Genomic DNA, 108,877 nt, shown 5'->3' with positions numbered 1-108,877 from the left:
TATTATTTAGCTAAGGTTACAGTGGGGAGGTTAGTCTTCTGGTAACGGTGAGAGACTGACTCCCTACTCACATCTGTATTGCAGCATGCCTTGCCAGATGGCAGTAGGTACCATTTTTATGATGGTCTTTGGTATGACTCAATCGCAAGTAGAACTCACAATCTCCCAGTCAAGAGGTAGACACGCTAACTATGAGGCCTTTTCGCGGTCATGAAAACCTAAACGGGTTGAAAAACATCACCTGGTCTTTTTTCAGTCATCAGCTGTTTTAGTTTCAGTGATCTGGTGCCCACTGAATCCACACATTCCTGTTCTTTGCTGAAAAGAGTGGAACCCAGTGTGGTCTTCTGCTGTTGTAGCTCCTCCACTTATAGTTTCAGTGCTTTGTGTGTTTTGAGATGCTTTTCTGCTCACCACAGATGTAAAGCATGGTTGTTTGAGTTACTATAGTCTTCCTGTCATTCACTGGGTGGTTTTTTTTTTCCATGTATGTAAACTCCAGAGACATTCATCAGATCAGCCATTTATGAAATACTCAAACCAGCATTTCTGGTACCAATAACCATGCCACTGTCAAAGTCACTGAGATCACATTCCTCCCTATTCTGATGTTTGATGTGAACATTAACTGAAGCTCTTGACCTGTATCTGCATGATTTTATGCGTTGTACTTCTACCACGATTGACTGATTTAGATAAATGCATGAATAAGCAGGTATACAGGTGTTCCTACTGTAATAAGACGTATGTCATAATGTTTAGTGTGCTGTGAAAATAGCATTTGCACCACTATTGTTCACTAGTTTATCAGCTTACCTGAGAATGGATTCTACCTAGTGGTACCTGACTACAAGTTAGCTTTGGTTTCTAGGAAGTTATCAGCTCTCAAGACAGCCATCATGTTGTCTGTGAAGGTTCTCAGTCATCCAGGTCATAGTAAAACGTAGGTGCTAAAGAAGGCAACTGGACTTGCTTGAAATTCTTAAAGGCGTTTCACCTCTCATCCGAAAGGTTTCGTCAGTTCTGTCTGACTAGTGGGGAGTTCCAGGTATTTATCCTCTAGTGGACCAAAAGCAACCCGAAGGAGAGTTGTTGAGGTCACATGGGTCATTGACCCTCTCAGGTGGTGTTTACATTAGACCGTATCCGTATCATTTTCGTTGCGGATGCACTGTCCGTGCACATTAAAACGCCGGAAAACGACTCCACAGGCGGAACAGTTTGAATCCGCCAGGGCCCATGTATTCAACCAAGTACGTATCTGTTCCGGTGCTGTGTAAACATTGAGGAACGAGGATACGCAGTGCTGAGCTCTAGCTGACGTCGTCATTGGACAACGTCACTGTGACAGCCACCTTCCTGATTCGCTGGCGTTGGTCATGCCACGTTGGTCATGTGAATGAGCAATACAGGAAGTGTGTTGAGGAAGTCATTAAGTGAATGAGCAATACAGGAAGTGTGTTGGTTACCGTAGCACTAAATAGTCTTGTTGTAATCGCAAAAAACGGCCGTTCTGCGAGGTGAAGAGTGTACCGAACACTGTTAGATCCTTCTAGCATAAACATGAAGGCCATACACGGTGTAAAAAAGGTGTCATTGTAGTACCAGTACCGCCGATAACAGACTGGCATACTTCATTTTTTACAACGACATCCTTCCACTTGCAAGTGGTGAGTGACTTGCACATGCCCGATATGCACTGGGATCATGTGACGTGCCATCTAATTAGTCATGTGATTAGCGTATCCGTGTATTGGTGTTGCTGTGTGCACGGGGAACGGTTTTGTTGCGGGCACAGAAATTTTGTGTGTGTACGCGAATCGTTTCAGGCTACATTTACATTAGACCGTATCTGTCTCGTTTTCTTCGCGGATGCACTGTCCGTTTACATTAAACCGCCTGGAAACGCCGGGAAACGGGAATCCGCCAGCGTCCACGTGTTCAATCCAGATCGTGTCAGCTCCGGTGCTGTGTAAACATTCAGAATACGCGGATACGCTGTGCTGAGCTCTAGCTGGCGTCTCATTGGACAACGTCACTGTGACATCCACCTTCCTGATTCGCTGGCGTTGGTCATGTGACGCGACTGCTGAAAAACGGCGCGGACTTCCGCCTTGTATCACCTTTCATTAAAGAGTATAAAAGTATGAAAATACTGCAAATACTGATGCAAATACTGCCCATTGTGTAGTTATGATTGTCTTTAGGCTTGCCATCCTTCCACTTGCAAGTGGTAAGTGATGTGCGCTGGGATCACACACACAGCGGCTCAGTCCCGAAAACACTGCTAGTGTGCTTCACTCGCGCGCTCTGTGAGCTGCGCAGGGCCGGAGTGCGCACCCTCCAGAGGGCACTCGCTGTTCAGGGCGGAGTGATTTGGAGCGCAGGATGCCTGCGGAGCCGAGCGTATCCGTGTATTGGTATTGTTGTGTGCACGCAAATCGTGTATTGGTGTTGCTGTGTGCACACTAATCGTTTTAAAAACGTTAATCTGATGATCCGCTGATACGGTCTAATGTAAACATGGGCTTAAAAACGTTAATCTGATGATCCGCTGATTCGAAATAATGTAAACAGGGCCTCAGTCATCCTGTAGGTGTTAGGGTCACTGGAGGCTGGGTGTGAATGGTGTTAGCAGCATAGAGGGTCGTTAGGGTGATCTGTGGGTCGTTGGCTCTCTCTACCATCATGTGAGTCATTGAAGTCAGCCGAGTCTTGGTGTGGATGTGTATTCAGTTTTCTGGAAAGTGTGCCAAGGACTGCATTGTAGGTGGCTGATAAGTGGTGTCTCAGACCAACTCCTCTGTTCAGTGATGGTCGTTCCAGGTTGACGAAGATGGCTTCTTTTACTCCTCTTTCAAACCACCGGTTTTCTCTGGCTAAAATGCGTACACTGCAGTCCTGAAACGAGTGTCCTTTGTTATTGAGATGAATATCATGTTATGTTAGCAATGAGACAATTGCAATGGATTGGTGTCCCATTCAGTATGTATTCTTGGATTTCAGTCACGTGACTTTTCTTAGCGATTTCACTTCCAGTAAAACAGCTGGTGGTCTAGCAAACCAAAATGGCTGCCATAGTGCAAACAACTAGCAATAACTTATCAGAGTATGCTCGTTATCTAGAAGCCACTGCTCGCTTTAGATCTATTCAGAAGATTGCTATGTGCAATGGAATCGACTCCTACAGTCTGGGAAAGAAGGATCTGTCATACGATCTCAAAAACTACCCTTCAGTCGAGTTCCTGGACATCTCAAACTATCTGGTGTTGCAGACATCCTTCTACACCGCAAAACAGATGAAAGCGTGGAAGAGTATGGAGGCTTACAACTTTTTGTATGTGGCTGGGTAAAGGACCTCAGTATCAAGTTACTGCCGAATGAATCCTGTATTGTTTTTGCCCATGTAACTATGCTTTTTTAAGCTTTTCGTTCACGTCTTTACAACAAAGCACTGCAAGTTGAAGTGTAAACAAACAACAGTTCACTTGATTCTCACTTGTGTTGGCTCTTATCTCTCAGGTAAATAATTCACAAAGATCATCAGAAACCCCTTTAAAGACCTGGATCTTAGTTAAACAAGACGGAGAAATGATCACGGCTCATTGTAACTGTATGGCTGGGTAAGAATTTTGTCATGACCTTCATGCATATGGACTTTGTGAGGAGTAAACAAAGAAACAGCTGGGGACTTTAGCACTTCGTGACTAAAAAAAGTACCGTAAAATAAAGACACATAGCAAGAAAAGTACTTGGAAAACACTAAGGACATAGCTGAGAGGGATATACAAACCTTTCACCAAGTGATCACTGCAAACTCGAGCGTGCTTCAACTCGGCTCCCTTCGATTTCAGTGAGAGGCTCAAAAACCACCTTTCTTGACGTCTTTTTGTGAAATCCTGTGTTTGTTCAGCCTTTTTTATTAGTTCACAGGGATCCCTGAAGAAATTTTATCAGTTTCATGATTTGATCAATTCAAACAACCTAAAACAACGCAAGCATAAGGCATTATGCGCGCAATGCACCTTCTCCATACAAACACTTTGTCAACTGAGCTTTGGTAAACCACCAGCTAAAGTTTTGAATAACTAATGAGGCGGATGTGACGTCACGTGAAACCCAGCAATTCCTGCCTCATGCCTGATGTTCCTGAGAAAGAGTCTCGATGCACGGTAATCCTGACCAGGGTGTAGGGGTAATGAAAAAAGCAAGCAATTCACTGAAATCTGGAGATATGTTGATGTATGTTATGTGAAATGGGTTTGGGGGAATAAATTTAAACTGATGGCTTTTAATTTCAACATCGATTGATATGTTGGAGAATCCTCACAATGGGAGAGCATACATTAACACGAACACTGAAAGTGGCTTAAAAACTGACGTAGTAAATCTCGATAGTCACATTTACATGAAATATTAATGGTAGCCTACTCCCGACTGAGGGGCTTCTCAAAAGAATTTAACTACATAAAAGTGCTGTGGAATAAAGAATTCAACTATACAACATACCTTCCATCTATTTCTCTTTCCCTCTTCTTATTGAAGATCTCAAAAATTGTATCATTTGGTGACTTGCTGAGATAAACAGCTTGCACATTCTAAATCATCCAATTTAAGCACGACAAACTGCAGTGCTGTTGAAGTGACTCACAGCAGTCGTCTTTTTGAATAATGATAAGTGTACATGTTTTTAAATTACATTGTATCTGGAAAAATGTGAGCTTTCGCAAGTCAAATTTGCTTGTACCCAGGATCTCAATCAAATTAAGGAAACTGAGGTTCTCTAACTATAATACTCATTTGATTTTCTTTTAAGATATCTATCTATCTATCTATCTATCTATCTATCTATCTATCTATCTATCTATCTATCTATCTATCTGAGTCAGTGGCATTCTGTTGGTTTTATCTCTGCTTCAGCTCATCACCCCCATCTCAGTGTATGACTACATGATCACCTGATGGTGTGAAACTCATCTCATTCATTCATCTCATTATCTCTAGCCGCTTTATCCTGTTCTACAGGGTCACAGGCAAGCTGGAGCCCATCCCAGCTAACTACGGGCGAAAGGCGGGGTACACCCTGGACAAGTCGCCAGGTCATCACAGGGCTGGTGTGAAACTTGGATGACAAATTCATAATTACATCATTTTTATATTCACATTTAAATATTTGCACAGTGAATTGTGGATGACTGGCTACACTAAAATGCCTTGTGTGTGTGTGCATGGTGTCTTGTGAAGGACTGACATCCCATCCAAGATGTTTTCCCACCTCGAGCATGCACAATGTTCCCAGGATAGGATCCAGGACCAGGACAAAGCGGTTACTGAAGAGGAATGAACGAATATTTCAAAATGACACTTAGCTCAGCCAAGCCACAATTGGCTATGGAGTCTGGGTGGGAGGAATGACCTTACTCTCTCTCTCCCCCCATCAATCACAGCAACACAAGCCAATTGTGAGTGTCTGTGTGCACATGTATGCAGAAGAGGGCAGATAGAACGTTCCTCCAAGTATGTATGCAGGATGTAGTGTAGTGGGTCTACACTACATCCTGCAACACCTTGACACTGCAGGGACGTACGCCAGGATCCTGTTCGTGGACTTCAGTTCAGCATTCAACACCATTGTTCCAGACATCCTCCACACCAAGCTCACCCAGCTCACTGTGCCCTCCTCCACCTGTCAGTGGATTACAAACTTCCTGACTGACAGGAAGCAGCAGGTGAGGATGGGGAGCATCATATCCAGCACTCGGACTATCAGCACTGGCGCCCCCCAAGGGTGTGTGCTCTCCCCACTGCTCTTCTCCCTTTATACCAATGACTGCACCTCAAGAGACCCGTCTGTTAAACTCCTGAAATTTGCGGACGATACAACGGTCATCGGCCTCATCCGAGATGGTGACGAGTCTGCATACAGGCGGGAGGTTGAACGGCTAGTCTGTTGGTGTGGTCAGAACAATCTGGAGCTGAACACGCTCAAAACTGTGGAGATGACAGTGGACTTTAGGAGGAGCCCCCCCCCCCACTCTGCTGCCCATCACTATCACCAACAACACTGTGACTGCTGTTGAAAGCTTCAGGTTTCTGGGTTCCACAATCTCTCAGGACTTGAAGTGGGAGACCAACACAGTCACTATCATCAAAAAGGCTCAGTAGAGGTTGTACTTTCTGCGCCAGCTCAGGAAGCTCAACCTGCCTAAGGAGCTGCTGACACAATTCTACTCTGCCATCATTCAGTCTGTTCTTTGCTCTTCCATCACTGTTTGGTTTGGATCGGTCACCAAACAGGAGAAGAACAGACTGCAATGGACAATAAGGTCTGCAGAGAAAGTTATTGGTGTCAACCTGCCCTCTATCCAAGACCTATACTGTCCAGAGTCAGGAAATGGGCAGGTAACATCTCTGCGGACCCATCACACCCTGGTCACAAACTGTTTAATCTTCTCCCCTCGGGGAGGCGATATAGATCACTGTATGCAAAAACAACCAGACACAAGAATAGTTTCTTCCCTCAGAGTGTCTCTGTGATGAACAGCTAAACTCCAGATTCATCATCATCATCATTATCTCTAGCCGCTTTATCCTTCTACAGGGTCGCAGGCAAGCTGGAGCCTATCCCAGCTGACTATGGGCGAAAGGCGGGGTACACCCTGGACAAGTCGCCAGGTCATCACAGGGCTGACACATAGACACAGACAACCATTCACACTCACATTCACACCTACGGTCAATTTTAGAGTCACCAGTTAACCTAACCTGCATGTCTTTGGACTGTGGGGGAAACCGGAGCACCCGGAGGAAACCCACGCGGACACGGGGAGAACATGCAAACTCCACACAGAAAGGCCCTCGCCGGCCCCGGGGCTCGAACCCAGGACCTTCTTGCTGTGAGGCGACAGCGCTAACCACTACACCACCGTGCCGCCCACTCCAGATTCATATATCAGTAATATCACTTGTAAAATATCTGCACACTCATACCGTCATTCTGTGCACACTGTATACTTTATATTTATTTATCTATTTCATACTTGACTTACCTGGATTAGTTTGCATTATGCACCTATTTTGTTGTTTGTTTGTTTATACGCTTTTTATCTGTTTTTGTATTATGAGAGCTAAGTGAAACCGGAGTCACATTCCTCGTGTGTGTCCACATACCTGGCAATAAAAGTGTTTCTGATTCTGCTTTCTGATGTTACACTGCCCTGTGACTCAGCATAAGCAACAGTTCAAAAAGATGCATATGGATGGCTTCATGTGACTTAGAAGATGCATGTGTTACTTGTGAGCATGTGAGCCTTCACCTTCCACAGTTGTTAGCTGTCCTATTATATACTGTCTTATTATATTACTAGCAGGTTACCCGGTGTTGCCCGGGTTTTGCAAAATTCTGGGTTGTCCCCAGACTTCCATGTCAAATTTGGTAAAGATCCGTCGAGAAATGGTGATGTTAACCCAAGACAAACAAAAATCCAAACATCCACCACCCAGGGATCCACCGGAGACCCCCTGGGGCCCAAATATGGAATTTCTGAGTTCTGCCAAATTATGTCTATCTCCTGTACCTACATGTCAAGTTTAGTGAAGATCTGTTGAGAGTTTGTGTTGATAAATGTAACGTGAAAGGCATTGAGGGAGGGGGTGGGTGGATGTTGTGTCCCCCAGGGATCTCCCTGGGGCCTGTACATGAATTTTGTTTATATCTGCAAAATTCCGGGTCATCCCTGGACCTACTTGCTAAATTTGGTGAAAATCCATAGAGAAATGGTGACGTTAGCTCAAGACAAACAAACAAGCTTTGCCACTTATTATATAGATGACCAAACTGGGTTTTAAATTTAGATGTCTAACTCTGAATGTATAATTATAAACCATTTGCTGTAGTGACTTAAAAGGCACTGATTAGTGATAACCACCGTACACCTTACCTGAAATTAGTATAATTCCTTGTGAAAAAATACTTGTCAAAAACCCAAGTGAGCATTTGATGGATTTATGTCCATTTAGGGTGTAGAAACTGTTATTTCACACAGTACTGAGTCAAACTGCCATGGAGGACAGCAAGGAAGGGGGCAAAAAGAGACAAGCTACCTGAGACACTGACTATTTATACTGGGAAAGGTTTATCCCAGACCCAAGAATCATGACCATGATCACAATCCTTTCTGAGATTAATTAATTATTTTCTGTACTGCTTGTCCATTGCGGGTGGCGGGTGAGCTGGAGCCAATCCCAGCTTGACATCAAGTGAGATGCAGGGTACACCCTGGACAGGTCTCCAGTCTATCATGAGTCTAACACAGACAATCAGACAACCATTCTCACCCACATTCACACCTATGGGCAATTTAGAATAGCCAGTTAACCTAATCCGCATGTCTTTGGACTATGGGAGGAAACCAGAGCACCCGGAGGAAACCCATGCAGGCACAAGGAGAACATGCAACCTGTACACATAAAGGCCCTAGAAAGTCAACTGCCAGGAATCGAGAACCTGCTCACTGTGAGACAGCAGTACTGTTCCTGAACTGTTCCTGAATTTGTAAGGAAAAAGGGGTGCCTTTGGTCAGCTTGATACAGCATGGGGAAGAGAAGTGGGAAACAGCATGGCATAACATATGAGAAAAGATGTAGAAAAGCCTTATTCTGTCATTAATAATACCATGATTAGCAATTAGTGATATTATTCAGTTTAAAATTTTAATATACACCATGCGGTATGGGGCGGCACGGTGGTGTAGTGGTTAGCGCTGTCGCCTCACAGCAAGAAGGTCCTGGGTTCGAACCCTGGGTCCGGCGAGGGCCTTTCTGTGCGGAGTTTGCATGTTCTCCCCGTGTCCGCGTGGGTTTCCTCCGGGTGCTCCGGTTTCCCCCACAGTCCAAAGACATGCAGGTTAGGTTAACTGGTGACTCTAAATTGACCGTAGGTGTGAATGTGAGTGTGAATGGTTGTCTGTGTCTATGTGTCAGCCCTGTGATGACCTGGCGACTTGTCCAGGGTGTACCCCGCCTTTCGCCCGTAGTCAGCTGGGATAGGCTCCAGCTTGCCTGCGACCCTGTAGAAGGATAAAGCGGCTAGAGATAATGAGATGAGATGAGACCATGCGGTATGCATATGGAGGGAGTAGAGACAGGGGTGGATCCAGGAAAATGGGAAGGGGGGAGGCTTCAAACCAGTAAGGCCAGGGGCCATCAGAGGCCCCCAGAAGCTCTGCAGTTTTTAAATGCCCGGAGATACATTTTGGGCTATCAAAGACATGTTGTAAATGAAATCTCTGAAAGAAAATTACCATATCAAAAATATGTTTTAAAAGTAAAACCATTTTATTAGTCACTGAAAATGATCGTCAGAGTTGCAGGTATCATACTTGCCAACTTTTCAAAATTCTCATGGGGGAGAAAAGTGCGTGAACGACATTTTCAATTGGACGAGGGTATGATGTGCGGTTGAAACGATAAAAAAGTGGATCCCAATTAATTGCAAACCATTTGAAATTAGTGGTTTGCAATTAATTTCAGTCCAACAGGACTCGCCCAGCTTGCTTTTCACTGCATTCGTGTCCCGAGTGAAAAAACCTAAGCTAGGACCTAAATATAAATTTATACCATAAACTCTTCAGCTCAATCATCTTCCCCCAAAGATAATGATTTATTTTGTAGTGGTTAGGACTGTCGCCTCATAGCAAGAAGGTTCTGTGTTCGAGCCCAGTGGCTAACAAGGGCCTTTCTATGTGCATGTTCTCCCTGTGTCTGCGTGGGCTTCTCCCAGAGACATGCAGGTTAGGCTAATCGGTAGCTGTAAATTGACCGTAGGTGTGAATGTGAATGGTTGTCTCTGTGTCAGCCCTGCAATGACCTGGTGACTTGTCCAGGGTGTACCCCGCCTCGTGCCCATAGTCAGCTGGGATAGGCTCCAGCTCGCCTGTGACCTTGTAGAATAGGATAAGCGGCTACAGATGATGGATGGATGTTTGGATTTATTTTGTTTATTTTTGAACCTTATTAATTAAAAAACAGTAGGCATATCTTGGTATCTGCAATACAACCAAGTCACAATTCCAAGTAGCCATGTACTGAAACTTTTTTTTTGTAATCCCTTAAATCTGCACCAGAGAGAGAAAGATTGAAGGTGAGTGAGAGAGACTGAAGCTGAAGGTGAGTGAGAGAGAGAGATTGAAGCTGAAGGTGAGTGAGAGAGAGAGATTGAAGCTGATGGTGGGTGAGTGAGAGAGAGAGATTGAAGCTGATGAGTGAGAGAGAGATTGAAGCTGATGAGTGAGAGAGAGAGATTGAAGCTGAAGATGAGTGAGAGATTGAAGCTGAAGGTGAGTGAGATAGATTGAAGCTGAAGGTGAGTGAGATAGATTGAAGCTGAAGGTGAGTGAGATAGATTGAAGCTGAAGGTGAGTGAGATAGATTGAAGCTGAAGGTGAGTGAGAGAGAGAGATTGAAGCTGATGGTGAGTGAGAGAGATTGAAGCTGATGGTGAGTGAGAGAGATTGAAGCTGATGGTGAGTGAGAGAGAGAGAAGCTGATGGTGAGTGAGAGAGAGAGAAGCTGATGGTGAGTGAGAGAGAGAGAAGCTGATGGTGAGTGAGAGAGAGAGAAGCTGATGGTGAGTGAGAGAGAGAGAAGCTGATGGTGAGTGAGAGAGAGATTGAAGCTGATGGTGAGTGAGAGAGAGAGAAGCTGATGGTGAGTGAGAGAGAGAGAAGCTGATGGTGAGTGAGAGAGAGAGAAGCTGATGGTGAGTGAGAGAGAGAGAAGCTGATGGTGAGTGAGAGAGAGAGAAGCTGATGGTGAGTGAGAGAGAGATTGAAGCTGATGGTGAGAGAGAGATTGAAGCTGATGGTGAGTGAGAGAGATTGAAGCTGATGGTGAGTGAGAGAGATTGAAGCTGATGGTGAGTGAGAGAGAGATTGAAGCTGATGGTGGGTGAGAGAGATTGAGGCCAAGTTTACATTAGACCGTATCTGTCTCGTTTTCTTCGCGGATGCACTGTCCGTTTACATTAAAACGCCTGGAAACGCCGGGAAACGGGAATCCGCCAGGGTCCACGTATTCAATCCAGATCGTGTCTGGTCCGGTGCTGTGTAAACATTGAGAATACGCGGATACGCTGTGCTGAGCTCTAGCTGGCGTCGTCATTGGACAACGTCACTGTGACATCTACCTTCCTGATTCGCTGGCGTTGGTCATGTGACGCGACTGCTGAAAAACGGCGCAGACTTCCGCCTTGTATCACCTTTCATTAAAGAGTATAAAAGTATGAAAATACTGCAAATACTGATGCAAATACTACTCATTGTGTAGTTATGATTGTCTTTAGGCTTGCCATCCTTCCACTTGCAAGTGGTAAGTGACGCGCATGCCCAATATGCACTGGGATCACACACGCAGCGGCTCAGTCCCGAATCACTGCTCGTGCCCTTCACTTGCGCGCTCTGTGAGCTGCGCAGGGCCGGAGTGCGCACCCTCCAGAGGGCACTCGCTGTTCAGGGCGGAGTGATTTGGAGCGCAGGATGCCTGCGGAGCCGAGCGTATCCGTGTATTGGTATTGCTGTGTGCACGCTAATCGTGTATTGGCGTTGCTGTGTGCACGCTAATCGTTTTAAAAATGTTAATCTGATGATCCGCTGATACGGTCTAATGTAAACTCCACCTGAAGCTGATGGTGAGTGAGAGAGATTGAAGCTGATGGTGGGTGAGAGAGATTGAAGCTGATGGTGGGTGAGAGAGATATTGAAGCTGATGGTGGGTGAGAGAGATTGAAGCTGATGGTGGGTGAGAGAGATTGAAGCTGATGGTGGGTGAGAGAGATTGAAGCTGATGGTGGCTGAGAGAGATTGAAGCTGATGGTGGCTGAGAGAGATTGAAGCTGATGGTGGCTGAGAGAGATTGAAGCTGATGGTGGCTGAGAGAGATTGAAGCTGATGGTGGCTGAGAGAGATTGAAGCTGATGGTGGCTGAGAGAGATTGAAGCTGATGGTGGCTGAGAGAGATTGAAGCTGATGGTGGCTGAGAGAGATTGAAGCTGATGGTGGCTGAGAGAGATTGAAGCTGATGGTGGGTGAGTGAGAGAGAAGCTGATGGTGGGTGAGTGAGAGATTGAAGCTGAAGGAGAGTGAGAGAGAGATTGAAGCTGATGGTGGGTGAGAGAGATATTGAAGCTGATGGTGGGTGAGAGAGATTGAAGCTGATGGTGGGTGAGAGAGATTGAAGCTGATGGTGGGTGAGAGATTGAAGCTGATGGTGGGTGAGAGAGATTGAAGCTGATGGTGGGTGAGAGAGATTGAAGCTGATGGTGGGTGAGAGAGATTGAAGCTGATGGTGGGTGAGAGATTGACACTGATGGTGGGTGAGAGATTGACACTGATGGTGGGTGAGTGAGAGAGAGATTGAAGCTGAAGGAGAGTGAGAGAGAGATTGAAGCTGAAGGAGAGTGAGAGAGAGATTGAAGCTGATGGTGGGTGAGAGAGATTGAAGCTGATGGTGAGTGAGAGAGATTGAAGCTGATGGTGGGTGAGTGAGAGAGAAGCTGATGGTGGGTGAGTGAGAGAGAAGCTGATGGTGGGTGAGTGAGAGAGAAGCTGATGGTGGGTGAGAGAGATTGAAGCTGATGGTGGGTGAGAGAGATTGAAGCTGATGGTGAGTGAGAGAGATTGAAGCTGATGGTGAGTGAGAGAGATTGAAGCTGATGGTGGGTGAGAGAGATTGAAGCTGATGGTGGGTGAGAGATTTACACTGATGGTGGGTGAGTGAGAGAGAGATTGAAGCTGATGGTGGGTGAGAGATTGACACTGATGGTGGGTGAGAGATTGACACTGATGGTGGGTGAGTGAGAGAGAGATTGAAGCTGAAGGAGAGTGAGAGAGAGATTGAAGCTGAAGGAGAGTGAGAGAGAGATTGAAGCTGATGGTGGGTGAGAGAGATTGAAGCTGAAGGAGAGAGAGAGAGAGATATTGAAGCTGATGGTGGGTGTGTGAGAGAGAAGCTGATGGTGGGTGAGTGAGAGAGACTGAAGCTGAAGGTGGGTGAGTGAGAGAGACTGAAGCTGAAGGAGAGTGAGAGAGACTGAAGCTGAAGGAGAGAGAGAGATTGAAGCTGAAGGAGAGTGAGAGAGATTGAAGCTGAAGGAGAGTGAGAGAGATTGAAGCTGATGGTGGGTGTGTGAGAGACAAGCTGATGGTGGGTGAGTGAGAGAGAAGCTGATGGTGGGTGAGTGAGAGAGAGATTGAAGCTGAAGGAGAGAGAGATTGAAGCTGATGGTGGGTGAGTGAGAGATTGAAGCTGAAGGAGAGTGAGAGAGACTGAAGCTGATGGTGGGTGAGAGAGATTGAAGCTGATGGTGGGTGAGTGAGAGATTGAAGCTGAAGGAGGGTGAGAGAGAGATTGAAGCTGATGGTGGGTGAGAGAGATTGAAGCTGATGGTGGGTGAGTGAGAGAGAGATTGAAGCTGAAGGAGAGTGAGAGAGATTGAAGCTGAAGGAGAGAGAGAGATTGAAGCTGATGGTGGGTGAGAGAGATTGAAGCTGATGGTGAGAGAGAGAGATTGAAGCTAATGGTGGGTGAGTGAGAGAGAGAGATTGAAGCTGAAGGAGAGTGAGAGAGATTGAAGCTGATGGCGGGTGTGTGAGAGAGAAGCTGATGGCGGGTGTGTGAGAGAGAAGCTGATGGCGGGTGAGTGAGAGAGAAGCTGATGGCGGGTGAGTGAGAGAGAAGCTGATGGTGGGTGAGTGAGAGAGAAGCTGATGGTGGGTGAGTGAGAGAGAAGCTGATGGTGGGTGAGTGAGAGAGAAGCTGATGGTGGGTGAGTGAGAGAGAAGCTGATGGTGGGTGAGTGAGAGAGAGATTGAAGCTGAAGGAGAGAGAGAGATTGAAGCTGAAGGAGAGAGAGAGATTGAAGCTGAAGGAGAGAGAGAGAGAGAGAGAGAGAGATTGAAGCTGATGGTGGGTGAGTGAGAGATTGAAGCTGAAGGAGAGTGAGAGAGATTGAAGCTGATGGTGGGTGAGTGAGAGAGAGATTGAAGTTGATGGTGGGTGAGTGAGAGAGAAGCTGATGGTGGGTGAGTGAGAGAGAAGCTGATGGTGGGTGAGTGAGAGAGAAGCTGATGGTGGGTGAGTGAGAGAGAGATTGAAGCTGAAGGAGGGTGAGAGAGAGATTGAAGCTGATGGTGGGTGAGAGAGATTGAAGCTGATGGTGGGTGAGAGAGAGAGATTGAAGCTGATGGTGGGTGAGAGATTGAAGCTGAAGGAGAGTGAGAGAGATTGAAGCTGATGGTGGGTGAGTGAGAGAGAGATTGAAGTTGATGGTGGGTGAGTGAAAGAGAGATTGAAGCTGAAGGAGAGTGAGAGAGATTGAAGCTGAAGGAGAGTGAGAGAGATTGAAGCTGAAGGAGAGTGAGAGAGATTGAAGCTGAAGGAGAGTGAGAGAGATTGAAGCTGAAGGAGAGTGAGAGAGATTGAAGCTGAAGGAGAGTGAGAGAGATTGAAGCTGATGGTGGGTGAGTGAGAGAGAAGCTGATGGTGGGTGAGTGAGAGAGAAGCTGATGGTGGGTGAGTGAGAGAGAGATTGAAGCTGAAGGAGAGAGAGAGATTGAAGCTGAAGGAGGGTGAGAGAGAGAGAGATTGAAGCTGAAGGAGAGTGGGAGAGCGATTGAAGCTGAAGGAGGGTGAGAGAGCGATTGAAGCTGATGGTGGGTGAGTGAGAGAGAAGCTGATGGTGGGTGAGTGAGAGAGAAGCTGATGGTGGGTGAGTGAGAGAGAAGCTGATGGTGGGTGAGTGAGAGAGAGATTGAAGCTGAAGGAGAGAGAGAGATTGAAGCTGAAGGAGGGTGAGAGAGAGAGAGAGATTGAAGCTGAAGGAGAGTGGGAGAGCGATTGAAGCTGAAGGAGGGTGAGAGAGCGATTGAAGCTGATGGTGGGTGAGTGAGAGAGAAGCTGATGGTGGGTGAGTGAGAGAGAAGCTGATGGTGGGTGAGTGAGAGAGAAGCTGATGGTGGGTGAGTGAGAGAGAAGCTGATGGTGGGTGAGTGAGAGAGAAGCTGATGGTGGGTGAGTGAGAGAGAAGCTGATGGTGGGTGTGTGAGAGAGAAGCTGATGGTGGGTGAGTGAGAGAGAAGCTGATGGTGGGTGAGTGAGAGAGAGATTGAAGCTGAAGGAGAGAGAGAGATTGAAGCTGAAGGAGAGAGAGAGATTGAAGCTGAAGGAGAGAGAGAGAGAGAGAGAGAGAGAGATTGAAGCTGATGGTGGGTGAGTGAGAGATTGAAGCTGAAGGAGAGTGAGAGAGATTGAAGCTGAAGGAGAGAGAGAGAGATTGAAGCTGAAGGAGAGAGAGAGATTGAAGCTGAAGGAGAGTGAGAGAGATTGAAGCTGATGGTGGGTGAGTGAGAGAGAGATTGAAGCTGAAGGAGAGTGAGAGAGAGATTGAAGCTGAAGGAGAGTGAGAGAGAGATTGAAGCTGAAGGAGGGTGAGAGAGAGATTGAAGCTGATGGTGGGTGAGAGAGATTGAAGCTGATGGTGGGTGAGAGAGATTGAAGCTGATGGTGGGTGAGAGAGATTGAAGCTGATGGTGGGTGAGAGAGATTGAAGCTGAAGGAGAGTGGGAGAGAGATTGAAGCTGAAGGAGGGTGAGAGAGAGATTGAAGCTGATGATGGGTGAGAGATTGAAGCTGATGGTGGGTGTGTGAGAGAGAAGCTGATGGTGAGTGAGGGAGATTGAAGCTGATGGTGGGTGAGTGAGAGAGAAGCTGATGGTGGGTGAGTGAGAGAAGCTGATGGTGGGTGAGTGAGAGAGAAGCTGATGGTGGGTGAGTGAGAGAGAAGCTGATGGTGGGTGAGTGAGAGAGAGATTGAAGCTGAAGGAGAGAGAGAGATTGAAGCTGAAGGAGGGTGAGAGAGAGATTGAAGCTGATGGTGGGTGAGTGAGAGAGAGATTGAAGCTGAAGGAGAGTGGGAGAGCGATTGAAGCTGAAGGAGGGTGAGAGAGCGATTGAAGCTGATGGTGGGTGAGTGAGAGAGAAGCTGATGGTGGGTGAGTGAGAGAGAAGCTGATGGTGGGTGAGTGAGAGAGAAGCTGATGGTGGGTGAGTGAGAGAGAAGCTGATGGTGGGTGAGTGAGAGAGAGATTGAAGCTGAAGGAGAGAGAGAGATTGAAGCTGAAGGAGAGAGAGAGATTGAAGCTGATGGTGGGTGAGTGAGAGATTGAAGCTGAAGGAGAGTGAGAGAGATTGAAGCTGATGGTGGGTGAGTGAGAGAGAGATTGAAGCTGAAGGAGAGTGAGAGAGAGATTGAAGCTGAAGGAGGGTGAGAGAGAGATTGAAGCTGATGGTGGGTGAGAGAGATTGAAGCTGATGGTGGGTGAGAGAGATTGAAGCTGAAGGAGAGAGAGAGATTGAAGCTGAAGGAGGGTGAGAGAGAGATTGAAGCTGATGGTGGGTGAGTGAGAGAGAGATTGAAGCTGAAGGAGAGTGGGAGAGCGATTGAAGCTGAAGGAGGGTGAGAGAGCGATTGAAGCTGATGGTGGGTGAGTGAGAGAGAAGCTGATGGTGGGTGAGTGAGAGAGAGATTGAAGCTGAAGGAGAGAGAGAGATTGAAGCTGATGGTGGGTGAGTGAGAGATTGAAGCTGAAGGAGAGTGAGAGAGATTGAAGCTGATGGTGGGTGAGTGAGAGAGAGATTGAAGCTGAAGGAGAGTGAGAGAGAGATTGAAGCTGAAGGAGGGTGAGAGAGAGATTGAAGCTGAAGGAGGGTGAGAGAGAGATTGAAGCTGATGGTGGGTGAGAGAGATTGAAGCTGATGGTGGGTGAGAGAGATTGAAGCTGAAGGAGAGAGAGAGATTGAAGCTGAAGGAGGGTGAGAGAGAGATTGAAGCTGATGGTGGGTGAGTGAGAGAGAGATTGAAGCTGAAGGAGAGTGGGAGAGCGATTGAAGCTGAAGGAGGGTGAGAGAGCGATTGAAGCTGATGGTGGGTGAGTGAGAGAGAAGCTGATGGTGGGTGAGTGAGAGAGAAGCTGATGGTGGGTGAGTGAGAGAGAAGCTGATGGTGGGTGAGTGAGAGAGAAGCTGATGGTGGGTGTGTGAGAGAGAAGCTGATGGTGGGTGAGTGAGAGAGAGATTGAAGCTGAAGGAGAGAGAGAGAGATTGAAGCTGAAGGAGAGTGAGAGAGATTGAAGCTGATGGTGGGTGAGTGAGAGAGAGATTGAAGCTGAAGGAGAGTGAGAGAGAGATTGAAGCTGAAGGAGAGTGAGAGAGAGATTGAAGCTGAAGGAGGGTGAGAGAGAGATTGAAGCTGATGGTGGGTGAGAGAGATTGAAGCTGATGGTGGGTGAGAGAGATTGAAGCTGATGGTGGGTGAGAGAGATTGAAGCTGATGGTGGGTGAGAGAGATTGAAGCTGATGGTGGGTGAGAGAGATTGAAGCTGAAGGAGAGTGGGAGAGAGATTGAAGCTGAAGGAGGGTGAGAGAGAGATTGAAGCTGATGATGGGTGAGAGATTGAAGCTGATGGTGGGTGTGTGAGAGAGAAGCTGATGGTGAGTGAGGGAGATTGAAGCTGATGGTGGGTGAGGGAGAGAGAAGCTGATGGTGGGTGAGTGAGAGAGAAGCTGATGGTGGGTGAGTGAGAGAAGCTGATGGTGGGTGAGTGAGAGAGAAGCTGATGGTGGGTGAGTGAGAGAGAGATTGAAGCTGAAGGAGAGAGAGATTGACGCTGAAGGAGAGAGAGAGAGAGAGAGAGAGAGAGAGAGAGAGATTGAAGCTGATGGTGGGTGTGTGAGAGAGAAGCTGATGGTGGGTGAGTGAGAGAGAGATTGAAGCTGAAGGAGAGAGAGAGAGAGAGAGATTGAAGCTGATGGTGGGTGTGTGAGAGAGAAGCTGATGGTGGGTGAGTGAGAGAGACTGAAGCTGAAGGTGGGTGAGTGAGAGAGACTGAAGCTGAAGGAGAGTGAGAGAGACTGAAGCTGAAGGAGAGTGAGAGAGATTGAAGCTGAAGGAGAGTGAGAGATATTGAAGCTGAAGGAGAGTGAGAGAGATTGAAGCTGATGGTGGGTGTGTGAGAGAGAAGCTGATGGTGGGTGAGTGAGAGAGAGATTGAAGCTGAAGGAGAGAGAGAGAGATTGAAGCTGATGGTGGGTGAGTGAGAGATTGAAGCTGAAGGAGAGTGAGAGAGACTGAAGCTGATGGTGGGTGAGAGAGAGATTGAAGCTGAAGGAGGGTGAGAGAGAGATTGAAGCTGATGGTGGGTGAGAGAGATTGAAGCTGATGGTGGGTGAGAGAGATTGAAGCTGATGGTGGGTGAGTGAGAGAGAGAGATTGAAGCTGAAGGAGAGTGAGAGAGATTGAAGCTGATGGCGGGTGTGTGAGAGAGATTGAAGCTGATGGCGGGTGTGTGAGAGAGAAGCTGATGGCGGGTGTGTGAGAGAGAAGCTGATGGCGGGTGAGTGAGAGAGAAGCTGATGGCGGGTGAGTGAGAGAGAAGCTGATGGCGGGTGAGTGAGAGAGAAGCTGATGGTGGGTGAGTGAGAGAGAAGCTGATGGTGGGTGAGTGAGAGAGAAGCTGATGGTGGGTGAGTGAGAGAGAAGCTGATGGTGGGTGAGTGAGAGAGAAGCTGATGGTGGGTGAGTGAGAGAGAGATTGAAGCTGAAGGAGAGAGAGAGATTGAAGCTGAAGGAGAGAGAGAGAGATTGAAGCTGATGGTGGGTGAGTGAGAGATTGAAGCTGAAGGAGAGTGAGAGAGATTGAAGCTGATGGTGGGTGAGTGAGAGAGAGATTGAAGCTGAAGGAGGGTGAGAGAGAGATTGAAGCTGATGGTGGGTGAGAGAGAGAGATTGAAGCTGATGGTGGGTGAGAGAGAGAAGCTGATGGTGGGTGAGAGAGAGAAGCTGATGGTGGGTGAGTGAGAGAGAAGCTGATGGTGGGTGAGTGAGAGAGAAGCTGATGGTGGGTGAGTGAGAGAGAAGCTGATGGTGGGTGAGTGAGAGAGAAGCTGATGGTGGGTGAGTGAGAGAGAAGCTGATGGTGGGTGTGTGAGAGAGAAGCTGATGGTGGGTGTGTGAGAGAGAAGCTGATGGTGGGTGAGTGAGAGAGAAGCTGATGGTGGGTGAGTGAGAGAGAAGCTGATGGTGGGTGAGTGAGAGAGAAGCTGATGGTGGGTGAGTGAGAGAGAAGCTGATGGTGGGTGAGTGAGAGAGAAGCTGATGGTGGGTGAGTGAGAGAGAAGCTGATGGTGGGTGAGTGAGAGAGAAGCTGATGGTGGGTGAGTGAGAGAGAAGCTGATGGTGGGTGAGTGAGAGAGAAGCTGATGGTGGGTGAGAGAGAGATTGAAGCTGATGGTGAGTGAGAGAGAGATTGAAGCTGAAGGAGAGTGAGAGAGATTGAAGCTGAAGGAGAGTGAGAGAGATTGAAGCTGATGGTGGGTGAGTGAGAGAGAAGCTGATGGTGGGTGAGTGAGAGAGAAGCTGATGGTGGGTGAGAGAGAGATTGAAGCTGATGGTGAGTGAGAGAGAGATTGAAGCTGAAGGAGAGTGAGAGAGAGATTGAAGCTGAAGGAGAGTGAGAGAGATTGAAGCTGAAGGAGAGTGAGAGAGATTGAAGCTGAAGGAGAGAGAGAGAGATTGAAGCTGAAGGAGAGAGAGAGAGACTGAAGCTGAAGGAGAGTGAGAGAGACTGAAGCTGAAGGAGAGTGAGAGAGACTGAAGCTGAAGGAGAGTGAGAGAGACTGAAGCTGAAGGAGAGTGAGAGAGACTGAAGCTGAAGGAGAGTGAGAGAGACTGAAGCTGAAGGAGAGTGAGAGAGATTGAAGCTGATGGTGTGTGTGTGAGAGAGAAGCTGATGGTGGGTGAGTGAGACTGAAGCTGAAGGAGAGTGAGAGAGATTGAAGCTGATGGTGTGTGTGTGAGAGAGAAGCTGATGGTGGGTGAGTGAGAGAGAAGCTGATGGTGGGTGAGTGAGAGAGAAGCTGATGGTGGGTGAGTGAGAGATTGAAGCTGATGGTGAGTGAGAGAGAGATTGAAGCTGAAGGAGAGTGAGAGAGATTGAAGCTGAAGGAGAGTGAGAGAGATTGAAGCTGATGGTGGGTGAGTGAGAGAGAAGCTGATGGTGGGTGAGAGAGATTGAAGCTGATGGTGGGTGAGAGAGATTGAAGCTGATGGTGGGTGAGTGAGAGAGAGAGATTGAAGCTGAAGGAGAGTGAGAGAGATTGAAGCTGATGGCGGGTGTGTGAGAGAGATTGAAGCTGATGGCGGGTGTGTGAGAGAGAAGCTGATGGCGGGTGTGTGAGAGAGAAGCTGATGGCGGGTGAGTGAGAGAGAAGCTGATGGCGGGTGAGTGAGAGAGAAGCTGATGGCGGGTGAGTGAGAGAGAAGCTGATGGTGGGTGAGTGAGAGAGAAGCTGATGGTGGGTGAGTGAGAGAGAAGCTGATGGTGGGTGAGTGAGAGAGAAGCTGATGGTGGGTGAGTGAGAGAGAAGCTGATGGTGGGTGAGTGAGAGAGAGATTGAAGCTGAAGGAGAGAGAGAGATTGAAGCTGAAGGAGAGAGAGAGAGATTGAAGCTGATGGTGGGTGAGTGAGAGATTGAAGCTGAAGGAGAGTGAGAGAGATTGAAGCTGATGGTGGGTGAGTGAGAGAGAGATTGAAGCTGAAGGAGGGTGAGAGAGAGATTGAAGCTGATGGTGGGTGAGAGAGAGAGATTGAAGCTGATGGTGGGTGAGAGAGAGAAGCTGATGGTGGGTGAGAGAGAGAAGCTGATGGTGGGTGAGTGAGAGAGAAGCTGATGGTGGGTGAGTGAGAGAGAAGCTGATGGTGGGTGAGTGAGAGAGAAGCTGATGGTGGGTGAGTGAGAGAGAAGCTGATGGTGGGTGAGTGAGAGAGAAGCTGATGGTGGGTGTCTGAGAGAGAAGCTGATGGTGGGTGTGTGAGAGAGAAGCTGATGGTGGGTGAGTGAGAGAGAAGCTGATGGTGGGTGAGTGAGAGAGAAGCTGATGGTGGGTGAGTGAGAGAGAAGCTGATGGTGGGTGAGTGAGAGAGAAGCTGATGGTGGGTGAGTGAGAGAGAAGCTGATGGTGGGTGAGAGAGAGATTGAAGCTGATGGTGAGTGAGAGAGAGATTGAAGCTGAAGGAGAGTGAGAGAGATTGAAGCTGATGGTGGGTGAGAGAGATTGAAGCTGAAGGAGAGAGAGAGAGAGATATTGAAGCTGATGGTGGGTGTGTGAGAGAGAAGCTGATGGTGGGTGAGAGAGAGATTGAAGCTGATGGTGAGTGAGAGAGAGATTGAAGCTGAAGGAGAGTGAGAGAGATTGAAGCTGAAGGAGAGTGAGAGAGATTGAAGCTGAAGGAGAGTGAGAGAGATTGAAGCTGAAGGAGAGAGAGAGATTGAAGCTGAAGGAGAGAGAGAGAGACTGAAGCTGAAGGAGAGTGAGAGAGACTGAAGCTGAAGGAGAGTGAGAGAGACTGAAGCTGAAGGAGAGTGAGAGAGACTGAAGCTGAAGGAGAGTGAGAGAGACTGAAGCTGAAGGAGAGTGAGAGAGATTGAAGCTGATGGTGTGTGTGTGAGAGAGAAGCTGATGGTGGGTGAGTGAGAGAGAAGCTGATGGTGGGTGAGTGAGAGAGAAGCTGATGGTGGGTGAGTGAGAGAGAAGCTGATGGTGGGTGAGTGAGAGAGAAGCTGATGGTGGGTGAGTGAGAGAGAAGCTGATGGTGGGTGAGTGAGAGAGAAGCTGATGGTGGGTGAGTGAGAGAGAAGCTGATGGTGGGTGAGTGAGAGAGAAGCTGATGGTGGGTGAGTGAGAGAGAAGCTGATGGTGGGTGAGTGAGAGAGAAGCTGATGGTGGGTGAGTGAGAGAGAAGCTGATGGTGGGTGAGTGAGAGAGAAGCTGATGGTGGGTGAGTGAGAGAGAAGCTGATGGTGGGTGAGTGAGAGAGATTGAAGCTGATGGTGGGTGAGTGAGAGAGAAGCTGATGGTGAGTGAGAGAGAGATTGAAGCTGATGGTGGGTGAGTGAGAGAGAAGCTGATGGTGGGTGAGTGAGAGAGAAGCTGATGGTGGGTGAGTGAGAGAGAAGCTGATGGTGGGTGAGAGAGAGAGATTGAAGCTGAAGGAGAGTGAGAGAGATTGAAGCTGAAGGAGAGAGAGAGATTGAAGCTGAAGGAGAGTGAGAGAGATTGAAGCTGAAGGACAGAGAGAGATTGAAGCTGAAGGAGAGAGAGAGAGATTGAAGCTGAAGGAGAGAGAGAGAGAGATTGAAGCTGAAGGAGAGAGAGAGATTGAAGCTGAAGGAGAGAGAGAGAGATTGAAGCTGAAGGAGAGAGAGAGAGATTGAAGCTGAAGGAGAGAGAGAGATTGAAGCTGAAGGAGAGAGAGAGAGATTGAAGCTGAAGGAGAGAGAGAGAGATTGAAGCTGAAGGAGAGTGAGAGATTGAAGCTGAAGGAGAGTGAGAGAGATTGAAGCTGAAGGACAGAGAGAGATTGAAGCTGAAGGAGAGAGAGAGAGATTGAAGCTGAAGGAGAGAGAGAGAGATTGAAGCTGAAGGAGAGAGAGATTGAAGCTGAAGGTCAGAGACGCGTTCAGTCCAGAGGGATTCACCAACCCGCGCGCGCACACCTGCAGGCTGTGACCTCTAAACGTCACGGCCGCTCCAGAAACAGGAAATTATTATTTTAAAATATTACATTACATTTTAACATTATTTTTATTCTCGTTTTTTTCTTGCTAGTTTTATATTTCTTTGCAATAAACCTCGGTTGTTAAAAAAATATTCTAAAATAAACCCGTCCCTGCTGAGAGGAAGCGGATTCTGTTTCCGGAAGCGGCGGAATTTTCAGAGCTGGCCTTCAGTGTAGTATAGCCGGTTGCCAGATTGGGTGTATTTCCACTCTCCAGACTATTCTTTTTTTATACATTGGCGTGATAACGAACGCATCGTGGTCGAGGATAGTTTTTTAAATGCATGCTCACTTTGGGATTTTTTTAGTGAACTGGGTGGGATGTGAGCCGTTTATGGATTAGAAATTGGTAACCCAATCTGGCAACCCTGAGAAGAGCCAGCAATGTGCCTAGTGAAGTGCTGTGAATAAACACACGCGCACACTCAGTGTCTCCGGAGGGTGCAGGATATTTATCCCGGTCCTGTGACTGGCCTTTTCCTGATGAGGACGAGTTGCGGGATGGACGAGCGGTGAATATCGTCATTTCCTTACGGACTGAAGGTGAGGCCTGGATACGGATTGTTTGTGCTCTTTTTTTTTTAAATTGTATTTATTTATTTCGGACCGTTTGAAGGCAGCCTCTGACAGCGTCCCATACGGTGGCAGCCTGTGATGACGTGTCTGGTTTTATGAGTAAACCCGAGCCTCTGATGATGATGATGCGCTTTCAGGACATGTGTGATGCTCCCGCTGCATGTCGTTATGAAACAGTGTTTGATCGAAAATAATCCTGTCAAAATGTCCGAGCATCATCTCCATCTGATCAGGCCCAGCGACCTCCAGCCTGCAGCTTCCCTTCAGAGACACAGGGAGTGAACATCTGCACCAACTATTCCCCGAAACACCCGACTGGATTATAATTTTAACTATTGATCAAGATTTTGTTTGCTTGCTTGTGTGGTTTGCTTACTTGTTTTTGCTTGTGTGTGCTTGCTTGCTTGTTTGTTTGCTTGCATTTGTGCTTGCTTGCATTTGTGCTTTTGTGCTTGTTTGTGTGCTTACTTGTTTTGTTTGCTTGCTTGTTTGTGTGCTTGTGTGGTTTGCTTGTTTGTTTGTGTGTGTGCTTGTTTGCTTGCTTGTTTGTTTTTGTTTGTTTACTTTCATTTGTGCTTGTGCTTGCTTGCATTTGTGCTTACTTTTTTGTTTGCTTGCTTGTTTGTTTGTGTGCTTACTTTTTTGTTTGCTTGCTTGTGTGCTTGCTTGTGTGGTTTGCTTGTGTGTGCTTGCTTACTTGGTTTGTTTGTTTGCTTGTTTGTTTGTTTGTTTGCATTTGTGCTTTTGTGCTTGTTTGTGTGCTTACTTGTTTTGTTTGCTTGTTTGTGTGCTTGCTTGTGTGGTTTGCTTACTTGTTTTGTTTGCTTGTTTGTGTGCTTGCTTGTGTGGTTTGCTTACTTGTTTTGTTTGCTTGTTTGTGTGCTTGCTTGTGTGGTTTGCTTACTTGTTTGCTTGTGTGTGCTTGTTTGCTTGTTTTTGTTTGTTTGCTTGCATTTGTGCTTTTGTGCTTGTTTGTGTGCTTACTTTTTGTTTGCTTGCTTGTTTGTGTGCTTACTTTTTGTTTGCTTGCTTGTGTGGTTTGCTTGTTTGTTTGCTTGTGTGCTTGCTTACTTGTTTTGTTTGTTTGCTTGCTTGTGTGCTTGCTTGTTTGCTTGCATGCTTGTTTGCTTGTCTCTTTTTTTTTTTTTGCTTGCTTGCATGCATGTTTTTTGCTTGCTTGTGTTTGCTTCATTTTGTTTTTTGTTTGTTTGTCATCACTAGTTCTATAAATTACTCAAATTACCCTGGAGGACTTGCACTAAACTCTGTACACAGCTTTGTCATTTTCATCCACTTCATACTGCTCAGTAGGATTAAAGCCGTATATATGTGTGATAAGAACACACATACAGTGCTATGTGCTGCTTGTGTGTGTGTGTGTGAGAGAGAGAGGAGGGGAAAAAGTGCCAGTGTCCTAGAGGTCATGACAGTAATGCAAGATATGAGCAAAATCATATGCTTTACTACTGAGGCTTTTTTTTTTTTAAGTAGGGTTTTACCTTCATGGTATTCTGAGACCCTGAGAAATTTGTACTAGAAGAAGCAGCCTTTGTTTGTCACATGCACATTTCAAGCACAGTGAAATTCATCCTCTGCATTTAACCCATCTGAAGCAGTGAAGACACGCATGCGCGCACACACCCAGAGCAGTGGGCAGCCACACTACAGTGCTCGGGGAGCAGTCAGGGGTCCGGTACCTTGCTCAAGGGCACTTCAGCCCAAGGCTGCCCCATATTAACCTAACTGCGTGTCTTTTGAACTGTGTGGGAAACCGGAGCACCCAGAGGAAACCCATGCTGACACGGGGAGAACATGCCAACTCCACACGGAAAGGCCCTCACTGGCCGCTGGGCTTGAACCTGGACCTTCTTGCTGTGAGGCGACAGTGCTAACCACTACACCACCATGCCGCCCACGAGCGTGGTGTAAGGATTGTTTTTGAAGGACATGACAAAACACTCTCTTGTACTAGAAGGGCACACGGTAGAGTGCATACCTCTGCCAGGCCACATATTATCAACATCAAATCACTTGAACCTAGGATAAAGCTGTACACCAAATTTCATCAAAACCCATTCACTACTTTTTGGCTTGGGTTGGGAACAGACCAAAAAAAAATCCTGGATGCTCATACACATCTTGATTTGCATCAAAATCTAATCAGCTGTTCCCTGGCCCATGGCTCACTTTTCTTCAAAATTTCATCAAAATCCGTTCATTACTTTTTGAGTTATGTTGGGAACAGATAAACAAGCAAAGGTGAAAACATGACCTCCTCCAACACAGTCAGTGGAGGTAAGAATAAGTCTGATAAAGGTGTCTGCAGAATTTTGTAAATATTAACATACAGCTTTTATGATTTATCAAGCCATTTAAAAAAAAAAGTAGGTTTAGAAAATCTAAATTGTATCTTACTAAATTCCTCGTTATGAAGTAAGGCTACACAACATATTCCATATCAGCAGTTAGTGGTGCTTGAAAGTTTGTGAATCCTTTAGAATTTTCTATATTTCTGCATAAATATGACCTAAAACATCATCAGATTTTCACACAAGTCCTAAAAGTAGATAAAGAGAACCCAGTGAAACAAATGAGACAAAAATATTATACTTGGTCATTTTTTTATTGAGGAAAATGATCCAATATTACATATTTGTGAGTGACAAAAGTATGTGAACCTTTGCTTTCAGTATCTGGTGTGACCCCCTTGTGCAGCAATAACTGCAACTAAACGTTTCCGGTAACTGTTGATCAGTCCTTCACACCGGCTTGGAGGAATTTTAGCCCATTCCTCCATACAGAACAGCTTCAACTCTGGGATATTGGTGGGTTTCCTCACATGAACTGCTCGCTTCAGGTCCTTCCACAATATTTCGATTGGATTAAGGTCAGGACTTTGACTTGGCCATTCCAAAACATTAACTTTCTTCTTCTTTAACCATTCTTTGGTAGAACGACTTGTGTGCTTAGGGTCGTTGTCTTGCTGCATGACCCACCTTCTCTTGAGATTCAGTTCATGGACAGATGTCCTGACATTTTCCTTTAGAATTCGCTGGTATAATTCAGAATTCATTGTTCCATCAGTGATGGCAAGCCGTCCTGGCCCAGATGCAACAAAACGGGCCCAAACCATGATACTACCACCACCATGTTTCACAGATGGGATAAGGTTCTTGTGCTGGAAGGCAGTGTTTTCCTTTCTCCAAACATAACGCTTCTCATTTAAACCAAAAAGTTCTATTTTGGTCTTATCCATCATGGTTCACATATTTTTGCCACTCACAGATATGTAATATTGGATCATTTTCCTCAAATAAATGATCAAGTATAATATTTTTTGTCTCATTTGTTTAACTGGGTTCTCTTTATCTACTTTTAGGACTTTGTGTGAAAATCTGATGATGTTTTAGGTCATATTTATGAAGAAATATAGAAAATTCTAAAGGGTTCACAAACTTTCAAGCACCACTGTATGACAATTCTGGATTTCATAGTCACCCGCCCCCAAGACTGTTTAATATGTTTCCTGTGATCTAACAAATGTCGGTGGACACAGTTTGGTCAAAAATAATCAAGTCTTAACCATCGCATGGTGTGCTCACAATTGTAATATATATCAAATCACATCATGCAGCTCTTGCCAACTTGTGCATGTTGCTTGCTAGACAATTGACGTACAATGTTTGTCATGTCACTTGGTCTTGTGTTTTTCAGCCAGCTGACTTTAAACTTCTCTTTTCTCTCAGTCACTGCTGCAAAGGGCCATACTGCTGACTGCAGCACTTTTTACCTTCTTTCTTGCTCAAAGTTGCCCTTTTCTCCTTTTCTGTGACTTGTGACCTGAGCGATATCACATTTTAAAGATGCAGCATTATTGCTATTCCAACTGCAAATATGACCCCCCCCCCCCAACCCGCACGCGCATACGGGTGCAGTGATTGCATCCTGTTAAAGTTGTTCTCAGAGAGCAAAGGTCAATAGGTCATTTGTCATGAGGAGCCAGTCACACATCTGGAACAGCAGGCACGCTTCAGAAATTATGCATCTGTCACGTCAGTAAGCATGTGCTAATAATTATCAGTTACATCATGTGACAACATTCAGCATGAAACTAATTCAATAGTGGTGTTACAGGGGACGTTTTGGAAACCAGTCAATCTCACTCTGTTCCTGTCGGCTGCCGAGGTAGACACCGTTTTTGAATAGCAGTTGCATGCGACTGAGATCTAACAGTCCTGTGTCTTCTAATACACCTTTAACCTTGGTTAAAAATCTTCAGAGCTGCTTCACATGAGTACGTCTCAGAAAGCAGTCCTTTAATTTCTAATCCGTTAGAGAAATTAGATTAGACCTAGTTGATATGACAATATCGATATTGTGATCAATTACATCATGATACAATTTTCCGTTTTTTTTTTTTTTATATATAGATATAGATATAGATCGGGCGATAGATAGATATAGGGCGGCACGGTGGTGTAGTGGTTAACGCTGTCGCCTCACAGCAAGAAGGTCCGGGTTCGAGCCCCGTGGCTGATGAGGGCCTTTCTGTGTGGAGTTTGCATGTTCTCCCCGTGTCCACGTGGGTTTCCTCCGGGTGCTCCGGTTTCCCCCACAGTCCATAGACATGCAGGTTAGGTTAACTGGTGACTCTAAATTGACCGTAGGTGTGAATGTGAGTGTGAATGGTTGTCTGTGTGTCAGCCCTGTGATGACCTGGCGACTTGTCCAGGGTGTACCCCGCCTTTTGCCCGTAGTCAGCTGGGATAGGCTCCAGCTTGCCTGCGACCCTGTAGAACAGGATAAAGCGGCTAGAGATGTATAATTTTTTAAAATAAGAATTACAAACTGACAAAGCAGTTGATTTGATGTAAAAAAAAAAAAGTACTACATTTTTTTTTTCTCCTTTTAATGTTAAATGTTTTTAAATAAATAAATGTATATCTTGTGATAGACATCATGTATCATAAAAGTAGCTTTGAGAATCATGATAGAATGTTTTGTCATGTCACTGACCCCTAATTGACATGATATAAAAAATGTACTATCAGCCAGGGGTGTTGTGACTTTCAGTGTGTAAACTGTGCATGAATAGTTACTCAAACTTCCACTGGGGGGGAAAGTTGATTCCAGATTACTTGGCGAATCAGATCACGCAACACCGTTCCACAAATATCGACATCCAGATAATTATTTATTATAATAATAATAATAATAATAATAATCGGTATGTGGTATTAAGTGAACAAAACAGTTTTTATTTAAAATTTGTTTTGCATAGACTTATTTAGTACAAAATATCTTTTATATAAATATACACTACCGTTCAAAAGTTTGGGGTCACTTTGAATTGTCCTTATTTTTGAAAGAAAAGCACTGTTCTTTTCGATGAAGATCACTTTAAACTAATCAGAAATCCACTCTATACATTGCTAATGTGGTAAATGACTATTCTAGCTGCAAATGTCTGGTTTTTGGTGCAATATCTCCATAGGTGTATAGAGGCCCATTTCCAGCAACTCTCACTCCAGTGTTCTAATGGTACAATGTGTTTGCTCATTGCCTCAGAAGGCTAATGGATGATTAGAAAACCCTTGTACAATCATGTTAGCACAGCTGAAAACAGTTGAGCTCTTTAGAGAAGCTATAAAACTGACCTTCCTTTGAGCAGATTGAGTTTCTGGAGCATCACATTTGTGGGGTCGATTAGATGCTCAAAATGGCCAGAAAAATGTCTTGACTATATTTTCTATTCATTTTACAACTTACGGTGGTGGTAAATAAGTGTGACTTTTCATGGAAAACACAAAATTGTCTGGATGACCCCAAACTTTTGAACAGTAGTGTATCGATGTCGGTGTTTAAGTAAATGAGGAAGTAATTCTCATCTCATCATATTATCTCTAGCCGCTTTATCCTGTTCTACAGGGTCGCAGGCAAGCTGGAGCCTATCCCAGCTGACTACGGGCGAAAGGCGGGGTACACCCTGGACAAGTCGCCAGGTCATCACAGGGCTGACACACAGGCTACATCCACACGACAACGGCAACGAGATGTTATTTAAAAAAATATCGCGTCCAAATGGGCACCGATCAGTAAAATATCAGGTCCATATGGCAACGCAACGCTTGCTGAAAACGATGCAATACACATGCCACACCTCTAGGGGCGCTGTAAGACGGTCCCTTCGGAGACACTAGAACAATAGAAGAAGTAAGGACGCATGCGCATAAACTATTATGCGCGAGACTTCATATTAGCCACAAAGTCAGAAAAATCTGTTCGTAAAATTACATTATAATGACCAAATACAATGAAAAGTATTTTTCCAGTCTCACCGGTGAAAGGTAATCCCATGTGATCTCGTTTGGACGGTAAATCTGTTGGTACAGTTAAACGCAGCACATGAATGAGGCATCTTTATTCTCCGCTTTGACCCATCCAATATGGCGGCGAGGATGACGTATGATTCTACGCGGAAGGCGGCGTCTTTAATGGTCCGGAATAAATTGAATGCTACACGTTGATGGATTAATTTGTTGTTCTACGCCTTTTTTGAGGAATGTATTGTAGGACTTAAACCAACATCTGAAGAGGTGAGATCGCTCCTTTTTTCCCTATTTTTGCTGGCGGGATTGACTCTGCCTAAGGGCTATTCTCTCTCTCTCTCTCTCTCTCTCTCTCTCTCTCTCTCTCTCTCTCTCTCTCTCTCACTTTGCACCATTATACAATAAATATTCACAGTGAAAATATTTTGTAAGCGCGTTTCATGAACCAAGTTATAGGATTTGTTGACAACTCGCATCGAGTTCGTTACACTTCTACCCGGCGTGAAGCACTCAGTCATGTGGTTGTGATGTCATCCTAAACAAATCTGTTCTACTCATCCAGACGACTTCGCAACGGCAACGTTGCCAGATCTTTCCACTCTGGAACCCGTTCTCAAAAGATTGCGTTTTGGGGCACCCAAAACGCCGGTGCCGTGTGGACGCCAGGCCGAAACGATAAACAATTTTATCGGATTCACCTGAATCCATTGCTGTGTGGACAGGGCCATAGACACAGACAACCATTCACACTCACATTCACACCTACTGTCAATTTAGAGTCACCAGTTAACCTAACCTGCATGTCTTTGGACTGTGGGGGAAACCGGAGCACCCATAGGAAACTCACGTGGACACGGGGAGAACATGCAAACTCCGCACAGAAAGGCCCTCGCCGGCCACGGGGCTCGAACCCGGACCTTCTTGCTGTGAGGCGACAGCGCTAACCACTACACCACCGTGCCGCCCGGAAGTAATTCTAATGCTTGTAAACAAACGAACTGATGTTTAACCTGTGTCAGAAAATCTTTGTTCCACTTTCTAAGTGTTTTTGTAGATCACATTTTGTTAATCATTCGTTGTTGTTGTTTGTATTAATTTCTAGTTTTGTAGTTTACCGATAAATGTCAACAGGCAATTGATATTGTAACCACATGAAAATCCAGGTCAAAGGTCGCATGTCATTTCTCAGACCAAAATATAAAATCTCTACTGATATTGTAATATGTAGTAGATATTTACAACAAACTGCAAAAAAAAAAAAAATTCTGAATGGAATAGAAAAGTCTTTATTTCAAGAATGTAAGGTTTTTTTTTTTTTTTTTTTTAAATGCAAGGAATTTACTTCTGGTCTAATTCTATTTATTGCAGTCGGATTCCAAATACTCTATAAACATTCCATTCTGTTATGAATCAGAAAAATTATTATAATCACAGCACGCTTTTTTTTTTTAAAGTACTTTATCTACAACAATGTTACACAAAGATCGATACGTAACAGTTGTAAATGTCACTTAATTCCACAGGGTTTCGATAATGGTGGACACCGGTGAAAGCGATCACTATTCTCAACACCTCACGTGACTTTTCTCAAACGTGTGTTTAGATACAAAATGGCGACTGTCAAATGAAATGGTAAGAAACAAAGTAGGTTTCGACAAGGAGATCATGAAATATCGGTGAATTTGATCAGTAAACTATGTCCATGATCTCTTTCCACCATGCTTACCTGCGATTATAACGTCCGGGTTTTCCTCAAATTGCTGATCATGCTTAAAAAAAAAAAATTCCATCTCCGGTAACAAGCTGTCATCCGATGACAAGATGAAAGGCCGAGGCGGGTCTTCCGGTTGTTTAATTAACCAGTAATAACTGTTATAACTGAAACTCACTTTTTGTAAAAATTATTTTTTATTTTTTTTTAATTGGTAAATCTGAAAAGCTGTCTAATTATGGACTGTCGATAATTGTAGCCGCTGCTCTGTTCTGGCTACTTGGATGAATCTAAAATATCACTTAATGCTTGTTTACCACATAATTCCATATTTGTTCCATCTGTTATTTCATAGTTTTGAAGTCTTCAGTATTGTTCTACAATGTAAAAAAAAAATAATTCAAAATCCAGAAAGCCTATGACTGAGTCCAAAGCAGGGTTGTAATCGAGTCACTAAACCTTGAGTCAGAGTCCAGTCTCGAGTCCCCAGTGGTCAAGTCCAAGTCGTTAAAGAAAACTTTGAGTTGAGTCCGAGAACAAGACTCCACTCGTGTCATTTGACGGTGGCTGTTGTTGCCTTTATGTGAAACTGTCTCTGCTGCTGTGTTGGACTAATGTTCCTGCTCGACTGCCCCATTTTAGTTAATAGGCTACAGATAAAAAGCTTGTTCATCGCTCAGCAAGCCCCGCCCACTATCAACAGGGCAAATAACACGAGAGAGGGTTAACACGAGCTAGTTCATCGGTCAGCAAGCCCCGCTATCAACAGAGCAATGAACATAGTGCGTCACTTCCTTCTCTGGGTGGAGTCTTACCAAATGACGACTGAAGTTCGAGGTCGTCCCTGTTGTCTCCTCGATAGTTCTTCTACATATGGAACACACAGCAGTGCATTACCACCCCCCCCCCCCCCCCCCCACACCCCCCCCCACACACACACACACACTGCACGAGAAGTCTGTATAAGCCAAGCGGACAATCCTAGGGGCTTCTCTCCAGGCATTTTAGCGCCATTAACATTAGTTTGTTCCTGAACATGACGTATGAGCAGGTGAATGTGCATTCTCTTGCACGAAATTAGCATAAAATTAATGTAGATATAAATATCTTATGCCAAATTATTATGCCATGTTACAAAGAAATAAAAATTTACGAATCCAAATGCAGTTAATGTCCAAGTCATCAGTGCTCAAGTCCAAGTCAAGTCACCAGTTGGACATGAGTACTACAAGCCTGGTCCAAACTTTTGACTGGTACTGGTACTGTGTGTTTGCATTTTAACAGGTTCTATATGGACCCTTTTCTGAAAGGAATATCTGTGTGGTTGAGTTTTATTTCAAACCTGTAATGGCAGGGTGATATTTATCCCTTTTTTAATATAATTAAAAAAAATAAAGAGTAATATCTTAACAGCTGGTAAAATGTTTGCAGTAGCAATGCACTACGACAATTAATATAATTTAACCATACCTTTTCTATTGACAAGTCCAGTTCTTTTGCTTTAAGAGACGAGTGTGATTTCTAATTAAAACTGATGTCGTATGAATGCAAAGAGTATTGTTTAGACGAGCTTATCGCAGTTTCTCACTGCAGGAAACACCGGGTTGAGTTAATCATGAAAGGTAAACAAAGCTGAGAGAAAGACAGCATTACGCAGGCAGAGTTTATGAAACAACATTTGATTAGACTGATCGTGGCCGTATTAGGGGAGAACCTAGGAATGTGGAGTTACAGTATATTTCTGATAAGGAGAAGTTTGTCACATGCAGCAAATAGCAGTCTGCTGCTGGGGCTGAAAAAAGGAAGCCAAGAATGTGTTGTCAAACCCTGTGGTTGCTTTTTGGTGAGGAAGTTTGGATGCAGGTTGAGATTTCCAGACTGCAAGATTTTAAAATGGCTACGTTTTTGTGTGTGTGTGTGTGTCTTTGTCACTCTTTGGTGTATTTGTTCAGGGTGTGACTCCATATGAAATACAGATAACCTGCTGTTGGTCCAGGATGTAGACTTGGCTCTGTCTCCTAACTTTTTTTTTTTCTTATGGAAAATTTTTGGCTAATACTTGTATTAATTATTATTGAGCTCCAAGTAAATAATCCATTTAGGTGACATGGTAGTTACAGTGGTGCTTGAAAGTTTGTGAACCCTTTAGAATTTTCTATATTTCTGCATAAATATGACCTAAAACATCATCAGATTTTCACACAAGTCCTAAAAGTAGATAAAGAGAACCCAGTTAAACAAATGAGACAAAAATATTATACTTGGTCATTTATTTATTGAGGAAAATGATCCAATATTACATATCTGTGAGTGGCAAAAGTATGTGAACCTTTGCTTTCAGTATCTGGTGTGACCCCCTTGTGCAGCAATAACTGCAACTCAACGTTTCCGGTAACTGTTGATCAGTCCTGCACACCAGCTTGGAGGAATTTTAGCCCATTCCTCCATACAGAACAGCTTCAACTCTCCCTGGTGCAAATCCTGGCCAGGATCCTAGCAGGATCTTACCAGGATCTGAAATATAATCCTAAAGGATCTTGTCCAAGATCCTACAGGATCCTGTACAGGATCCTGTAGGATCTTGAACAGGATCCTGTAGGATCCTAACCAGGATCTTGTACAGGATCCTATAGGATCCTGGTAAGATCCTACAGGATTTTGTGAAGGATCCTACAATATCCTATAGGATCCTGGTAAGATCCTACAGGATTTTGTGAAGGATCCTACAATATCCTGCAGGATCCTACAATATCCTACAGGATCCTGTACAGGATCCTACAACATCCTACAGGATCTTGAACAGGGTCATACAATATCCTACAGGATCTTGTACAGGATCCTGTAGGATCTTGGACAAGATCCTTTAGGATTATATTTCAGATCCTGTACAAGATCCTGGTTAGGATCCTGGTAAGATCCTGCTAGGATCCTGGCCAGGATTTGCACCAGGGCTTTTAGATGAATCACATTATTATGAAGGTTATTTTTCAACCAAACATGCTGTTGATTGTACTAGGTTTCATAGTTGAATAAATATGGAACACTGCTCTTTATAACTTTATTCAGGCAAACTCATGAAAACTGTAACTCTGAAATATTATCATGGAATAGTTAAAATTGTCTTCCATATTCACATTATTATGGTTTGTTGAAATAAAGGTCATCATATTTAGCTATATTTAAACCCTAAATCACATATAGTATGTGTGAGCCCTCTTCTGCTCTTGTACAGAAGGATATTTATTTAAGTTTAAAAAAACCTCGCAAAAAAACTTTAAATGCACTATCTATTCAAGAATTTAGGATTAGCAAGCCTTGTTTCCATGCTACCCTGAATTTGCTGAATCAGAGTATTGGGACTTCGTTCGGCAAGAGCCTACTCAGGATCCTGTTGGTATCCAGTTAGGATCTTATTCAGGATCCTACTTAGGATCTTGTTAAGATCCTACAAGAACATACCCAGGATCCTGTTGGTATCCAGTTAGGATCCTGTTCAAGATCTTGTTTAAGATCCTACAAGATCCTAAACAGGATCCTGCTGCAATTGAGTTAGGATCTTATTCAGGATCCTGTTCAAGATCTTGTTTAAGATCCTACAAGATCCTATTCAGGATCCTGAAGCATTCGAGTTAGGATCTCATTCGGGATCCTACTCAAGATCTTGTTTAAGATCCTACAAGATCATACTCAGGATCCTGAAGCATTTGAGTTAGGATCTTATGCAGGATCCCACTCAATCTTGTTTAAGATCCTACTTAGGATCCTGAAGCATATGAGCTAGGATCTTATTCAGGATCCTACTTAGGATCTTTTACAGGATCCTGATACTTTTTCAAGATCTTATACAGGATCATGTTCAAGATCCTATCACTTCCAAGATTTTGGCTCCTTCTAGGATCCTATTTAGGATTCTGCACAGGATCTTATATAGGATCCTATTTCTACTTAGGATCTTAAATAGGAATGTAATCCTGTGCAGGATCCTATTTCTACATAGGATCCTATTCAGGATCTTAAATAGGATCCTATTCAGGATCTTAAATAGGATCCTGTTCCTATGTAGGATCCTATTCAGGATCCCATTCCTAAATAAGATCCTATAGGATCCTACAGGATCCTGCAGGATCCTGTGTAGGATTTGCACCAGGGTCTGGGATGTTGATGGGTTTCCTCACATGAACTGCTCGCTTCAGGTCCTTCCACAACATTTTGATTGGATTAAGGCCAGGACTTTGACTTGGCCATTCCAAAACATATTAACTTTATTCTTCTTTAACCATTCTTTGGTAGAACGACTTGTGTGCTTAGGGTTGTTGTCTTGCTGCATGACCCACCTCCTCTTGAGATTCAGTTCATGGACAGATATTCTGACATTTTTCTTTAGAATTCACTGGTATAATTCAGAATTCATTGCTCCATCAATGATGGCAAGCCGTCCTGGCCCAGATGCAGCCAAACAGGCCCAAACCATGATACTACCACCACTGTTTCACAGATGGGATAAGGTTCTTATGCTGGAATGCAGTGTTTTCCTTTCTCCAAACATAACGCTTCCTATTTAAACCAAAAAGTTCTATTTTGGTCTCATCCGTCCACAAAACATTTTTCCAATAGCCTTCTGGCTTGTCCATGTGATCTTTAACAAACTGCAGACAAGCAGCAATGTTCTTTTTGGAGAGCTTTCTCCTTGCAACCCTGCCATGCACACCATTGTTGTTCGGTGTTCTCCTGATGGTGGACTCATGAACATTAACATTAGCCAATGTGAGGGAGGCCTTCAGTTGCTTAGAAGTTACCCTGGGGTCCTTTGTGACCTCGCCGACTATTACACGCCTTGCGCTTGGAGTGATCTTTGTTGGTCGACCACTCCTGGGGAGGGTAACAATGGTTTTGAATTTCCTCCGTTTGTACACAATCTGTCTGACTGTGGATTGGTGGAGTCCAAACTCTTTAGAGATGGTTTTGTAACCTTTTCCAGCCTGATGAGCATCAACAACGCTTTTTCTGAGGTCCTCAAAAATCTCCTTTGTTCGTGCCATGATACACTTCTACAAATGTGTTGTGAAGATCAGACTTTGATAGATCCCTGTTCTTTAAATACAACCCTGATTCCAAAAAAGTTGGGACAAAGTACAAATTGTAAATAAAAACGGAATGCAATGATGTGGAAGTTTCAGAATTCCGTATTTTATTCAGAATAGAACATAGATGACATATCAAATGTTTAAACTGAGAAAATGTATCATTTAAAGAGAAAAATTAGGTGATTTTTAAATTTCATGACAACACCACATCTCAAAGTTGGGACAAGGCCATGTTTACCACTGTGAGACATCCCCTTTTCTCTTTACAACAGTCTGTAAACATCTGGGGACTGAGGAGACAAGTTGCTCAAGTTTAGGGATAGGAATGTTAACCCATTCTTGTCTAATGTAGGATTCTAGTTGCTCTTGGGTCTTGGGTCTTTTTTGTCGTATCTTCCGTTTTATGATGCGCCAAGTGTTTTTTATGGGTGAAAGATCTGGACTGCAGGCTGGCCAGTTCAGTACCCGGACCCTTCTTCTACGCAGCCATGGTGCTGTAATTGATGCAGTATGTGGTTTGGCATTGTCATGTTGGAAAATGCAAGGTCTTCCCTGAAAGAGACGTTGTCTGGATGGGAGCATATGTTGCTCTAGAACCTGGATATACCTTTCAGCATTGATGGTGTCTTTCCAGATGTGTAAGCTGCCCATGCCACACGCACTAATGCAACCCCATACCATCAGAGATGCAGGCTTCTGAACTGAGCGCTGATGACAACTTGGGTCGTCCTTTTCCTCTTTAGTCCGAATGACACGGCGTCCCTGATTTCCATAAAGAACTTCAAATTTTGATTCGTTTTCCACTTTGCCACAGTCCATTTTAAATGAGCCTTGGCCCAGAGAAGACGTCTGCGCTTCTGGATCATGTTTAGATACGGCTTCTTCTTTGAACTATAGAGTTTTAGCCGGCAATGGTGGATGGCATGGTGAATTGTGTTCACAGATAATGTTCTCTGGAAATATTCTGAGCCCATTTTGTGATTTCCAATACAGAAGCATGCCTGTATGTGATGCAGTGCCGTCTAAGGGCCCGAAGATCACGGGCACCCAGTATGGTTTTCCGGCCTTGACCCTTACGCACAGAGATTCTTCCAGATTCTCTGAATCTTTTGATGATATTATGCACTGGAGATGATATGTTCAAACTCTTTGCAATTTTACACTGTCGAACTCCTTTCTGATATTGCTCCACTATTTGTCGGTGCAGAATTAGGGGGATTGGTGATCCTCTTCCCATCTTTACTTCTGAGAGCCGCTGCCACTCCAAGATGCTCTTTTTATACTCAGTCATGTTAATGACCTATTGCCAATTGACCTAATGAGTTGCAATTTGGTCCTCCAGCTGTTCCTTTTTTGTACTTTTAACTTTTCCAGCCTCTTATTGCCCCTGTCCCAACTTTTTTGAGATGTGTTGCTGTCATAAAATTTCAAATGAGCCAATATTTGGCATGAAATTTCAAACTGTCTCACTTTCAACATTTAATATGTTGTCCTATGTTCTATTGTGAATACAATGTCAGTTTTTGAGATTTGTAAATTATTGCATTCCGTTTTTATTTACAATTTGTACTTTGTCCCAACTTTTTTGGAATCGGGGTTGTAAAACGGTGCCCACTCACACCTGATTGTCATCCCATTGATTGAAAACACCTGACTCTCTAATTTCACCTTCAAATTAACTGCTAATCCTAGAGATTCACATACTTTTGCCACTCACAGATATGTAATATTGGATCATTTTCCTCAATAAATAAATGACCAAGTATAATATTTTTGTCTCATTTGTGTAACTGGGTTCTCTTTATCTACTTTTAGGACTTGTGTGAAAATCTGATGCTGTTTTAGGTCATATTTATGCAGAAGTATAGAACATTCTAAAGGGTTCACAAACTTTCAAGCACCACTGTATTTCTTTTTACAAGGTGTAGCCACAAATTTAATATATTAAGACCATGATTTGCCAAAAATTGTGCCCATAACTTTTGTTCTAGTTAATACAGGGCTTGCAGTTAATTATTTAGCAGGAATGGATGAAAAAGCGTTCACTTTGAGAACTTGTTTAAGCTGAAGTGGGCTAATCATGTTGTAACCCATCTTGCAACACCAGTAACTCCAAAATGTCTCTTATGGGTCAATTCCAGAATTGAAAGATCATCAGTCATCTCCATGCTCAGGCATCTTTATCCACTGTGACATGGTTCATGGTTTAGATTGATTTGTGCTTCACTCTTTTTAAAAGACAGTGCTTGCGATGAGTTAAGGACTTCTTGGTAGTAAAATAGGTTCCCAGAAACTTATGGGTTTAAGATGTATTAATTTGTGGCTACACCATATTAACAATCACTACCATTACTCTACAGTAGCTCTGTAGTAATGCATTGACTTTTAAGGGGAATAAACCTCGAGAATATTGTGTTTGCAAATACTCTCGAATGAAAATTGATGTGATTTGAACATGTTTTTGGTGTTTCCAAAGTGGGTCGCGTTACAAATTATCATTCACAATTAATTATTATGGATGTGATGACTGACCCCTTATACTGTATAATACTGTAATTATCCCCCGCCCAAACAAAGTTTGGCGGGGGATATAGAAACGGGTTCTGGCTGGTTGGCCATCCGTCCGGTCACATTTTCGTTTCCGGGCCATGTCTTTTAAAACTGCTGAATATATCTTCGTGAAACTTTGCATATACATCAAGCAACATGTGAACCGGTGCCTTTTGCTATTTTAGATTTTTGAAAAGTATTTCTCTAATTTTTACATTTAAAAAAAAAAAAAAGACTTTGACTTGGTTTCTAAGAGCAATGTTCGTTTCCGGAGCATATATCCAAAACTATTCATGATACAGATTTGAAACTTGGTAAACATCTTAACAAGGTGATGTAGATGTGCTTTTTCATACTAAAATTTTAATTTTTCATGTTTCCTTGGAAACAATTTCAGCCTTAGTCTCTCAGGTTAGTCTTATGGGTAGGTTTTGTTTCCGGAGCAGAACTTGAAAACTGAGTGGTATGGTCTTGAAAGTTGATGTGTGTTGATTTAAGTAATGTATAAGTGCTTTTTGATACTAAGACATGTGAGAAATTTTAATTTTTTATTCACCTGGACCAAAGGTCTGGTGGGTTTATGCCATGGGCTGCTGAGGTCAGTGTAGAGAGGTAGGGTTGGTTTCCTGCAGCAGAACTTGAAAAATGCGACAGTGTCTTGAAACTTGTTATATAGTTGGTGTATAGATGACTCTGTCTTGTTGTTTTAAGCTCCATTTCTTTAAACATTCATTGTTTTCATGTTCGTTTCAGAGGTTAAACTTGTCGACGTGTACCTGTACAGTTGTCCAAAAGTCTGAGACAACACTGAAAATCTGGGAATTTTTTTTTTCTCATTTAAAATTGGAAATAAACAGAAGTTTTGAAATATTTGAACATTTGCTTTCTTGGTTTTAAATATGTTGAATATTTAATATTCAAGATTCTGCACCATTTCTAGGTCCCTATGTGAATTTTGGCAAATTTTTGATATTGACCATGTTAACTGCTTTGTACAAAAGGTCCGATTTTTTATTTATTTATTTATTTTTATTTTTTTTCCCCTCATGTCTAATCTCTCTTCTGTTGAACCACGTATTCAGACGACACTCCGATGCATTTGATCAAAAATGGATCAAAAGGTTTGGCACAAACTTGTGGCGTCCATCCCAGCTCGAGTTCATTCTGTCATTAAAGCGAAAAGGGGACGAACCAAATACTAAAACTCTGAAATTCCTGGAAATGTTTCAAAGATTCTACTTTACGCTCAAGTTGTTGTCAGTAATGTAATTTTGAAATGAAAACTATGGCATTAAATTAGTAATGAATGCAAAATCGAAGCATTTTCACTTGAGCTCTCAGACTTTTGGATCCCACCGTTTCATAAAATCCAGCTCGTGATGGTGTTTCAGGCCCACTTTACACGGGGATGGTCTGAAACAAAAACGCAAAAGTCCGTTTTCGTTCTCACTTTTTTCCGCGTCTACATGACCGTTTTCAAGGAGGAAATCTGCGTCTATACGGTGACGCATAAATGTGTGGAATTCAATTGGATGTGCATGCCAGGCAGCTAGGTGGTGCTGTGAAAGACCTCCGCTATGTCTGCACGCATGCGCAACGTCTTCCGTCTTGTCTGAGCTGCACATCTGCGCCGCGAAAACTTTGACTACTCTGGCTATGGTAAGTAAGAAAGTAAGTAAAAAAGTAAGAGCATACTATACCCGCCTCTGTTCATTAACGGTATATGTGCAGATTCGGTATAGATGTTCGAAGGACTCCTGGACGTTTATTAAAGCTGCCAGAGCAGCTTGAAGGTCCGTTGGATCGATGTAATCAGACATGCTCTTACTTTTTTACTTACTTTCTTACTTCCCGGGCTGGCATGTACAGTATATGACATGTATGACGTAAACGCGTACCCGACATGAGCAGATCCGAGCAGAGTTTCGCGTATTGGGTAGTTTAGATGGATATGCAACGGGGGCTGTTTTTAACTTATCCACTCTGGAAGGCGTTTTCAATTTTTTTCCGTTTTTCAGCCTCGGAAACGCCGTCCCTGTGTAGACGAAAGGCACTTCCGATAAAATATTTAGTCGTTTTTACCCGACAGCGTCCTCGTGTAAACGGGCCCTCAGTAATCATTTGGTTTCACCTCTGACAGCTTCTGGAACAATTTGTTTGCAGATCTGCTGAAAGACTTGTCTGAAGTTTCCAGTTTCTAAAAACTTTGTGCACAATGCAGTAATACTTCTACTCCTGTGTTTCAGAGGATGGGAGCAGTAGCCAAGCACTGGAGATGTCATTCGGTCGGCTGCTGCGGCGTGCTTCATCCAAAGCCTCTGACCTCTTGACCTTCAATGCGGGCTCGGCAGGGTCACGGTCCGTGCAGGACGGGGAGATCATCTTCTCCAAGAACAACGTGTGTGTGCACCCGGCTGAGTCCGTGCCCGGCCTGCCCGAGCATCACCCAGGTACTGCACTCCAACTATGCACCAAGCAAATGCAGTAAATTAAGGATGATTGAAAAGCTCAGTCATTTTTTAAAAAATAATTTCCAGCCAGTGTGGTGGTGTTTCTTAATATGGTGGTGTGACAGGATGGTTATTTATTTATTTTCCCCTGCATGCTTGTGGGAAGGTTCTAGTCTACTGCTCACTTCACTCAAGCTACAGCGGCTTTCATGAGTAACTTCATTCAGCTAACCTTTCGGGGTGTACCGATTGGATGATGTGGATCATTGCATGGTAAATTGAAACACAATGTCCTGTCAGAAGATTCAGAATCGAAATCATATTGTATTTTGTGGAAATCTGATGCTTACACCCCTAATTATGTAGCCTCTGATGGTAGCAAAAGGGATGAATATTTATGCAATTATTATTTTAATGTGGGGGTGGGGAGGAGGAACTATACCAGCTTTAACTTCCTGTGCCACCCAAATAATTTTCCTCCTGCTCCAAGCAGCTGGTTAGTGAGACATGAGAGCATGTTCGTGAGAACTCCCTCAATCAGCTGTGAACAACTTGAACTTGTGACAAGCTTGTTATTCCTAAAAAGTTTAAATAGCACAAATGTGCAAATTCTTTGTGTTGGATTTTTTTTTTCTCTTGCTTACATTCAGAAATACAAATAATTTATATAAATGGCACACAGTGCCTCCAAAAAAATATTCACCCCTCGTGGTTATTTCTCTTTTTATTGTATTGCAACATCAAATTAAAATATTGTAAAATAGTTTTTTTTTTTCTTCCTGCTCTTTTTAAAGTGACTGTCTTGGTGTTTGTACTCGAGTCCAGTCTCGAGTCCCCAGTGTTCAAGTCTAAGTCATTTAAAGAAAATTTTGAGTCAAATCCAAGTCGAGTCCACTATTGATCTGAGTCGAGTCTGAGAACAAGACTCCAACCGCACCATTTGACGGTGGCTGTTTCTGCCTTTATGTGAAACCGTCTCTGCTGCTGTGTTGGACTAATGTTCCTGCTCGACTGCTGCATTTTAGTTAATAGGCTACAGATAAAAAGCTTGTTCATCACTCAGCAAGCTCTGCCCACTATCAACAGGGCAAATAACATGAGAGAGGGTTAACACTTGCTAGTTTATCGCTCAGCAAGCAAGCCCTGCTATCCATGAACATGGCGTGTCACTTTCTTCTGAGCAATGAGCATAGCGTGTCTCTTCTCTGGGTGGAGCTTACCAAATGATGATTGAAGTTCGAGGTCGTCCCTATCGTCTCTTCGATAGTTCTTCTACATATGGAACACATAACAGTGTGGTGTGTGTGTCCCCCCCCCCCCCCCCCCCCCCCACACTGCACAAGAAGTCTATATGAGGAATTTTATGTATAAATTTGTGTCGACTGTTGGTGTCAAAAAACAGATTAATAATTGCATTCACTGACACTAAACAGAGTGACACAAGGTACACCTCTAGGATGTGGAAACATTGGAATAGATGTTTTTTTATATATATATATATATATATATATATATATATATATATATATATATATATACACACACACACTGATATGTGTTGATCTTGTATTTGTATTGTCTTTTTATGTCTTTTATATGGAACTATGAGTCTGGAATAAAGTATTCATCATCATCATAATATATAAGCAAAGCAGGCAATCCTAGGGGCTTCTCTCCAGGCATTTTAGCACCATTAACATTAGTTTGTTCCTGAACATGACGTATGAACAGGTGAATTGCATGAAAAATAAATATCTTATGCCAAATTATGGCATGTTACAAAAAATAAAGAAAAAATCAGAGTCCTCGTTTCCAATTTACGAGTCCGAATGCAGTTACTGCACAAGCCCGAGTCATCAGTGCTCAAGTCCGAGTCAAGTCACGAGTCCTTAAAATTAGGGCACGAGTCAGACTCGAGTCTGAATCCTGGACTCGAGTACTACAAGCCTGGACTGTCTACAGAAATAAAATTAAATCAAATTATTTAGATATCCTAAGAATGATTTAAAAAATCTCAACTGCTTAATTGATAAGTATTGACCTCGCTTTCTTTTTAAGTCTAAATTATGACTAGTATTTAATTTCAGAGAGCTCAAAGCTAAAATGGCATTTCAGATCGGTCCTGAAATCATGATGACCAACTGCCCATGCAGTTCTGAGATGAAGTCCTTTGGAGGAAAAAAGCTGTTGAAGGTAATAATAAAAACAACAACAAAGCTTTGAACTTTCCAAGGAGCTCTGTGAAATCCGTTATAAAAAAGGGGAAAAATTTGGCACGACCCAAACCCTACCATGATCAGGCTGTCCTTCCCAATTGAGCTCATAGGCAAGAAGGACAATTATGAGAGAAGTGTCCAAGAGACCACTTAGGACACTGAAGGGGTTACAGAGCTCACTGGCTAAAATAGGAGAACCTATGGGAGAGTAGCCAGAAGGAAAACCACTTCTGAGAAAGCTAAAATAAAGGCACATCTGGGGTTTTCTGGAAGGCATGTGACAAAATCTGAGGGCTTTTGAAGGGAAAAAAAAAAAGATTTTGAGCCATTTGGACTAAAAGCAAAGCACTATGGTGCAGACTCTGGCACCACCACTTCTGCTATCAAAGGTGGTGGTGGTAGCATCATGTTCTTGGGTTTCTTTTCAGCGGGAGAAACCTGGACAGCTTGTTGCCATCAAAGGCAACATTTGATGGAGCCAAATACAAGCAAATTCTTGAAGAGAACTTGTTCTAGTCAGCCAGAAACCTCTGTCTAGGGTGAAAATTTACATCCCATAAAGACAGTGAGCCAAAGCACAAGGCAAATACTACAAAGGAATGGTTTGGTGTGAGGGAGTTTGGCCTAGTCAAAGCTGAGACCTCAATCCAAATGAAAATCTGTGGTGTGGTCTGAAAATTGCTGTCCACAGACATCCTCCATTTCATTAGGGTGAGTTGGAGGATTGGGAGTGGAAACCTCAAGATCAAAATGTGCAAAGGTCATAGAGACGTATCTGAGATAATCTAAGCTGTAATTACTGCCAAGTTTTGACTGGGGGGGTACTCATCAGTAAGGCAGTGTTTTTGGATTTTTTTTTTTTTTAAATCATTTTGAGAACATTTTAAGTAGTTGATTGAATTTTATTTCTGCAGTGTGTCACTTCAAAAGGAGCATTTGCAAACAAGATCAACTGTGAGCTACTGCTCACTTGCGTATCCCCCCCCGCTCTCGCTTATATCAGAATGCAAGCAATAAAAGGAATGACACTTATTTGTTGAAGTCAACATTCATAATAATTAACCCTGAAACAAGTAAGTAAAGAGCAGTGTTCTGTAGCCTGGCTAACGCGACTTCAAAGCTCTCCGAGCATTTGGTCTGGCCAAGATATTCAGCCCAACCATTTCCCAGAGCCCGTGGTTGACCCGCCTCCCTGAAATGCCTCGGTTTGGTCGAAGCCAGAAAAGGCTGTGACGAAGCTTAAACCAATCACATCACTTATTCCTCTGACGTATGTGATGCGACGGGGCTAACTGGTAGATTAAACTCTTACCGAAGCCAGTCGGGAGCAAGGCGAAAACGTCCTTCCTTTCAATAAATACCTCCAGGGCTGCTCTTTGCTCCGTTTTCAATGAGAACTTCCCGTTGAATGCTTTCAATACAGCATCTACCGCTGTGTTAAAGGCTTGCCGCTGCTCCATGTTCGTGATGTGAATGAAGCGCTTCCGGCATGGATTCTGTAAACAATCTATGGCTTCCGGTCGCAGTTCTACTACGTCACTGCCTTGAACACGCCTCTACCCAGGGCCGTTGGAGATGCTCAAAGTTGATTGGTTCCCGATTTTTCGGGAGCTTGGAAATGCTGTAGATAGCCTGCCTGGCCAGACTAAGCTCGGAACAGGCCCTCGTGTTGCGTCACGCTTAGGATAGGCGGGCCCAGGCTAGTGTTCTGCCCAGGGATTTCAAATAGCATCCTGGTAAACTGTCATTTTTGAAATAGCATTTTGCTTCTTGAAATGCCGTCAAAATCCACCCTATATGTTTCGTAAATACATTAGTTGGTAAACAGGAAGTTGATGTGCGGCAGACCTGAAAACGGTATACATGGTATGGAACCCCAAGCTGAAGTTCAGTACCAAATATCAAGCGGTTGTGATTTGTAGTTGCTGAGAAGAATGTTAGGAAAATTTTGTAAATCCACCCTGTATGTTTGGTAAATACATTCAGTTGGTAAACAGGAAGTTGATGTGCAAACGGTATACATGGTATAGAACCCCATGCTGAAGTTTGGTACCAAGTGGCTATGATTTATGGTTGCTGAGAAAAAGGGTGTTGCGGACAGACTGAGGTAAACCAGTATACCCTCCTCGTTCAGAACGGGGGTATAATAATAATAAAAGCAGAAAGAGAAATGACCACCATGGGGTGAATACTTTCCAGAGGCACTGTTTAACCATTGTGCTTACAGTGTTGAAGCTGAAACATATTTATATAATTTATAATAAATTTGCATGAAAATGGAAAATAAGTCCCAAATCCACAAAAATGAGTCCCAAATTTCGCCAAGCAAGTGGCCTTTTTATTTTATTTTATTCGTTTATTTTTTTCTCCTTATGTGACGGAACACATCAGTATGTGCTTTGAAGCATGAAATGTGTTCAGAATAGCCCCTTCAGTGTTGCTTTATATTACAGGCATTTAGTAGACGCTCTTATCCAGAGCAACGTACAACATACCCAGAGCAGCCTGGGGAGCAGTTGGGGGTTAGGTGCCTTGCTCAAGAGCACTTCAATCATTCTTGCTGGTCCAGGGAATCAAACTGGTGACCTTTTGGTCCCAAAGCTGCTTCTCTAACCATTAGGCCATGGCTTCCCCTCCTGCGAAGGATGAGGGCATGGTGAGAATCCCATCAGAATGGAGCCCACTGTTATCCTCTGCTGTATTTGCGCAGGCTACCTGTGTGTCCATCTGGAGAAGGACGAGACTCTGGGTTCTACTCTCATCCTCACCTGGGTGCCCAACTCGCGCATTCAGAGGCAGGACGAAGAGGCCTTGCGCTACATCACGCCCGAGAGTTCACCTGTGCGACGTAACCCACGCCGCCGTCGTGCCCGTCTGGCACAGCCACGCCCTCCGCCCGCACAAGAAGACGACGAGGAAGAGGAGGAGGCCCCCGAGTCCGGTCTACAGCAGCAGGAAGAGGGCGATGAAGGCTCGTGTGAGCTGTCAGCCGACGAGGTGAGCCGCGACAGCACGCTGGGCTCCGACTCGGACACGTTCTCCTCGCCATTCTGTCTATCGCCTGTTAGTGAGGCGCTGGCAGAGAGCACCAGCTCTGTCTTCCTGGACAGTGAGAGCAGGTAAGAGGAGAATGTTTGTTTAGTGCTGAAAGTTATGCAGTTATTTGTATTATGCGTTTCTGTGTGTTCCTGTGCATACAATACCACACCATTCTGTTTCCTGCCAAATTATTTTACAACAAATTTAACATGTAGCATCAACTGTAAAAGGATTGGTGACAATTTTTCTGTGGCGTGTTGGGCGTTTTATTTCTTTCTTTATTTTAATATAAACTGTGTGTTTCCATTGAAGGCCATTTAGTTTTGCTCATGTTTATGGATCACCAAGACATTTCAAGTGTGTGCCACCTGATATTTTTGCCTCATAGAAACGTACTGAAAGACAGAGATTGAGAGCAGTCAAAAAACAAATAAATAAATCGGAGTGTGATGAGCTGTTTTGTTTAACTATATATTATAATGGTGCATTTAATTTACGTCATCTCATTATCTGTAGCCGCTTTATCCTGTTCTACAGGGTCACAGGCAAGCTGGAGCCTATCCCAGCTGACTACGGGCGAAAGGCGGGGTACACCCTGGGCGAAAGGCGGGGTACACCCTGGACAAGTCGCCAGGTCACCACAGGGCTGACACACAGGCTACATCCACACGGCAACGAGATTTTTTTTTTTAAAAATATCGCGTCCACATGGGCAACGGATCAGTAAAATATCAGGTTCGTATGGCAACGCAACACTTGCTGAAAACGATGCAATACACATGCCACACCTCTACGTGCGCTGTAAGACGGTCCCATCGGAGACACCAGAACAATAGAAGTAGACGCATGCGCAGTTATGTGCATGCGCACAGTGACTATCCCTGTCACTGTCACACGCACACACTTTCTCACTCCCTATCCTATGGATATAGTCCCTTTAAATCACGTGCTCGGTTTTTGAATGGAGACGCGGAAAGAGGAATGAACGGGCGTAGATGGAAGCCGGTACGCCAACATTCTGATATCCTCCAGAATTCTTTAATGGTCCGGAATAAACATCTGAAGAGGTGAGATCGCTCCTTTTTTTCCCCCTATTTTTGCTGGCGGGATTGACTCTGCCCTAAGGGCTATTCTCTCTCTCTCTCTCTCTCTCTCTCTCTCTCACTTTGCACCATTACACAATAAATATTCACAGTGAAAATATTTTGTAAGCGCATTTCATGAACCAAGTTATAGGATTTGTTGACAACTCGCATCGAGTTCGTTACACTTCTACCTGGCGTGAAGCACATGTGGTTGTGACGTCATCGTAAACAAATCCGTTCTACTCATCCAGACGACTTCGCAACGGCTCCGTTGCCAGATTTTTTCACTCTGGAACCCGTTCTCAAAAGATTTCATTTTGGGGCACCCAAAACGCCGGTGCCGTGTGGACGCCAGGCCGAAACGATAAACAATTTTATCAGATTCACCTGAATCCGTTGCCGTGTGGACAGGGCCATAGACACAGACAACCATTCACATTCACACCCACGGTCAATTTAGAGTCACCAGTTAACCTAACCTGCATGTCTTTGGACTGTGGGGGAAACCGGAGCACCCGGAGGAAACCCACGGGGAGAACATGCAAACTCTGCACAGAAAGGCCCTCGCCGGCCACGGGGCTCGAACCCAGACCTTCTTGCTGTGAGGTGACAGCGCTAACCACTACACCACCGTGCCACCTTAATTTACATGTGCTTCAACAAATGAGGAAAGGGCTATTTAAAAAAAAATGGGGGGGGGGGAGAACGAGTGGCTTTTGTTAGAGAAAAGGTCAATTGTTTCTGAAATTCTTTGGACATTTGAATCATGTGTAGTGTGTCTGTGTGCGTTAATGCGTTAATACATAAATACATGCAGTCCTGTGCAAAAGTCTTCACATGTAAAGAAATGCTGGCGACCAAAAATGGCTTTAAAAATAACGAAATGAAATGATTCAACATATTTTAAAAAAATACGATAAACAGCAGTAAGTCATAATAAATGAAACAAAGTCAGTATTTGGTGTAAGACGACCCTTTGGTTTATAAAAAAAAAAAAAAAGGCAGTGTCCGGTACAGTGAGTGCAGCTTTATAAGGAAATGAGCTGTAGGTTTTACTGACCATCTTACAGAACCAGCCACAGTTCTTCTGGACACTTTGACTATGTTCACACTGCAAGGCTTAATGCTCAATTCCGATTTTTTGTGAAATCCGATTTTTTTGTGAGGTCGTTCACATTAACAAATATATGCGACTTGTATGTGATCCTCAGTATGAACAAAAAGCGACCTAAAAGTGTTCCGTATGCGCATTGCAGGATACGACGACGTCACACGCAGTGAGCATGGCCAGTGTTTACGGAAGTAAAACCGCCCGGTTGCGGTATGACCCATCCAATCTAGCTTGAATAGCTGCATCCCCCCAAATGGAAATCAGCTCCCTAACCTCTGCGTCCTTCCATTGAGAAGATTCAGAACCTTCACAGCCCGAAGCGTCCCTCGCATTGATGTCATGCGCAGGGGCGCAGATACGTTTTTTGAACTGGGGGGGGACAAAGCTGCCAGCAAACCAACCCCAACCCCGATATGCCTGTCAAACTCGTTGTGGGTTACCATAGCAACCAAGCTCGAGCTCGCAACCTGTGCAGTATGCGCAGCTCAACCAACCGAATATCAGTCTTTGTTTTGTTTTATGTGAGTTGTTGCAACTATGTATGTACTGCTGTGCACCTCAATAAACCGAATGGTAATTAGTCTTTTGATTTTTCCGTGAGGTTTGCCTTATGCAAAGAGAGACAGCATAGACGTTTTTTCCTCCCTATAAGTGGGGGGGACCGAACGAGGTGAATTTAAATCTGGGTGGGATGAGTCCCACCCTCTATCTGCGCCCGTGATTATGCGCCATGTTGTTGTAACTTTTTTTGAGAGACCCGCCGCCTACTTCAGCGCAGAATAGTGACGTTTGTGGCTTGTTGATGACGTGTAAGCCGGATGAATGCGACCTGGTGGTTCAGACTGAAGTCGCATATGAAAAGAGCGGATAGGAATCGGAATTAGGACCACATATCCAAACGGCCTGGGTCGGATTTGAAAAAATCGGATCTGTGTCGTTCATATTGTCAATAAAAGATCGGATACAGGTCACACATGGGCGAAAAGATCGGATTTGAGTCACTTCAGCCTGCAGTGTGAACGTAGTCACACTCGCTTCTTAATTTTACACCAAAACCCAGCAGCCTTCATTATGGTTTTTCTTTTTTTAATCTGAAAAGTGGTCTCTTATGTAATATGCTGCTCAGATACAGACTTTTTTCCCCTGTAACATTTTAATTTTGTGCTGGAAAACAAACATTTGGAACTCTAAACTGTTTTTGTCCTCACTTGATGATGTATACGTCATAAAATAGAAATCTATAACAGTTTGTATTTTTTTTTTATTTTTATTTTTATTTTTTTTTTTAAATGGCGTGCCTAAGACTTTTGCACAGCACTGTATATACATTCTTTAAGAGGGGGCCAGTAATTCTGGTAATAAATGCATGAAAGCAGTTATACATTGACTTGGGTTCAGTGCTACCGGTCAAAAGGTTTGAGTTTAAACCCCTTTCTGGGTTGGAGTCTTGAGCAAAGCACTAACACACTCACTAGCTTCTGGTACTTTCTTCTGAGATGGAATGTAAGAAATAACCAGGGGATTAAAAAGTTACTAAAACTTTTTTTTTTTTTTAAACACTCAAAAGATCCTTATTTAGATCTCGGCCTTTGCTTAGTGAGAGTTAACTGATTTACCGTAGCACTGATGGTAAAAACTTGTTTACTGGTGATTTTTAAATAAAATAAAAATGCTGTTTTTTAAAATTGATTTTATTTCATGCAAACTGTAGCAAGACGCAAGACTTTTGAACACCCTGGATATCCCTTCTACCCGTTTCAGTCGTAATATTTTGACTTGTGCTTTTAAAGATTAATCAGGCCGCCATCGACGTGTTCAAGACGATGTTAATGCTAATAATGATTCCCCCCCTTCTTTGCTCTCCTGTGCTGGTCGGGGGGTGTACATGTTCTCAAAAAATTGAGAAGTGGGCCTGATGGGAGTAAAAATTTTTGAATACGTCTGTCCTACAATAATACCATATTTACTTTATCAAACATAGATGAGATTGTTCTAGAAACCTGGCTAATGAGCTGCACTGGTTGAAAGGGATCACAGCTATGCAATACAAAAACATCCTACGGTCTAAAAAAAAAAGTGCGCATCTTTGTCAGTTCTCAAAGCTCAGACTATGATTATCTTTAATAGAGAGCATGAGGAGGGACCACCTGAGTACACAGAGCAGCATCATTAAACGCGCGTTGTCATTAAACCTGATATTATTCACAAACATGCAGAGAAATGCGTGCGAGCACTTTAGTTCTGTGAGCACTGAGAAATGTCAGAGAACTTCCTTTCCCCTCAGTTACCAGGGTCAATTAAAGTAAGTGTTAGGGATCGACCGATGATTGATTTTTTTTTTTTTTTTTTTTTTCAGGGCCGATACCGATTATTATGGAATTGGGATGCCGATAACTGATATGTGCAACTGATAAATGTAAACATTATAATTCACATGAAATTAAACATAGCACACACTGACACAGACCTCCATATCCATGAAATGTATGTTTAATTGTAAAATTGAACATGAAATTTTGTGCAGGGAGATGCCAGCAGCATTTGTACAATAAAGTCAAACATTAGTTAGAATAAAATGAGAAATAATAAAATATTCACCAGTAAAAAAAAATCACTCCCTACTATATTACAGCTCACCATTTTCAGTGGAAAATAAATGAAAATACACTCTGGATTCTTTTACACTAAGAACTAAGTAAGACTTACCAACTTCAAGTAGTTTTTAAATAACAAATCAAGTGTAGGGAGCTGCCTGCAGCATTTTTTAAAAAGTAAAATCAAACATAAAGTAGGCTATCACTCCCTATTATGTAACGACTTAACAAGTAACCATCTACATTCTAATGCTTTTAATGCCCAAGCCTAATATTCCCAATTTAGGAGGATTATATTGTAGTGAAGGAAGCATTACATGTAGTTTCAGCGAGACTAGTTGGTTGTAGGCTAATTCAAGTGCTTCCTTCCGTAAGCTAAGTTTGCCTGGCTACACAGATGCAAATGGACAATTTTAACGAGTAGTAGATGAAGAATGTAAACATATAATGTTGTGCTTTTGCACCTTGTGTGTTTGTGACTTATTACGGTAAAAGCAGCGTGTCCTTACCTTGAAGTGGGATCTGCTTCTGCCCGAGTGCCCATACGGCCACCTTGAAACAGTTCACAGCGTTTAGCTACGCGTGTTGACTGGCTGTATCCCTTGTGCCGCTTCTGTCCGAGTGCCCATACGGCCGCCTTGAAACAGTTCACAGCGTTTAGCTACGCGTGTTGACTGGCTGTATCTCTTGTGCCAAACAAATCAGATGTTGTGGTGGGCAGGACCGTGTTCTTGAACTCGGAGGCGAGTGCAGGAAAGGACGTGCAGTGACAGTTGCGTTAGGAACGAAATGGCTGCAAAAAGGCATGTTATCGGCATATCTGTGGAAATTATGGCCGATACCAATAACCCTAAAAATGCAGAATATCGGCCCGATATATCAGCCAGGCCGATTATCAGTCGACCCCTAGTAAGTGTCATGGCCTAGAGTTTAAAAAAAAAAAATCATAATCTTATGAATTTATAATTTGCAAAGACCTTTTTAGAACTGGATCTGACTAGAGCAAAACAATACAAGATCGATATCTTGTCTTTTCTGACGCTTTTACCAGCAAGTCATGTTAAAGTGAGGCAACCTTTCGATTTCATACAATTGGTGAAATTTAGTTCCGTCTGAAATTTGGTCGTTGTGATGTATGTTTTTCTGTAATATTTCACAAAATATCCGGCCATTCTGTGGCCGGGAAGTTATTTAATTAGAGGGGGTTCCCGAGCAAATAACGTTCATGAAATCGCTCGCTTCACGCAAGTCCGTGTGCACATGCGCAGGTTTACCTTGACTGTGCACTGACAGTTGCATCGTTTTGTCGCTAAATGAACAGCTGATCACACCGAGGTGCTCGCTGACCGCTGATATTTATTAGTTTGGTCCTGCGTTTCCTTTCCTTCACAATATAACGTCTTTTCTTCTCGCTTTCCGTTACTGTAGTCGGTCTTCCACGCTTCATTCGCACACTTGTGTCCTCCATTTTTCTCTCCTGTTTCAAATTTGCATCCCACAATGCCTTGTGCTAACGGGGAAAGCCCACCATGTCATGCATGACGTAGTAGCTTGAATTGGGTCATGGTGAAGCAGGAAAAAATAGCGGAGAATTTAGGGCCATGTGGCCCTAAATTCATTAATTCTTCTATTGAAAAAAAAAAAAACTAATAAAATTGGAAGTCTGTGATTCGAATTCAGTAGCTTTCAGTCCACTAAACAAAAATAATTGGGTGTCAGAGAAAATTATTTTTATGACCTGCACTTGAAAAATCTAAAAGGCAGTCTATCTTTAAAGGCCCTGATAAGAGCAGAAAATGTTCTATATTGTGTACAAGGTGAATTTTCCTATGAGAACGTACAACATGAACTGTGATTTCGACACAGCTTTTTTTCCCTACACATTGCAAATTACGTTCCAGGAGACGTAACACTGGTTGTAAAGTTTCTGCTTTTTCCAGCTGTGTGCTGGAGCAGGTCAGGTCAACCGTGCACATAGTAACAGAAGCTGCACAACACTTATCTATAATTCATGGCAGCTTCGCAGGGTTCATGTTACTCAGCAGGTTGCTCGTATATTACATCTCGGTTATGCTCTCACAATCACGCATAATGTACACGGTGTGCTGACCTCCTGTCTTAGCTCATGTGTTAAGTGTACAGTGTGCATGTACCATTATTGTGACATGAATTCCTCAGGGGCTGCATGCATTACGATATAGAATAGCTTTTTGTTTTCTCTAAAGTGAAGGCTTTTGTAGTGTTTGGCTTGAGCTCTTGAGCCCTTATCACATGGCAACACTGCTATACGATTGATTAGTACTTTTCTTCTGCTAATTTGGCCTACAGTAGTCTGAAACTGGTTCTTGAAGGCAGTCGCAAATACTGATTAGGCTCTATTTATTGTTTTGCCCTCTGGTGGTTATTCACAAAAGCATTGGATTTGTATTTAATTAGCATTAGCTAATGGGTTTGGTCTTTTATTTTTCTTTCATTACATATGTACAAATGATGCAATTTGCAGAAATTATTCACATAAAATGCAGGCGTAAACAAACCCACTATTCATTTAAGACATTTAAATCGGCTCGCCAAACCATTTCAGCAGGCCTGGGACACACTGGAAATGGAAATTTAAGTAAAATTTAGATTTTTTTTTTTTTTTTAAAGTAGAAAGAAATTCAGTATCAACTGATGATAGACAGGATTTTAATTTTATCCATCAGGAATTGAGTGGCTTGTGAAAATGAAACGTGGAAGCAGATCTACACGCTAGACTGCATTTCATATCAAGGAGCATTGGCACTGGGGCGTAAACAAACTGCGCTGTACCAGCAAAATTTAGATGTTTAGAAGAAGCTTACAAAGAAAGATGAAATTGGCCTTTTTTTTTTTTAAAGACAAAAAAAAAAAGCTTAGTGAAGCAGTCTTGGACCCAAAGGGTTGCTGGTTTGATTCCTGGGACCAGCATGAAAAATGTTAGGGAAGTTGAGTGAATGAACAGCACTTTCCCCTCCTTCTGTATCATAGCTGAAGTGCCCTTGAGCAAGGCACCGAACCCCCAACTGCTCCCCGGGTGCTGTAGCATAGCTGCCCACTGCTCTGTGTGTGTGTGTGTGTGTGTGTGTGTGTGTGTGTGTGTGTGTGTGTGTGTGTGTGTGTGTGTGCGCTCATTACTTGTGTGTGTGTGCGCGCGCGCGCATGTGTGTGTTCACTGCTTGAGATGGGTTAAATGCAGAGGAGGAATTTCACTGTGCTCGAGTGTACATGTGACAAAGGCTGCTTCTTTTTTTTAATACTATGCATGTAACCATTCATGATTCAATTCTGTTCATGCTATTGGGTTCATGTTTCAATTTTCCCATGATATATATTTTTGAAAAATTTTATTACAAAAATGCAACATTTTCCTATCAACTTAAATATTGCTTTTGTTAAATTTAAAGAAAACCTTTTATTTCATTTTCTTAATGACCAACAATATTTATTTACCAGGTGGCACGGTGGTGTAGTGGTTAGCGCTGTCGCCTCACAGCAAGAAGATTCTGGGTTCGAGCCCAGCAGCCGGCGAGGGCCTTTCTGTGCGGAGTTTGCATGTTCTCCCCGTGTCCGCGTGGGTTTCCTCCGGGTGCTCCGGTTTCCCCCACAGTCCAAAGACATGCAGGTTAGGTTAACTGGTGACTCTAAATTGACCGTAGGTGTGAATGTGAGTGTGAATGGTTCTGTGTCTGTGTCAGCCCTGTGATGACCTGGCGACTTGTCCAGGGTGCACCCCGCCTTTCGCCCGTAGTCAGCTGGGATAGGCTCCAGCTTGCCTGCGACCCTGCACAGGATAAGTGGTTATGGATAATTGATGGATGGATAATTAATTTACCAACATTTGTAAAGGTTTGAGTAAAATAATAGGCTATTAACTAAAACTTTCATTTTATTGAAAATGAAAGTTGTTAACAAATGCCTTTTTTCTTATTGAACTTTTTTGAATGTTTTTTTTTTAACCTACCATTTTCTTCTCTTTTCTTTATCTTTCAGCAGTCTGTAAAAAGAGAGCTCTGATTTCTTGTTAAATCTATTTGTATGGTCAGCCACACAACAGCTCTTTCCCATTTCAGATCTGTTTGTGTTTTATCAACATTAGAGCTGTGTTACTTCTATATACCGTGAAGTCGTGTGTACTCCCACTATTGTATTGTACGTGAAGTCGTGTGCTCTCTGCTGTCTAAACAATGTAATTACTGCTAGGAAAAACTAAGATGATGAGGATAATAAGCCTGTATGGAAGCCGCGAGAGGCCCTTCATATAATCTTTTTTTTTTATTTTTTTTTTATTCACCTTGTTATCCCGAGATAACGACATAATTAATTCAGGATCTCGAGAAAACAACACAACTAATTCGAGATCTCGAGAAAACAAAACCGTTATTTCGAGATCTCGAGAAAACAAAACAATTATTCCGTGATCTCGAGAAAACAAAACAATTATTTCATGATCTCAGCTAGATCACTATATCTCCGCCGGTAGAGACGAAGCCGGGCCAGTCTTCTGCGGAGGTGCCACGGACTAATTTTGAAATTATCCCTTATTAAAAGACTTGATGCAATCTCTCCCTGTGTCAACCCCTGATCAAAATATTGCCTTATTAGGTGATCGATTATTCCAGACATTCTAATGACCAAAGTTGCATCTATACAGAATGAGAAATAGCCCCAAAGTCAGCATATCACAAGTCTCTTGGCGCACCTGAATGAACCATTTCTCAGCTGTTTACTCGATCATGAAATAATTTTTTTGTTTTCTCGAGATCACGGAATAACGGTTTTGTTTTCTCGAGATCTCGAATTAGTTGTGTTGTTTTCTCGAGATCCTGAATTAATTATGTCGTTATCTTGGGATAACAAGGTGAAATAAAAAAAGGATTATATGAAGGGCCTCTCTCGGCTTCCGTAAGCCTGATACTAATAACTGCCTTTTTTTTTCGTTTTGTTTCATCTGCTCAAGTCACCATAAATTCATGCACATGATTAATTGTCGCACGATAATGCCAACGTCCTGGGCCATTATTTTCAGTCATACAAAACTAGACTTTTATCTCCTTGAATGAGAGGAAATTCATGTACCAGAAGCACAATAAGAATAGCTTTCAAATATGGATTTGAAGTCACTGTTAAAGTCTGAAAGATGGTGTAATGTGTGAGCTGTGATTCAAAATAAGTGAAGCGGAGTGGGGACTACAGGTGTTACACACCGCCTCGTTCATATTTTTAGCATTGTTCAGTCACTATTCATACTGTTTCTGGTATTCTGGGTAACAGGGCATGAACTTCACTCCACTCCAAGTGTAAATGGTGTTACAATTCACGATTCACATCAGTTGTGTTCTGTAATTACCAGATTGCTCTTTTGGCTTGTTTTAATGTTAGCATGCTAATCCAAATAGTTTTGGAAAGACTTGCTAATATTTTCCACAGAGGTCCTAAAGACACGTTTGGATGGGTTCTAGCTTTCTAAAATGGTTCTGTTTGGACCTCTTCCTGAACTCCAAACCCTCTGGAGTAAAATGATGCACAGAACATCTTGGAGGTCTCTCTCGAAGGACAATCTGAAGAACCCGTCAAGGTGCTAGATGTGTTTTGTCCAAACAGAAGGGAGTTGTCAAGCTATAGACCCCTTCGCATGTTTGTAAACAAACCAACCGTTGCCAGGATGCGTGCGCAGCCTGGACCCAGAAACAATGGCGCTGCCCATAGACCGGCATTATGAGCTGTCAGATTATGCCAAACAGTTGTCGTTACAAGATCGAGAATGCTACATAAATAAGTTACTAACAAGTGGACATCGCCTACCGGATCCGTATTTAATTAAAGAGTGGACGGACGATGTTAAGTTCCCTGGCCAGACTCGTACCTTATTGACAAGACTTCAGTGTACACCCACGAAAAACTTCGTGCCTACAAGTCTTTAGACGCATATGATTGTGCGGGCATGTACAACTTAATTAACAATGGGACATTCATATTCATTTTGTTTTAATCAAATTATGCCAGTGATGTGATGGCAATGTGGCTTTAGCTACAACAGCAAATACCAACACTAAACAGCAATTTGCAGGAGGGAATGGCATGAAAGGAATGATGGTGTAAAGAGTGCAGCTAAGAGAAATCAGAGCTGCGTAAAAAGCGAGAGGCAGAGCAGAAATGAAACTGAACGGGGCGGGAGCTAGGTTAGAGCAGTCAACGTAAGTTGGCATTTAGAGTGAGGGCACACAATTTTACCTTTCCATCCTTGCTTTAAAATTGTGATTTTCGGCATATGCAAATAATGATGGCACAAAATCTGGACTGCTTGAGTCAAGCGAGACCTCTCCTACAAACAAAATTGCATGCAAAGCTAAGTTAACATGCTAACAATATTCATTACATTGTGTAACTATGACCCAGCTAATCAGACAAACGTTACCAAAGTATTTTGCTACATCAATAAACGAAGACTAGAAAGAATAAAAAGAGATTTAATAAATAGCCTGATCTTACCTGTGATGAAGTGGGCGCTGCAAACCCGCGCATTTTTGATGGCGCTTTCATCCCAGTCTACACGTTTGATGGCTTGTAGTCATAGGCGTCGGCGATTTTTTTTTTTTTTTTTTTTTTTTGGGAATGGGTGAGATCCTGCTGGAATTCTATACATTTTAACCCCATCACTGCTATGATTCTGACACCCGACAACACAACAACTAGGCATTTCTGAGTCTTTTTTGGGTCCAGGCTGCGCGCGCAATTTCCGCTTTCGTATGAATGACGTTTACTGCGAAGGGGTCTATAGCACAGACTGGTGGTAGAAAGAGGTGATGATTGTGTGCTGGAAAGTGCTGTAGTATTGTTCAAGCCTATAATCCAAACCTCCTCGGTAATGAGAACAGGGCTAAGCTCAAGAGGACAAGATGCTTGGCTATTAGATGAAACGAAACACTTGGTGCTGATGGATGATTTTAGCCAGTTGTGCTCGTCTGTCTTTCTAATAATACGTGGCTTTAAAATGTATTTCTCTTGCTCTTTTGTGTAATCCTGATGGCTGTTGTAGGCTCTGACTGGTCAATGTTTGTCAAGTCTCAAGTTGACCTTTTGAGTTTTGAGGTCGTTTCAAGGTTAGTCGAAGCACTCTCCTATTTGCCTTCTTGAAAAGCAGACAAAGATAACCATCATGCCTGCTGGCAAGTTAAAACCCATCATAGCTGTCACAGGAAGCTTTTGAACTGAGTAATGTCAGGTCCGAGATTTCCTGAAGTCACTCCTGCTGCTACATAAAAGTGTCGTATAGCTTTGAACCCAAGCGATCTTGCTGGAGGTGGAGTGTGTGGCTACGAGCGTGGGATTTCCCTTTAAAAACCCCTTTTTATCAAGAAGTACTCTTTTGTATGCGAGTGGAAAACCCGCTTGCAGGGTGAGACAGCTGATCCGGAGTCAGATTTTCCTCCGCTCTTTTGATTGCTGTTACACTGAATAATCTGTTTAACGTGTGTGGGCCAATTTTGCATCAATTCTTAGAATTTGAAGATTTCTGTTCAAATTCTTAGGTATTATTATTATAAACTTTTATAGATTTTTACTTTATGACTTCTTCTGCATTATGGAACCCGTACAAAACATTTTAGATTCTAAGTATTAGTTTTCCAGAACAAAATTAAATGCTAGAGAAAAATGTTTGTCAGTAAAGAAAGCAGCAGATTACATAAGAGAGACTTTTCAGACAAAACCAGCATAATGAAGGCTGCTGGGTTTTGATGCAAAATTTAAGAAGCAAGTGTGACAGTGTCCAGAAGAACTCTGCAAGATGCTCAGTAAAACCTACAGCTCAGTTCCTTATAAAACTGCACGAACTGTACCTGTGACTACTATACTATATATATATATTTTTTTAATTAAATTGAATATTTCTATGTAAGTACTATGAAGAACAGTCAACAGTAATAACTGAAACAAAATCAATATTTTGTGTGATAACCCTTTGCTTTAAAAAAAAAAGCAGTCTCTGGTGCAATTTGTGTTGTAAGGAAATTGGTTAGCATCGTTATGGACTAATAATTTTTATTATTTGTGTGTGTGTGTGTGTGTGTGTGTGTGTGTGAGAGTTGTTTTTTTTTTTTTTTTAAGGTTTTAATATTTTTAAAGTATTAAAAACGGATTCAATTAATTTGAGTTTATAATTTAAATTATGTATTTCTCTGTTGTATCTGAAACCGCTGTTTTGTATTGTTTTAACACGATCTTGTTGTACACTTTTTTTTTTTTTTTTAATTATTTATTTTTTTTAAGAGAAAAGGGATTTTCAAGAGTTTGTTTTGGTTCTTGCTTTCTTTAGGGGTTTTACTGGAAGCTTTCTGTGAGGAATAAACTGAAGATCCTTGAAGGATTCTCTTAAAAATAAACGTGCCTTGAAAAGTTCTTTACAAAGACAAGACTTTTTTTTTTTTAAATTGAAAACTTTTTTTAAATTGGTGAATCTTTTAATCATATTTTTGGACAGGGGAAAAAAAATCCCGCTATAAATATTACTGTTCTGTGGAAGAATCTCTGTGGTGGAAGATGATTAAGGCTATTGTGACGAGACAGCAGTTGGTTAAAGAAGAACAGTCTGAAAGGTTCTCAAATATAAAAACACAATGAACATAAGTTTTGCTTCAAGTGTGCTCTGTGGCATATCCAATGGGTCTGTGATTTAAAAAAAAATAATAAAATAAAGTGGTGGAAATCACAAGCACCAACTGCAAAACCTTTTTTTTAAATATATTTATTGAGTTTTTATGGTTATTAGCCAGTGTGATTGCTCACTTGAATTGACATGAGTCTAAAATAAAGCTCAATCCAGCTATAGATAATGTCTACTCAGACCTTATGTCAGTGGCTCTGTGTCTTCAGTAAATACTCAGACATTTCTTGTACACATTTGCTTGATGAAAGTAGTAGTAATTTGAATGTATTTCAAAGTTAAAGCAGTTTCTATTAAATTGGTTGATTGGGTAAGTAAAATATGTCTTACGTGGCATTGCTCTTCTCATCTCATTATCTGTAGCCGCTTTATCCTGTCCTACAGGGTCGCAGGCAAGCTGGAGCCTATCCCAGCTGACTACGGGCGAAAGGCGGGGTACACCCTGGACAAGTCGCCAGGTCATCACAGGGCTGACACATAGACACAGACAACCATTCACACTCACGGTCAATTTAGAGTCACCAGTTAACCTAACCTGCATGTCTTTGGACTGTGGGGGAAACCGGAGCACCTGGAGGAAACCCACGCGGACACGGGGAGAACATGCAAACTCCACACAGAAAGGCCCTCGCCGGCCACGGGGCTCGAACCCAGACCTTCTTGCTGTGAGGTGACCGCGCTAACCACTACACCACCATGCCGCCCGGCATTGCTCTTATTTTTTTAAAAATTTATTTATTTTTAAAGGTTCTATTCTTTAAAAAAAAAAAAGGGTGGTGAAAGTGGTTAGCACTGTTGCCTCGCAGCAACAAGGTTCTGGGTTCGAGGTCAGTGGCCGATGGGGGCCTTTCTGTGTGGAGTTTGCATGTTCTCCCCGTATCTGCGTGGGTTTCCTCCAGGTGCTCCGGTTTTCCCCACAGTCCAAAGACATGCAGGTTAGGTTAACACGGGAAGGCCTTGGGCTGAAGTGCCCAAGAGTGGTGGCGCGCACGTACGCAGCGGCTTTGCTCTCTTATGGCGAACTAAATTTCGTTGTACATTTGTGCAGTGACGATGAAGGTATTCTATTCTAAAGCACTTTTTCTGGCTCCTTTATTTTTAAGAGATAAAAATGGATTTGCACATCATTTGGTTTATTCCCATGATCATGTGTTGTAATGCTCCTGAGTGGCCACGTGAGGGAGCCACATGGGAGAAGATGCCATTGCTCAGGGTTGGAGCCACTCTGCACTGAGCGGATGCTTCAGCAGACACATGTGGTAACTGTGTACTGTAGTCAGCAGTCTTACAGAGCTGCTGACTACAGTACACAGTTACCACATGCTGTGCTTCACCCTTGTAGTGTTGTATCCTTTATTATAATAATAATAATTAAAAAAAATATTCACACTCTCTGATATTCCAACTCTGACTGACCCTAGTATAGGGCTGCGTTCCAGTGCTGGTGTTAACACACCCTTGTTGACTTCTCCTTGCCACTTCCCTTTTGGGAAACCCCCATTTTATCATTGGCACTGTTCAAGTACTTTATTAGATTAAGTGCATCCCCCCCCAAAGACCTTTTGGAAGCTAAAGCAAATCAATTCAGCCTAACTTCTAGAACTCACGAACAGAATACGCTTCCAAAGCCATGCTCGCTCTATTAGCCGTGTGATTTCCTTTACAGAACAGCAGCAGCGTACTGGGTGAAGTGTTATGAACCAACAAACAGAGTAATACTAACAACAAAATTAGTAAACGTCAAATTTAATGTTCTCGAATACGTTTTCTCTTTATGCCAGATCGTTCACAACCATCGTTTAAATCAACTTGATAGTATGCTAAGCAGTACATGGTCAAAGGAATTATTGAGTGTTATGTGTTTCAGAAGTAATATACAAAATCCACATATGATTGGTCGACTGTTGAGTTGACTAGCGTGCACGATCAAAACCTCAATCTGTCTGTCTAATCAGCTGGTTTCAGATCCTACAGCTTCAAAGTGACTTTTGCTTGCACTATGGTCCACAGCGTTCTGTCTCACTGGAAACTGTGTATTACCTTGAACTTTTCCTACACCCACCCTGTTACTGAAGCACACTGCTGTTACTCCCTACATTCCTTAGTCCTATATCATTTTAAATGAATATATGGTGAATAATGTACGTGTCCTAAAAGTGATCTTAGACAATTAATTTCCAGCTAACACTTATTACACTCAGTTTTCTGTGGCTAAATTTCAAATTGTGTTTTGTTGCGTATATGATGTGCTCGGTGTATTATACAATCATGATGTATGTAAATTTTTACAATTACGTATGTATGTATATGATATGACTCACTGAGCACTTTATACTAATGCTGGTTCGAGCCTCCCTTTACCACTGGAGAACACTGAACTCATTGTAATGTGAATGAAACCAGTTTGAGACAGCATTTGCTTTGTGACACAATGCATTATCATGCTGGAAGTAGCCATTGGAAGATAGATAAATTGTGGCCATGAAGGGATGCATACGGTCTGCCAGAGTACTCAAATAGGCTGTAGCATGTAAGCAATGCAGTGATTTGATTGACTGGAATTAACGGGCCCAAAGTGTGCCAAGGAAACATTCCCCACACCATTATACCACCCCCACCAGCTTGGAGTGTTGACACAGGCCAGGTTGGGTCCATGGATTCATGCCGTTGGTACAAAATACTGTGTGCCTCAGCAGAAATCGAGATTCATCAGACCAGGTTGCTTTTTCCAGTCTTCAACTGTCCGGTTTTGGTGAGCCTGTTCCCACTGCAGCGTCAGCTTTCTGTTCTTGGCTGACGGAACCTGATGTGGTCTTCTGCTGTTGTAGCTCATCTGCTTTGACGTGTTGTTCATTTTGAGATGCTTTTCTGCTCACCACAATTGTACAGAGTGGTTGTCTGAGTTACTGTAGCCTTTTATGTCAGTTTGAACCAGTCTGGCATTTCTCTGCTGACATCTCTTATCAAAAAGGCATTTCTGTCCGCAGAACCGCTGCTCGCTGGATGTATTTTTTTTTTTTTTTTCTTTACTGCCCCATTCTGAGTAAACTAGACAGTTGTGCATGAAAATCCCAAGAGAACAGCAATTCTAGGAATACTCAAACCAGCTTGTTTGGCACCAACAATCATGCCACGGTCAATCACAGAGATCTCACACACTCACCCGCCCATTCTGATGGTTGATGTAATCATTACCGTACCTGAAGCTGCTGGCCAGATCTGTATGATTTTATGCATCGCACTGCAGCCGTACAATTGGCTGATTTTAGATAATTGCATGAATGTGTAGGTGTACACGTGTTCCTGATGATGATGATAAAGTGCTCAGTGAGCTGTATGTGTGTATATATATATATGTGTGTGTATGTATATATATATATATATATATATATATATATATATATATATATATATATAGTTAGTGAGGAAGAAACTTATTTGTGTATGAAACTAAGGAAGATGGCAGATTTTTGTCTGCATCCTGGGTAAAATCTAAAGTGTGGTGTTAAGAAAACATTACTACGGGTAAATATACTCCAATAACTATTTAAAGAAAGAAAAGAAGAAATATTGTTTAGCAGACCTTTATTTTCTAAAATGCTTGACATTTACATCCTTGTGATTTATTTCATCTTCTGTGGTTTATGAGCTGCTTCTGCTAACCTTTTGTTCCGTCTTTTTGTGCAGTATAAAAATCTACGCTTGTTAATATTCTGGTGCCTTCAAATTCTCCGTGTTTTATGTAATTACAATTCAAATGCAGCTTTAAAGGAATACGAGTTCAGCACTGCTGTACAATATTGCAAAGAAAAGCACTTCATCTCCAAGGACAAGGTTATTGCTTTGGGAAAGTCTGCTCCCTGTTGTACGCTCTTCCCCTCGTGCTGCAAGTGGCCACTTGTGATGTGTTTGGTGTGCCCTTTTGAGTCTGAAGTGTCTGGTGGTACAGACAGGTTAAGAGCAGGTATTTGATCACGGGGCAGAGCTTGTCGGGCTTGAGAGAAGCACCATTGATTTTCTGTGCTTGTCTGAGAATCCTGGGTGTGGATTCTGAACAGGTCCTTCATCATGTTTTTCTGTATATTTTTAGATTTGTATTTCTTTTATTGTATTTCTACATCGACAACATTTAGTTCACATACTTTCCACACAAAAAAACCAAAACACCATGTCGCACTCCTTTTCCCCCCCTTGTCGTCTTGTTTTCAAGATTAAAAAAAAAAATCCATGTCCCCCCCTCAATTTATATGTTCTCTCTTCTTTCTCCTTTTTCCTTCTTTCTTGCTGTCTATCTTCTGTTCCCTTTGATTTGATTTGACTTAGGGTTCTCGTGCCTGTATCACTGGGCTCAGTGTCAGCCCTGAGGTTTAAAAAAAAAAAAAAAAAGAGGAATGTCCAGATGCATTGAAGTCTCCGCTCTCTGAAACCAACTCCATATTTAATTGACGGCATTAATGGGGGACGGAAACTGAAAGCATGTCACTTGGAATTGTTTACTCTGTTTGAGTGCATCCGAGAGTGTGAGAGAGTGCGTGCGCTCTCTTATAGATGTCCCAATTAAGGGCATGTTTTTCAGTGTGTTGTTTATTTTAATGTCTTCTAATCATATGTTAATCTCTGGGAGCTGCTCTTCTTGAGATTTGAGACTGTGTGTAATGTTAGAAACAGTCCCTGAGAGAAAGATTTCATCTCAGCAGGGAGCTCAGACTCCTGGACAGCCTGCCTGCTGTCATCTATGAAGACATGTCGAGAAAGAGAAACGAGATTGATTTTAGCTAGCTGTGGATGAATTTATGCTAAAACCATTAACTAAATGACTAAACTGTGGTTAAAACTAAACGGGAAAATATACACCGCATGTTCCAGGCTGAGAACTTCGGGCCATGACTCAGTTTGATTCTGATTCATGGAACCATGATTTTATTTCTATAGCCAAAGGTTTTTCTAGCATGTAACCAATAAGTTTTTATAAAATTATTTTAACCGTTTAATCTAAACACTCGGGTTAACCCCTTTACATCAAAGCTTATGTCGTAACAAAAAATAATTATTCAGCAACTACGGCAAAACCAATAGGAAAAATGTGTAGTTGTCCGAGGAAGGAATGCAAGTCTGGAAATGAAATGAATATCCAGAGTTATGTCTGGACATTGCAAAAAATTATATATGGGTAAAATATAAATAGTTTTTTTTTAAATTCGTATTTACTCTTCATAGTCTGACTGCAAGTCTGAACATAATGTGTTGTGAAGTGAAGCGGAATCTTTTTAAGAAGAAATTATGATCCATCTGGGAGCCAATGATTTTCTGATTTTATAAATTTTTGTAATTACACAGATTGTGAGAGATGCTGTCATTTTTGTAACACGCGTTACAAAAGGTTAGAGGTGTCATGCTAGGCCAGTGTGAAAGTACAGTGACAGGTTTCATGTTACACCGTTTTAACCAGGCCTCGGAGCACCATATGGCTTTGTGTGTGATCTTGTTTTGGTTTGTGCTCTAAATGTCTTCTCGAATACTGCGCCGCCATTAAACACAAGCCTGCTCGTTCGGTACTGTGTCAGGGACGTGTCTGGAGGTACATTTGGCCTGTTAGACATGCTCAGTTAGAGAGACCGAGAGGTCTTGCGGCTCAGGTTACGGCTCTGGGAAAAATGAGCAGACTCCGGGAAAGAGATGGCGAAAGAGACTGAGATTGGAGGGGGGACTAGCTGGTAGACGGGTGGATTTTGTGTCTCCGTTTAGCTGCTGCCAGCAAAGTAATGTCCTTACATTCTTATCATTCTCTGTCTCCTTGTTCAAAAAAAATTGTCTCTTCACACACAAACACTGAGAATCACATGTGGACCCTGAGCCTTTTGCTGTGGAATAGATTCAGCTCTCCTCTATTTAAATATTAAGATGTTAGGTCAGTTAATATGGTTACTTTTGGCTCCATTTTTATTATAAATGTTGCTACTGATTATTTGTACCTAAGCCAGACTCCTCAATGGTACTGCATCTTAAAAAAATTTCATGTTGAGGTTTGCGGCACGGTGGTGTAGTGGTTAGCGCTGTCGCCTCACAGCAAGAAGGTTCTGGGTTCAAGCCCCATGGCCGGCGAGGGCCTTTCTGTGTGGAGTTTGTATGTTCTCCCCATGTCTGTGTGGGTTTCCTCCGGGTGCTCCGGTTTCCCCCACAGTCCAAAGACATGCAGGTTAGGCTAATTGGTGGCTCCAAATTGACCGTAGGCATGAATGGTTGTTGTTTGTCTCTGTGTGTCAGCCCTGCGATGACCTGGCGGCTTGTCCAGGGTGTACCCCGCCTCTCGCCCATTGTCTGCTGGGATAGGCTCCAGCTTGCCTGTGACCCTGCACAGGATAAGCGGCTACAGATGATGGATGGATGGTTTGCTAAGCTGCTAGCAAGCTGAATTTACAGTTTAAACAGCTGTTTAGAATGGTTTAGCTCATCTTTAGCTTGACCCAGTTCCTTAGCTAATGTTCTAAATGATTCGTAAGATGTGTGCAAGTAGATAAAATTAGTTTACTGATTTGTTGGTTGACTTGGTTTGTCTGGTTATATTGAGCATTTATGTAATTTATGAAAGGTAAGATTTGCTTAAAACTATGCTAGCTTGCTGGTCATGCTAGTTTTCGCGAAAGCCCGGCGCACACGGGCGATTTTTCCGTTGCTTGGTGGTGCAACTTTTTGACGCAAGTGAAAAATTGCTTCGTGTGTGGATATTTGCGGCAGCAATTTTTGTTGTTGCTTGTGACAGATCGCAGGTATCAAACATGCTTGATGTTCTGCGACAAAAAAAAAAAATCACCAGTCGCTGACTTGTTGTAGCGATATCGCCGCGTGTGCGTGTCTTTGCGTTAATGAAATGATCACCTCCAAAGGCTAAGCCAATCCCTGCCCGTGAAGTAGTCACATGATTTCCATGTGACGTGCATCCCCCTCCCCAAATCGCCCACTGGTCGCAGATAACGCACATGCGCAGCTACCCGTGAGGGGAAACTTGCAATAGGTTTGCGATGGGAAGTCGCCCGTGTGCACCGGGCTTAATGCTGTCAGTTCTTATTTACAGTGTTGTACCTGATATTCCTGTTTTTGTGGATTACAAAATGCATGTCTAGGGTTTGTTTGTTTGTACGTACAACCCCAAATCAGAAAATATTCGTAAGGTATGGAAAATGCAAACAAAAAAAGAAAGTGATTGTATTTCACAGTATGAACCCAAGATATTTCAGGTTTGGTCTGGTCAGCTTCATTTCATTTATTAATATACATCTATTCCTGCATTACAGACCTGCAACACATTCTAAAAAAAAGTTGGGATGGGGCAATTGAGAGCAAGTAATGAGGTAAAACAATTAAATACGGATGTGATTTGACACGGGTGATGTCAACAGGCGATTGTAATCCTGATTTAGTACAAAATCAGTATCCAGGAAAGGCCTCGTCTTTGAGGAGCAAAGATGAGCCGAGGAGCTCCGGTTTGTCAACAAATGCATGAGAAAATTATTGAAGTGTTTTAAAAACAATGTTCCTCAAAGACGGATAGGAAGGGATTTGGATATTTCACCCTCTACGGTGTATATCGTTAAATGATTTCAATGAATCTGCAGTAATTTTGGTGCATAGAGGGCAAGGGCTCAAGCCTAATCTGAACACCTGTGATCTCCGGCCCCTCAGACAGCACTGCATCAAGAACTGTCATTCATCTCTAGCTAATATAACCACATGAGCTCGGGATTACTCTGGCAAACTTTTGTCAAGCACCACAATACGGAGTTATATCTATATATTGGAGCAACATATGCTGCCGTCAAGATGACACCTTTTGCAGGGATATTTCGACAACACGATGCAAAACTACATTCTGTACACATTACAAAGGCATGGCTGTGGAAGAAGAGAGTGCTGGTCCCCTCTGTCGCCAATAGAGAATGTGTGGCAAATTTTGAAACAGAAAAATGACAGTGACAACACTGTACTGTTGCACACCTGAAGATCAGTTTGCAGGAAGAGTGGGACAAAATAACGCCTGAAGTGGTTCATCACTTGGTGTCTTCAGTCCCTAAACGTCTTTTAGGTGTTGTGAGAAAGATTGGCAACATTCTAAAGTGGTAAATGCTATACCGGCCCAGCTTTTTTTCGAATGTGTTGCAAAAATCAAAATTGAAATGTGTTCATTTTGAAAAACAATAACATTTATGAAGTAAAATGAGGTGCTGTTGTATTGTTTAGAGTGCAATACACATCAGATATCATTTTACAATTCCTTGTTTTCAGCATACTGTCCCAATCTTTTCTGATTTTGGGTATAATAATTAATGATAAATGTAATTATTTTTTGGGCTGTTATTTCAAGTGCTGGTTTTATTGATTCATTTATTTATTTAAAATGTATGAATAGTATTGCTCAAAACTGGTGTGTCTTGGTACACTACCGTTCAAAAGTTTGGGGCCACCCAGACAATTTTGTGTTTTCCATGAAAAGTCACACTTTTATTTACCACCATAAGTTGTAAAATGAATAGAAAATATAGTCGAGACATTTTTCTGGCCATTTTGAGCATTTAATCGACTCCACAAATGTGATGCTCCAGAAACTCAATCTGCTCAAAGGAAGGTCAGTTTTATAGCTTCTCTAAAGAGCTCAACTGTTTTCAGCTGTGCTAACATGATTGTACAAGGGTTTTCTAATCATCCATTAGCCTTCTGAGGCAATGAGCAAACACATTGTACCATTAGAACACTGGAGTGAGAGTTGCTGGAAATGGGCCTCTATACACCTATGGAGATATTGCACCAAAAACCAGACATTTGCAGCTAGAATAGTCATTTACCACATTAGCAATGTATAGAGTGGATTTCTGATTAGTTTAAAGTGATCTTCATTGAAAAGAACAGTGCTTTTCTTTCAAAAATAAGGACATTTCAAAGTGACCCCAAACTTTTGAACGGTAGTGTATATTTCACCCATAAGACTGCTTTCTTTACAGTAGTTTTCCATGATGGGAAGAAATGTGTTATGTTTGTATCTTAAAGCAAATTATAGCCATCAAGGATGGCCTGTATTAAAGTACCCAACAACAGTGTTTAACTGTTTATATTGGCAGTTATACTGTGTTGGTTGACACATAATTATGGTCTCGCTTTTAGGGAGATGTGTGATGAATCCATGACTCATTCTGCAAGCTCCGCCTCCAGTTTGGACAGCCACGCCCTCTCGGAGAGCAGTCAGTCGCAGGGCATGCGATGGGAGGAGCAGCAGAAGGTTCTGGCTGTAGAACAGCTGTGTGGAGTGTTCCGAGTGGACCTGGGACACATGCGGTCCCTCCGGCTCTTTTTCAGGTGTGATCCTAAAGCAGCAACACCACATGATGGCCTACTCTTAAACCCCTGACAAATACGTATGGCTGGAAAAATTGTGAAAACGCATTTTGTTGGATTTTGATTTATTATCTGGAGCATGACTAGCGATTTTCCTGAGACATCTGTACTCTTGTGTTTTTTCAGTAACTTCTCAGTGAAATTCTAATTTAATTTATGAACTTTTATTGAATAATATCTGTGAATCATGTGACCCATAACAATGGATGCAGAATCCGAAAGGGTTAATTGATGTATACGTTGCAGTATCGGTTATAAGAACTGAAGATATGATTTAATATCGATAGTTAAATGATGCTTGTGATACAAACGATAATAAAATAATTCCGACACCTTTCACTGTATTTTGGTTTTGGGGATGAGATCACATATGTCTAATCAAAACTGTTCTTGTGTACTTTTATTCCAGCAATTTTTCATTACTTTAGGCATTTTTGAAGGTTTCATGCTAACCATTTACAGTCAAACCAACAAACCTATGGTAATATTACATTCCTCTTTCTGAGGTGGTGATGGGGGAGAGCTCTGAAAGGACAGACAGATTTGGCTTAATATACAAATGCTGTTTGATGAAAAATTCCTGGAAATATTTTACAAAATTGCATGAATAGTTATCGGCCGCCCCAACTCCTGCCTTTAGACTTCCATTGTAAGTTATGAGTAAATATATATAAGATGACCTTTTATCATCCCACAAGGGGAAATTTACATTGTTAGAGCAGCAAAATATATCAAGAGAAAAATATAAGGCAGTGCAGGAGTAGTGCAAAATAACTAAGTATTTTTTTTTTTATATAATATTAGTACATCCCCTTTGAAAAGTAACATTTTAAACAATATCTCAATGAACACAATTTCCAAAATGTTGACAAGACAAAGTTTAATATAACATCTGTTTAACTTATAACGTGAAAGTAAGGTTAATAATATAAACTTAGATTACACATTTTTTCAGTTTTACTCAAATTAGGGTGGTGCAAAAATGAGTACACCCCACAACAAAAACTACTACATCTAGTACTTTTGTATGGCCTCCATGATTAATGACAGCACCAAGTCTTCTAGGCATGGAATGAACAAGTTGGCGACATTTTGCAACATCAATCTTTTTCCATTCTTCAACAACAACCTCTTTTAGTGACTGGATGCTGGATGGAGAGTGATGCTCAACTTGTCTCTTCAGAATTCCCCAAAGAAAATAATTTCTTTATACCACAAAGGTGAAGGCTACAAGATGATCAGCAAAGCTTTACTTATCAGTCAGAATACTGTAGCAAAAGTGGTACAAAAACTTAAGAAAGATGGAACTGCAACCATCTCACAGAGACGTCCAGGTCGTCCACGGAAGTTAACACCTCGACAGGAGCGTCTTCTGATGAGAAGCGTTGAAGAAAATCGGCATGCAAGTTCACTGCAGTTATCGAAAGAAGTAGAAAGCCAAACTGGGGTGAGTATTTCCCGTGACGCAACACGGCGTACACTGCAGAGGAATGGCATGCATGGATGCCATCCACGAAAGAAGCCTCTCCTAAAGCCCAGGCACAAAAAAGCCTGCCTAGAGTGTGACAGGGCCCATGCTGACAAAGATGAAGACTACTGGGACTCTATACTCTGGAGTGATAAGACCAAGATAAATGTTTTTGGAACTGATGGCTTCAAAACTGTATGGCGTCGCAAAGGTGAGGAATACAAAGAAAACTGCATGGTGCCTACAGTGAAACATGGTGGTGGCAGTGTCCTTATGTGGGGCTGCATGAGTGCTGCTGGTGTCGGGGAGCTGCATTTCATTGATGGCATCATGAATTCACAGATGTATTGCTCTACACTGAAAGAGAAGATGCTGCCATCACTCCGTGCCCTTGGTCGTCGTGCACTTTTCCAACATGACTAAACACACATCTAAGGCCACTGTTGGATTTCTGAAGAAGAACAGGGTGAAAGTGATTCAGTGGCCAAGTATGTCTCCTGATCTGAACCCGATCGAACACCTATGGGGAATTCTGAAGAGACAAGTTGAGCATCACTCTCCGTCCAGCATCCAGTCACTAAAAGAGGTCATTTATTGAAGAATGGAAAAAGATTGATGTTGCAAAATGTCTCCAACTTGTTCATTCCATGCCTAGAAGGCTTGGTGCTGTCATTAAAAATCATGGAGGCCATACAAAGTACTAGATGTAGTAGTTTTTGTTGTGGGGTGTACTCATTTTTGCACCACCCTAATTTGAGTAAAACTGAAAAAATGTGTAATCTAAGTTATATTATTAACCTTTTTCCCGTTATAAGTTACAAATGTCATATTGTGTTCATTGAGATATTGTTTAAAATGTTACTTTTCAAAGGGGGTGTTTTTTATATATATATATATATATATATATATATATATATATATATATATATATATATATATATATATATATAAATTTATTTATTTATTTTTGCTGCAAACTGTGTAGATTATCATTTGTGGTAAATACCCATAGGCTCCATATGCAGTAAACAGAGACCGGGTTAAAGCCACTGGAGTATTTAATCCAATCGCATTAAAAGCGCTCCGTCTGTCAGAAATCCTTACTCGCTACATGCGACAATATGACACCTTCAATCACATTACATCCCTCCTGCAGGCTCTCCTAATCTTTCTGGTGAATATGGCAAGTACTGTAACCCAAAATTGTCACCAAGTTCAGACTTTTATATACAAGTCCCTGTAGATTAAGTATTATGACAGCGGAATGTTTAACTTTTTAGAAAATGTGATAAGAGAGACTCTGGTACTTTGGTGACACCTGCTGTCACCTCCATCAACACCTGGTGTGATAATTCCACTCGTGTCAGAGCGTTGCCATGGCAACAGTCACAGAATAGGATGGAGGGTATGGTGCAGTCTCCTGACTGGGTTTCTATGTTTTACATATGTAATACAATTTTGTATTTTCTGTCGTAGATGTGTGTTTTTTTTTTTTTAAATAGTGTGACAACTGTGCAAAATGCAATGAAACATTTGTTATAGATGCTGTAGGTTTTCCCTATATATATATATATATATATATATATATATATATATATATATATATATATATATATATATCTTCAAAACAGTCCTTGCTTTACAATAATGCCTTTATTAATCGCAATCTTTGCAGCATTAGGTTTTATGCAGTATATTTTTAATGCAGTGATGAGGCCTGCACAAGTGGTCAGTTGGTCATAGCGAGCAGAGAGAGTCAGTACAAGATCTTGCACTTCCACCATGCTGGTCTGGACAAGCTGGCTGAAGTCTTTCAGCAGTGGAAATGCTGCAGGGAGACGCAGCTCAAGGACCAGGTGAGGAAAGGCACAAGAGAAAGCGCCTTTTTGAAAGCCTTCCAGAGAAGTCTGTCCAACCTCTTTTTTTTTTTTTTTTTTTTTCGTTCCGACTCTTGTGCTCAGGTGACGGATGAGAAGTCATGCATGCAGTTCTCCATCCGTAGACCCACTCTTCCCTCCACGGAGACTCACCCGGAGGAACGTCTCTACCGGAGACTGGACGTCAGCTCCTGGCTGCGGCACCTGAACCACAACGGTCAAGTGGAGGAAGAGTACAAGCTCAGGAAGGTGAGAATAACTGACTGCCACTAATCATGCAAACTAGTGAGACAGGTTTATTTCAGGTGAGGGCTATAATCATGTTGGCATATTTATGACTATTACTGAGCACATCAGTAAATGTCACAGAAATGTTAGTAAGCGTCGGGGAAACGGTATGGTTAGATTTTCAAGGTACTGAGATTACATAGATTAGCAGGTTTTCTCCTCAGATGGCATCACATGTATGCATTATACTAAAACCTATCCTAGAAAGAGGGCTACATGATTGTATTTTTCTCCTTAAACGGGAAATTCTCATTAAATTGGAATATCTTTTCCAAAGAAGACCTGACTACGAGGCTATATATGAAAAAATAATGAATCGCGTTTTTCTCAGTAAATAAGCTGTGTTACAATCTTACTGTTGTCTTGCTATATCCTTCACCATGTGGTGGTTTTTGTGCGTGCGTTTTTTTTTTTTTTTTTTTTTTAAATTTATGATACACCACATTTATCAAAACAGGAAATGTGTCTATCACCACTGAGATTAGTCACATAACACAAATATGCTTTGTCTGAGTGCTCATTTATGGCAGTGTTAGTTATGAAATAAACAATATATAAAGTAGCCCTGTTATAATTATTGAAAGTCTACTTTTCTTGATATGTTCATTAGTTAGGGTGGCACAACTTAACTAATTTTAACTAGTGACTCTTTTTCAGCTGCAACCAGCCACTGTAAACTGGTGTGACTAAGCCGGTGTACTTCACTGGTACTTCATACTAATATTTTAATAAAACCTGGTTAAGGAATGTGTTTGTCATTCAGTCAGCAACGAAATGTCTGGGGTTCTGTTTAAACTGTAACTTTTTAATGTTAAGGATGTTGGTACATGCGAGTCATTCTTAGATGATATGACTGTATTGCTGGGTTTCACATGACGTCACATCCGCCTCATTAGTTATTCATAACTTTTAGCTGGTGGTCTACCAAAGCTCAGTTGATAAAGCATTTGTACAGAGAAGGTGCATTGCTCGCATGAAAAAAATGCCTTACTCTTGCATTGTTTTAGGTTGTTCGAATCAATCAAACCGTGAAACTGATAGTTTCTTCAGGGTTCCCCGTGAACTAATAAAAAAAGGCTGAACGAACACAGGATTTCACAAAAAGACGTTGAGAAAGGTGGCTTTTGAACCTCTCACTGAAATCGAAGGGAGCCGAGTCGAAGCATGCTCGAGTTTGCAGTGATCACTTGGTGAAAGGTTTGTACTGTATCTCCCGCTCAGCTACGTCCTTAGTGTTTTCCAAGTACTTTTTTTTTGCTATGAGTCATTATTTTACAGAACTCAACTGAAGGGTAGTTTTCGAGATCATATGACAAATCCTTCTTTCCCAGACTGTAGGGGTTGATTCCATTGCACACAGCAGTCTTCTGAATATATCTAAAGCGAGCAGTGGCTTCTAGATTACAAGCATACTCTAAGTTATCGCTAGTTGTTTGCACTACGACAGCCGTTTTGGTTTGCTAGACCCCCAGCTGTGAAATCACTAAGAAAAGTCACGTGACTGAAACCCAAGAATACTGTAATGAAATCAGAAATAGTTATAACATCGATTCAGTGGACTGAATAAAATTTTTAGGTGCCTGAGTGGCACAACAGAAAGGTGTTCATGTTATCGAGTTCAAATCCTGGCGATGCCACAGCAATTTCTGCGAGTCCAAGAGAGCAACGTTCACGGTGTTCTCAGGGTGGGAGGGATGAACAATCTCTCTCTGTCCCCTATCAAATCACAGCGATCATGTGGGTCCGTGCAAGCGGAAGTTTTGCACGGCCCCGTGATGCAGTATGAGCAGCAGTTTGGAAAAATGTCGTTGGCTGGCTTCATGTGTCTCAGAGGAAGCATGTGCTAGCCTTCGCCCTCTCAGATTGGTAGCTGTCTTATGAGATGGGAGCCCTGACTGGTGGGTGGGAATTGGCCAAGACTAAATTAATGAGAAAATCTGTTAAAAGAAAATTATTTATGCAATATTTTAGTAATTTTTTTTCAAAGCTAAGAGCTTCTCCTGCACCTTTCAATATTTACATTTTTTTCCCTGATCATGTTAAATGGCATACAACATCAACAGTGTGATAATTAGATAATATTGGCTGGCTTTTTTCATGGTATATCGGATATATTCCATTCAGCTAGCATGATACTGAACGAGTTGAAGGCGAGTTCAATATCATGCTAGCTGAATGGAATATATCTGATATACCGTGAAAAAAGCCAGCCAATATTATTATATACAGACATTCGATGGAACAATTATAGATTCTACAAAAAGTTAACAGGGAGGTAACTTGCCAATATTGAATGCCGATTCTGATCAAATGTAATTCAGTGTTCTGTCAATCCAATGTACAAAGTCAAAGCTCTAACAATAAAAATGGTACAAGTCCAAAAAGCCTGAACAACAACCCAACTTGTATACAAGCTATATACAGGTTGATGGTTCAAGTTCACAGTTACTTTTGGTCGTAGTTAATTGTTCCATTGCAGTTGTTCAAAACCAAATGGCTTTGCTGAGTGAAGTCCTCTTGTAAAAATCTCCGTCACTTTTCCGCACCTCCAAGTAGAACTTTGACAATATTTCCGCTATTGCTCTCTTTTCCAGTTTTTTGATGTCCGTTGGTATGTTTTTCTCTTGTGAATATCCAGTGAAGTTTTGGTAGACTTTTGGGTGTTCAGCGTGTTATCTCTTTAAATCTTCGGATTTTAATGAAACAAACCTCGCGGCCATGTTGTATACAAATTGTCAGTCACTCGCAAGCATGGAAGTTTTACATCTCTGATGTGTCTCTTTTCTAGTTTTTCAATGTCTGTTGGTATGTTTTTCCTTTTGTAAATAAGCGTGAAAAGTATATAATGAAGTTTTGGTAGCCTTTCGGGTGTTCGATGCATCTTTTAATTTTAGCTTTCAGTTTATTTATTTAGTGCTTAAACCTAGCACTAAATTAACCCCGTCTTCTCTCTCTCCCGGCCGACAAAGAAATGATTGTGCACATGCGCAGCAGAAAAGTTTTGTCATTGGATCTTCGCATGCGCTCTGAAGTGTGGCGTCATGTTGTCTTGACAACGTGCAATATTATAAGAATATTGCACGCTCATCCTCCATTGGGGAGAGTGGCGTAATACATGGAGGATAAGGGATATGATGATATTTCATGCCATCAATAAACCCACTAGAAGGGAATAGAATACGTGTTTTTATTCCATGGAAAAAGTGGCTTGTAAAGTTATTTTTGAAAATGTAATCTCATAAGGAATAGATTGATTTTAGGTTGTGCATGAATTTTACAGATCTGTTACAGTGAGGTGCTTTGTTGGGTAGCTCTTGGCTCTATAATGATGGTCATGATGATAACACAACAGTTCTTTTGTTCTTGCAGGCCATCTTTTTTGGGGGGATCGATCCATCCATCCGTGGGGAGGTGTGGCCCTTCCTGCTGCACTACTACAGCTACGACTCCACCTCAGAGGAACGCGAGGCCTGGAGGCTTCAGAAACGCACCGAGTACCAGGAGATCCAGCAGAGGAGGTGAGATGCGTAGAGTGGTCTGTCGCGCTAAGTGCACACAGATGTCTTCCAACTGTACAGTGGTGCTTGAAAGTTTGTGAACCCTTTAGAATTTTCTATATTTCTGCATAAATATGACCTAAAACATCAGATTTTCACACAAGTCCTAAAAGTAGGTAAAGAGAACCCAGTTAAACAAATGAGACAAAAATATTATACTTGGTCATTTATTTATTGAGGAAAATGATCTAATATTGCATATCTGTGAGTGGCAAAAGTATGTGAACCTTTGCTGACAGTATCTGGTGTGACGTCCTTGTGCAGCAATAACTGCAACTAAACGTTTGCGGTAACTGTTGATCAGTCCTGCACACCGGCTTGGAGGAATTTTAGCCCGTTCCTCCATACAGAACAGCTTCAACTCTGGGATGTTGGTGGGTTTCCTCACATGAACTGCTCACTTCAGGTCCTTCCACAATATTTCGATTGGATTAAGGTCAGGACTTTGACTTGGCCATTCCAAAACATTAACTTTTATTCTTCTTTAACCATTCTTTGGTCGAACGACTTGTGTGCTTAGGGTCGTTGTCTTGCTGCCCACCTTCTCTTGAGATTCAGTTCATGGACAGATGTCCTGACATTTTCCTTAGAACTGCTCATGTTTCAAAGTTCAAAGTGCATATGTATACATCAAATTATGCACAATGTACAATATGGTTAATTAAATAAAAAACTAAGTTCTTTATGCCAGGGTGCTGCTGAATTCTCGAATCTGATTGGTCAGCAGGTGATTTGATTTTTAACAGCAGCTCTGAGAACAGTGCCAGCTGCAAGGCAAATCACAGGACTCATTTTGGTACATTTATTGCTTCTGTACAATGGGAAAGCCATGATCTGATGGTTAAAGAAGCAGCTTTGGGACCAAAAGCTTGCCAGTTCGGTTCTCTGGACCAGCAGGAATGGCTGAAGTACCAATGAGCAAGGAACCTAACTCCTAACTGCTCCCCAGGCTGCTCTGGGTATGTTATGTCACTCTGGATAAGAGCGTCTGCCGAATCCATTAATTAAATGTAAATACAATAGCTAACTCACTGGGACTTATAGGGAGAACGCTACATATCATTTAAGCTTAATAATAAACAGATTTTTAATTTTTTTTTAAAAATGTGTTCATCTCATTATCTGTAGCCGCTTTATCCTGTTCTACAGGGTCGCAGGCAAGCTGGAGCCTATCCCAGCTGACTACGGGCGAAAGGCGGGGTACACCCTGGACAAGTCGCCAGGTCATCACAGGGCTGACACATAGACACAGACAACCATTCACACCTACGGTCAATTTAGAGTCACCAGTTAACCTAACCTGCATGTCTTTGGACTGTGGGGGAAACCGGAGCACCCGGAGGAAACCCACGCGGACACGGGGAGAACATGCAAACTCCACACAGAAAGGCCCTCGCCGGCCACGGGGCTCGAACCCGGACCTTCTTGCTGTGAGGCGACAGCGCTAACCACTACACCACCGTGCCGCCTTTTTAATGTGTTACTTAACAAAAAAAAATTGGCTAATCATTGATGTGGTGCAATTTTCTGTAATTGTCATTATGTCAACAATTCTGGAAGGAGTCTCTAGTGACAGTTTTCCTCTATTTGGAAAGTCTTCAGGACAGAGGAGTAATTATTCTTGATTACACAATTTTTTTGTTTGTTTCCCCCCCCTCTTATTAATGTCAAGGAAGAGAAAAAAAGAGAAGCTCGTGAGGGAATGATTTGTTTGTAGCCATTATAAGCAGTAACCTGAACGAACTTGCCGCAGCCGTGGTGTAAGGGGTGACACTTTTTGCTTCGACATGTTGGTTTTGGAAAAATAATCAACTTTGGGGTGGTAACATATTACCAAACCACCCTGTCATAGTTTATTTCTTACGTAATTAAGTTATTCCATGAAATCCAGTCGTACATGAGCTGATGGCTGACAAGGCACGTAGCATTGAGTTGGATATAAGCCATGTATGACGAGATTGAGTGGAATAACTGTTTTATTCTATCCACATTCACTGGATTTTGAGGAACTGAGCATTTTTATTTTTTGCGAATTTGATAAATAAAAACTTTTATACAAAACATCCGACAATCATTTCCGCTTAGAATGTAAACAAACTGGTAAAACGACTGTAGCAATTTGTGCAAAGTGCTATAATAATAATTATTGAAAAGTAAAAAAAAAAAGACGTTCTTACCATCAAGTACTCTTTTATTCCATATTTTGTTGCTGATTTTTTGTATTTTTCTGGTCTTTGTTTTTGAGTTTTTATTTCGTCCTCGGTTGGTTTGCCAATGCTTGCTGCCATCTTGTTTTTCTCTACTCATGGTACTGTATATGAGCTGATATCCTAGTAGTAGGGTAGCCAATTGGAGCACGCGATTGCTCATATCCAGTGAATGCAGATAGAATAATAGCTGTTATGTGCACAAGCTTTTTAGTTATTTAAAAAAAAAAAAAACAGCTAAAATGCAACTACTGATCTCTGTAACAGAGGCAAGGCTTGTAATTATGCGGCAACGAATTGCCATTTCTACTCTGAATGCAGGGGTGCTTTAGAGTTCGCCACAGAGTTTGTGAATGATCTCATTTTGTGTTCCTTATTCTTCTCGCTACTGACTAAATGAAGAATAAAGTCAATAAGAGCTCGTTAACATTACGGATACATATTCTGATTCTAACTAGGAATAGCTATTAGCCTTATTAACCTTTTTTGGTTTGTGAAATATTCACGAAACGGCCTAATGCTGCTGTTAATGCAGAAAATACTCCAGGAGAAATGTATAGTCATTTTCAGCTTCACAGGCAGTTGACAGCACTCCTGATAATTGTAGCGTGTGTGTGTGTGTTAAAGATGTGCATTACTGAATCTTTTCACAGGCTGTCTTAGCACCCGCTGTGAGTCTCGGTGGATGTAACTCGTAGAGACGGTGCAGTCCAAGCCTCTACCAATCAATAAACACATGTGCAGATACGTTCGCAGTGTGAATTAATGTGTCCCCAAGGAGAGGAGCATGTCATAACTGATTAAGGCATTGTGTGCATATTGATTACAAATTACAGATGCTCACTGTGGGTTGGCAAACGCAGCCAAGTTGTGATGTATATATTTTTTTGATGTACAGTAACTGTGTATTTTATATTTGGTATAGCTGTAGGGTGTCTCTTTTTAAAATACACATCAGCATGAATGATCCGTCTCTGATCTTGGTGTCTGTGCTCTGCTTATCGATTCTCTTGTAATATCAGATTGTCAATACTTGAGTGAGCAGTGCACACATTCTGCGTTCTTCAGGCTGATCAGAAGTACATGTGGACTTTTCCGCTGACGTATTGGCAGACTGTGGAAGGAACGTAAGCAATGAGATGAAGGGATGACATGCCAGACACACCTGCGTTCATGAATCTCAAACCATTTAGGCATGTCTTTAGGTGTGGTTGGCAAAATTGTATCTGTAATAATGGTGAGACGCTGTGAATAAAATTCTGAAAAACCTGCTTTGATCACTTGGACAATTTCTGCAATTGCATTCATGTCGACATTCTTTATTCAGCTCTCCTCAGGGACTTTTGTGCCGTCGCGCCTTTTAATTTCAATCAGGTGTGTGTGTGTAAGAGAGAGATTGTCATTGTTCAACTGTACAGTCGGAGTCCTCGGAGAGGTATGCCGAGAGAGAGAGAGAACTGCTGGAGATAAAAAAATAAAAATAAAGTGAGAAGGAGGGGTAGAGGGCTGCCGGGGGAATAGTTTGCACAAACAGCGGCTCTGAAACAATTGTGTGAAGTTGCATCAGGTCTGGTGTTCATGCAAAACAAACAGTGTTAATTAAATCCCACCTGCTTGGTGAGCATTTAGTCCTTTTAGCTGGAAGGTTTGCTATACCTCAGCAAATCGATGAAGGCACGAAGCCAAAAGTGTTTATCTGGCCCTATGTGGCTTTAATAAATTACAGAAGGAAACCGAACAAAACAGTTTTAAGTGTTCCCACGTGTCAATGAAGGAACCCAGTGCTTAAAGTGCAGTGGCTTTAGGAAATCAGTCTTTAAAGATTTCGGGATTCTTCTGTAAGGCTAATTAAAGTTGGAAACAAAAATGCTGTCATTTATTCAACGAACAAGGCAGTTTTCTTTCAGAAAAAGTTGGGGCAGTATGTAGGAATTGAAATTAAAACCGAAAACAATGATTTGTAAATAGTCTTTGACCTGTATTGCACTCAAAACAATACAGCAGCATGTTATTTCATGTTTTACTTCAGAATTCCCCCCCCCCCCCCCAAAAAAAAAAAACCACTTATTTCAATTTTGATCCTTACAACACATTTCCAAAAAAGTTGGGATGGTAAAACAGTTACTATTTTATAATGTTGCTATTCCTTTGCACAACATTTTTTTTTTTTAAATTAAAAAATTTGCTACACATTCTCTATTGGGAACAGACACCCTCTTCTTCCACAGCCATGCCTTTGTAATGTGTGCAGAATGTGGTCTTGCATCGTCTTGTTGAAATCTCCCTGGAAAAGATATTGGCTTGAAGGCAGCATGTGTTGCTCCAAAATCTCAGTGTACTTTTCTGCATTAATGCTGCCATCACAGAAGTGTAAGTTACCTTTGCCAAGGGCACTGACACGACCCCATACCATGACGGACTTGTTGCTGGTAACAGTCTGGATGGTCCTTTTCGTCTTTGGTCCAGAGCACACAGCGTCCGTTTCTTACAAAATAGATCTGGAATATTGATTCGTCTGACCACAATACACATTTCCACTGTGTGATGGTCCATCCCAGATGCCTCAGAGCCCAGAGAAGTCGACAGCACTTCTGGACACGGTTAATATAAGGCTCTCTTTTTGCACAGTAAAGTTTTAACTGGTATTTGTGGATGTGACTCTGTAGCGCTTGACAAAGGTTTGCTAAAGTAATCCCGAGCCCATGTGGTTATATCAGCTATAGATGAATGACGGTTCTTGATGCAGTGCTGTCTGAGAGATCAGAGATCTCAGGTGTTCAGCTTAGGCTTGCACCCTTGCCCTTTACGCACCGAAATTCTTCCAGATTCCCTGAATTATTTAACAGTATTATACACTGTAGAGGGTGAAATATATCCAAATCCCTTCATGTTTTTCTTTGAGGAACATTGATTTTAAATGTCAGTAATTTTCTCATGCACTTGTTGACTAACTGGAGATCCTTGGCCCATCTTTGCTCTTCAAAGACTAGACCTTTTCCTGAATACTGATTTTGTACCAAATCATAATTGCAGTCACCTCTTGACATCACCTGTTTCAAATCACATCATTTAATTGTTTTACCTCGTTTGCACCATCTCAAGCGCTTTTTTGGGGGGGTTCAGGCCTGTAACACAGGAATGGATGTATATTAACAAATTGAATGAAGCTGATCAGACAAAACCTGAAATATCTTGATCATTCTGTCTGCAGTGAAATACATGTCAAAGTAAATTTAGGATTTTTTTTTTGTGTGTTTTTTTTCATACTGTCCCAACTTTTTCTGATTTGGGGTTGTACATACAGTGGATATAAAAAGTGTACACACCCCATTAAAATGATAGGTTTTTCTGATGTAAAAAAAAAAATGAGACCACGATAAATAATTTCAAAACTTTTCCCACCTTTAATGTGATCTATAACCTGTACAATTCAATTGAAAAACAAACAAATCTGTTCGGGGGGAAAAAAACATAAATAAACGTATGATAAGCTGGTCGCATAAGTGTGCACACCCTTAAACTAATACTTTGTTGAAGCACCTTTTGATGTAATTACAGCATTCAGTCTTTTGGGGTTCACACCTGCCATCAATTAAAATGACTCTAATTGACCCCAAATAAAGTTCAGACATTTACTCAGTTGCATCCTTCAGCAAAAGCCAGGGTTCACAGAGAGCTTACAAAGCATCAGAGGGATCTCACTGTTGAAAGGTATCAGTCAGGAGAAGGGGACAAAAACATTTCCATGGCATTAGATATACCATGGAGCACAGTGAAGACCGTCATCAAGAAGTGGAGAAAATATGGGACAACAGTGACATTACCGAGAACTGGAGGGCCCTCCAAAATTGATGAAAAGACAAGACAAAAACTGGTCAGGGAGGCTGCCAAGAGGCCTACAGCAACACTGAAGGAGCTGCAGGAATTTCTAGCAAGTACTGGTTGTGTACTACATGTGACAATCTCCTGTATTCTCCATATGTCTGGACTATGAGGTAGGGTCAAAGAAAAACATCCAGGCCTGGCTAAATTTTGTAAAAAAAAAAATGCATCAATTCTCCCAAAAACGTGAGAAAATGTGTTCTGGTCTGATGAAACCAAGGTTGAACTTTCTGGCCACGATTCCAAAAGGTATGTTTGGCGCTAAAACAACACTCTGCAGCACCAAAAGAACACCATACCCACGGTGAAGCATGGTGGTGGCAGCATCATGTTTTGGGGTTGTTTTTCTTCAGCTGGAACAGGGGCTTTAGTCAAGGTGGAGGGAATTCTGAACAGTTCTAAATATCAGTCAATTTTGGTCCAAAACCTTCAGGTATCTGCAAGAAAGATGAAGAGGAATTTCATCTTTCAGTATGAAAATGACCCCCAAAAAAGTTTTGGAATGGCCCAGCCAGAGCCCAGACCTAAATCCAGTTGAAAATCTGTAGGGTGACCTGAAGAGGGCTGTGCACAAGAGATGCCCTCGCAATCTGACAGATTTGGAGCACTTTTGCAAGGAAGAGTGGGCAAATATTGCCAAGTCTAGATGTGGCAGGCTGATAGACTCCGACCCAAAAAGACTGAATGCTGTAATTAAACCAAATTGTGCTTCAACAAAGTATTAGTTTAAGGGTGTGCACACTTGTGCAACCAGCTTATTGTACTTATGCTCCCCCCCCACAGATTTGTTTTTCAATTGAATTGTACAGGTTATAGGTCACATTATAGGTGGGAAAAGTTTTGAAATTATTTATCGTGGCCTCAGGGTTTTCTGATGTAAAAAATCTCTCATCTCATTATCTCTAGCCGCTTTATCCTGTTCTACAGGGTCGCAGGCAAGCTGGAGCCTATCCCAGCTGACTACGGGCGAAAGGCGGGGTACACCCTGGACAAGTCGCCAGGTCTTCACAGGGCTTGTAAAAAAAAATATTTTAACGGAGTGTGCACACTTTTTATATCCGCTGTAGTTTCATCATATGAAGAATAAAGAGGGAACAAAGCAGAAGCTTATAACAAAGGAAAAGGGGAAATGAAAAATGTCCTTTTTTTTTCTTCTGAAATGTCCTGCTTGTTTTGTTTTTAGAGATTGCCAAAGAATTTTTCCATGGAGTCACAGACGACCTTCAGACCATATCACGCCCTCATTTGTGTGTTTCTGTCAGTTCGTGTGTGTCTATAGAAACAATTTTATCAAATGACTCACCCACAAAGGCATTTGCCTGAGAATGAATTAACTTACATTCCTGGTGTGATATTCATTTGTTTGTTCACCTCTCTGTCTTATCCGCTAATTCTTTCACTCATTTATTGTAAGAACACGTCATGATGAGCATATAATATAATAAACGGTCATCGTCTCTCCTCCTAGGTTGTCCATGAGCCCTGAGGAGCACAGTGAGTTCTGGAGGAAGGTGCAGTTTACGGTGGATAAGGATGTGGTCAGGACTGACAGGAGCAACATGTTCTTCAGAGGAGAGAACAACCCTAACGTCGAGATCATGAGGTCCGAGTCTCGCGTTCTCTCCCTGTTGCACATCTTTCATGTTTTTTTGGCCCCATCCAGCATTCCATATGTATTCTTAGTAACAAGCTCTTATTGCTTTTCCATAGTAAATTTAGTCATGTTTTCGTTTGAAACATTCGAACTGAATCATGCTGAAACAAACGCACATCGTTTTGTTACCTTTTCTCGACGCTGACCTTTCCTTCAGTAGAAATAGACCAGTGATTAGCAGGTATTATTTCCATGGTGAATCATTTTCAGCACTGCAGTGACGCACATGGTAGCTCTGTGTGTGTGTGTGTGTGGGTGCTGGTACAGTGCGTATGTTGGAGCAGCTGTGATTTTTAAACACCTCATTGTCACGCTTCAGTAAAGAAATGGTCAACAGCAGTGCAGGGGTCAAAAACTTGACAGTACATGCACTGAAAAAGGTGACAGTGTCATACACATAAAATAGGTGTGCGTGTAATGGTGTTCACAATGTTTAAAGCCCCCAGTGACACTAATGTCCATGTCACCACATTGTACTGAGAATGAGTCATAACCCCAGTTATATGTGGTAGTCCCTTTCCACTGATGGACAGGGTAGCAGGGGAGCTGAGAAGTTGCTTAGCAACAGATGGACCACACTCGCACACCTACAAGTGACCTATAGGGTCGATGCACTTTGTAAATAAAAGGTAGGTATACAGAATAGCATATGCCTGTACAGGATTATGTGACTTTATCTCTTTTTGTTCTCCAGACGCATCCTCTTGAACTACGCGGTCTATAACCCGGAGATGGGCTACTGCCAGGGCATGTCTGACCTGGTGGCTCCACTCTTGACCGAGATCCAGGATGAAAGTGACACATTCTGGTGCTTCGTAGGCTTGATGGAGAACACCATCTTCATCAGCTCCCCCAGAGACGAGGATATGGAGCGGCAGCTGGTGAGCTGTCACAGGCTTGGGCTAAGAGCTAAAATTTCTGATCAGCTTATCATGGGCTTGTGTGAAAGGAGTGGATCACTTCAGTTTATGTTCAGGGCTTGAGGAGAGGAAATCTCTTGTACTGAGGAGATTTATTGAGGCATTCTCTCAATGTGTCACTGCGTCTGTGTCTCACTCTCTCACTCTGGGGGCAGATGTATCTGCGAGAGCTCTTGCGCTTGATGCTGCCGCGCTTCCACCAGCACCTGATGCGGCTCGGAGAGGACGGCCTGCAGCTGCTGTTCTGTCATCGCTGGGTTTTGCTCTGCTTCAAGCGCGAGTTTCCTGACACAGAGGCACTGCGCATGTGGGAGGCCTGCTGGGCTCACTACCAGGTACAAAAGAAAAAACAGCCCTTTGGTAGAAACCGCTAGTGACCAAAAGGTTGTGAGTTCAAATCCCTGAGACTGCCAGAGAGCCCTTGCCAGAGCAAGACCCTTAAATCCTAACCATTTAAAAGTTTGGACACACCTTCTGACTCGGTGGCTTTTCTTTATTTTTATTAATTAAGTCACTTCATGTCTTACAGTAATGATGTCGTTTCTCTTTACTTAGTTGAGCGGTTCTTGATATATAATATGGATTACTACAGTTGTGGAGTAGAGTTATTTACTGTATTTTTATTTACTATTTACTGTTTGATCTCAAACGCATTAAGAAGGCAAAAAATTGCACTAATTAACTTTTGACGAAGCAGAGCTGTTAATTGAAAGGCATTCCAGGTGACGACCTCATGAAGCTGGTTAAGATAATTCTAATAGTGTACAAAGCGTCATCAAGGTAAACACTGGCTACTTTGAAGAATCTAAAATATGAAACTTTAACCCTTTTTTTTTTGGTTTACCAGAATTCCATATATGTTCCATATGCCATTTTAGTTTTGGTGTCTTCAGTATTGTTCTGCAATGTAGAAGACAGTCAAAATACAGAAAAAAACCTATGAATGAGTAGGGGTGTACAAACTTTTGACTGGCGATATGACTGTGTATGCTTCGATTGCATTCTACTTCAGTTGTAGTGTACTTTGGATCAGAGGTGGACAAAGTACCCAACTTCATTACTTAAGTCAAAGTATAGATCCCACTGGTCAAATGTTACTACAATACAAGTGAAAGTTCTCATCTCATTATCTGTAGCCGCTTTATCCTGTCCTACAGGGTCGCAGGCAAGCTGGAGCCTATCCCAGCTGACTACGGGCGAAAGGCGGGGTACACCCTGGACAAGTCGCCAGGTCATCACAGGGCTGACACATAGACACAGACAACCATTCACACTCACATTCACACCTACGGTCAATTTAGAGTCACCAGTTAACCTAACCTGCATGCCTTTGGACTGTGGGGGAAACCGGAGCACCCGGAGGAAACCCACGCGGACACGGGGAGAACATGCAAACTCCGCACAGAAAGGCCCTCGCCGGCCACGGGGCTCGAACCCGGACCTTCTTGCTGTGAGGTGACAGCGCTAACCACTACACCACCATGCCACCGCCTGTGGAATCATGTTGGTTTAACATTAAGCTAGCTAGTCAGTGAAGCTCCACCTGACATTGCTAGCAAACTCTTTTCAAACTTGAACTCATATTGGGTAGCTAACGTTACTAGAAAAGAAAGATTTCTACATTGTTTATTTGGCAAGATTATGCTAAAACATTTCTGAAACCACTTCAGATAAGTTAACGTTATTCATGTTAGCGTAACTCCGTTTTTACATGCTAACTAACAGTGTCTAAGTTAACTAGCTATGTGTAAACGTTAGCCGTGGACAAGGCGATGGCAACTTGGCGGGCAAATCCATAGAAAGTCATTTGACTAACCAGACTGCATAGCTATTGCAATGTTACTCCTAGCTCTAAAAGCACAGCCAGCTTCATTGCAAGCTTTCTCTTGGAATAAAACGTTTCATATTTTCATAAACGGCAAGTTTTTGTAGGCTGTGATGTGTTCTGTTTTAGGCAAACAAAGCAAACATTTAAAATGAAACGAGACTTTAGTCCTTTCAGAAAACTAAAACATGGGTTCTAGCTATGGAACCGTGGGTGTGTGCATTCCCCAGAAGAACCGCCTCCTTCCATTCTGCCATCAACTGATTGTGTTAAATAATGCTGCGGAGAAATCATTGATGTTGATTTTATCCAGTCTATGGGCGTGATGTGACCCTAGTGATTACTGATTACCTGTGAAAAAAAAAACAATCGCGTTTTCGAAAAGAAAAGGAAAAAAACATCCACTTTTAAAGCTGTTTCATAGTAACGAGGACCTTGATAGAAATGTAGTGGGGTGAAAAGTACAGTATTTTGTCTTTCAAATGTAGTGAAGTTAAAGCCGTAAGTTGCCAAAAAAATTAATACTCAAGTAAAATACAGATATTCAAAAAGTGGACTTTAGTACAGTACTCAAGTAAATGTACTTCGTTACTGTCCACCTCTGCTTTGGATAAAAGCAGATACAAACGTAAACAAGGAAGCAAAGCAAAATGACTGCTTTTTACTCCAAGTGGAACGTACTCAACATATAAAGGTGCTTTCAAAAATGCAGTGTTAATTTGATTTGATTTGAACCCTGGCACATTTTTCTCCTTGATGCGCTTCTGTAGGCAGGTAAGAGCACAGCAGTCGCACTCGGGTACAGGCCAAAAGAACCCGTCAGCGTGAAGTAGTCTCATCTGGGTGTAAGCAAAAACTAGAGTGGTTCAATTGCAATGAGAAAGCGATTCAACATTGAATTAACCCAACTGCAGGAAGTGAACCAGACATGCTGTGTATTCTGAGTAGCAGCTGCATTTTTTTTTTTTTTTTAAAAGATGTGAACTCTCAAACTGAGCCATGAGGCACAAATGGAGCCAGACAGAGCTGTGGTGCTGCAGTACAGTTAGGTTTTCTGGAAATTTTGACTGACAAAGAAAAACGTGGAGAACAAAAAACTGAAATTTTAAACTAGTGATATTTATCTAACATCAGGTACTCCTATGAATTCTGTGATTAATATGCACACTTACTTACAAACTGTTTGTTTAAACCCCCCTCTTTTTAAAAAAATTTTATTCTAATTCTCCATAATTTGGTCTTGGCCAGTTCTTAGGTGAAGCCATGGCCAAATGATTAGAGAAACAGCTTTGGGACCAAAAGGTCACTGGTTCAATTTCCTGAACCAGCAGGACTGGCTCAAGTCCCCTTGAGCAAGGCACCGAACCACCAACTGCTTCAGCAAGTGTGGTAGCTTACCTTGTGTGTAATTAGCCAAAGAATAACTGATACGATTATCAGTTCGGGCATGAACCCGACCAAAACTAACTAACCAGTTCCCATCTACCAGCCATCTCTCTAATCAGACAACACACACCAAACAGAGAGGGCGATTTGCTATTCCGTGCTTCATTCAAGACATGTGAAGACAACCTCTGCATGTTTTCAAGCTTCTGCACATATCACGTCCCAGGAGGAAAGCTCTACATACATAAATATTTGGACAGAGGCAACATTTTTCTAATTTTGGTTCTGTACATTACCACAATGAATTGTGAACAAAACAGTTCAGATGCAGTTGAAGTTCAGACTTTCAGCTTTAATTCAGTGGGTTGAACAAAATGATTGCATAAAAATGTGACGAACTTAAGCATTTTTTAAACACACTCCCTTCGTTTCAGGGGCTCAAAAGTAACTGGACAAATTAAATAATTGTAAATAAAATGTTCATTTCTAATACTTGGTTGAAAACCCTTTGTTGGCAATGACTGCCTGAAGTCTTGAACTCATGGACATCACCAGACGCTGTGTTTCCTCCTTTTTAATGCTCTGCCAGGCCTTTACTGCAGCGGTTTTCAGTTCTGTTTGTTTGTGGGCCTTTCTGTCTGAAGTTTAGTCTTTAACAAGTGAAATGCATGCTCAATTGGGTTGAGATCAGGTGACTGACTTGGCCATTCAAGAATATTCCACTTCTTTGCTTTAATAAACTCCTGGGTTGCTTTGGCTTTATGTTTTGGGTCATTGTCCATCTGTATTATGAAACGCCGACCAATCAGTTTGGCTGCATTTGGCTGGATTTGAGCACACAGTATGTCTCTGAATACCTCAGAATTCATCCGGCTGCTTCTGTCCTGTGTCACATCATCAATAAGCACTAGTGACCCAGTGCCACTGGCAGCCATGCATGCCCAAGCCATCACACTGTCTCCGCCATGTTTTACAGATGTGGTATGCTTTGGATCATGAGCTGTACCACGCCTTCGCCATACTTTTTTCTTGCCATCATTCTGGTTGATCTTGGTTTCATCTGTCCAAAGAATGTTCTTCCAGAACTGTGCTGGCTTTTTTAGATGTTTTTTAGCAAAGTCCAATCTAGCCTTTTTATTCTTGAGGCTTATGAGTGGCTTGCACCGTGCAGTGAACCCTCTGTATTTACTTTCATGCAGTCTTCTCTTTATGGTAGATTTGGATATTGATACGCCTACCTCCTGGAGAGTGTTGTTCACTTGGTTGGCTGTTGTGAAGGGGTTTCTCTTCACCATGGAAATTATTCTGCGATCATCCACCACTGTTGTCTTCTGTGAGTGTCCAGGTCTTTTTGCATTGATGAGTTCACCAGTTCTTTCTTTCTTTCTTTCTTTCTTTCTTTCTTTCTTTCTTTCTTTCTTTCTCTCTTTCTCAGGATGTACCAAACTGTAGATTTTGCCACTCCTAATATTGTAGCAATTTCTCGGATGGTTTTTTTCTGTTTTCGCAGCTTAAGGATGGCTTGTTTCACCTGCATGGAGAGCTCCTTTGACCGCATGTTTTCTTAACAGCAAAATCTTCCAAATGCAAGCACCACACCTCAAATCAACTCCAGGCCTTTTATCTGCTTAACTGAGAATGACATAATGAAGGAATTTCCCACACCTGGCCATGAAATAGCCTTTGAGTCAATTGTCCAATTACTTTTGGTCCCTTTAAAAACAGGGTGGCACATGTTAAGGAGCTGAAACTCCTAAACCCTTCATCCAATTTTAATGTGGATCCCCTCAAATGAAAGCTGAAAGTCTGGACTTTATGTCCATTATATAACTATAACTTGAATATGTTTCAGTAAACAGGTAAAAACAAAATTTGTGTCAGTGTCCAAATATATATGGACCTAAATGTATCTGCCCTCTTCCACATACATTAGCTCATGGACACCTGTGATTGGCTAGAGTCTGTGTGATCGACAGTGTATTCCATCCCTCCGACCAGGAGAACACAGCCAGTTTTAATCCCTTGGCTCCTATCATTGCTGGGATTCAAACTTGCGGTATCTCGACTGTAGGGTGTAGATGTATTTTAGACCATTGAATGAATGAGATTTACATGTAGATTTTAGATCCTACACATCCTTCGGCGAACTTTTGTTCGTTTGTTCGGGTCCGGTTGGTCGGTCGGATCCAAATCAAAATGATCACTTTTTTTTTTTTTCCCTCCGATTCAGTGTGAAAGCGCTCAAACACCTGTAGTGCCATCATGCCACTAATGAAGAATTAACGTCATTTGATTTTCTAATGGGTTTTTGATCATTTTGAGATCTTTTAATGTTATTATTTTGCTTGGCTGTGAAGCACATAATAAAACGCTTCCTTTTGCATATTTAACATTATCTTACATGCGTGTACACAAACACACAACCCCTCACATGCCCCATCTGACCACACATGCACTTAAAAAATAAATAAATAAATAAATTTCTCATGGCGGCACAGTGGTGTAGCGGTCAGCACTGCACTGTAAAAAAAAAAAAAAAAGATTTGTTGAAACTCGTGTAGTAAGTTAGCACAATGCAACTTGATTGCTTCATTATGCTGTTACTATGAGTTTTGTTTTGTTTTTTTTGTTTTTTTTTAATTCAAAACAAATTTTTACAGCGTGTCTCCTCACAGCAAGAAGGTTCTGGGTTTGAGCCCCGTGGCCGGCGAGGGCCTTTCTGTGCGGAGTTTGCATGTTCTCCCCGTGTCCGCGTGGGTTTCCTCCGGGTGCTCCGGTTTCCCCCACAGTCCAAAGACATGCAGGTTAGGTTAACTGGTGACTCTAAATTGACCGTAGGTGTGAATGTGAGTGTGAATGGTTGTCTGTGTCTATGTGTCAGCCCTGTGATGACCTGGCGACTTGTCCAGGGTGTACCCCGCCTTTCGCCCGTAGTCAGCTGGGATAGGCTCCAGCTTGCCTGCGACCCTGTAGAACAGGATAAAGCGGCTAGAGATAATGAGATGAGATGTTATTTGTTTTCAAATTAGTCATGGTATTTCAGAGATGCAGCAGAGTGCAAAAGTTTGCATACCAGTTTGCATACCCTTACGATAATATGCAGAAGACAAAGAAATTTTATTGATTGTGCACATGTGTATTTTTCTCAAATGTTCCTTCATCACCACAAGTAATAAAAGCGCTCAATGTTAAAATGTTATTAGCAAATCAAGTTGCATCAATTTAAATGTTTGAATGTCCATATCCAAGTGTGATCTAAATATTCTTTAAGAGCTTGGTCCCACTTTGCCTGACTACTTTTCCTCTCCGCAGGTTTTAGTTTCTTAAATCCAGTCAATTGTAAACTGACTTCTTTAAATCAGTTCTGCAGACTGAGAGGGTCTTGCAAGAACATCTTTCCAGACTATTTTGCTTTGTGTAGTAGATTTATTTTTTGGTCTGGATACACCCATGTTTCATTGTGAACTTCCTGGAATTATTTATTGTTGAATTTTATAAAATAGTGATTCATTGTTCTTGTATCAATTGAAAAACATGTGCGTGCGCACGCGTGCAAACTGTAAACTTTTGCTGTATCACTTTCCTTCCAGATGTGCATACTGGAGTGCCAAATGTCCAATTTGTACATTTATCAGGAAGTAGTGAATGAAGGGAGTCTGTAACTAAGCATATGGGTGCTAGAAAGCATCACTCTTACTTTTAGCAGCCATCTCAGATGAAGCACTAATGAAGATGAGATGCTAATTGTTAGTCTAACACAGCATGACATTAGCATATATTGACATAGCGATAATCAGGTGACCGCGGAGAGCCGAGCCATTTGCTCTGTTCGCTAATTTACATAGCAGCTCCTTCCAGTTTGTGATCAGATCACTCTATTTGTTTTGTGCGCTTTTGTTTAATGATTGTGTGTGTGTGTTTGTGTGACAGACGGATTACTTCCACCTCTTTCTGTGCGTGGCCATCATTGTTCTCTATGGCGATGATGTCACGGAGCAACAGCTGGCAACAGATCAGATGCTGCTGCACTTTAGCAACCTCTCCATGCACATGAATGGAGAACTGGTGCTGAGGAAGGTACTGTGAACACACACACATGCATACATACACATTATTTTCAGACACCTTTAAGGAGAATTGATTTTTTTTTCCAACTGTGGCTGAATTTTCTCTCAAGCTATTGATTTTTATATATTCTACAATGCAACTCTTCAGCACTCAGTAACACAAGTAATCTCACACTTCATGGTGTAAATCCAGAGCCAGACATAGTCCTCTAAATGAAGACATAGAGTGCTTTGTTTGTATCTAGTGACCTTTTCAGAGTATTGCAACCTCTAAATGTCATGATCTGATTACATTTGACCTATAGTCCTAGAGAACTGTGATTGTTAGTGGAGTCTCTCCTACCTCCTGCTCTACTGTAGAAACTGTTATTTCTGTTCACTTCCGGTTTCCAGGCACGAAGCCTCCTCTATCAGTTCCGACTGCTTCCCAGGATCCCTTGCAGCCTGCATGACTTGTGTAAGCTGTGCGGGCCTGGCATGTGGGACAGCCGTTACATTCCAGCCGTAGAATGTTCCGGAGAGCATCCGGACTCGCAGAGCTGCCCCTATGGAGGCATGGCCACCCCGCAACCCCCGTCATCGCCAACCCAGCCTCATGAGGGCAAGCGAGGCTCAAAAAAACGGGACCTCTTTCACTTTCGCAAGCAGCCTTGACTCTAGGCTCAAAGCAGCACTACCCAAAAAGCCTAGCTCCAGAGGTGCCATTCGACAGGTAGATGAGCGAAACCAGACTGCAGTCTAATTACTAGTCCTGTAAGAGATATCGGAAAGGATCACTGCCGACACCAATGACATATATTTATGTATAATTTGGTATCAGAATCAGCTCTGAAGGGAACTCTTATTTGGTCTCATTTCTGAACGAAGTGAGGCGACTCGACGGTCAGTGCTGGATCTGATAAACCTCCGGATTGAGAAGAAGACTGATCAAAAGGATACCTTTGTAATTGACAAATCAAATATACTCTTATTTTTCTTTTCTTTTTTTAGACTATATGCATGGGTGTGAGTGAGATGTTTTAAAAAATGTTTTTGGAGTTTAATTTATTTAGTTTGCAGTAATGGGAGCAATTTGTTCTGTCAAATTATAGCTGAAATACAGAAGGATGGGGTTCATGATGCAAAAACAAACAAACAAAACCCTATTAAGTCATTTCATACCTCACCATACAGTATATTGGCATACAGAGACTATAGATTACATACACTACAATATTATGTTTTTTTTTTTTGTTAACAAAGCAATATATATTGAGATTTTTTTAGGATATTAGACGTATTTTATCACTAAACACATGAGCAATACTTCCTGTTCCGAACACACTATTGTGCATGCGTCGTCTTTGTCTTTTTCATAAGTACAAATCAAGCAGTGATCAGATATTTGGCTGGTTACGATGTAATGTCAATCCCACCGTAGTGCTCTCAGTTCTGTGTTTGGATGGTGGTGCCATAGCCTCGTATGTTAAAATCACGACTGTGGCAGAAGGTCTTAATCCGCTCCATAATTCCTCTCGGCGCCGCAGGGGAGAAAAGAGCTCCAGTCCAAACCCAAGTGGGACTTTGCCTATAATTACTTAATCTGGGGGACGTTAAGCCGCTGGATGGATGGCGTTCGGGTTGTGCGTCTTCGATGACTGAGTTAGTGGGCTGAAGACGGCCGGCAACTTAAAGGTTCCCCAGAGTCTGTTTGAGAGCAGCTTGGAGAGCAGCAAGCCACAAATTGCCGTTAAAAGGCAACATTATTCTGCGGGAGCCGAGCTCAGCCTCTCCACATGCAGCCTCGATAAATGCAATGCGTTATGGACCCTTTTTAAACTATTAGGCTTTTGAAAGGTTTCTCGGATATCCAGGAAGGCCAAAGGGACATCAGGATGGTTGGGAAATAATTGGAAGATTACAGGGACGGCTTATGTGTTTTGGTGCGTGTGGTTTTGGTTGTGTGATGGCAAACTAGCCTACTTTGTCATGCTTTTTTGAAGCTTATACTTTAACATACATACTCAGGGGTGGACAAATTATAAGTTTTGTTAGCTAGCCCACCAGGCACATGGAAGCTCCAGTATGCCGCCCAATTCCATGTTTTGGTGCGTAGAAACCTAACTGACTAGACTGAAAAGTTGTAGCTAACGTCGTATTCTAACCTATGGCCAGCTAGTTAGCTAATTAAGTGCATTAATACAGACTAAGGGAAATGAACGCGTTTATAAATTCCCAGCAAGAGGACAACTGTGTAGCCATAGTGATTGTACTTTTCTGATCAAGTTTTTGATGTAGCACATTGCGTTTGGACCTCAAAAAAAAAAAAAAAAAGAGTTGAACATTTTGACTTTGAGCCGTGGTGTTCTCGCATCGCAAGCAAAAGGTTCTTCAAGTCTGGCTAGTGTCTTAATTTCCTCTCTATATATTTAAATGTGAGGGGACCTGTTGTGCTAGCAGGAGACTTGTATCGTAGTTTTGTGCCGCACTTTATTTTGCTAAGTTTCCCCACACCTGTGTATTCCTGATTCATGAAAAATCGGTCTCCGATCAATTCATCCACCTAGAAAGTTGGAGGTAAAACCTGTTGTACTGTCAGGCACTCATTTTGAATTTTCCCAGCTGCTGAACTAAACGCATCAGCTGAGCCAGATTGTATCACGCCCGTGTGTGTAGTGCAGCGGGCGGTGGGACGCAGAACAAGTAGCTTGGGCTATGATTTACAGCATTGAGATGTGTTAGGTCACTGTGAAACACGTTACATTTAAACATGAAACTTGCGTTTTTAAAAAAAGTTAATAAGTGAGGTTCGTTTTCTTTCTCTGGTTGTTGAATTTTCTGCAGAGAAAACTATGAATAAAATATACACAAACACTAACTCCACATGTCCCAGGTACCCAGGTTTTGGTGAGTATTTGTGAAGTTACACAGACGTAACATTTCTTTTCTGATGCTAACATGGATATTTCGTCAGTACAGTTGGGTAAAGCTGGATTTATAGGTTTGCTAGTTGATCTGTCATTTGTGGTGCACAATTGTAAAGAAGAGAGGTGTGAACATTCACAACAATTTAGTAATTCTTGCCAAACCTGACACCTTTTTGCACTTTTTCTCTAACGCGCATTGTTCGACTGGAGACTTTTTATTACATAAGCAGCCATATGCATGTGCACACATGCATACACAAACGCACACACCTGCCTGCTTGACTTTGCTTGAAGTTCACTTTAAACCGTCAAGACGTGCACATGTGTAGCCTGGTGAAATGTCACGCAGATACGTGGCTATCTGATCTCTTCGCCAAACCTTGTTTGCTTTTACTCTTTGTATGAGACTCTAGCTGCCTTTGGTCTTCTCCTGGCTACAGACAGAGTCCTCAGTGTGCTGTGTCCCATATGACGCTCATTATGCAGCTGATCGATTCGAGCCAGTTGCATTCTGGACAAACAAATCACTTTAATGCACGATCAAAAGAATGCACCGATTTAAAAAAAAAAAAAAAAAAAAGCCACTTTACATCCTCCCCTGCCTGTATTCCTCAGCATATTGCTCCTTTTATCTGCAAAAATAAAGATGATGAGGATAATTTCGTTTTGAATTGTATTCGAATTGCATGGGGAAAAGCGCAGAAGATTGGTTGTATACTGTATCATTGTTGTCTCTGGGTTTTTGTGCACCACAGGATCGAGACTCGTCTGAACTCTCTGTTGTTGATTATGTGGTTTAACTGTAAGGCCTGTAGCAGAGATAGCAGTAGTTTAAAAAAACAAGCAAAAAAAAAAAAGGTTACTTAAAACCCCAAAGTGATTCATATCTTACAGTTGCAGTGTGTGCATGCAGTAGCTTATTTTTCTTTTGCACGTGATGCATCAATCAAAGAGAGAGAATTCTTACATTTCCTCAGCCACCTCAGTCTCCATCTTGTCATCTTTCTCTCTCTGCATCTGTCTATCTGTCTGTCTTCTCCCTCCCTCTCTTTGAGTAACAGTATGGGGGTGGTGCGAGCCCCCTGCCGCTGCGATTGCATTGCCTGCTGTGCTATTGGCCCTAATTATCAATTACAGAGGCCAGGCGTCCCCACCTGGAGCAGGCTGAGGTGCTAATAAGCCTGGACTGCTTTACCCATCTCGTGTGTGTGTCTCAGCAGGGCTGGACGGGCCTCGCTGCTGAGCCGCTAATGGATCCTGCACTGTCACACTCGGCCTGTAGTCATGCAGGCCAAACCTTCCTCATTAACATGCCTTCTCTTGCTGCCTGATGCTTCACTGCTCAATTCCATCATTAGATTTTCCTAATGTTTTGCATTGGCAGTACCACGGTACTTTGCTTAAAACCAGAAAGACTTGTAGGCGTGTCGTAAAGCTGTATGCAAATATGATTTGTTTGTTTTTTTTGCACAAGCGATAATGGCAAAACTGTCATCCCAGAATCCTAACCTTTTATAGGGATTTGTCGTTTAAATGGGCAGCCTGTAACTTTGCGTCCAGTCCAAAACATCACTGATTCTCAGACCCAAGTGGTTTCTGTTCCTCTAAATACAGTCTCTACAATAAATACAATAACTTTCAATTGACGGAGGAATAACATTAACCAGAGCCTGCAGTTCCCCAGAATTAAAACAAACTTTGACCCCTGCGTGTTTTTATGTGTAAAACGAAAACGTTTATTAAACTTGCACATGCGTATTTACTTAAAGAGAAGAACTATTTGTTCGAGGGCCAGATTGCATTGTACACATTCTGTCTCTTGCGGAGTTTTCAGTGATCGGAGTTTCACAGAAATGTAGCTTTCCTTCTCAGGATGTTCAGGACAACCGCTTTCTCATTAGTCGTTTCAGGATTTGCAAAAACATCATCAAGATGCTTTTATTTGTTTAAGCTGTGATAGAATGTTTTATAGTAAGATCTCGATGCATTGTATATTTATTTGACAAAGTGAAAGCTCTGGTATATAACTGCCCAGCCTTCCAGTTTTGATTGTCGAAACACATGTAAAACATGACTGGAAAACCAACCAAGTCATTTGAGTATAAACTTTGAAGTGAGGGCACAAAGTTTTATTAAGGCATGCTTTCAAATTTCAAATTTAATCTTCAATGTTGTCAATTGTTCCGCAAACATGATCTGTATTTCCAGGCAGTTCTTCAGTCCAACCGAATTTGCCTTTGCTTAATTTGTGGCTGACACAATCTGTAAAAAACAAAACCTGAATGTACTGTGTGTGAAATGTGCATCAAAGCTATGGGTAAATCATAATGTAGAAAAACTGTATGATGAGGGATTATATTTATTTTTTTAAGCGCCATTATGATGATTGTTGTAGAATTTAGCAAAAACCTTATTCAGATGAAGAATTGATTGTAGTGTGACATCCTTGATAAAATGTCTTTTGACATTTTCATTCTACGGTGTCCAATCCTATCTGCACTGTGTGTGTGTGTGTGTAGGTTCCTATTGTGGATAAGATTGGTCACATCTGGTGTAATTTGTTGCCTTTTTTTTTTTTTTAAATAACACTTCTGCTCATTTTGCGGCATCAGTTTATTTTATGGCAAGTTTGTTTGTCAGTCGCCACAACGGCCAACTTCCTCGATCACAACACTTAACCTTTTCACGTTTACACCGACGACTCTGAATGATGCACGACAGCATAGTTGTTTGTACTGTATTACGCCGCAGGCCTCCGATTCCACAACATTCTTTAAAAACAGAGGCCTCGGACACAAACGCAACCAATTGTCACTTTTATACCTTATACATCCTGTAGATATCATTTATTATTTTGCAAATAAAATGAATTATGCAAATAAGAATGTGTGCTTGTGTTTTGCAATTAAAAACAATACAAAACCTTTAAAGAACGCTTGAACAACCATTTAAGAGTCTAATGGTAAAAAAAAAAAAATTGCCATGTCAGGTTAATATTACTGTGTGGGTTTATTTTTATATTGCATTATTTAATTAAAATTATATTAGGTGAAAAAAATTTGTGCTCCTTTTAAAGATTTATAATGTTGAAGCTTTTTTTCACCTGAATAAACATTTATAGCCATGTGTAAAACTGGTCCTCATCAAAAAATTGTTTCCTTCACTTGTCAATGTTCGTGCCATAAATTCAAGCTCCTTCCTCTACTGTTACTTGTGCCATTAAAGCCTGTGCCCCAGGAAGTACAGCGCTTATTTCTCTTTCGAATGTCTTGTAAATACTGCACATGTGGTAGGAAATTATTACTTGGTTCTTAAAGAGGAGCCTTTAACCCAAACTAAATCAACTCTAACTCTACTATGCAGTGAAATATCGCAACATTTAGCCTAAATGTGTGTTTATCTGGTCAAGTCAACTTCGTCAAATATGCTATACATGCTCGACATACAGCACAGATGAAATTTCAGTCCTCTCTGACCCACGGTGCAAACAGGCAATGCAATAAATAAAAACAGAATAATTGAAATAATATAAACGGTATAAACACTCTAGATAAGAACTAGACATAAACTAAACACACTCAAAAAAAAAAAATATATATATATATATATATATATATATATATATATATATATATTTATTTTTCATGATTTTCAACAAAATGATTGAAGAGAACAATAAAGCCTTTCCCGTCTAACCTTCAATTTAATTTATGCAGCTTCTGCATAGGTTACACACATTACACATGAAACAGCCTTTATTAAGGCTTAGCTAGAAGTCTTTGTACAGTATGTGTGTGTACGTGCACGCGCGCGCACACAGGTGGGAAAATTACAGGAAAAAGGCACACAAGTAATTATATGGTCATTGTGTCAAGGTTAGAAGTAGTGAGTCACAATTTTATTTCTGTGAAAGAAAATAACTTGGAATTCGAAGCAAACTTGTGCTTTTTTTGAAATCATAATGGCCTTGCACTTGTAAATTCTACTCACAGAATGATTTAATGAGTTTCCCAATGAATTTGATCAACACCCAACCACATCCTTCTCGTTTATTTGGTTTCTTCAGAATTTTCTATGGAATCAGATTAAAATAACCTCAATGTATGAACAAGAATTCAGACAAGGATGTCATTTTTAATTGCTTGTGATTTATGGATTTTATTTTCAATGGAGTTAAAATGCACCTGAATGCTATAGCTGATTTGGTAGCTAGGCATCAAGAATATTTGTTTCATATAGAGATGGCACAATGCCACTTTTTCTTTTCTGATTACTATACTCCTAGTGAAACCTCAAATATCAGCTGGTATTGATTTGATTATTTAAAATTCAGGGCAGAAAACATGCACAAAATTCACACAAAAATGACTTACACTGCAAATAAAGTATAAATATAATAAAATTGATCCCAACAAAATGTACAGTCAAGTCTCTTTACATGTAAATATTTTCAGTTCCAAAATAACTTAAATTTTTTTCTAGCCGCCTTTAGGCTGTTTGTGTTCATATTTCAGGTTGTTACTTGATTTTGTTCTTTCTCTTTTTTAAAAGATATCTGATCCACACACGCGCGCGCGTGCGCACACTGTATGTGTATTGATTTGCTTAACATGGGCTTAGTTTAAGGTCAATGGAAAAATAAGAAGGAAAACGTGCTGTGCCCTCCGCAATTATTGTCCCACCTTTTTGGCGAAGGAGCTTCATCTCACACTGAAAATCCAACCATTAATTGAAATCAGTTTATTCGGAGAAAAGCAAATCCCTCATCAAGAAATATTTGCAACAAAAACACTATTATTGGCACCCTGGAAATGATTGTGAACACAATGTAAATGAAGCATGTTTCCCATTTAAATTGTACATTTTTGAGTTGATTGCAGTGTGTAGGAACTTTCAAGTTGGAACCCATGACTTCCTGATTAACTGGGGAACAAATATGAGGTGAGACAGAGGCCAAATTCCATCAACGTGGGAAAGATAAGAAAGACCACAAACCAAATGAGGAAGAAGTGTGTTGACCATGAGTCAGGGAATGGTTATTAAAAAAAAAAACTACTCATCTGGAAATGTCCATTTCTACTGTTAGGGCAATAAAAAATAGTGGACACCAACTGGAAGTGTTCCAAACGTACCTGGAAGAGGACCCAAGTTTATTTTGCCCCCACATACAGTGAGGAGGAGGGTAAGAAAGGCAAAAAACAAAAAAAAAAATCCCCAAGGATCACTGTCGATGAATTACAAGAGAAAGTAAAATCCTGGCGTTTCCAAGTCTCCAAAACCACCATCAGATGCCACCTCCATGCCAAGTGATTATATGGAAGGTTTGCCCCAAAAAAAGTCCTTTCTGTCAGTTAACCACAAAAATGAGCACCTGAAGTTTTTGAAACATTCCTACAACTTTGACTAGAGCCGTGTTCTCTGGTCTGATGTTTAAAAAAAAAAAAAAAAGAGCTTTTTGGCAATAAACACTCAAGCTGGGTTTGACATAAAAAGAAGGATGTCTATAATGAAAAGAACCTGATCCCAACTGTAAAATATGGTGGAAGTTTTGTGATGTTTTGAGGCTGTTTTTCCTCTATAGGCCCTGGAAACCTTGTTAGTGTACATGGTATCGTGGACTCCATGAAATACCAGGACATTTTAAATCTAAATCTGGCTCCTCTGTCAGGAAACTAAAGCTGGGTCGTCATTGGATCTTCCAGCAGGACAATGATCCGAAGCATATGTCCAAATCAACACAAAAATGGTTCATTGACCACAGAATCAAGCTTCTGCCCTGGACGTCTCCGTCTTCTGAACCTGAAAACCTGTGGCGTGAGCTGAAGAGGAGAGCGCACAGAGAGGGCCGAGGACCCGGGATGATTTGGAGAGATTGTGTAAAGAGGAATGGTCTCAGATGCCCTGCTCTGTATCTCCAACCTTATAAAATGTTATTGGAGAAGACTTAATGCTGGCAAAGGGAGGTTAAATGCAGGGTGCCAATAATAGTGGCACATGTTTTTGTTGAAAATATTTCTTAATGAGGGATTTTTTTTTCTGAATAAATTTGTTTCAATTAAAGGTTGAATTTTTTCCCCATCTTTTCAGTGCGAGATGAAGTTACTTCACCAAAAAGCAGATTATTTTCTAACCCTTTTTACTGAACTTTACAAGGAGTGCCAATAATTATGTAGGGCAGTGTAAATTATGAAAAATAATCCTTTTCAGTTGTATGCAGGTAAAGTATGACTCCTCTAAAATGATACTTCAGTATATTAAAGAAAATACACTTGCGAAAATACATACGTAATTATGGTCGAGTGAAATGTACACTCGCTTAAATAAAAGGACCCGTTACATGGACATTGAATTAAGTTTTTGTAATAAAAACTTCTGTTCACAGGCCACTTATAAACACACATCTGCTCTGAGGACACCCACCCACTGATGGTGAATCAGGTGCAGTTTTGTGTGTGTAGGAATCTTTGCAGCTATAAATGTACTTAAATATTTTTATGTCTCTCACAACCCACAAGGCTTTCTGAAGACAATGGGTCAAATCCAAATCATCTCTGCCTTTAAGGGATTGTGGTGTGCTCTGCCCATGTCTCACCCAAAACTGGCATCTGCAGGAGTGACATAAAGATGAATGTCTTTACCACACTAAACACTTTCCACATAACGATGCCCTGTCTCATTTCAAGGCAATTATACCCTGAACGTGTCCAACAAATACTTCATTTTTCATAGATGCCTCCCATTCTTGAATCATTGTCTTGTAGGCACCACTTGGGCGGGTGAACTATTATCTAGCTTGGAGTGGTTTCTGGTTTCAGTGACCACGTCAAAGTAATGTAATGATTCACTCATAAATTCAGTATTGCCTTTAGACTAGACAGTTCTTGGAAGCTTGGAGTTCATTCCCTCGTCTGGTTGACCGTAACTGAAACTTACGCAGATGGCTCGAACTGATCTGAAGCCAGATGAGGAGATTTGGTGTCACTTCATTTAATCAGAGCTGGCTGCGTGCTCTTGGCTTGGAGTCAGAAAGAGCTGCTCAGGCTGTCCTGGGGAGCAGCTGTGTGAGATCAGGCATGCTGGAACGGCGAGCATCCTTCTAAAAGACGCCCTTTACCGTGGATTATTCTCAGCCTGGATTACAGCCTGAAAATGCACAGTCAGCTCTTTTATCTACAGCTCCTCTAGATTAGTGTGGTAAGGTGAAGCCTAGAGCAGGCAGTCCGTCCAGCTGAGACATAACCGCTCACGCAGTGGGCCTGCTGTGTGAAGATATATAAATACACATGGACATTGACTGAAGAATGGAATGACTCAGGAGAGGTTATTGATTGATTTCTACTAGGTTTATTCAGTGGGTGAGGTATATTTAATTTGTTGCTGCTTATCATTGTCATGTTTGGTCAAAAAGCCAAAGATAAGGTATTCTGGAAAGCAAGAATTCATACCATATCTCAAACTCACTGCCATTAGATGGATACTGTGTCATTAATTAAAAAATATGTCACAGGACAGCAATATATTGATTCAAGAGTGGCTCTTGGAGCAGCCAATTTCTGAGAACATATGAATTTCAATAAGCTGAAATGAAGCAGTGCAACTGAATGAACTAATGAAGCCTCTAAGCTTGGGAAATTTCCCAGCGGTCTTGCTACGCAACTACCAGCAGGCCATTTCCTTGGCAATGGTTACCAGGGAATTCATTCTGTAAGTCCCCGGCCAAGTCTCACATCAGGTCCAACAACAAGTAAACACTCATGCAGTTAACGAATCGTGCAGTCAGGAAAAAAGAGAAAAGATGTTGTGGCGCCGACTAGTCTGCTCATTCTGTATGTCAGTGTGCCTAATGCTTCTCTTCGCCACTTTTACCAGTTTAGCATTTTCTCTTTACCACTATTTCAAAATGAAGGCTTGTTTAAGAAAAGTAATTGATGGTATGTTGACCGCATTGCTTCTGTAATGAAATAAACGTGCACATTTTATTTAGAACAAATCGTTAATTTGCTCAGTTCATACATAATATATGAATTATGTTGAGCATAATGACAAAAAAAATACTCAAATACTCAACCCCCCACCCCCCATATTTTTCTCTCGACTTCTCTCATGGATAATTAGCTGGCTATCGATTGATTAGTGGACTGAAATGCACAGATCACAGCATATGATGTATGAGGGATACTTCTGACCCAATATTTGTGCTGTACATTCAACCAAACGCAATTTAGAAAATGTGACAAGGCCATGCAGCATTGCAAATATTATAAACAGTGATTTTTTTTTTATTACGCCACATGACCAAACTACTCATCTTCATCTTAATAAGTAACACTGACACGTTTTCATTCTATGATTCATTCAGTCCAATTTGTATTTGTAGATGTTGTAACAGTAATACCAGATCCAGATTTAGTTCTCTAATGAACAAGCAGCCAAAGTCAGGATCGGCAAGGGAAAACTCCCTGAAATGATATGAAGAAGGAACCGTGACCTTGAAAGGAGCCAGATTTTAAAAGGAACCCATCCTCTTTTAGGATTCATTTGTTACGATTACAGCAGCATTTCTTAGGTACAGATCTACAGTATCCAAGTGAGATTATCCACTGAATACGACAAAGAGACTCATGTAGTGAAGGCAGTTTCCATATATGGACATATCCATATAAGGGTATGTGAGAGATATATAGTTTGCGAGACTGAAGGCAAATGGAGGCGAGGCTGTGGCTCTGTGCGTGTGTGTGTGTGTTTGATAGAGAGCGAGGCAGCTGTCAGCATGAGGGGTACAGACTGTGTCTCTCTCTCTGTCAATATGGCTTGTTTTTACATGCAGACAAGACCTATCTCTACCCCTGCTTCTCCTCTCTCTCTCTCTCTCTCTCTCTCTCTCACACACACACACGTGCATATCTATCACTGTGAGTTAGAGAGCTGTGTGTCTTGAACGTTTTTCATCAAATGAAACCTGATCAGTTTTTTTTAAATTCTTTAATGGATAGACTGAGACCTCACTAAAGGGAACATGATTATTAAATGATTGGTGTTGACAGTTAACCAACCAATTTTAGTTTAAGGTTATACGGCATGGGCAATGGTGAACATTCTTTTAGATTGCCTGTAGGTGTGTGTGTGTGAGAGAGAGAGAGAGTACGTGGGTGTGCATGCCAGTGGTGACGTGGTGACAGGACTCACACTCGGCCGTGCCAGCTCTCACAGCAGGGGGTTTCCGCAGTCATTAGAGCCGCTCACAGGGAATCCTTTCAGAAAGAAAAACCAAGCTTTTTTCAACACTCTCTCTCTCTCTCTCTCTCTGTCTCTCTCTCTCTCTCTACCTCCTAGTCTCTCGTTTTTATCAAAACAATTGTCTTACCCACTGTGTCTCGCCTTTCCTCCTTCCACAAATATCTCCCTTTATGCTATTTTTTTGGACTGGCCCTGAAGAAGTGCACTCTGACTATGCTAATGATGTGGAATGTCAAGGCTTCTCACACGTTCTTGAACAAGAATGTGCTCTGGAATCTCATCACAGGACAAATAAGACTGTACACTGCCCATCACTGGTATGTGTGTGTGTGTGTGGCTAAGTGGCAAGTGCATTTATCCACACTCCATACAAAACAGGATTAGGGCAGAAATCTTGAGAGGGTACAAGTGTGCATCACTAAGTGTTTTTCTGTCTCTGCAGCCTGAATGTTGCAATGGGAAACTGAGGTAATGGCACCAACACAAGACATTTGTAGCTCAGGCTAAGCTGGAAATGGCAGGCTGGCACGCCTGGCAACACAGTGTGTATGTATGCACATGTGTAGAAATGTCACACTGTTTGTGCATGCCTTTAAACATTACCACACCATTCACACACTACACTCCTCTCTCACATCTCGGAGTTGTTGCTCATTAAAAGATCGCAACATATAAATCTAATACGTGTCTCTCTCTCTCTTTCTACACATCCACATTCATGGATTTCATGGAATGTAATCATCCAATCATGTGGCAGCAGCCCAAAGTATACAATCATGAAGCTTCAGCTAATGTTCATATGGGAGGGGGGTAGGTGATCTCAGTGATTTTTGCTTTCTGTGGGCAGAAATGCCTTGTTTAGAGGTCAGAGGAGAATGGCCAGACTGTCTTGAGCTGACAGGAATGCCACAGTAAATCAAATAATCACTCTATACAACCATGGTGAGCAGAAAAGCATCTCAGAATGCATGTCAAACCTTGGGGTGGAAAAGCTGCAAGAGCAGCACACCAGATCAGTTTCCAGTCCTGCCAGCGAAGAACAAGGCTCTGAGGCGACGGGGCACAGCTTCACAGTGGTTGTTGAGTGCATATATTATACAGTACCAGTCATAAGTTTGGACACACCTTCTAATTCAATCGCTTTTCTTTATTTTTATGAATTGAAAGTCACTTCATGTCTTAAAGTAATGATGGATGTTGTTTCTCTTTACTTAGCTGAGCAGTTCTTGACATAATATGGATTACTACAGTTGTGGAATCGGGCTATTTACTGTATTTTTATTATTTACTATTTACTGTTTGATCTCAAATGCATTAAGGAGGCAAGAAATTGCAGTAATTAACTTTTGACTTGGCACACCTGTTAACTGAAAAGCATTCCACGTGACTACCTCATGGTTAAAGGAGACACGCAGAACCTTTATTTTTAAATACATTTGAGTGGATAGTATCTCCATCCTTGACTCTTGTATGCTGCATAAATGGGAATAAAAAATATATATATTTTTTGAGAGTTAAAAATCGACTGCAAAGTTGGCATTCGAGTTGCCCCGCTGAGCCAGCCAGCCCTGAGTGTGTGACGTCACAGCAGGAACCAGTTTTAAGGCCGAGGCCTTTGACAGCTATAGACCAAAGTCATATAAATAAAAATGTATGGTGAAAGTAAGAAATACCGTTACCGACTTGCGCAACTAAGACTGATCTGACTTCATTGATTGTGGGTTGACTCTCATTAAAACAGGATAGGTGTTATAACTTATGCAACATACATGCATTTTCATTGATAAAACGTAAAAGGCTAATTAAATAATCAGATGAACTGAGACAATCACATTCTGAAGCAAATTAAATAATCTTACACCGGTAACTTAAACACACAATACAAGTTACATGTATTAATCCAAATGCAGGTAAACAACATGTTTTTTTATCCAAATGAGAGTTGCATCTTACCCGGGGCGGAGCTAAGGGGTGGCCGGGGTGGCCGTGGCCACCCCAGGGCATGCCTTGGCCCCTCCCTGGCCACCCCAGGGCCGGACAATAAAATGTATAAAACCGATATGTCCCACGAAATGTTAGTTCCGCCCGCTGGATTTTTGTTCCGCCTATTTGGTTTCTGCATGGATGCATATTACCGTAGCACATACACATTTCGCGCGTTCAAGCAGCGGGTGGTATCAGATAGTCATGCTCTAGTCCGATAACACAACAACCTACGAACTATGTGAACGTGCGATTAATTTGGGCTGTAAGTTATTCATCTCTTATACTCTCCAAGTTTTCTCACTTTGTAGACATACAGTTACAATTCTGTCCTCAGACAATTCAGAGTTCCAGAAATCTCCACATTGCCTGGGGTTTTCGAAAGTATCCATTTTCAGTGACTGAAACCTTCATTTACATGTAAATGCAACCGTATAGATAAATATGCGTCTTTATAGATATCCGGCCACAGTGGGATTTGTGCTGTGTGCACACATAGATAGATACTAGATAGATAGAAAGCAAAACGTCGGTGGTTTTCGATCGTACGACTCAAAAGAGAAAATTACGTCGGCAAGTTAGCTGTCTGTGAATCACTGCTCACTCTAACCGCAGAATACAACTTTTAAAGTTAATGCTTGTCTGTTACATGAAAATATAGAGATGTTGTGTGTTACTGGTGGGAGTACACATTGATTAATAATTGTCACACTCATACATACACAACACTCATGGATTCTCTCAACACACACTCTCCCCCTACCCCTCTCTCTCTCACACACACACTCTCCCCCTACCCCTCTCATGCACCACATTTCTATATTTACATGTAACACACTCACTCATACACAACACTTATGCACTCTCTTAACACGCTGTCTATCTCACTCTCACACACACCCGCACACAATTTGTGCACTACATTTCTATATTTACATGCAACATTCATACACTCTCAACACACACAACTCATGCACTAAATTTTTATATTTAAATGTAACACTCATGCACTGTCTTAACACTCTCTCTCTCTCTCACTCATATATGAACACATACTTCACTCTCTTAACACACACTATGTCTTTCTCTCAGTCACTATAAGATACAACTCATGCACTCTCAACACACACCCTCTCTTACACACACCACTCATGCATGATGCACTACATTTCTATATTTGCATGTAACACACTCACTGGTATACATAACACTCGTGCACTCTCAACACACACACACCACTCATGCACTCTGAACACACACTCACCCACACACCACCCATGCACTACGTTTCTATATTCACATATAACACACACAACACTCATGCACTCTCAGCATACACACTCTCTCTCTCTCTCTCTCTCTCTCTCTCTCTCACACACACACACAATTCGTATACTACAGCTCATCTATATCTACATGCAGTGCACATACTTTCCCCCTCTCTCTCTCTCTCACACACCACTCATGCACTACACCTCACCTGTCATGTGTTACATCAGTGTAACACTTTCACTCACACACGTGCGCACACACACGCAAACACATTTTGTAACTCAACACATTTAGTTTGTACAGTACTTACAATGGACAATATCACAACATGCTGTCAGTGTTTACATATGTTGTATGTATGAGTTAAGTATACAAGTATTTTCCTTTTCCTGAGCAAAGCACTCTTTATTCAAGCCTGACTAATATCCTTACTACTTCCCAGGTGCCTGGGACAGGTGATCTTTTAGTTTTTACTTTTGCATTTTAGTAGTGATCGTTAAAATCCTGATGCTTAACTAGAGTAAACAAGTTGGGTGGTTTCTTTGTTTTGCAGATGCTTTATGTTACATAAATAAATTAATACATTAATTTCTGACCTCTTGGCTCACATGGGTTTTGTTCATGAGTTAGGCACCAGATATGCCACCAGATACATCAGAATACAGGAAATCAAATCTAGCTGATTCAAAATTTCCCGGGGTAGGACCCCCAGACCCCCCCCCCCCCCTTATTTAGTCACAGCATGGCCACCCGTTGTATATCCTTGGCCCCCCTTTGGCCACCCCATGTAAAAAATCCTGGCTACGCCACTGATCTTACCCGTCTGCGTTCTTGCTTCTTGAAGGCCGAGCTTGTGGCCGATTGTT

At 42.0% G+C, this 108,877-nt stretch overlaps 1 protein-coding gene across 1 annotated transcript; it reads left to right on the top strand.

The window, feature by feature from the left end:
* Positions 1 to 23,021: 23,021 nt before the first annotated feature.
* On the top strand, positions 23,022 to 98,356 carry tbc1d16 (TBC1 domain family, member 16). The gene is made up of 12 exons (XM_060901635.1): positions 23,022 to 23,213; positions 41,167 to 41,370; positions 46,297 to 46,705; positions 69,252 to 69,443; positions 72,659 to 72,806; positions 72,912 to 73,076; positions 76,485 to 76,633; positions 84,230 to 84,364; positions 85,110 to 85,296; positions 85,491 to 85,670; positions 92,477 to 92,623; positions 93,007 to 98,356. Exons 2-12 carry the CDS (start codon positions 41,196 to 41,198, stop codon positions 93,265 to 93,267), a joined length of 2,148 nt encoding a protein of 715 aa, XP_060757618.1. The 5' UTR covers positions 23,022 to 23,213; positions 41,167 to 41,195; the 3' UTR covers positions 93,268 to 98,356.
* The last annotated feature ends 10,521 nt before the right edge of the window (positions 98,357 to 108,877 follow it).

The sequence above is a fragment of the Neoarius graeffei genome, chromosome 20 (assembly GCF_027579695.1).
Source record: "Neoarius graeffei isolate fNeoGra1 chromosome 20, fNeoGra1.pri, whole genome shotgun sequence".
Taxonomy (NCBI): domain Eukaryota; kingdom Metazoa; phylum Chordata; class Actinopteri; order Siluriformes; family Ariidae; genus Neoarius; species Neoarius graeffei.
The sequence above is the reverse complement of the archived record's forward strand: the minus strand, read 5'-3'. Positions and strand labels throughout refer to the sequence as shown.

What these genes read in the sequence shown, in the direction of transcription:
- tbc1d16 (XM_060901635.1), top strand. Translation starts at nt 41,196, where the DNA reads ATGTCATTCGGTCGGCTGCTGCGGCGTGCTTCATCCAAAGCCTCTGAC. An exon ending in AAGAGTACAAGCTCAGGAAG is followed by an intron (nt 73,077 to 76,484) that starts GTGAGAATAACT and finishes TTGTTCTTGCAG; the next exon opens with GCCATCTTTTTTGGGGGGAT. An exon ending in CAGGAGATCCAGCAGAGGAG is followed by an intron (nt 76,634 to 84,229) that starts GTGAGATGCGTA and finishes CTCTCCTCCTAG; the next exon opens with GTTGTCCATGAGCCCTGAGG.